The 144,179-nt window shown below is 40.7% G+C and overlaps 1 long non-coding RNA gene across 1 annotated transcript; it reads left to right on the forward strand.

Moving 5' to 3' along the window:
• Positions 1–137,396: 137,396 nt before the first annotated feature.
• LOC147628845 (uncharacterized) lies at positions 137,397–137,729 on the forward strand. Its single transcript, XR_015267807.1, has 3 exons — positions 137,397–137,417; positions 137,504–137,574; positions 137,663–137,729. It is a non-coding gene; the product is annotated as an uncharacterized LOC147628845 (long non-coding RNA).
• Positions 137,730–144,179: the final 6,450 nt, after the last annotated feature.

Below are 144,179 nucleotides of genomic sequence, written 5' to 3' on the forward strand. Positions count from 1 at the left end.
CATGCTATAGCGAGGCGCCTCCTTATATCACGTGGATATTGTAACTGGTTAGTGGGTAGGCTTTATCTCAAAGAGCTGCTCATCGCTTGAATATATTGGGTATGAGTGTTGTTTATTGACTCTACTTATTGGTTAGGCTTAATCTCAAAGATCTAGTCATTGCTTGAATATTGGGTATGAGCGCTATTTGTTGACTCTACTTATTTTCTATATAGAGGCTTCCATCAACAAAGCGTAGCATTGAAGTGTTTACTGTTGCAAGTTGCATTAAGGTGAAATGGGCTATCAGCTTTAAGCGACTATTGTACCCAGGAGAGAGAGAATGGGAAAGAGAAACTTGGTCACAAGAGGAGCGACTATTGTACCAAGGGAGATGGAGAGAGAGAGAGTGAGAAAGAGAAATTTGGTCACAAGAGGAGCAAAGGGACACAGTCACACAACACAAGATGATTGTATTATGAATGAGATGAATAAACCACCAAGTACAACACCCTTTTATAGGCATCAAACCGTATTTTTTGACTCTAACTAAGAGGTTGTTCACACCTAGAGTCTTCATACCAAGCTAGCTATAAACCTAATGATCGGATGCCCGTATCCCCAATGTCACATGATATTTTGGTGTATTTCTAACACCATCCCTTAATAAAATATCCATGGATACTATGACGTCAATGCTAGCTCTAGTTACTGTCTACAATATTGGTTATGATGACCATGTTGGTGCTCGTAGGTCTTACTCCAATTAGGTTTACGATGACAATTATGATGACAGATGCTAGACATCTAGTTATGATTATATTTCACTTAGGATAGAGGGGTGACCATAGGTGGGTTGGCCTTGGCTGGTTTAGGAAGCCACCTATGTCTTTTATAACATTAAGGCTACAAACCCAAAAAAGTCTAAAAGATATTCAGATTTTGGAGGACAACTCGGGCAGAGAATCCTTGACTCAACATAAAATAGAAAATAAATTAAAAACTTGAGAAGAATCCCCCTCGATGTCGGTGAAGATTGTTTTGTGACATCGTTTCCATGCTAATGAGACCTGAGGTCCGAGCATGGTTCTTCCCGAGGTAGATGAGTTTGATGAAGAACTAATAATCGGTGATGTACTTCTCATAGATGAAGAAGTTGTTGATGCAAAACACATATGCTTTGGAACAAGCATCAAAGCAAATTTCTCAAGGCCTCGTGTAAGTAGCACCATTAAATAAGCATAGGATGTAGTGTATTGGATCTCATATGCCGTGTGGAAGGGCTCAAAATCCAGGCACATGAAGGTGTTCATGTGAACACTTATCCTCAAAAGAAGGCACAAGCTACTCTAATGAAGATAATGGAGATCCTTATCATACATGGACGTGCATGCTCCGGTCCTACTCTGTGTACTGAAAAACATAGCAATGATAACAACAATGATATAGGGTGATCTCTTGTGTCTTTGTCGTGTAGAGGGGCCACGCCACAAGCCTAGAGGATGGTTGACCACAACAGATCACGTCAGCACCATGGGCATGAAGGGCATAAAATGCTGAAGGTAAAAAAACGCAGACTGGTCTCATCATGGAAGAGGCAAGTGTTGTGGTGCTTGCTATTAGGAGGTAGAGGTGGTCGAGCCTATGGGAGACAACTGGGAGAAACAAACGCTGCTGATATTCTTCAAGGCCTTCCATTTAACATTGAAAAGCAAAGTGGAGATTTATGAAGGCAACTACCAAAGGCAACATGACTGGTCTGCATATTCCTCCAGGCCTTCCATTTAACGTTGTGTGTGAAGCAAAGTGGAGACTTATAAAGGCAACTGCCAAAGGAAACCTGAACCAGGTGTTAACCACTCTAGTTAACATTACTTTTCAAGCGTGGTTGTATTTCTCATTTGAGTCTTGTCTCTCTCTCTCTCTCTCTCTCTCTCTCTCTCTCTCTCTCTCTCTCATTAGCTTGTGGTTGCATGCTTGCTTGTTGTGCTTGCATGCTTGATTGTTGGTGTGTGCTTGTAGGGATGGTGATGCTCTAGCTTCTCTCCCCTCTCTTTGCTCTCTACCAAGTCCCTCTTGCATGCATGTGGCATGGCGTGAAGGTTGAGCTTTCCATAGCTCCCTCCTTCTTGCTACATAGCCATTGAATCTCTACTTGGGTGACACAAGTAGAGGTGGAGTGAGCCCCTAGGGACTTCACATCGAGGATTTAACCCTTAGTAGGGCTGTCTAAGTGCAACTCTCTAGACTTGACCCTTTCATGTTGTCTCTCTTCTCTTCTCTTCTCTCTCTCTCTCTCTCTCTCTCTCTCTTGTGTGCAAGGTAGTCTGTTAGGATTAACATCTTTGGCACCGCTGTCAGGGAATACATTTAGCTTAGGGTCCTCCACTTTGTTCATTTTCTAGAGTCCTTATTTGGCCTTGTTAGAGTGCAAATCCACCGGTTGGTTGCTTGATTTTGAGCTTGTTTTTTTTTAATGATGATTCCATGGAGCAATGAAGTTCTATCGAGAATTCAAGGAGAATTCACTGAGCACAAGAGAAGTAAGTGCGTGCTCAAACATTGCCCTTGACATTCATGAAAATCTCTGATTTTGTTCTTTTTTCTTTAAGTTTGCACCTTAGCTTAATTAACAAATTAATCTTAATTAGCTAGGTTTCATTAAACATTGTAGGCTTGAGACTAGATCTAGCTCTCTATTGAATCAAAAACCCAAAAAATTAGTGAAAGATACCTGAATTAGTAAGAATCTGAGGGAAAAACTAAGCAAAAATCACATTCTGTAGGCAGTTTTGAGAAGCAAACAGTCGTTCCCTAGGCCACGGCCGCGGCACTTGTGCCACACCCGTTCCATTCTCATTGGCTAAATCTGGGAAGATCTCTAGCCTTGAATGTCACATGGCCAAATCTAGGAAGATCTCCAATCTTGAATGTCACAGTTTGCATTAAAAATGGAATATTTGCATTAAGTGGGCATAAAGAGCATTCAATTGCATTCAACAAAGTAGATACAATTGAATTGTCAGGGAATATAGTGGGTGGGTGTCAGATCTACAGCCTTAAATTCCCTTAAATCCCCTGAAAAATCATGGAAAAATATCTGAATCTAATAGTGCCACGGTCGTTCCTTATGTGCCATAGTCGTTCCTTCCCAAAAGGTACACCCATTCCAAAAGATTCGTCGTGTTTGCACCACTGCCGTGTCAATTTTGCCACACTTATACCATCCTCTTTTGCACCAGCTATAGAAAGTTTACAATAGTTCCTTCTTGTGCCACACCCATACCGCTTGTTGTGTCTAAAGCAAACGCATGTGGCAAACTTGCCACACCCATACCATTCATCTGCCCCGCCCATACCTTCTCTATCTCAAAGCGCCCGCCTATTCCTTTTGTGAAGCCACGCCCGTGTCCTTCAGAAAGCAAATGCCCATGCCGTCTTCTCTCTGAGAAGCGTATGCCTGTTCTCTTTAACTCTAGAAAGCGTACGCCCATACCATTCCAAAGCGTATGATCATACCATTCCCACAAAAAAAAAGATTGCACATTTCACAAGGGGGTTCTGCACAGTGGTTCCATATTTCCATGCACCTACACACAGGTAAATTGGTGCAAAACAACCCTCTTTATGATGACATGAACTCTCCTAAAGCTCCCTTGGTTATAAGGTCAGACCCATCAATCAATATCATGTGGAGCCATACGGTGCTCGTCCTTGACAGCACCAGTGAGAGCGAAGACCATCCCAGTACGGGATGAGAAACTCCTGACCTCAAGACAAGAGATCCTGAACCTCAGTGCATGAACATACCACCTATCCCCAAGAGCAAGCTCCTCCCTCTCCTACACATTCACAGAGAAGCCTTTCTTTGAGGCTCCATAATTTTATCCCGGGAAACACACAGTCCAAAGAACTGCAACCCAAGGCAAGAGGTATGGACCATGCACAAGAAAATGAGCCCATGTTGTCTCTAGATCCTAGATCAAAAATAAGGCAAAGTAAAAGCCATCAGACCCAGAATAAACCACCAGTCCTGGAGAGCCATGCATGTCTCACGAGCTGATTCCCATAGGGCCCAAAGACCTGTACAAAACCTAGGGCATGTCCATCTTCTCAAGGATCATAAACGTCATACCAGCAAGAAAGGGTCTACCCAGGCCCTTCACATCATCCCTATATGCTTGTATATCAACAGTACCCTGGGTACCACATGGGACCACAAGGGGCACAATCTAACCCACCTATAAGACAAGGGCCTCCAATGCTATATTACCCTCCTAGCCCTGCTCCTCCTCCAAACATTTCTCCACGTACACCCGCTCCAGCCATGGCAGGGCTAACCCCAGAAATGTTAAGATTATCCACCATGGAAATAGGGAGGGGGCTGGCTATAAGCACTATGCCCCCAACACTAGTGCAACTTGCACTTGCACCCAGATTAGAGTGGAATAAACCTACCAACATCTCAAAGCAAATCACTAAATTTGATGGGACGGGAGACCACATCCCATGTTTGGAGATGTTCAACTAGATTTCTGAAGCCTTTGGCCACGTGGAAGATCAAGTTAAGGTTGAGTGCAGGTCAATGGTTTAGGTCCTTGAAAGCTGAGGACAAGGCCACCTTTGAAGCCTTGACAGAGGCCTTCAAGGTAGGATATTCTTGCCAAAGTACCATATTGAGTCCAGTGGAGCAGTTGCACAATGTCAGAGACAAAGGGATGGTGAAACCATATGAGACTATTTCAATAGATCAGATATCTCCATTCTCGCTGCTGTGCAATGCCAGAGACAAGTTCTCTGATGAGAGACTAATAGGGAGATCCCTGGAAGGTCTGGATGATGTACCCTTGCACAATTCATTATATGCCATGGCCCATACCTCCTTCGAGCAATGCTGTAGGAGTGCCATGGACTTTGAAGACAATTTCAAGGGACACGTTCTCGAGAACTTCATGAGGACACATCGAAAGCCTCATTTAAGACCACTAGTACAAAATCTGACAGAAAGAGCAAGGAGTCCACATTTCAATTAATGCAACAAATGATCCAACATTGGAGAACCAAGGATCGGGTCAGCCAACCCCATCTCTAACCAAAAAGGGAGCTTGTATGGTTCCTGATCTGTCGAGCTAACCATACCAACACACGGAGTGTCCACATCCGTGACCTCATCCCAACCTCTATTGCAGATATTTCCAAAGATGGGGCAATCACAAAGTTATGAACTACTACAGTAGAGGGAAGCTCAAGCCCGTGCTCTACGTCATCAGGCCTTGCCAGCCAACCCAAGGCAACCGCCGCTGGCTTTGCCAGCACACCTGCTCTCCATAAGGCACCTCAACGAGACCAAGAAGTGGCCCAAAGAGAAATCCTTAGGATACCTAAAATTCCCTTACCACCCTTGATTCTCCCACCTCAACTCCCATTTCCAAGAATCACACCGATTTGTCAGCTAACCCTGACAGAAATCTTCAAAGAAGGGGGCGAGGGGGAAATTCCAGAAGCTCCTAACTATGAAACCCTTGAACCAACAAGCCCACCCTCTCAAATTCTAAGTCACTATGTTATGGAGGGAGACCAAATGTACCCAGTGTACTTAGCTACCCCAATGCCATGGGCTAGAGACATGAATACGATGGCAAAACGACCACATATGCAGTGCTATCATTGCACAAGGCCTCATCTGAATGTCCTATCAAGAAAGGGATGATGAGTACCTATGTAGGTGCTCCCGCTTCTTTAACTCCCTTATGCATTGGTGTGGAATTGACCATATGTATAAAGATTATCCGGTATGAGAGATGACTTCATCCACATGGTCCCTCTCAACGCAGTAACCCAATTACAAAACTGATAAAGAGCCACAACTCATGCTGCACAGTAGAGGCATCTACCTCACGAGACTAGGGAGGACAAGCCAAGGTCTTATCCTCAAAGAATGTCCCTGAGTAAGCATGAGCAACTAGATGCTAAAAAAATAAAACCACAAAGATCAACAAGGGAGACTGTCGTCGTGTAGTTATCCAAAGTGGTTCAGAAGATGGCACGACAACACATGCATCAGCCTCTTCTCATTAGAAGAGGAAGATCTGATATGCTCAACCGCCCGATCCCGAGAATCGATTGACACTATAACCAACTCCTGAAAAAGTTTGGTGATTATCCCAATCCCGTAGAGGAGAAATAAAGACTACTAGTAGCCCAAGAATTGGTCAGGGATTGCCAAGCACAAATAGAAGATGAGCCTCCTATTGCTTACCTTGAACCTTGTCCGCGGTCTCCAACGTGAGATGTGCCGAAGAAGCTCAGGCGTATTCTAGAGAGCTCCTAGACTATTCACCCCCACAGAGGCCAACAAAAGTAGCAACACCTACTGCAATAGCTATCCCCCACCACCAGGGAGACCGGGTAGCCAAATATCTCAAAGATCTAGGGGATGACCACCTTAAATGAATGGATACAGAAATCCCTATCCACAACCCATATACACTTAAGAGCTTAAGATTAAGCCAAAGCAACCTTCCTTACGGAACAATCTCCGCCCCTAGAGACATTGTTGGTCTTTCTTCCTTCCTTTCCTCTCTCAGATCCAGATCCCTATTGGCACCTTGCTATTGCAGTCCATCTGTGTCAAACGTGCCACAAGACACTTGATGATGAAAATGATAGTGAGGAATGTGCACCTCTTTTGAAGCCAAAAGACTCTGAGAATTGGATGAATATCCTTGCCACCCTGGACATTCTACCTAGACACACTGGCACGAGGTTTGCCATGATAGACGGGTAGGAGATCACATCTCTATATATGCCATTAGAGCGGAACCACCAAGGGACAACTCCCACATGACTCGCAATCCTAATGGATTCCATGGACTAGAACGATATGTCTTCCCAGACGATTAAGACACTCACTGGCTAAAGTATGTTGGGGATGTTGAAGCACATAATCACTTCAACAAAATATGGCAAAAGGATTTTGCCAATAGCTCCCTTCTGGCCCACATGACCACCCCAAAGACAATGGAACCCATTGATCCCAAACCAGAACCAAGCTTTACCGCTCAGTGTGTAGAGCACGCAATAAAAAGTTAGCGTTAGCAGAAAAAGAAGCCAAACGACTAGTAGAAGAAGAAAGCGCTAGAGCATAAGAGACCAAACACATGCCCAAACATTTCAAGACCTTTTAGATGGCCAATATATTTTTCCAATATGACTCGGCACAAAGGTCCCACAATAGACAGCTAGGGACCTCATATGATGGTCAGCCAAAGGTCAAAGAAATAAACCTAGCAAGCCTGGGCAAAGACTTGAGGCCAGTATACATTGGTGAAGACCTCTCTATAGAGGAAGAGACCGAGCTCATTGCTTTGCTTACAAAATTCTAGGATTGTCTCTCTGCTTACAAAATTCCAGGATTGCTTTGCTTGGAAGTACACGGATATGAAAGGTGTACCTCCCCCAAAGTAGTCAAGCACACAATCCCGATGGTTGATGGAACAAGGCCAATCAAACAAAGGGCATATCTTATGAACCCAAAATATTCCAAGATGTTCCGAGAAGAGATTGACAGACTCATTGATGCCGGATTCATCTATGAGATAGAGCATACTGAATGGGTATCACCCATTGTGATAGTGCCCAAGAAGAATAGGAAAGTCAGAGTGTACGTAGACCTCAAAAAGGTCAATGCCGCCATTATCCCTTACCCTTCAAAGAATATGTGCTAGAATGAGTAGTAAGAAAGGAAGCCCCATTTTTTAAAGGATAGCATGCCCCTGAACCCTGTAGTGTCCTTATTACAACCATTTAAAAAATGGGGCATCGATTTCATTGGACCCATCAGTCATGCAGCCAGATAGACTCAAGCTAGATATGTAATTATTGCCACGGACTATTGTAGTAAATGGGTTGAAGCTCGGGCTACCCGCCGTAAAGTTGATGCGTGATGGACTGCCAAATTCCTTTATGAATCAGTCATCACACGCTTTGGTTGCCTCCTCACGCTTGTGAGACACAATGGGACACATTTCATTAATGAGGTTATACGATTCCTCTTGCAAGAGTTCCTTGTCACTCACAGAAAGTCCTCCCCCTATTACCCCCAAGCGAATGGCCAAGCTGAGAGCACGAACAAAGTGTTGTGTCCCATTCTAACTAAAACTATGGAGGTAGGCCAACCGTAATGATTGGGAACAAAAGTTGCCAGTAACACTTTGGGCTTATAGAACGTCCTACAAGGTAGCAACCAATGCCACCCCCTTCAGTTTGACTTATGGCACTGAAACGATCATGCCAATGGAGTTCTTGGTCCCTAGCTTACGCATCACAGCACAAGAGAAGCTCATAAGAAATGTCTTAGGCTGTTGTCTTTTTGAGCTTGAAAAGCTCGATGAAACACACCTTCTAGCTATATACAACATGATTGTTGAAAAGCTAAGGCGTAAACAATGGTTTGACAACCAACTAAAAGATAAATAAATGAACAAGGGTGATATGGTCCTCCTATTATTTAGTACAAAGATGCATAAGAAGAAACTCAAGCTTAGAGGCTTAGGACCTTTCCTAGTCACTGAGATGACCCCAAAGGGTGATGTGTGCATAGAGACACTTGATGATGTTGAAATGGCTGGTTATTTTAACAGTAGCAAATTAAAATGCTACTATGGCCCACTCATTGAAGCAACCTTAAGAGCCATACACAAAAAGAAACAACGCAAAAAGGACCATGAGGATATGAAACAAGCCGCCCAACAACAAGAGGCTAAAGAGAGGCAAGCTAGGCTTTGTTAGAAAAAAATCATTGGTCAACATGGCCCAAGTGGTCGACCTTGAAGAGGAAGAATGGGAGGTGAAGCCTCCGGGACTGTGGTTATTAGGAATAACCGCCCCAACAAGCTTCATCTAAAAATTAGCACTTGTAGATATAGGGGATAATTACAATTTGATGTCTCATGAAACATGGTGTTTCTTCACTGAAATACACCCCTACCGCCACAGTCACAACAGTGGCATCTCAGTATGTTCACTACTTAGGCGCAGTCACACTTTTATTCCACATTGGAAATAATCCCTTGGAAGGGAAGATCTATGTGATGCCTACATGAACAATGCACGAGGAAATAGTCCTTGGAAGGAGTTAGATGGGACATAACAGGTGCAATATCAACTCGGATGCAAGGACGATGACCTTATAGGTGGCCTCCAGCCAAGTTACGGTCCTCATGATGACGGGTGAAGAGCCCGTGTCCGCTCCTCGCACATGCCAAGAATTCACCCCTCCACTCCCCATCATCATTCCATCCTCACATCCCCACAAGTCCATTCCACACAAAAATAGGCCACTCTCACACTTCCAATCACATCACTGCCTCTCCCACCCTCACGGTAGCAGCCCTCCAAAGTAGTAGTGCCTTTTCCTTTTGCATTAGCCGAGAATGCGGCATCAGCTCCACCCTCACATGTCTTGAGCTACAACTCCTCCTCAAGCAACATAACACTCAATTCTTTAAAAGTAACAGGGTTTGTGGAGAACGGTGGTTCCCTATCACGTAGCTAAGTGTTAGAAGAAGCTAGCAACCCTCAGTCCATATTGTATTTTTACACAATGTCAATTCGATGGAGCTCTAGTACATGAAGGCTTATCCCTTGTGGGATAATACTTATGTAATGCCCAATCTACACCTTCCCAAATCATACTCTCAACACACCTATGCTACCCTTACGTGGGAAATGAAACAAAATAGAGTATGTAGCCATGAATTGGTTACTAGTCTCAATCATTGACTAACCCACTCAACCATTCACTAAACATGCATCGGATTTGCATCCATATGTCAAGTTATCTTCTTATGGAGGCACTTGAATCTACTCAATGGCTAAGCCTAGAAGCAAGTAGTGATTCCACAAACTCACTCTACTCCCCTCTGCACAAAGAGCATAAGTAGCAAGCACTCATCACATAGCATGCAAGAAGGCAAGATATTAATGGGCGCGCCTAACTTGGCCCACAAAAATATGCATATATTTGAACTCTCTAATTTTTAGAAACACCAGGTTCAACACTATTTAAGCATCAACACAACATCACTTCACTCTGATTATTCTGAAGATGAGGGTAGAGCCTCAGAGGCCTTTACTTGTGGCACACCCGATGGAACAAGTTTCCTAAAATTGGGACCAAAACCCACATTTAATTTTGAAACTTTTTTTTAGATTAGACAGTTGCCTGATTTGTCTTTTGTGCATTTGATTAGTCTGACACCAATATCTTCATCGGAAGCTCCTCTACTACGCTTTCTCAGGTTCAGTCATAATTACTAGTTTCTTCACAATCATTCCAAATTGCTTTAACTTCCATTTGATGCTCTACATCTAGATCCTGCTCCGCATTATTCTCGTCGTGATCTGTATTAATAAGATCCTCTAACTTTTTCTTGTCTGCATCATATGTATTATAAACTTGAAGGATTGTGCACTCCCCTCATAATCTTCGGAGTATTTATCATTTTTATATCCCTACACATCCAACAAATTAGTCGGTTTTGAAAAATTTGCTTACAAAACATATCCTGATAATTCTAATCTTCTGGCACCCTAGATTTTTTTAGGGATTTGCTTAGATTCTTTGATTTGCAGTTCTTCAATCAGTTCTTGAATCTTTCCCTTTAACAAAGCTACCTCCTTTGCATGTTCTTGATCTGCAAAGGCCTCCCAAGGTCTGGACAAAATATTTTGAATCCTTTCTTGTACTCCAGCCCATATCATGTTACCTGACCTGTCTGCATGAGTTGTGTTCTCATATCCTATATAGATAGATCCGTATTGCTGATAAACACCCCATCTCTTCATCTTATCTCAATTCTCTAAGTTTATTCTGTGCATCCTTTAGTGTACTAAGTAAGCCTTTGTAGTAAAATTTCATTATCCACCATCAACTCATTATTCTTTTTGGACAAATCCTCAAGAAGTTCACAGGCAAATGTGCTTTTCATTTTTGCCAACCAATCATTGATAATGATATCAGCCCTCACTTTTTCCACCAATTTTGCCTTCCACTGATTTATCATTTTTTTTTCTTGTCAACTCCACTGTGTCCTCCTCTTGTTTCTTCAACTTCTGCTCCATTTATTCTATCTATTTTTTAACTTATCATGTATCTAAGCCATCTGATTTTGTAACTACAGAATTTGAGCCTCAAACTCTCTTTGCTTTCTCTTGTCCATTTGGGGTATATTAGCATTCTGTTGTGCTGAAGATAAGCCCCTAATGTCTCAAAATCATTCTTTTCTTCAGACATCAGCAGCATCTGATTCCATGTTCCTTGCTGTATACAAAATAGCACAATTCTTACCTGACTTGATCGGAAACAGAACCTTCTCAAGGAACACCATTCTAATTGATATCTTCTCTCCACAGTAGTAGATGCCTTCTTTAGAACAAAATACCTTCTTGCCATTTTAGATGGGCCAAACTCTTTTTCCATTGCTTTAATTTAAGCTTTTCCAAATTTTGTATCTCCATCGATAGGTAATTTGAAGACATTGGAGACTAGCTCCACTCTGAAAGAAAAACCCCTTGAGCCACAAAACCTTCATTGCTCTGCAGTTATCAAAATTGCTGCAAGGCCATTTTGTTGTCCCTCCATGATTCCTAGGGTAATAGAGCAAAGTCTAAAAGCCCTCAGTAACCATTTTCTGTTTTGAACTGAGGTTACATCAAGCGAAACTTATGAATCCATTTTCAGTTTTGTCCTTAATATATTCCGTTCACTTATATGCATGACTACCTCGACATGATTAATTTTAACTGACCTTTCAACAATTGAATCATAGAAAGGTTTTAATCTAAAGCCATTAACTGGTTTGTCAAAAATATTACTATGCACATTAAACAACAAAAATGTCCCCTCTCCTAAAACCTATCTGATTTGAAATGGGCCTATGTATCTGAGTTTCAACTTCCTTGGCTATGGACCCAACTTTGAGTTATAAAAGCAAAATCAAATCCCCTAGCTTGAAGACCTTGAACTTGATGTTCCTATTGATCCAAGCCTTCCTCCTCTATTCAACAACATCTGGTATATAAGAAGATTGTATTCTGTCTTCTTCCAGGTGCAACAATCCACCCAATCTAAAATTTACAAATTGTTCAGGAGATAGTTTGTATGAAGCTGCCACCCTCAAACTTGGGACAATAAATTCCATGGGCACCACTGCCCCTAACCCAAAACCAATTTGAATGGAGTCATCCTAGTTGTAACCTTGTATGCTATTATGAATGCCCATAAAGTAGAATCCAATTTTGTGTCTTATCTCTCTTGAAAAATGACCTCCTACTAGCCCTTCATGTGCTTCCCTCAAAACTTCTGACTGCTCAAAGTCACAAAACAATCTTCTCATTACCTAATTAATGCCACTTTTGTATAAGACTCCAGTAATAACAATAAATGACTTACTTCTCAATGCCAATTTCTTCCTTTGATCTTTTGTCATTATTTCAAGAAACATCACATCTGTTAGAAAGAATAACATTTGATCATACAAGACCTTTGTTTGATCTGTCTGAATCTGAAACACATCAAAATCAGGGGGATCATCATCTACCCTAACTGGGTCTTCACCTATCTCCAATCTATTAAGATAATTAGCTACCACATGACTTCTTCCAGGTGTTTGTATGATAGAATAGTCAAACTCCTACAACAACAAAACCCATATTGCCATCCTTCTTAAAAATTGAGGTTTGTTCACCAAATACAAAAGAGCTTGATGATCAACTTAAAATACAACTTTATTGGCCAAAAAATAATGCCTGAATCTATGCAAAGAATATATCATTCCTAGTGCCTCTCTCTTTATGACTAAGTAATTATGTTCTATAGTAGTCAAAACCCTCCTAGCATAGTACACTAGTCTGAACCAACCCTTTGTCTTGTTCTGTATCAACCTATAGCAATATGAGAGACACATATTTACAAACACATGAAACTCCAATTCCCAATTAGGAGACTGAAGAATTGGTGAAACCACCAACATTTTTTTCAATAATCTGAATGCTCTATATTGCTCTTCTTGTTGCAAATAAAACCTTATACCCTTCTTGGTAAGCTTAATTAGAGGCACACATATATGTGATAAGTACCTCAAAAATATGTTATGCAGTTTAACTTGACCAATAAGCCTACTTAACTATTTTAAAGTTTTTGGTGGCTTAGAATCCTGAATGTCCTGAATCTTCCTTGAGTCGATTGCCATGCCCTCCGTGGATATTACATATTCTAAAAGAATGCCTTTACTCACAATGCACATTCAAAAGGATTAAGAAACAACCTTGAAATTATATATCTATCAAAACAAAGTCTGAGATGATCTACAAGTTTACTGTGAGACCCTTGCCCCCTCCACACACCGAAATCCGGGGAGCTAGCAGCGGAAGTAGCAACCTTACGCGCAGGGCAGAGTTTCCCACTCGGGGCCTCGTCCCACAAATGTCCAAACAAAAGACTACTCCCTCGGTTCATCCAAAACCAAACCCGAAAAAAACTTCCCTCGCCCAAAAAGCATAGGCGATTCCTCCATGAGAATTATTCTAGCATAGTCAAGGGCCTTAACTTCCCTTTTTCATTCCAACAACCAAACCCGTGGATCACATGGCCGGATCAAGGGAGGAATTTGCATTTGGATCATAGAGACCAACGCTTTTTTCCTCGTCAAAGAGGCACAACCGTTGATTCTTCTCCATAGAACAAGGATTATCCGTGATTTACTTCAACTATCGTAACTTGAACATAATTGAATTTTAATTATAGGGATCCATCAGTCCAGCCTAACCCCATCCAATCCCATGGGTTAGCCAACCGCCCAACCATTGTATTGATAGGATCCATTATGAAAATTTGGTTATGTTTTGTCCCGGGTACCAGGGGAAAGAGTTCCCAGGCCCCTAGCCGGCACTCATGCAAAATACAATTTTGACACACCAGTTATTACGCACCCAATATGAAATTGCCTTTTACAGATTCAGCTGTCTTCAAAGCAGACTTGAAATGAAACCATAGTATTTGGAATCATAATCCTCCAAAATATCCAGATCCAATTTCCAACTTTTCCACTTTCCTACCATAAAATCCAATTTCAGTCATTCTGTCCTCAGCGTACCTATGGCATCATCCACCATACTGGAAGCTCACCATTTTAATCGATGGGTCCCTTGGCCGACCTTGCCACGTAAGACATCCTTCATTGACTCTCCGTCAGCTGTTGTAACTTTTTCACTTAGGTCTGCACGACCTCATTCATAAGATGGTCATAATGCTTCCCCAGCATTCTTGACATAAAACAATCTTTAAAAAAATAGGTTTCATCTACAAATACAGTTCCAAACAAAATTCCCATCTTTTCTCATTATCCCACATCCTTTCACATTATTCCTCATCATCTCTCGTCATTCAACATCATTTCTCATCGTCCCATTCCATGTCATTTCTCATTATTCCATGTCATTTCTTATTATCCCACATTTTCTACATTAACTCACATCCAATCACATCATTCCTATATCAACTCACATCCATTCACATCATTCCTACATCCACTCACATCCATTCTCATTCATTCACACCATTCTTACATCCATTCACATCTATTCTCATCGTTCCAAAATTCATTCACATCCATTCACATTCATTCACATCCGTTCACATCATTCCTACATTTATTCACATCATTCACATCCTTTCACATCCATTCTCATCATTCCTACATGTATTCACATTCATTCTCATCATTCCTACATTCATTCACATCCGTTCATATCCATTCTCATCATTCCTACATTCATTCATATTCATTCCTACATTCATTCACATTCATTCACATCCATTCACATTTATTCACATCCGTTCACATCCATTCTCATCATTCCTACATTCATTCACATCCGTTCACATCCATTCTCATCATTCCTACATTCATTCACATCCCTTCATATCCATTCTCATCATTCCTACATTCATCCACATCCATTCTCATCATTCCTACATTCATTCACATCCGTTCACATCCATTCTCACATTCCTACATTCATTCACATCCATTCTCATCATTCCTACATTTATTCACATCCATTCTCATTATTCCTACATTCATTCACATCCGTTCATATCTATTCTCATCATTCCTACATTCATTCACATCCATTCACATTCATTCACATCCGTTCACATCCATTCTCATCATTCCTACATTCATTCACATCCGTTCATATCCATTCTCCTCATTCCTACATTCATTCACATCCATTCAATATTTTCACCTTCTTTCTCAAATTTCTCAAAATAAATTACATTTAATATTCTTCTTTTTGAATAAAAGATTCATGGGATTTACAAAATCAATTATACCCATATTTTCTCTTTTAGTATAAACACTAATGCATTTATCTAAATGAATCATTTCCATAATTCTCATAAATTGAATGATTCTATAAAATTTGTGCATAACCTTCTTTATTTTCTAGACTATTGAATAATGCTCAAAACTTCACTTTTAGCATAAAAATATCTATGCCTAGATATGATGGGAATTTCTCTTTTTGCTTTATTAAAAATATGCATAAAAATAAGATTTATCTTTTTTCTAGAAAATTTTACATAGCTTTGCTGCAATTACTCGGAATGTTTAATTTTCTATTTTTAAAATGAATACTTGTAATGGAAATATGATAGGTTTTATACTAAAATTAAATTATGCATACATAATGTAATTATAATCATAATTATAAGCATAATTATGAATAAATCTCTTGATTATTCTAAAATAACCATTCCTCATTTCTAAAAATGTTAACATAACCCTCTTTTAATTTAGAATGAGTTAATATTATTTTTCTTACTCATAATCAAGATAAAAAGAATTAACCATCATTTTTACTAGATTAAAAGTCATGAAAATATCTAATCTCTTTCTCTAGTTTATCAAGCCTAGAGTTTTGATTAAAATAAAGAGGTTATCATTGAGAATCATCCTTCTAACAGGGATCTAATCATAAAGATAATCAATCTTTTCAAAAGAGAGATTTTCTTAAAGAAAACATTATAATTAAGCATAAAGACTAGCATTAATCTAAATAAACATTATGAATCATTGGAAAACTTGATTTCAAGAGAAAACCATTCCATTGAAAGCTTCTCAAGCTTTAGAGGGGTTGAGAAGAAGGAAATCATTGAGAGGAATAGAAAAAACCATTAAATTAGAGCTTACCTTTGATTTTGTCTTGATTCTTTGGATAGAAGTGAAGCCCACAAGCAAGTCCTTGGCCACCAAGAAGGGGAGGGTAATCTTCAAGAGAGGATGGAGAATAGAGAAGCTCCAAAGCTCTCAAAAGAAGAGGCAAAATAGAGGGATAATAGAAATTACACTAAAAATAAAGATAATACTGGCATGTAATTACTCAAAGATGAAAATACAAAGGAATGAGGGTCTATTTATAGGTAAGGGAGGCCACTAACCAAGTCCAACTGGGTTCTAGAGGCTTCCAGCTTCAGTTGACTCAATTTGGACAAGATTTGGATCAATTTGGCTCCCTTTTTGATCCAGTTTGCATCAGGAGAGAGGAGAGATAAAAATATCTCATTTTTTTGAATTAAAAAATCCAAGTAATGATGATAAAAAAGGCACCTACTTGATGGGGCTCTCCCTCCTTATACTGAGGTGTCAAAAAATCATCATTTTACTACAATATCCTATATTTTTACTAATAAACCTTAATTTTTAACTAATAAACCCCTGTACTCAGTCAACTCTTCATCTTATGTGAGCATTTACTCATTTTTGGGGGATTTTCTTTTATTCTTTGTATTTTTCTCATCCCAACACTTGGATTAATCCAATTGGCCCTTTGGAACCTTATTTGGACCTTAATCCAAAAATTTCTGAAAATGTGGACCCTTAGGCTAAGGTCTCTAATAAATACACATATTTAATTAATTCCTAATGCACATTGGAAAATTCATTTGAACTTCTGTTTCAGGGGAATTTATCTTAGATATTAGGGTTATTTTTGTATTCAAAGATATCTCAATTTTGAATTACCTCTCTCTAGATATTTTCTCTCTCAAGGCCAAAACAAGGTAAAACAAGATCTTTTTCCATTTCTAAGGGGGGATGATTACAAGAGACTGAAGGGGCGGTTCTTACACCTTTACATCTCAAAAGTTGGAGGGAGGAATATTACATCCTACCCCACTTAAAAAACGCGAGATGTCCTAATCTCACAGCTGGAGGATAATCTCTTTCATCTCGTTCTTCTTCTATCACTTCTAGCATTACTGCCTTGGAAGTGGACGGCTGGTTTGGGAACTTCTCTCTTTGATTTCCCCAATTCTTAGATTGAGGTCTTGCATTACTTTGCATTGAAACTAAGGGTTGGTTAGAGGGTCTACCTCTGGGGTTTCCCTGATCTTGACGCAAAGGACCCTGATTACTCTGGAAGGAAGGAGCTGGAGTCTGGAATCTTGGTCCCTAACTTCCCTACCCCGAAAACCTTAATCCAAAAGGAGTTGGGCAATCCATACTGCGATGTCCGTATCCTTGACAATTAAAGCATTTAACTTCTTTGTTCAAGGGTGGAACTTCTAAAGTTGAATTTCAGGGGATTGTGTTCCAGGAAAAAGACCTTTCTTCCATTCTCGAACTTCCCATATCCTAAGTTTGACCTTGTCTCTTAGGAGGCGAAAAGTTGGAATCACCTTCTAGAGCTAGGAATCTTTTGAAAGATGGCGTTGGCTTTGACGGGACCTTGACATCAAAGGCCTTGGCGTTGGCTTTGATGGGACCTTGACATCAAAGGCCTTGGCGAAATCCTTTGCCATCCGTACTGCTTCAGCCACCATAGACACTAGCTTAGCATTCTTCACCAGGGTATCCAAGGGTTCGTTCATTCCTCGAATGAACCTGGACACCATTAGCTATTCTTCATCCAGCAGTGGTGAGTATTTAAGGAGGAGAGCGAATGCTTGGTGATATTCCTCCATGGTTCGGCTTCCCTAGGTTAGCTCTGGCAAGAACTCATTCATCTTTGTTTCTAGGAAGCCCGGAGGACATAATCTCTTTCTGAGGTAAGCTTTGAGATCATTCCATGTTTGGGTGTTCCGATCCAAACGGTTTGTCTCACAGTGGTTCCTCCATGCTACCCTGGCTATTTCTATGATCTTCAACCTGGCAAGAGCCACCTTACTTTTTTCATTGTAACCAATGACATCAAAGTACTGTTCTATAGCTTCGATCCACTTCTCTATTGTTTCTCCCAAGTGCTCCCCTTCACCTTTGAAAGGTCCAGGTTGAGATCTATGAAGAGCTTTACAAACATCCGGGTCGAGCTCTTCCTCATCACGTCGGGGGCTAACATTTCTACCACGACGACCTTGATCCATGATCCTATCAATAAAAAAATTTCCCTGTTAAGTCCCTTTTTCCAACTTAGCCAAAACGCTTAGGTGAAAAGATCACTTCAAATCTGAAAGGAGTTAAACTTTAGATCCAACTGATTCTGGGGTTTCTTAAAGTTTCGTCAACCCTCACAAAATCCTAGGATAAAGATCCCTTCTACAAGAAGAAACATAAAGAACTCATCAAAAAATAGTTCATTCATATCCTTAACACAAAAATGGTCCATCAGACCAGTAATTTCCAATTATCATCTGGACATTCCCCACGGGAATTTCAGTTATACATGTTCTTAATTTTTCATTCCACAATTGGGTCTATTGGGCCAAAGGTCAAGCTGTGAACAATCTGTTAGCATAATCCACTAATCTCATAGTAATCTGCTGAAAGACTTGATCGTCTTCCCAGTTACCAACATCATTAATGGGATTCTCTCCATTCATTCTCATTGTGGCTTTATTAAACTTATCTTCTTTCAACCAGAATTCAGAAATCATCATCTTTCAATTAGAATCCAAATCAATTCATCAATTCTCAACTAGAATTCTAAAATCATATCAACCAGCATCCAAAATCATCATTTAGGATAGAATTTTTGCTTATAACTTCAAGGTCTTAGATTCACTCGTATATATTTTCAGAAATACCATCATATCTATGCCTCAAGTAGGTCAAGGATTCCACACAATTGCAGTACTTCTATCTAAAAACCCAATTCATCGATTAAAAGTCTTAATTAATGAATCTTAAGGAATGAGAATACAACATGTAAATGCTCTTTCTGAGTTTTTATTATAAATTTTTGATAAAATTCGTTTTTCCTTCTTAAGCTTTCAACAAAGCTCTGATGCCAGCTGCTGTAAGACCCCTGTCCCCTTTGCGCACCGAAATCCGAGGAGCTGAAGTAGCAAGCTTACACGCAAGGCAGAGTTTCCCACTCGGGGCCTCGCCCACGAATGTCCGGACAAGAGACTAATCTCTTGGTTCATCCAAACCGAACCCGGAAAAAACTTTCCTCGCCCAAAAAGCATAGGCGATTCCTCCAGGAGAAGTATTCTAATGTAGTCAAGGGCCTTAACTTCCCTTCTTCATTTCGACCGAACCCGTGGATCACATGGCCGGATCAAGGGAGAAACTTGCATTTGGATCATAGAGACCAACGTTTTTTTCCTTGTCAAAGAGGCACAGCCGTTGATTCTTCTCCATAGAACAAGGATTATCCATGATTTACTTCAACTATTGTAACTTGAACATAATTGAATTTTAATTATAGGGATCCATAAGTCGTCCCATGGGTTAGCCACCAACCACTGTATTGATAGGATCCATTATGAAAATTTGGTTATGTTTTGTCTCGGGTACCAGGGGAAAGAGTTCCCAGGCCCCCTAGCCGGCACTCATGCAAAATACAATTTCGACACACCACTTACGCACCCAATATGAAATTGCCTTTTACAGATTCAACTGTCTTTAAAGTAGACTTGAAATGAAACCATAGTATTTCGAATCATAATCCTCCAAAATATCTAGATCTAATTTTTAACTTTTCCACTTTCCTACCATAAAATCCAATTTTAGTCATTCCGTCCTCAGTGTACCTATGGCATCATCGGTAACTAGAACGCTGACCACCTACTCACTCAGGGGCCTTTTCAATAGTTCCTAGCCCATAGTACCTAGGAGTTCAATGAAATGGATCTAGAGTAAAATATTGAATCAAACACATCAAAGCAAGAATCTAGCATCCATTAATCATGAGATTAGTTATCAAATGGCTCATCACATGAATATATAAGAGAGAGAAAATCTATAAGTGCATGTAGCAAGAGAAGATGCACAAATAGCCTAAGTGTGTTTAACCTCTCACCAAGAGGATGGCTTTCAAGTTAGCCATGAACTTGACCATGGAAGGCCAAATCTCCATTGATGGAGCCCAAAGGTACAAGATGACCAAAATTAGTAAAAGTGTCAAAAGATCCTCCCAAAGTACCCCAAGCCCTATTTATAATCACTTTCTCCTTTTGCCCATGGGCCCCTATGTACATGTGGAAATCAAGCTCTATGGTTCATGACAAACCATCCCTTCCCAAAGATTTTGTCCTCAAAATCATACAAGATATTTACAATTGAATCGTAAACTAATGTAAACCAATGGGAAGTAGAGAGGTCTTAAAAAATGCACCTCGAATACATTTGGAATAGGAAAACCAAATGTAGTGAAGCCGGCAAACTCCTTCTTCAAAAATAGCATGTAGGACTGTTATGGCAGCCATGTTGTCGATGAAGCTTCCTTTGAAATTCTTCATGAAACCTCCATAAAAATGAGCTGCACAAATGATGTGTAGCCGCACCCAAAAGGGTCCCACATATTTGTCATCGAACCAAATGATCTTCCAAGTGTGTTGGAGTAGATTGGTAACCCCAACAATAGATCCAACCAAAGCTGTCCAGAAATTACAACACATATAAAACCTCATGTTATGCCCATTCTTCACATAATAATCATGCCACTTGATCAAGGAATACTTCCATCAAGTAAACCATGTTGTTGAACATACTCCATTGATTGCCAAGTAGCTTCATCTATGGGCAAGCGCTTCCATTTCACAAGGAATTCATTAATGTTCCGGTTCCTCAAAACCCTTGTTCTCTTGTCCACAATCCTCTCCGGCTCATAGATAATCTCGCCTTCTTCATCCATTGGTGGTAACTCTTCAATCTCTTGAGGAAGAGAGCCCACAAACCTCTTAAGGTTGGATACATGAAACACATTATGAATCCTTGTAGAAGGAGGTAGGTCAACCTTATAAGCCAAATCACCCACTTTCTTGACTACCAAATATGGTCCATATAGTATCTATGTGACAACTTGGAATTAGAAGACCCTTTGAGAATATTGTGATGGCTCTCTTAGGAAGCTTGAGCAACACATAATCACCTTCCTTGAACTCCATTTTGCGTCTATGCTCATCCGCATTTGCCTTCATGACTCCTTGTGCCTTCTTCATATTATCCTTGCATAATTGAAAGAAGCTGTCTCATCCTTTCCAAATCTTCCTTGGCTAAAGGATTAACCATTTTATCCTCATGGAAGGCAATAGATGGCACATGCACTTGATACCCATAAAGAGCCTCAAAAGGTGACATCCCAATACTCAAATGCTTGCTTGAATTATGACAAAATTTAGCAAGGTAAAGCCATTTATCCCATGATGCTTGCATGTCATGACAATAGTGCCTCAAGTACACTTCGAGCCATTTGTTTGTGCACTCTGTTTGCCCATCCGTTTGAGGGTGATAGGCTGTAGAAGGAGTGATTTGAGTCCCCAAGTTCTCATACAATGTCCTCCAAAAAGTGCCCATGAACTTGGTATCTCTATCACAAACTATGTTGAATGGCAAACCATGTATCTTGAATACATGCTCCATAAATTGCTTGGCAATGTGAGAGCCCCATAAGTAGTCTTGGAAGCAATAGAATGAGCTGATTTGGTGAGTCTATCCACCACCACAAATACTTGATCCCATCCATGCTTCGTCTTTGGTAAGCTCGTGATGAAGTCCATGGAAATGTGAGTCCATTTTCCATCCGGAATAGGCAAAGGATGAAGTAAACCACTTGGCAATTGACTATCCTTATTCCTTTGGCATGACACACATTCCAAAACAAACTTCTTGACATCCCTCCACATACCTTTCCAATAGAAGCTTTTGCTCACTTTGTCAAATGTCTTGAGAACACCAAGATGACCCGAAAGTGGTGAAGAATGCATCTCATGAAGCACCTTGGAAATGTAGGATGAGGTTGGAACCAAATACACCTTATCCTTGTGCCATAGTAGACCATTCCGAAGCTTATAATGAGGAGATTCTTCACCATCTCCTTGCTGTAATTTTCTGTAAATATGGGCAGCACTCTCATTGACAAGATACTCCTCTTGTATCCCTTTTACCCATTCACTATACACTTCCATAATTGATGTCAATGTGCAAGCCCACATTCTAGACAATGCGTCCGCTACTACATTGTCCTTTCCCGGAGTATAGGATATCTCAAAGTCATATCCTTGAAGCGTAGCCAATCATCTCTTTTGCATGATCCCTTCCACCCCGGGGTTGAAAGGAAACTCATCCTCTTATTTGACAAAAGAATGACCCTCCAAGTCTTCTTCATGTGTCTCCTTGCTGCAATCTTCAAACTCTTCCACATCATGAGATGACTTGGAATCGTCATCCTCATCCATAATGATCATAGTAGCCACCACTTTCTTTAATTTGCAAATGTGCCCGGGTGACCACTTCTCTTTGCATTTAAAACATAGGCCTTTGCTCCTCAATTCCTTAATCTTAGGATCATCCATCCGTTGAGTCTTCTTGAATGGTTGAGGAGGCTTCTTGACAAACCCATTGCTCTTCTTAGCATCATTATGAACTCCACTTGTGGACTGTCCACTTCCAAAAGATGTATGGAATTTGGAAGTGTAAGTGGATGTAGAAGAAGGTAGACTTTTCCCCACATTTGAAGAAGTGTGAAATGGCTTATGAAAAGGTACATTGGGCTGAACCCTCTTATACTTTGGCTCATATAGCTCCGCCAACCTCATAGCCTCTTTGATAGTGCTTGGTCTTTGTGCCGAGACATCCACTTTGATGTATGAATCTAGACCATGCACAAACTTCTTCAATCGCATGCCTTCATTAAGTCCATCCACAAACATAGAGAGCTTCATGAACCTCTTGATGTACTCCCTAACCGACATGCCCTTTTGTGTGAGTTCGTACCATTCTTCATGGTATCGATCAAGAACCAAAGGCGACACAAATGTCATATTCATTTCATGCTTAAGTTCTTCCCAAGTATGTGGCATAACTCCTTCCTTGAGCATATGTCTCCACCATTGATGTGCATAGTCTTCCAAATGCAAGGATGCAAAATGCACTTTGTCCCTTTCATTCTTCGGATAGAGCTAAAAGTATGTATCCAACTTATTCATCCATTCTTCCAACTCATGTGGGGCTGAACCATCACCCTTGAACTTAGAGAGTGAAATCTTGTCCTTTACATCCTTTGACACGGTTGACGATGCATTCTCATGATGGTGCGAGGACTTGTGCTTTTGCATTTGCACAAAAGATCCAAGGAATTGTGAAAAATCCTTGTACTCCCTCTTGAGGAAATTTGGCATTTCCATCCACCTATCATGAGCTTCTCTTTGTCTCTCAATGAATGACATATGTTCCCAATCAAGCTCAACCACATCATCCATATCATACACCTCCTCTTCAAGCATGGAGAACTGATTTGCTTTGGGTTTCAAAGGTACTCTCCTCGGATCCCCAAAATTTGACTCCTCATGTCTGAATGTAGGTGCATGTTGCTTTCCATCCAATTGAGAAGAACCCACTTGGAATGTAGTAGGCTTCATCTCCCGCATAGAAGGCCTCCTAGCATCCGCCATGAATCCAAAAGTGATATTCTTGGTGGAATGCTCGTGTTACCTTGGGAGAAACCTCTTGTACCATGGGTAGCTTGCCTTCCCTATGGCCTTCAAAAGCTGTCCCAAATTGCTTGCCTTCATGTAAAGCACCATGACCACTATCATAGAAAGGTTGGCTCATTGGCCGAGCGACCCTTTCTTCCAAAACTTCCATCCTTGTAGCCATAGTGTCAAGCCTACCATTGACTTCCACCCTTGTAGCCATCGTGTCCATCTTAGCATTCATTTCCATCAGCATTTGCCTGATCGAATTATTGGGGATGGTATGCGAAGATTGTGGGGTGTGCTTATGGGCACTTCCGACATTCAACTCCTCATTCCCTTCTCTTGAAGTATGCCCAAAAGTATCCCCTTCTCTTGAAGTGTGCCCAAGAGTATCCTCCGGAGCATCCAAAATTCCTTGTTCCATCATTGCCTCTTCACCCTCTACCTCGTCGGAAGCCAAAGTGTTACGCCTCGGTCGCCCTTTTGGCTTCGGCCCCATGGAAACCTTCGATTTCAGAAATTTGGCTCTAAATTGAGGTAGGGATGTCCTATTGAAGTGATCTAAAGCTTTTTGGAGAGCTAATGAAGTGTACTAGACCACTGTGCAAAGACCCGTAAGAGATGAGGTGTGCTACTATTCTCTGTTTTAGGGTTTACAGGGTTATAGGCTGAAACGGTATTTTGGGTACAACTTGAGCTAGAGATATCCAAATGCAAAAAATTTTAGCTCAAATGAAAGCCTTTGATGAGTACTACAAGGGTATGTAATTGGATCTAGAAGACCTTCAAACCCCTGTGACTGAATTAGGGTTTACTGTTTCTACAAAAACCCTAAATTCTACCCTAAAGAGATATCGAAATGCGGAGGTTAAGGGCTTGTTGGGTAGCTCTAAGGAAGCACTAAGAGCTCATATGGTCCCTTTTAATTCAGTCCAAAAGGTTTGGGACTGAATTAGGGTTTTTGTGAATCTGCAGATTCTTGCCAAAGTGACCCTTTTTGTGCCCAATTGATCTTTGTTTGCTCCCAAACCAATGTCAACACCTCTCGCACCTCATTGGCATCCCAAGGTCTGCAAATTATGCTCCACAAGCTTCAATTGTCCATGTATGACCAGAAATTTGAGAAAATTTTGACATAGTCTCCTTTGTTTTAGGAGCTAAATCTCAATTTTTCTCAAGTAACAATGCAAAAATCCATGATCCTCTTATCAATTCCCATCCATTACATAGCATGTGCCTCAACTTGCATCACCAAAAGGCATACAAATTCCTTGCAATTCCAAGCATTCACCATACGTTTCCCATGGCATAATGCAAGATCAATTCCCATGAGATGTCCATATTAAGGCGCCATTGCCATGTACATAAACCAAGAGGATGATTGTGAGAAGAAGATCGTCGGTGTAGCGCGTTGAAGCTTGCCGATCTCCCGGCCAAGCTCTTCTCACCCCCGTACCTAGTCCGAACCAAGGCACGGGTTGAGGCCAAGTCTTCACCTCCACACCTAATCCTCCACCGTACCGCTTTACCACGGCACTCACGGCACGGTGGATTCAAGCCATGCTCCCCCGGGCCTCTCCACCAACACCCGGGGTACCCTCACCAACATATCTAGTTTCTAGAAATTGAAGTGTGTAACAATTGTGAGGTGCATATAGCTTGAATATGAAAATGAGGCGGATCACTTATTACAAGGATGTGACATGACTCATGCCCATTATAATATACTCATAAATCATTATGCATGAACTCATGCTTATCCACATAGCTCCAAATGTCCGCCATTCATCCAAAGATCCAACATCAATCAATAAGCACAAGTGAGGTAATACCATATACCAATGATATCAATATCCAATTGGTATCACTCCCAAAAGCATTGCTTATGAGTAATTGGCATCAAATGGCATTCAAGGGCATGAACTTGCATTTGAATGTAGCATTACCAATTGATTCCAATCACACATCAAGCTCTTCCAATGCTCAATAGCATCATACCAATGCATAAAAGCATCATGTCCATAGCAAAAACCTTCTCATTATTACCCAACATCCACTCCATGCATGTGGCTCAATCAATGCATCTAAGCATATGCATTCCTTCATCCATTTATGCATGGATTCATCAAAGAATCTTGCATTTGTCTCACAAATGGCCACATGGCATCCAAATGGGTGTGATTAAAGAAAGATGTGAGAAATAAGAGCATGTAATCACTTTCCAATGGATCATGAGTTATGTAGGAATGTTAAAATTCTGTAAATTAGGGTTTTCTTTCATGAATAACCCCAATTTGTCCATAGCATGAGGATTAATCACCAATGCTTGAGAAAATGGCCATAGCAACTCACCAATGGTATTCCGAAAGCTTCAATGGTTGGATTGTTGCTTGATAGAGCCTCCAATGGATCCAAATCTTGAAGATTTTTGCAATTTTTGAGGGCTACTCAAACCTCCTCTTCTCCCTCTCCAATAGCAATGAAGAACTCCCCAAAATCTCCCAAAAAGATGCCAAACATCATAGCTAACAACCAAACTTCATAAACCTTGGTTTAGGTTTGATGCACTTGACCATCTCCTTGTGAATTTAGGCCGTGAAGTTGCGTGGGAAAACGACGCATCCACGCCTACCCTCATGGTCAAAAAGAAGCAAGATAAACACCATTATAGTGATAGGATAGCATAGGATAGCACTTGCAATCATTTAGAGTGAGTGGAGATGGACAATGGTGAGCTATGTGAGAGAGATTAGGGTTTGGAGCAAAGGAAATAAATTTTCAAAAATTTTCAGAAAAATGCATGTAAATTGGTACTCTATGTGTTCCTCTCCTCAAGATCAACAAAAACCCTAGCAAATGGGAGCAAAACGGGGGAAAGATGAGAAGTAATGGCTATGGAAAGCTTGGAAAATAAGCACAAAAAGATAAACATGATTAACAGAGAGATTAACAGGTGATTAATTCAATTTTTTTCCAATTTTTGTACCCCGCCCCAAATAATTAGTCCAAGGTACCCAAATTAGGTCCAATTGAGCTAAATCTCCATGAAATCACATGTAATCACATGAAATCACATGAAATGATGCCTCCCCTCCATAAATCTCAAAAGATTAAGTAGAAATTAAGCAAGATTAAGCCAAAACTCCAAGAAATCAAGAGAAAATTCAAAAAATTATCAAGAAAATGACTAATCTCATGCCCAAAACCTTGATAATGGATCAAAATCAAGGCACTGATACCAAATGAAATGGATCTAGAGTAAAATATTGAATCAAACACATCAAAGCAAGAATCTAGCATCCATTAATCATGAGATTAGTTATCAAATGGCTCATCATATGAATATACAAGAGAGAGAAAATCTATAAGTGCATGTAGCAAGAGAAGATGCACAAATAGCCTAAGTGTGTTTAACCTCTCACCACCAAGAGGATGGCTTTCAAGTTAGCCATGAACTTGACCATGGAAGGCCAAATCTCCATTGATAGAGCCCAAAGGTACAAGATGACCAAAATTAGTAAAAGTGTCAAAAGATCCTCCCAAGCCCTATTTATAGTCACTTTCTCCTTTTGCCCATGGGCCCCTATGTACATGTGGAAATCAAGCTCTATGGTTCATGACATTCAATCACATAAAAACCATATGGACTCTCAGTTGGAGATCAGTAATATCAACCAAGAAGATCCATGTAAAGAGCCATGAACTCATCCGTTTGAGGACCAGCAAAGCCAATCAACCAGATCCATGCCCGTGTTCAGAAAATAGCTCCAACTCATTTGCCTCCTAGACGCACGCATGAGCTTGAGCATCGTATGGTTAGTACCCTCTAGGTTCCTTAGCAGGTGACCTAGCGCTTCACTCATAGGCTGCTTCCTTGGTCCCTCATCCACCGTACCGGAAGCTCACCATTTTAATCGACGAGGCTGGTCAAGACCTCGGCCGACCTTGCCACATGAGATGTCCTTCATTGACTCTCCGTTAGCTTTACAAATTTTTCACTTAGGTCCGCATGACCTCCTTCACAAGATGGTCAAAATGCTTCCCCATCATTCTTGACATAAAACAATCTTTAAAAAAACAAGTTTCATCTACAAATACAGTTCCAAAAGTTCCCATCCTTTCTCATTATCCTTTCACATTATTCCTACTCTTGTTTGAAGCAAGAGTGGCTACCAATTACTTTGGAGAGGATTAAGCCAAAAACAATTGAATTATCAAGAAAATTCAAAGTAAATGGCTCTGGGTAGGAGTAGAGTAACAGTGCATAAACACTATTAAGCTTTTACAAAGGGGGAGGCTTCTATTTATAGGACAAAGGGGGAGTAGAGTAATAGTGCATAAACACTATTAAGCTTTTACAAAGGGGGAGGCTTCTATTTATAGGAAAAAGTGAGCCTCAAACCAAGAAAACTGATTCTAGAATTTTCCAAATCAGTTTGGTCAATTTTTGACCATTTTTGGGTCAATTCAGCTTACTTTTTGGAACTAGACTTGAAATAGGAGAGAGGAGAGAGGAAATATCTCATTTAATTGATTTAAAATTGGGGGTAATGATGAGAAAAAAGGTGCCTCCTTCATGAGGGGGAATCCCCACTCTGAGGTGTCAAAATTCAGTTTTTTAAATGTTTTCTTTGGTCCTCAGTCCACTCTTCATCTTATGTGAGCATTTACTCTTTTTTTTGGGGGGGGGGGTTCTTTTATTCTTCAATTTATCTCCTCCCTACATTTGGATTAATCTTATTGGTCCCTCAGAACCTTAATCCAAAATTTTCAAAAAATCTGGACCCTTAGGCTAAGGTCTTTTGAGCAGATTATAATTTATTTCTAATGCACCTTAAGAATTTTTTTTAAACTTCTGTTTCGGGGGAATTTATTTTAATAAGAAAGGATATTTTTCCATCCAAAGATATCTAAAAACTGAACTATCTCTCTTTAGAATATTTTCTCTCTCTAGACCAAAAGAAGTAAAAACAAGATCTTTTATTATTCTGAAAAGGGGATTGATTACAGGGGAAGAAACTGGACATCTTGAGGGGCTGGGGAGGAATCTTATAGGCTAGCTATAAGTCATCGTCCTTGCGTCCTAATCGATGTTACACCTGTTATGTCCCATCCAACCCCATCTAAGGACTATTTCCTTGCACATCATTCCTACTACTGCAGACATCACATAGAACTTCCCTTCCAAGGAGTTATTTCCAATGTGGAATAAAAAAGTGATTGTGCCTAAGAAGTAAACTGCTGTGATGCCACTGTTGTGACTATGTCAAGAGTATCTTTTAGTGCAATTTTCAAGAGGGAACACCATGTTTTGTGAGACATTAAAGTCTAATTAGCCCCTATGTCTACAAGAGCTAATTTTTGGGCAAAGCTCGTCAGGGTGGTCATTCCTAACCACGACTAGGCAGGCTTCACCTCCTGCTTCCTCTTTGAGGTCGACCACTTGGTATGTTAACCATGATTTGTTTTTGACAAAGCTTGGCTTACCTTGCTTTTGCCTTTTGTTGCCTTTTGTTGGGTGGCTTGTTTCATATTCTTGTGGTCCTTTTTGCATTGTTACTTTTCGTGGATGGGTCTTAAGTTGGCTTCAGTGAGTGGGCCATAGTAACATTTTAATTTGTTACCACCATTAAAATAACCAACCATTTTGACACCATCAAGTGTCTCGATGTACACAGCACCTTGTGGGGTAATCTCAGAGTGACTAGGAAGGGTCCTAAGACTCTGAGCTTGAGTTTCTTTTTGTGTGTCTTTGTGCTGAATATAGGAGGACCATGTCACCCTTATTCATTTTTTTCTCTTTCCGCACTGGTGATTGAACCATTGTTTATGCCTTAGTTTTTTAACAATCATGCTATATACAGCTACTAAAAGGCATGTTTCATCAAGCTTTTCAAGCTCAAAAAGGTGACAGCCGAAGACGTTTTGTGTGAGCTTCTCTTGTATTGCGATGCATAGGCTGGGACCAAGCATTCCATTAGCATGACAGCTTCAGTACCATAGGTTAAACTAAAGGGTGTGGCATTGGTTGTTGCCTTGTAGGAAGTTCTATAAGACCCCAGAGTGCTACTGGCAACTTTTGTTCCTAATCGTTGCAGCTAACCTCCACAGTTTTAGTTAAAATGGCACACAAAACCTTGTTTGTGCTCTCCGCTTGGCCATTCGCTTGGGGGTAATAGGGGGAGGACTTCCTGTGAGTGACAAGAAACTCTTGCAAGAGGAATTGGATTACCTCATTAATGAAATGTGTCCCATTGTCACTCACAAGCTCTAGGGGATAGCTGAAGCATGTGATGGCTGATTCATAAAGGAATTTGGCAGTCGATCGCGTGTTAGCTTTACGGGTAGCTCGAGCTTCAACCCACTTAGTGCAATAATCTGTGGCAACAATTTATATCGAGCTTGGGTGTATATGGCTACTGGACTGATGGGCCCAATGAAATCGGTGCCCCATTTTTCAAATGATTTTGCAAGGACACTACAAGGTTTAGGGGCATGCTGTCCTTAAAGTGGGGAATTACCACACGTTGGCACTCGTCAGCGCCGCTTGACATATTCTATTGCATCTGCCATTAAGATGGGCCACCATAAGCTGGATGTGAGGACTTTGTGGGCAGTGATATTTGCTGCAAAGTGGCCACCAGCAAGCATAGTGAGGCTATTTTAGAAGGAATATATATTCGTCTTCATGGACACAATGTTAAGGAATCTTGTCTTTCCCCTCTGATAGAGTTGTCATCCTGCAATGAATTGGTAGGGGGATTTTTATTTAATTAGGTGACGGGCATGGTCCTTGTTTAGGAGGGGGTCCACTGGTAAGCCACTGGCTAAAAAGTGTGCTACCTCCTTGCCCCATTCAAGAATTAAGCATAGTTGGAATAGGGTGGCATCTAGTGAATCATCTTCTACTCCCACAGGTGGCTCGCTATTAGGGATCCTTGACATGTGGTGTACTAAAACATGTTGTGAGTCATGAAAAGATGCAGGGGAGAAGAGAGCTTGAGCTCTTGCAAGCACACACACACTCACAAAACCCTAAAAGAGAACACACAAGGTGAGAGGCTGAAAATCTTCTTCTTCTTCACACAACACTCAACACACCATTTACAAAGATAAGAGTACACACTATAGGCTGAAAATCTTCTTCATCTTCACACAACACTCAACACACCATTTACAAAGATAAGAGTACACACTATATGAAAAGGTACTAAACTAAATACATACTAGGGTTCTCTATAGTGTGAACCAAACTAAATGAGCTGGCTATAACTATGCCAGTCTCTAGAATGGCTATCACATTGCCTGTCATCTCACTGGCCGCATATCACCCATGATCTCACCAACCATGCCAGTGGTGTAAGTGTGGGGCGGCCTATCCCCGAGGCGGGTTATCAGTGTCCACCGCCTCACTAGATGAGCTCGATATCTCAACACTCCCCCTCGAGCTCAACTCCATCTCATGTACACCAAGCGAAGCCCTGAATTTGTGGAGATTCTCTGTACCCAATGCTTTGGTGAAGATGTCAGCAACCTGATCCTGTGTGCTGACATAAACAAGGTCAACATCTCTTGCCAAAACCTTCTCTCTGACAAAATGGTAGTGGACCTCTATATGCTTTGTGCGAGCATGAAAAACTGGGTTCCTAGCCAACTGTATACTGCTAATGTTGTCTCACAGAAAATGACAACTTGTCTATCCACTGATAGACCCAAATCTGCAAGTAGCTTTCTCAACCAAGCTACCTCACATGCTGCCATAGCAGCACCTCTGTACTCAGCCTCTGTAGTACTGGATAGAGCAACCGTAGGCTGCTTCTTACTACTCCAAGTCACAGCAGCACTCCCCAAAGAAAACATGAAGCCACTAGTAGATCTTCTATCTGAGATACTACCAGCCCAATCAGCATCTGTGTACCCTTGTACACATATCTCTGTCCCAGTTTCATAAAATAGTCCACAATGCAAAGTAGACTTCACATATATCAGTATACATCTCAATGCATCCAAATGCAGCTTCCGTGGAACCCAACAGCATAGCTCAAATCCGGCCTAGTGATCATCATGTAGATCAAGCTTCCTACTATGTGCCTATACATAGTAGGATCCTCCAAAATCTCTCTTGAATTTCCACTCAACTTGCCATTCTGATCCAATGGCACTGAGATAGGCTTACAGCCTATCATACCATACTTGGATAACATGTCCAAGCCATACTGTCTCTGCAGTAATCCAATACCATGTGGTGACCTAATCACCTCAATGCCCAAGAAATATTTGAGCTCCCCCAGATCCTTCATCTCAAACTTCTGTCTAAGCAAGATCTTTACATCAAAGATCTCTGCATCATGGTCCCCCATAATGATCAAGTCATCTACATAGATGACAACAAGCACAACCCCTCTATCACTGTGTTTCACATACATCGAGAAATCTACATTGGCTACATGAAAGCCAATAGTGACAAGATATTCAAAAATCTTATCAGACCATGCTCTTGGTGCTTGTTTTAAGCCATCTTCTTCTGCAACAAATGCCCATGCAAGAATGCATTCTTTATATCCATCTAATGTAAAGACCATTGCTTTGACATAGCCACTGCTATCACAACTCTCACTGTTGCCATCTTGGCAACTGGGCTGAAAGTTTCCTCATAATCAATGCCATATGTCTGCGCATATCCTTTGGCTTTGGCTACCAATCTAGCCTTGTACCTACTTATGCTTCCATCACTATTATGTTTTACTTTGTACACCCACTTGCATCCAATGGCTTTCTTGCCTTCAGGCAATTGCACTAAATCCCAAGTCTCATTTCCATATAGTGCATCCATCTCGTCATCCATAGCTTTCTCCCAACACACATTTCCAACAGCCTCATCAATGCATGTGGGCTCTACAACATGCACAACTTTTGCCATGTATTCATAGTGATGTGCCACATAACCATCATAGGTAAACCTCTGCACAGGATTCTTCACTCTCCCAGATCTTTGCAGCTTTTCATTCATGGCTTCCATAGCCTTCTTTACACCAAGTGTTCTCACAGCTGGTATCCCAAGATTCTCATCAAGGCTCATCTCTGAGAGCCACTAGACTCTCCATCAACATGAGAATGCCCCTGCAGAAATGTCAGGCATGCTAAGGGGCTCAACCACTTTCTCTTTGCCTTTATGTGATGTACTAATAACATTTGCAGGACTGGTATTATGACACAGCCTAGCACTCCATGATCTATCAACTGAACCACTAGTAGATGAGGACTCTCCTAGTCCACTCAAAGACTGTGATTGCTGACTTGCATTCTGTGCAACCACATTTCCAATCACATCAGCCCACAGCTTCTTTTTCAGCAGCATACCAGCTGCTCATCTCATCAAAAACAACATCCCTGCTTACCCTCAACTCACGTGTAGCAGGGTTATAACACCTGTATCCCTTTTGCTCAAGGGAATATCCAATAAACACACATTTTTCAGCTTTTGGATCTAGCTTAGTTCTCAGCTCATCTAGCACATGCACATATGCAATGCATCCAAAGACTTTAAGATGAGACAAATCAGGTTTTCTGCTAGTAAACCTCTCCTCTAGAGTTACATCATGTATGGCTGTAGTTGGAGTCCTGTTCATGATGTAAATTGTTGTAGAAATAGCCTTAGCCCAATAGCTATGCGGCATATTCTTCTCTCCCATCAATGCTGGTGCAATCTCAGCAATGTGCCTGTTTTTTTCGCTCAGCAACTCCATTTTGCTGTGGAGTGTATCTGCATGTAAACTGTCTCCGAATACCATTCTTCTTCAAAAATTCAAAGAACTCATTGAAGAAGTACTCTCCCCCTCCATCTGACCTTAGGCACTTTACATATTTCCCTGTTTGCTTTTCAACCATAACTCTAAAATTCTGAAAATGAGTGAACACCTCACCCTTCTGCTTCATGAAGTATACCCACACTTTCCTTGTGTGGTCATTAATAAATGTCACACCAACAGCCTCCCATAGACGTGGTCTTTGTAGGACCCCATACATCTGAATGCACAACATCTAGTGCATTTCTACTCACATTTCTGTCACGTGGAAATACATGCTTTGTTTGCTTTCCAAATTGGCATGCTTCACATATTTTCTGCATACATTCAACTTTAAACTTTGGCAGCCCTGTCACAATTCCTTTAGTCTGCATGGACTTCATTCCCTGCACATTCACATGTCCAATTCTTTTATGCTAAATGTCTGTGTCTGCAACAATTCCTAAACCATTTGCAAACATCGCAGCACTCACTTCAGGCATGTTTACATTCAATGTAAACATTCTGCCCACTCTGTTGCCTTTTGCAACCAACTTGCACTTGTCTTTAAAGTCTTCAACATAACAACCATCAGGGTTAAACGGAACGTGCAAACCCTGCTCAATTATTTGGCCAACTGAAACCAAATTCTTTGTTATGTTCGAAACATGAAGTACATCTGCAAGGTACTTCACTTTACCATCCTGCATAGACAATTGCACATCTCCAACGTGGGCAATTGGATGAGCAGTGTCATCCCCTATTTTCACAAAACCTAGTCTTTCAAGGTTTTTCATCTCCTTCATGAACCACTCCCCATGACTTGTCATGTGGTTCTTCGAAGCACCTGAATCAACGTACCATACATCATCTTTATGTGCTGCTTCAACATTTTCAGACATGGCATTAACAACATGCTGCATAACAAACAACCTTTCATTATCCTCATTGTTTCTGCTCGAGGATGCATAGTTGTTTTGCTGCAATTTTCCATTTTGCATGTCAGCCTGCTTCTTATAACAATATGCCTGCACATGTCCAGGCTTACCATAATAAAAGCATCCACGTGTATCATTATACTACCTTTGCCAATTTCCACGACCTCTTTGACTCCCCCTGCCTCTAAATTGGCCTCTTCCACCTGCATGTTGTTGTTGTTGTTGTGAATTCTGAGACTGTTGTTGTTGCTGCATGCTGGCCATAATTCTGATTACCTGTTCGGCCACCTCCTTGGCCGCGTCCATGGCCTCCTCTACCTCGTCCTCTTCCTGAACTTATGTAGAAGGCCTGTTGCTCTAAAGAACTGTTTTTGTTTTGTGAAGGTTGTTGGTCTTCACCCAAGCTCTTCTCTTCTATAATCAACATAGATACCAAATCTGTGAAATTGGGAATGTTTTCTCGAGTCTAAATAGACGTCTTGAACGCCTTGTATTGTGGCCCGAGACCATGTAGACAAACTTCTACCTTATCATCATCATCTACTGAAATGCTAATAGATGCAAGGGATTCCACAATACCCTTGATCTTCAATGCATAGTCATTCATAGACATACTCTTTTTCTCCACAGTATGAAGTTCATTCTTCAACTGTATCTTTCGCGCCTTGGTATTCGTTTCATAGAGTTTTACCAAGGTGTCCCATGCCTCCTTGGGGGACTTGGCATCCTATATGTGCCCAATCATGGTGTCCTGTATACTGATAGAGAGCCAATACATAACTTTTCTAGCTCCTTGGTTCCAATCCTTGAACTCTTTCACATCTGCAGCAGTCGAATTGACCTCTGATATCTCCGGTGCCTCTTCATGTGCTCACCTTCTATGTAGTCCCAGTAACCCTTTCCCATCAGGAAATTTGTCAACCTGAACCTCCAAGTATGGAAGTTGTTCTTATCAAGCTTCTCAGCAACAATCTGGTTTATGCCATCATTTCACATCTTGCCAGACACACAAATTTACCAAAAACAGCACTTTGGTTTGTCCTGCACAAACTGCTATGTTTTTTGCAAAGCAGCGGTACTGTACTACACTCAAATGTCACAACCAGTGACCTCAATGTGCATACATACACCCAATGGAAACTGTTGACCTCCTTTTACAGCACACACAATGTCTGCACAACCAATTTGTCTTCTTGCAGTTCTTAAAACAGAGTTCTGTAGAGAATCGATGACTTACCCGCAATGCTTGAAATCGCCTGCTTTTCAAAAAACGGAGGTCCTAACACGCCCGGAACTTATTTTTGGCTTGAAAAATATTGTCCAATAGGATAGTATAGTTACCCTATAGCTTTACTCCCACGAAGAAAGCTCCTCAATCAGAGATCGTTTATCGGTGCCTCTCGTAGAGCTCTCGACAAGGGTGTAGTCGCCACCACAAATAGGGAAGAGTAGATGAAGCTCTTACCCTCGTACCGCTTCCTGTGCTTCTCTTGCTTGCAGCTCAGTCCTTAGCATGAACCAGGCTCTGATACCATGAAAAGATGCAGGAGGGGAGAAGAGAGCTTGAGCTCTTGCAAGCACACACACACTCACAAAACCCTAAAAGAGAACACACAAGGTGAGAGGCTGAAAATCTTCTTCTTCTTCACACTCAACACACCATTTACAAAGATAAGAGTACACACTATATGAAAAGGTACTCAACCAAATACATACTAGGGTTCTCTATAGTGTGAATCCAACTAAATGAGCTGGCGTTATAACTATGCCAGTCTCTAGAATGGCTGTCACACAGCCTGTCATCTCACTGGCCGCATATCACCCATGATCTCACCAACCATGCCAGTGGTGTAAGTATGGGGCCTATCCCCTAGGCGGGTCATCAATGTCCACTGCCTCACTAGATGAGCTCGATATCTCAACAAGTCGTTCCTCACTCTAACAATGAAGTCAAACTCAAGAAATATAAGCAGCCACCTAGTAATTCTACCTGTCATACATGGCTTGTTTACTAGGTATAGAAGAGCTTGATGGTCCACGAAGAAAATGAATGCCAAAAGATAATGGCAAAACTTCTTAACAGTATAGACCATGGCTAACCCTTCTCTTTCGCTTGTGGTGTAATTTCTCTTGGCTTCATTAAGTTGGCCGGCTCGCAAAGCTGATGGGGAAGTCCATCTTGTGTTCACTGAAGGCACAGGAACGAATGGAAAGACATAATGAAGATATAAGTGCAAAGCAATGATAACCAAAGTACTCACATGTAGACCAAGAGAGCTTGATGTTGATTGATTATTTAAGACTAGAAAGTACAATGCCTTTATAGGATAGGCACACACACTCTAAGTGTCACATGTATATGGGATAAATCCCAATATGCCGCATGGCACTCTCACACAAAGACTAGACATAAAACTCACTCTAGACACACTAGAACACTCACTTTGACTTCATGTTCTAACACCCCCCGATGAAGGCAAGGTGAGAGACTACTGGAATGAGCCAAGAACAGAACATGGCAATGACGGACTACCAACCTCCAAGTTAGAACTAGACATAGTTCCCACACAATCTCAGAGGCAAGTGAGCATGGCTCAGAGGCTAGTGATCATGGTACAAATGACTCACAGGCTCATCAAGCATGGCTCAGAGGTTCATTATGCATGGATGCATGAACAACTCAGAGGTCTAGACAACTGGAGCAACCTGAGATCCTATCAAAGCCAATACATGACTACACAATACATCCCCCTCCTGACTCCATAACAGAATGGTGGGGAGTCAGACACGAAAAAACAGGAAAGATTACAACATTTTAGGAGGACAATCCAAGGCTGTGAACCTGTTTATTGACTAATGACACGACTCATTATTACAAGCATTTTAGGGGGACTACGTAGGGCAGAGTACCCAAGCACACATAGAATAAATAAGAAAATGAGATCTCTTCGATGAGAGATGTCCTCCACATAGCTACTGCATACATGGGTATGCCCATTCGTGCACCCGAATGAAGTGTCGGTGAAGCACAAAATGTCCCCGAAGGATATGTCGGTGAAGGCCATAGGAGCAACTGAGTGGAGCAATCATAGCATGACTCTCAAAACCTTGATCGAAGAGTCCCCAATGTCGGATATGATGCCTTAACTTGGATCAATCTTGATTAATGTAGCAAAATTTCCAAATAAATGTGAAAATAAGGACTGAATTTACATAGATTTTGCAAAATCCCCAAAATTTTACATGCTACAGACTTCGATTTTCAGATTGCGAGGTGATGAAATTGAAGGAGATAGTCGATGCAGATCAGGTTGTGGAAGAGGGAGGCAACATGAGAGATGTGAACACGTGGAAGAGGGAGGCAGCAGGAGAAATACGAATCAACAATGTCTTGCTGCTGCTGCAGATCAGGTCAAACCAACTCCACGAATCATCTCCACGAATCAGCAATGTCTTGCTGCAGATCAGATCGAATCAACTCCACGAATCATCTCCACGAATGTAGAGAAGTAAGCACCAGCTTCAGGAAGAGTGGTGGCGGGCAGCTTCCAAGAAATGACGGGCAGCAGGAACTCAATTCCAGAAACATGGCGATGAAGATCAAAGGGCAACTCCACATGAAGGGGTTAAGGGAAGGGCAGCCTTCCAAGGAGAAAGAGAGAGAGAGGCTTCTCTTTCTTGGCCTCCCTCAACTCAATCCCTTGGAAGAGCAAGGAGAAAGGGAGCTGGCTCTGATACCACATGAAGGCACAGGAACGAATGGAAAGACATAATGAAGATATAAGTGCAAAGCAATGATAACCAAAGTACTCACATGTAGACCAAGAGAGCTTGATGTTGATTGATTATTTAAGACTAGAAAGTACAATGCCTTTATAGGATAGGCACACACACTCTAAGTGTCACATGTATATGGGATAAATCCCAATATGCCACATGGCACTCTCACACAAAGACTAGACATAAAACTCACTCTAGACACACTAGAACACTCACTTTGACTTCATGTTCTAACATTCACCCGGTTGGGCCAGCACACATACAACAACAAAAGCGGAGGCATCGATATGGACATGAAAGATAATGTCCCACTTGGGGGACCTAAGAATTGGAACACTTGCCAAGGCTTTCTTCAGTATTGTATAGGCCTGTTGGCATTCCTTTGTCCACTCAAAAATGATAAAGAGTCCATAAAGAGGTCTAGCTATATTAGCATACATAAAAATAAATTGTCAATAGTAGCTGACATGTCCCATGAAGCGTTGGACTCTCTTAAAGTTGGTGGGTGGGCGTAGATCTAGGATGAGCCGCACTTTGCTATCATTTGTGGAGATTCCCTGCCTAGAGACAATGTATCCTAGGATCTCTCCATATCTAATCCAAAATTGACATTTGAGTGGGTTCAAAGAGATACGATATAGCCTGCATATTTCTAACACCTTACGCAAACAGTCAAGGTGTGCCTTCCAGGAGGAGTTGACATAAAGGTCATCCATAAAGACCTCAAGGAATTTCTGAAGATATTCCTTGTAAGTAGTGCACATTAAATGCTAGAAGGTGCCAGGGGCATTGGTTAGCCCAAAGGGCATGACACGGTATGCATATGTGCCCCATTTGGTGGTGAAGGTTGTTTTGTGCTAATCCTTTGGATCGATCAACCCCTGGTTGTAGCTGGAGAATACATCAAGGAAGTTGTAGGCTTCCTTTTCTGCTACTCATTCTAGCACATGTTCTGTGAAGGGTAAGGGGTAGGCTTCCTTTTCTTCTACTCGTTCTAGCACATGTTCTATGAAGGGTAAGGAGTAATAATCTCTTATGGTGGCGGCATTGACCTTTTTGAGGTCTACATACACTCTGACTTTCCCGTTCTTCTTGAGCACTATCACAATGGGTGATACCCATTCTGTATGTTCTATTTCATAGATGAATTTGGCATCAGTGAGTCGGTCAATCTCTTCTTGGACCATCTTGAAATATTTTGGGTTCATAGGATATGCCCTTTGTTTGATCTGCCTTGCTCCATCAACCAGTGGGATGGTGTGCTTGACTACGGGAGGTACATCTTTCATGTCCATGTACTTCCAGGCAAAGAAATCTTGGAATTCTGTAAAGTTGAGCAATGAGCTCAGTCTCTTCCTCTATAGAGGTCTTCTCCAATGTATACTAGTCTCGGGTCTTCGCCTCGGGCTTGCTAGATTTATTTCTTTGACTTTGGCTGGACCATTGTAAGAGGTCCTTGGTTGCCTATTGCGAGATATTTGGGTCGAGTCATATTGGACAAATCTGTTGGACATTTGAAAGATCTTGAAATGTTTGGGCTCTTTTTTCCTAACGTTTTTTTCTTCCACCAATTGTTTGGCTTCTTTTTCTACTAGCGCTTACTTTTTATTGCGTGCTCTACGCATTGAGAGTGGAAAAGCTTTTATGGTTCTGGTGTGGCTTCAACAAGTTCCTTTGGCTTCGAGGTGGTCGTGTGGACCAGAAGGGAGCTATTGGCATATATCATTGAAGTGGTTATGTGCTTCAGTAGCCCTAACATACTTTCAGCCAGTGGGTGTCTGAATCATCTGGGAATATCACTCTAGCATGGGAATCCATCGGGCTTGTGATTCCTATGGGAGTGTGTGTCCCTTGATGGTTTTGCTCTAATGGCCTATTCCAGTTCTTGGGTGTGGCAACGCTAAGTAGGTATGTTGAGCTAAGCATATATAGAGACGTGATCTCCTACCCGTCTGCCGTAAGTGCTGCCAGTGCATCTAGGTAGAATGTCGAGGGTGGCAAGGATATGCATCCAATTCTCAGATTCTTCCGGCTCCAAAAGAGGTGCACACTCCTCACTATCCTTTTCATCATCAAGTGTCTTGTGGCACATTTGACACAGATGGATTGCAGTAGATCGCGTTATTGTGAGACTGAGTCCTCTGCGAATGGTTTGCCACTCATTGGGTGTACCTTCCATGTGCGTAGGTTGATCTTTATAGTTTGATCCTTTCTTCGAATGTAAATGTGGTCAGTATCCCAGTAGTGGATCATCTTTAATTATCTCATGAATGGTTGTCCAAGGATGCAATTATAAGAAACGGGCTGATTCCCCAAGTTCATCACCACGAATGTGTGGCGGTGGTAAGTAGCTCCAAGGATCTTTATCTTCAAATCCTTCAGCAAACCAATGGGTCTAGCTGTGGCTCTATCACCGAGTTTGACTAGCAATTTGGTGTCATCCATGGCAGGTTGCTCCCCATTTCTCCCAGAATTGTTTTGTACAATACTCACTCCTGCTCCCCCGTCCAAGATTGATGTGACCTCGAGGCCATCAAAGGTTATCGACAAAGCCGCATTCAGTTCATCTCCTTTGAAGTACTGTCCAAGCTTATTTACTCAGACTATGGAGGTGCCAGTTATTTTGTGGGGTATAACAAGTTCATGTTCCTCAGATTCATTAGAGCTATCTAGCTCTATTGGATTCTTGCATGCCTACCCCTAGGCCTCCCTCCATCCAGTCCTTCAAATCTTTCCATAAGCTTGGGCTACCTTAAAGCAAGGTGCCGACGATAGGGATCTGGATCTAAGAGGAAAGAAAGGAAGAGAGACCAGCAATGTCTCTCAAGGTGGAGGCTATTCCATGAGGAAGTTTGCTTTAGCTTAATCTTAAGCTCTTTAGTGTGTAAGGAATGTGGATAGGGATTTGTGTATCCGTTCTCTTAAGGTGGTCATCCCCAGATCTTTGAGATATTTTGATACCCAGTCTCCTTGGTGGGGGGTTGCTTTTGTTTGCCTCTGTGGGTGTGACAGATCTAGGAGCTCTCTAGAATATACTTGAGCTTCATCTACAGGTCACACCTTTGGAGACCGAGGGATAAGGCTCAACGAGGCTCATCCTCTATTTGTGCTTGGCAATCCTTGACTAATGCTTGGGTTGCCATAATCTATCTTTCTCATCTACGGGGTTAGGATATTCAGCAAGGTTCTTTGGGATCTGGGTAGCATCAATCGGTTCTCGAGCTTGGGCGGGTGAGCGTATCAGATCTTCCTCTTTTGATGACAAGGAGGTTGATGCATGTGTTGTCATACCATCTTTTGAACCACTTTAGATAACTATACGACGGTCTCCCTTGCTGATCTTTGTAGTTTTCTTCTTTGAGCGTCTGTCTAGTCACTCATGCTTGCTCAGGGACATTCTTTGAGGATAAGTACCCTTGGACTTGTGAGGTAGATGCCTTGCAGCATGAGTTGTAGCTCTCTGTCTGTTTTGTAATCAGGTTACAATGTTGAGAGGGACCATGTGGATGAAGTCGTCTCTCACACTCAGCAGGTTAACACTAGTGCTCATATCAGCTTCACGAGCCTTCCATGTTGTTCCAGGTCTTAGCAGTCAATTCCACACCCAACGCATAAGGGAGTTAATGCAAGAGTGCCTATAGAGGTACTCACCATCCACTTCTTGATAGGACACTCAACTACTCGATGATGAGGCCATGTGCAATGATAGCACTGCATAGGTGGTCATTTTGCCATCGTATTCATGTCTCTAGTCCATGGCATCGGGGAGGCTATAAGTACACTGGGTAAATTTAGCCTCCCTCCATAATATAGTGACTTAGAATTTGAGAGGGTGGGCTTGTTGCCTCAAGGGTTTCGTAGTTAGGAACTTCTAGAATTTCCCCCTCGACGCACTGGTGTGATTCTTGGCAATGAGGGTTGAGGCGGGAGAACCAAGGGTGGTAAGGGCATTTCAGGTATACCCTAAGGATTCCTCTTTGGGCCACTTCTTGGCCTAGTTGAGGTGCATTATGGAGGGCAAGTGGTGCTGGAAAGGCCAACGGTTACTTTGGGTTGGTTAGCAAGGCCCGAGGTAGAGCATGGGCTTGAGCAGACCTCTGCTGATAGCAGTTTGTAATTTTGTGATTGCCCCATCTTTGGCAATATGTGCAGTAGAGGTTGGGATGGGGGCCATAAATGTGGACACTCTGTGCTGGTATGGTTAGCCCAATAGATCGGGCACCAGCACAGAGTTGGGTCATTTGCTACATTAATATAGCTAGCTGCTCAACTTGCTTTCCACTTATGAACTCCTTGCCTTTTCCATTAGATTTCATACTGGTGGTCTTGAAAGAAGTTTCTGATGTGCCCTCATGAAGTTCTCAGGAACGTGTTCCCTTGAAATTTTCTTCGAAGTCCATGACACTCCTAGAGCATTGCTTGAAGGAAGTATGGGGCCATGGCATATAATGAATTGTGCAAGGTTATGTCATCCAAACCTTCCAAGAATCACATATTAGTGTTTTATCAGAGAACTTGTCTCTGGCACTTGAGAGAGAGTGGAGATATCTGACTCTATTGATATAGTCTTGGATGGTTTCACCATCCCTTTTTTTGAAATTGTGCAACTCCTCCACCGGACTCCATCTAGTACTACCTTGGCAAGAATATCCTACCTTGAAGGCCTCTTTCAAGGCTTCAAAGGTGGCCTTATCCTCAAATTTTAATGACCTAAACCATTGGCCTGCTTTACCATTGAGGATGAGGCCGAAGGCACTCACCTTAACTTGATCTTCTACATGGTCAAAGGCTTCACAAATTTGATTAAACATCTCCAAATGTGGGATGGGATCTCCAGTCCCATCAAACTTAGTGATAAGCTTTGAGATGTGATGGGTTTTTTTTGCTCTAATCTGGGTGCAGGTTGCATTGGTGATGGGGGTGTGACGCTTGCAGCCACCCCCTTCCCTATTTCCATGGCTAATCTTAAAATTTTTGGGGTTAGCCTTGCCATGGCTGGAGCGGGTGTAGGTTGGGGAATGTTTAGGGGAGGAGCGGGGCTAGGATGATAATATACCATTGGAGGCCCTTGTCTTATAGGTGGGTTAGATTGTGACCTTTGGGGTCCCATGTGGTACCCAAGGTATGCACCTTGTGGTGGGTACTGCTAGTATACAGGCGGATTGGGCTGATGTGCTGAGCCTAGGTAGACCCTTTCTCTTTGGTACGACGTTTCTAGTAATTGAAAGAAGATGGACCTGGCCCTAGGTTTTTGGGTCCTATAAGAATCAACCACTCCTGAAATAGGCATGGACCTCTAGACTGGCGGTTTAGTTTGGGTCTAATGGCTTTCGCTTTGCCCTATTTCTACTTCTCTAGGATCTAGAGATGGCTTGGGCTCACTTTCTTGTGGATGGTCCATACCTCTCACTTTGGGTTGCAGTTCTTTCGACTATGTGTTTCCCAAGATAAAATTATAGAGCCTCGAAGCAAGGCTTCTCTGTGACTGTGTGGGAGAGGTAGCACCTTGCTCTTGGACAAGTGGGCTATCCATGCGCACTGAGGTTTAGGCTCTCCTGTCTTGAGGTCAGGAGTTTCTCATCCTATACCAAGGTGGTCTTCGCTTTCATTGGTGCTATCAAAGGCAATCACCATTCGACTCCACGTGGTATTGACCAATGGGTCCAACCTTATAAGCAAGGGAGTTTTGGGAGAGTTCACATTGGCAAAAAGAGGGTTGTTTTGCACCAATTTACCCAAGACTAGGTGCATGGAAATGTGGAACTGCTGTGCAGAAGCCACCTATGAAAAGTTTTTTTTGTGGGGATGGTATGGCCATACACTTTGGGAATGGTACGAGCATAAACTTTTTAAAGCTGAAGGGAATGGGCGCACGCTTCTCAGGGAGCAAATGGCACATGAGTTCACTTTCTGTAGGACACGAGAGTGGCTTCACAAAGGAATGGGCATGCGCTTTGAAATGGAGAAGGTACGAGCATGGCAGATGAATGGTACGGGCATAGCAGGACTACCATGGGCATATGCTTCAGGCAAAACAACTGGTATGGGCGTTTGCTTTCTACAAGACAAGTGCTACGAGCATGGCACAAGTGGAATGGTCGTACGCTTTTTGAAGGTGGGGTAGAAGAGAATGGCATGGGGCGTGGAAAATGAGACACGGATGTGGCAAACACAATGAAAAGGAACGGTTGTGGCAAATATGGAACGGTCATGCCACTATCAAATTTAGAGATTTTTCTAAATTTTTCAGGAGATTTAAGGGAATTTAAGACTGTAGGTCTGACAACCACCCACTATATTCCCTGACAATTCAGTTGTACCTACTTGGTTGAATGCAATTGAATGCTCTTTATGTCCATTTAATGTAATTATTCTATTTTTAATACAAACTACCACATTCAAGGCTGGAGATATTCCCAGATTTGGCCTATGTGAGAATGGAACATGCATGGCACAAGTGCCATGGCCGTGGCCTGTAAAGGGAACAACTATTTGCTTCTCAGAACTGCCTACAGAATGTGATTTTTACCTAGTTTTTCTCTCAGATTCTTGCTAATTCAGGTATCTTTCCACCAATTTTTTGGGTTTTTTATTCAATAGAGAGCTATAGCTAGTCTCAAGATATCTATTGATGCCTACAATGCCTAATGAAACCTCAATAATTAAGATTAATTTGTTGATTAATTTAAGATGCAAACTTGATGAAAAAAGAACAAAAAATCAAAAAGTTTCATGAATGTCAAAGGCAATGTTTGAGCACTTACTTGCTTCTCCCGCACTCAGTGAAGATCTCAATGCTCCAATGCTCAATCGGCCTCCATTGCTCCACGAAATCACCATCAACAAACAAAAACAAGCTCAAAATCAAGCAACCAACCGATGGATTTGCACTCCAATCGAGCTAAATATGGACTCCAATCGGGCTAAATATGGACTCTAGTAAATGAACAAAGTGGAGGACCCGAAGCTAAATGCACTCCCTGACAATAGCGCCAAAGATGTTAAACCTAACATATTACCTTGCACGAGAGAGAGAGAGAGAGAGAGAGAGAGAGAGAGAGAGAGAGAGAGAGAAGAGAGAGAGAAGAGAGAGAACATGCAGGGTCAAATTTGGAGAGTTGCAATTAGCCAACCCTAATGAGGATTAACTTCTCGATGTGAAGCCGATAGGAGCTCACTCCACCTCTACTTGTGTCGCCCAAGTAGAGATTCAATGGCTAGTAGAGAGAAAGAAGGAGGGAGCCTATGGAAAGCTCAACCTTCACCTCATGCCACATGCATGCAAGAGGGACTTGTTGGTAGAGAGCAAAGAGAGGGGAGAGAAGCTAGAGCATCACCATCCCTACAAGCACACACCAACTATCAAATATGCAAGCACAACAAACAACCATACAACCACAAGCTCATGAGAGAGAGACAGAGAGACAGAGAGAAGCAAGAATCAAATGAGACTAATGGGATCGTCCCTTTTCATATTTTATCAAATGTCTTATATACAAGAGCTCATAGTTACAATGGTCGGCCGGCCATTTACAATTGGGGGCCCAAAACTAATCTTCCTAGCTTTATGTATACAACTATTCCTCATGATCGGCATTACAAAAGCCTTAAGCTCGATCATCCCATGTCTCTTTTACATTAAGCACTATGCGCGGTTACAAAAGATGAATATAGTAAGCGTAGCCACACTTAAAAAGTAATGCTAACCAAAGTGATTAACATATATGACTATCACACCAAGCTAGATTTGAACTATACAATTAGACTGGAGAGTCAACTTATGTAGGTTCCTTGGAAGCCACATTTGAATGGTGTGAGGCACACATTGCACTATGTGAAGTCTACATTAGACTATGGTCTGTTTTATGAGGCTGTACACGGAGTTACAGGTGTTTGGATACATCGATGCAGATTGGTGGGCTGGTGGTATCGCAGATAGGAGATCTACTCCTGGATTTATGTTCTCCTTTTGGGAGTGGTGCTATGACAACAATTGCCTTTTCGATCACAGAGGTAGAGTATAGGGGTGCTGCAATGGCGGCATGTGAGGTAGCTTAGTTGCGCAAGCTACTTGGTGATTTGGGGCTGCAAGTTGACAGATAGGTTGTCATCTATTGTGGCAATCTTAGCAGTATACAACTGGTGAGGAACCCAATTTTTCATGCACGGACCAAACACATAGAGGTCCACTATCAATTCATCAGAGAGAGGGTGTTATTAGGAGACATGTATCTCATGTATGTTAGCACAAAGGGGCAAGTAGCTGACACTTTCCACGAAAGCCTTAGGAGTAGGAAGCTTTGTAGATTTCAGACTATGCTTGGAGTCCTAGAGATGGAGTTGATATTAAGGGGGAGTGTTGAGATGTCAAGGTCACAACACGAGGTGACACTTATGATATGCCTAGGTGACCATTGCCACCACTTTAATCACTGGCGTGTTTGGTATGATGATGACATGATAGATCTTCATGCCGGGGATTCTACAACTGGACTACACTAGCTACTAGTCGCCACCACTGAGTTATGGCATACTTATCTTACTAGCTCACTCACTTAGTGTGTTCACATTAAGGACCGCATGTACATAGTACTTTAGTACTTGTGTTGTATTTTCCATATATCTTTGGTAGAACCATTTTGTTGAGAAGAAGAAGGAAAAAAAATCAGCCTCTCATCTTGTGTGTTCTCTTCTAGGGTTTGTGTGAGTGTGTGGTGTGTGTGTTCTTGCAAGAGCTTAAGCTCTCTTCCTCCTTGCATCTTTTTAAAGGAGGTTCTCTAGGTGGCATATAGTTGAACCTCTTTTGACTACAGCAACGTATGGAGAGGGGATTTTTGGATGGACTAACCGGGCAACAATAGGAGCGTGTATTGGGCATGCAGAGAGGATGCAACATGAAAAGAGGATGCACATGAAAAGAGGACACGTAGAGAGGAGGAAACAACATGGGGAGAGGACACAACACAGAGGAAGGATGAGCTATCAAGACTCCCAGTTTCAGGAGTCCCACTGGGCGTGCCAAATTTTAATGTACCTGTACAGGGCTGGTTTCTTGGCACAGTACGTGGTGACTCTTCTCTGGATAGTATGTCCAAAGTCCTCGATGCCCATGGAACAACACATAAGACACTATGTAGAAAATACGACACAAAAGAGATGAGACTACATAAGGAACAAGAACACTTACACTACTCAGAGAACACTGATATACTCATATACACTGATATACTCATGCACACTCAGTAGTAGAGGCTATAGTGATGAGAATGACACAACTCAAGGTGAAAGCAATCATAGGGTACAAGTGGTATGAAGGATGAGCATTAAGGATATCCTTCAAGGTGAGATAGGGATGCAAAAAGGATAAGGATATCCTCCAAGACGATGAGTGAGAGATGAAAAATGAAGGATGTCAGATCTCCTCCAAGAAGATGAGTGACAGATAAAGAATGAAGGATGTGGGGTCTCCTCATATATGGCTGAGGTCCAATTGGTGGAATCTCCTATCTTTAGTGGATGCCATGAGGTGGCAGCGTAGCCTTTGGTGGAATCTCCTATCTCCAGAGATGTCGTTGGAGTGCCAGTAAGTATCGTTGGAGCCTTCAATGTTATGGATGCCTCCTTGTGTTGGTTGTTATGGAGCCTTCAATGTTATGGATGCCTCCTTGTGTCGGTTGTGGTGGTGTATCTCCACTTGATGATCCAATGCTTGGCACCTCCGTTGACTCGCTACTGTGACTTTCAACAGCCGTGCTGTTGTGGTTGGATAGTCCCTGTGGTGGGACACCCTTGGTGGATAGTCCATATGTGGCATCTTGGTGACAGTACAAGTGGGCACCCTTGGTGGCTACAGAAACATGGCAAGTTTGTTATCCATGTAGCATGGTTGTGTTACATGGAAGATGCCAATTGAGGGCCAATGGTGCCACATAACTTGCCCACATCATGAAGTAGGGAATGGATGTATGCCATGTATTATGACCATGAAACGTGTCAAGCACAATATCCACATCTATAGGCCCTAGAGATGACGCAGTTTACAACATATGCCATGATTAAATAATAACTATTATGCTTAGAGTTACATGCACAGGGAGCTCAAAATTAAAAAATGCTCCACAAATGGTGGTGAAACTCCAAAATGAGGGATTTTATATTGGTTGGAACCTTCTAAAATAAAAATCTAGGTAGATAATACATTTTATTATATTTAAGAAATTTTTTAAAATGAAAATTATTTAAAATTTCATTTAAAGTGAAACATCCTCCATTTTAAGAAAAAAGTAATTAAATACCTACAAATTTTTATGGAATTTTACAAAATTAAAATTTAAAAAAAATATGTATTTATTTTAAAAATACATTTTTAATAATAAAAATAAACAATAAAAATTCCAAAATATTAATTTTTATATTAAAATTTTTTATCATAGATTTATTTTTTATTTTTTATTCTTAATTTTAATTTTTGCTACTTAAATATCAATTAAGAATGGTAGTTGATGATGTGACATTTGTCGCATGGCATCTTTTCGATGACATGGCATATCCATGTGGGCATAGCATGCCACCTCCCTAATGTTTACATAGCCTACCACATCAGATGTCTATATGGCAGTGCCACCTCATGCACAAAGGGTGGCAAAGTCAAACTGGTGGAGCAAGATGAGGTTGTAAGGTGAGATGACATGATGGTAGTTGACATGGCAAAAGTGCTTATGTGGACTTTACCAAATATGATATGCCATGTAAGGTGACATGACATGATGGTAGTTGACATGGCAGGTTGAGGTGGCAAAGTGCTTATGTAGACTTTACCATAACTACTAAGGCTGACACATGGGATGAGCTCTAGGCTTGTTAAAATACTAAACCTAGCTTGGCCCTCAGAGGCCCTTGGAGGAAAAAAATTGGGAAAAATTTATTGACATGGGTGGAAATTGGGCTTCCAATAACCAAGTTGAGTCAATTTTTTTGATGAATTAATGAAAATGCATTAATATAAAAATTTCTAAGACTTCATATTCTACTTTAGAGGCTGAGGCCATTTTCTAAACAAGATCTAATAAAATTCAATTGTTAAAATTAAAATTTCATAATACCACCACATCATACCAAACTTTAACTATCATTTGATGGTTGGATATTTCAAATCAAGCTCTTGATCTTCAAAAATTGTGTAAACAAAAAACATGTTAGACATATATTAATCTAGGCCTAAGTGCCTCGGACTAAATTAATGTTAGAAGTGCCTCGGACTAAATTAATATATGTCTAACATTCCAATGTTAGACATATTAATTTAGTCCAAGGCACTTAGGCCTAGATGCCTCGGACTAAATTAATATATGTCTAACAAAACATGTTTATTTTTTTACACAACTAACTAGGAAAATAATTATAAAAAATAGCATAAAAGCCCAGCAAATCAAGTTAATCTCTATGCAAGGTTAACGGTGATGTGCAAATTGGCATGGCCAATGGATACATGACATAAAAGTTATAAGCATATTTTGTACATTCTAAAGTGTTGTCACACTATGTGACAAAGCCAACCCCAAGAATATTTTGGCATGGAAACATTAACTAAATCTACTTTAATTTTTAACCCAGTTATGTCAATAGATTTTTCACTATGCGTTTTGTTTTACCCAAAGCCCTTGCCTCAAAAATCCAAATCTAACTATGCTATATTAGTTCACATGTGTTAAAATGCCTATTTTGTGGAAAACTCAAGGGTGCCCAATTGCAAAAAAGGGACATACCCTTGCTTGCAACAACTTAGTTAAGTTTCTTCTTAGCCTTCTTCAACCTTGCCTCTTGAAATGTCGTGTGAGCTATTGTAGCTTTTGATTGCTTGGTATTAGATACCTCTTGTGTAACCCATCTATCAAAGTTATGTGAGGCCCCCTACCTAAGTTGTGAGTTGTCTCTTAAAATGTGTGTGAGCTCCTTGTCTCTAACTTCTAGATGCATGGCATTGGATACATCTTGTGTAGCTCCATATGTATCAATATTTTGTTGAGATCCCTTGCTTTGGCTAACAAGTTTCTTGTTAACTTTCTTAATCTTTGTCTCTTGAAATTTGGGGTGATCTAATTATCTCTAGCTTAGGCTACAAATCTATGTTTTTATTTTTTGTTGAGATCCTCTACTTAGGCTACAAATTCTTTGCAACTCTCGAAATGTGGTGGGAGCTCCTTGTCTTTAGCTTCTAGTTTCTCACCTCTTGTGTAGCCCCATCTAATAAAGTGATGTTGAGCTCCTCTACTTGAGCTAAAAGTTTATTCTTAACTTTCTTTAACCATGTCTATTGAAAAGTGGTGTGAGCCTTGTCTCTTGCTTCCAATTGCTTAATATTGGATACCTCTCATGCAACCCATCTATCAAATTTAAGTTGAGCTACGAGAATCTTCTTGTTTTTCTTCATCCTTTTTTCTTGAAATGAAGTTCGAGCTCACTGGTTTCTAGCTGCTGTATACTGGAAACCTTTTGTGTAATCCATCTATCAAAGCTATGTTGACTTACTCTCCTTAAGCTACAAGTTTTTTTTATCAACTTTATTGAACTTTTCTCCTAAAATGTGGTACAAGATCCTTGTCTTGCTACTCAATATTGGACACTTGAGGCCATTTGTCAAAGTTTTGTTGAGCTCGTCTGCTAGAGCTGTGAGTTTCTTCTTTTATTTATTCAACCTTGTCTGTTTAAATTTGGCGTGAGCTACTAGTCTGCAGCTTCCAGCTATGGTTTCTTGATATAAACATGAATATGTACTGGAGGCTTCTCAGTGTCTCCTTTGACATAGTCCCAAAATCCTTTACCCATAAGGAAATTGGTCATTCTGAACTTCCAAGCATGGAAGTTGTTCTTGTCCAACTTATTCACTGACAATCTGATTGATTCCATCACCAGACATGTTTTCCTCCAACAATAAAAAAACTGCAATAGACAATTTCTAAATACAACCTGTAACACAACAATATCTTATGTGACTACTGCAGCGGCGGCGATAATTCAGCCCAAACCTAGATTTGACCAAAGTACATTTACATACACCCAATGTCAACAATACATGTGCAAACACTGTTTTTACTTTCAAAATGCACTACCATACTGGAATAACCAGGTTTTGACCAAAGACAGTTCTCAATCATAACTTCTTGAAATTGCCAAAAATACCTTTTGCAGTGATAGAACGGAGACCGAGATGCGCCCAAAAACATGATTCTAGTCGTAAAAGTGTAATGCTTTGGTCTTGCATATACCACACACAGGCACCTCCAAGCCTACAAAGGCATTTCCTCAATTGGAGATGTGTAGCTCCTAGAGCTACTGAGGGGTGTTGTACCTAAACCAAGAAGGGAAAGAGACAATAATGCTCTTACCCGTGTACTGCTTCCTTGCTTCCTTGTTCTTGCCTCTTGCTTGCCTCCTTAGCTCTCACACGAACCGGAGCTCTGATACCATAAAGAGAATGTGGAGGAGAGGGAGATCTTGAGTTCCTTGCAAACAAACACACACACACACACACACACAAAAGAGTAGTGTGCAAGACACAAGAGAGATGGATGGCTGAATTGTTTACTATCTTTTTCTCTTCTCTACAACCATATAACTAAAAGATAAGAGTACATACATAAAGGGAAAGTACTCTCCTATAACATACAAAGTGGTTGGTCTATAGTGTGAGCCCGGGCGACTATATGAGTTGGCACTATAACTATGCCATAACTCTAGTACTCCAAGGTGGCTATCACACAGCCTATCATCCACTGGTGGCATATCGACCATAATCTCACCAACCATGCCAATGGCATAAGTGCGGAAGCTATCACCCAAGTGGGTCATCAATGTCTGCTGCTGTAGCACTAGTTGAGCTCGATATCTCAACAGAAAGTACTAGGAGATGAGGGTAATGGGGAGGAGAGTGTTGTTGACTCGGCAGAGAGGAGCAGGTGAATGCAGTTGGTTTACTGGCAAGGGGATGTTAGGGTGAGGCTACAGAGATTCCAACTGCATGGGTATCAATCGTGCCAATCCCTCTCTTACAGACTACTGGATCCCCTGCCTCTCTGTGGAGATTCATGGTACCCCACTTTCTAGGGAAATCATCGACGGTGGCTTTGGGGTGAACCTTATTGACGAAATTTACACTCCATGCAGTAAGCCTCAAGATGACGCGGCCATCCAACTTTTGTGTTTGGATGGCTAACCAACAGGAGGTTACCCCTATCGACCTAGTGGAAGGTGTCACTGTAATAATCTAGGGGATTCCATTCCTACTTGACTTTGTGGTGATCCGGTCTCCTTAAGTTAGAGAGGCCTAATCTTTACTCGTTGGTTGTCCATGGCTTAGGAGTACAAGTATTCTGCATGATTGGGATTCCGACCGATAGTGGATTCCTCAAGAGAATGGCCCACAAGAACTCAAATTGGAGGAAGTTCTAGTGATGGAACTACTTAACTGGCTCCAAGCCGTGGGGGAAGGCCTGACATCGTACATGGTGGACATCATGGAGGTAACACACATGCTTCCACTACACTGTCCTCTGAGAACTATGAGGCTTTAGCCCTAGGAGAACCAGTCATGGGTTGCCACACAGAGGACTAAGATGGCCAAACCTCCTCACAAGGCAAAAAAGCCACCAACAACAACTCTAGCCACTATCCCATGGACTCAACAGAGAGCCCCACCAGAGGTGTCTTAGGACACACCAACTTTCCCAGTGGGGGAGTGTCCTAAGTCTTAGATGGAAGATCACTATGGCACCTTCCCAATTTACCACCATCCCACCCACAACCTCGACCTTCTTTCAAAAGCCGCTAAGACAAAGGAACCACTCAACCTCCCATCTTGCCACCTTGTCCAAGAATTCAGTCTTGGCACTTTTGAGGAGCCTTGTCCCATCCTCTTAGCTTCTTGGCTATTGGATCACCCTGCCCTCCTTGACCAAGTTGCTTTCTTCTTCCAATCCTATAAGGATGTCTCGAATGGACATGTAAGGACTTGGAAGTTGTTCCAAGTCTTGGTGCTTCTGTGAGGAGCCTCGTCCCATCCTCTTAGCTTCTTGGTTATGGGATCACCCTGCCCTCCTTGACCAAGTTGTTGCCTTCTTCCGATCCTATAAAGGATGTCTTGCATGGACATGTAACGACTTGGAAATTGTTCCAGCTGCCATTGGTGTCCACACCAATGGCAGCTGCCATTGGTGTCCACACCATTCCTCTCCAAGAGGGCACTCGACCCATTCGTGGACATGTTGGGGGTAAAGGCCCCTGTATATGGGTATTTAGCCCATCATATATGAATGGAAGAAAAGAAAGATAAGCTAGTGTGAGCTACCTCCAAAATACGAGTCGTCTCCTTTTCTCTTGCTCACCCGTGAGCTTTCGCTGTCTCTCTCTCTCAACTGGTATCAGAGCAGCCTGGTGAGCTGCGTGTGTGCGCTTGCCGGTGTGCGGAGCTGGTCGTCGTTCGTCGTCATGGCCTTGCGAGAGAGGAGCTTCTGACCATGGAAGCTCGAAGAGGTTAGTTCGCAGAGAGGAGATCCGGAGAGGCTGCCTTGCCCGATTGTGTGAGCTCTCGTAGCTCGTGGAGCTTGCACTTGCAGATCTGGGGAAAGCTCTCTATGAGAGCTTGTGTGAGCTGCTATTTGGTCGACTGCCTGGGTACTGGTCAAGAACAAGAGCAGGTCTTGTGTGTGTACCTTGTGGTCAGGAGTAGCCCAGGTTTGTGAAGCCAACGTGAGTGCAGGCTGGTCGCAAGTCTTTGGTGGTGGACGGCTGCTTGGATAAGGTGCAGCTTGTGAGTGGCTTTGAGCTACTGCATGTAGAGCTGCATTGGTTGTCCACTAGGAGAAGCGTTGAGGAGGTCAGAGACGCAGCCACCAGGGAGCATCTGGATAAGGTCGCCACCCTTATGGTGTGTGGTTGTGAACATGGCCACTGACCAAAAGCACTAGTGCAGCCATGGTAAGTCCTTTGGTAGGTCAATGCAAGTAAGGCAGGGAACAGGCTGTAGGGTTCAGCAATGGGAAGCAAAAATGAATTTGTGCGAGATCCATCAACTGGGCTGTGATGCTTTGATCTTCGGGCTACAAGTTATGTGTTTTATGCCTTGGATGAAGGTCGAATGTGTTCCACAGTGGTAGTGAAATGTTATGGAAGATGCAACATTGTGGGTCAGTAACAGTGGCAGGAAGAGAAATTGCTGCTGCTGTTTTTTTTGTTTCTGAGTGCAAACAATCACTTTTAGGAAAGAATATATCTCAAACTGTGAGGATTCAGAATCTGAGTTGAACAGAGAAGTTGTAGACCATTTTAAGGACTAAAACTTTGCTTTTGAAAGTTTTCTAATCTAGATTTTCTGTCAAAAGTTATCAGATTTGCAAAACAGGCAAAAGTTGTAGTTTGCAGCCTGCAAAGCCTGCATCTGACCTGAATATCTTTCCAACTGTAAAGAATTCACTCTAGGTCTAAACTGGACAGTTTGCGACCATTGAACAGGCTACAAGTTTTCTTTTGACAGTCGGTTCATCTGGATTATGCATCACAAGTTATAAGGTCTGCAAGACAACAAAAAGTTGCAGCCTACACAATGTTTTAGCTACAGTTTGGATGTCATATGCCATGATGGGTCAATGCAATTGTATGCAAGGATTATGCACTTGTTGCTAAAGGTTTTGGCACTGGTTTAAGTGCGGGATAGAGTGTTTTTTGGTTAGCAAATCAGCTTCCGGCTGCCTACATCAACACTCTCTTTTCGAACACCCTGCATTCATATTATACAATCAACCTCGTGGCCCTTTCATTTCCTCGTCACAGAGCTCGGCTCTCTCATCCTAGTGAGCGTTTTGCATACTTTTCTTGCAGGTGCAGGTACATCAGTTTTGGCAGTTGGTTACATGCCAGTGGATGTCAGCACACATGCCTGCTTGATGTGACAGTACGCATTGGTTTATGCATCTGTCTGTGACACTTGGATAGTGATTTTGGCATACAGTTTGAGGTGGATACTGAGGTTTTGCAGGGGAAACTCTGCCCAAATTTTTCAAAATCTGTGATCTTTGCCATTGGTGTTGTACATCATGTCTTCGTCGCATTCAAAGCGCGAATTGTATAACATCAAGAAGTTCGATGGTATGAACTTCTCGCTCTGGAAAGAGCAGATTTAGGATGTGCTCATTCAGAAGAAGCAGTTGAAGCCCTTGAAGGGGATAACTGCTAAGCCTGCAGATATGGATGCAGAGGATTGGAATGAGTTGGATGCCTTAGCAAAGTCTACTGTCAGACTTCATCTTGCTGAGTCAATGTACTTTACAGTGGTAAATGAGAAGACTACGCATGAGCTGTGGATGAAGCTATGTGCCACATATGAGAAAGAGACTGCCTCCAACAAAGTCTATCTCATGAAACGGTTATTTGAGCTGTAGATGAAAGAGGGTGGATCCATTGCATCGCACTTGAACGAATTCAATATCATCTTCAGTCAGCTTCAAGCACAGAAGCTGAATTTTGATGCGAAGATGAAGGCGATATTTCTCTTATGTTCATTGCCATCATCATGGGATACTTTCCGCACTGCTATCAGTAACTCTTCACCTGGTGGAGTACTGAACTTTGATGATGTTGTGGGTAGCTTGCTTATAGAAGAGATCAGAAAGAAGTCTGTATAGATCATGGCAAGCAAGATGCAGCTCTCAATGTTGATCGTGGTAGATGGCAGTTCAAGGGGAAGTCTACAGAAAGAGGTAGGTCATGCAGTAAGTCACGCACTCGCAAGGATATTGAGTGCCATCATTGTGGCAAGAAGGGGCACATCAAGCGTGACTGTTATGCATGGAAAAGAGAGCAAAAAGAGAAGAAAAAGGATGCAAAGAAGAATGACAACGGACCAAAAGATGATGACAGGAAAGGGAAAGCACAGATTGAGGAAATCAATGCAGTCACCACCATTGATAGTAGTGACACTGAGATACTTTTCATGTCATGCCTACCTGCAAAAGCGCTTACTACATCCGATGATGGATATTCTCAAGATTGGATCCTAGATTCAGGTGCTTCATTTCATGTCACTCCCCATAGGGATTGGTTCAGCACCTTTGATAGCGGAATGCATGGTTGTGTTCATCTTGGAAACAACTATGCATGTAACATAGTGGGAGCAGGGGACATTAAGTTCTCATTTGCAAATGGTTCATCATTTACTCTGAAGAATGTACGTCATGTACCCAAGTTGACTAAGAGTCTTATATCAGCTGGTCAGTTGGATGATAGTGATTATCATACTATATTTGGATCTCAAAGTTGGAAGATTCAAAAGGGCTCTATGGTTTTGGCGAGAGGTACCAAATGTGGGACGCTGTATCCCTTGCATGTATCAGGTGTTTTTGATAATGTTGTTGCTATAACCGAGCAGCCAAGCACTTCTTTGTGGCACTGTCGGTTGGGCCATATGAGCCAAAATGGAATGAAAAGCTTATGCCGTTTGGATTATGTGCCGAGTTTGAGCTTTTTTGATTTTGAATTTTGTGAACATTGTGTGTATGGCAAAGCAGTCTAAATCAACCCACAAGCTGCAGGCTAAGAAAGAGCTTGACAAGTTGGATTTGGTTCATTCAAATGTATGTGGTCCTTAGGAGGGGCTAAATATTTTGTCACATTCATTGACGATGCAACCAGGAAAGTTTGGGCTTATCCTATGGCTCGTAAGAGTGATGCATTGAATGTGTTTCAGAAATGGTTAGCTTTGGTTGAGAATCAGTCACATGGAAAACTTAAATGCTTGCGGACTGATAATGGTAGAGAATATGTCTCTGATGAGTTTCGACATTTCTGTGACACACATGGCATAAAGAGGGAGCTTACCACTCCTCGTACTCCAGCACAGAATGGAGTTGCAGAGAGAATGAACCGGACTATTCAAGAGAGGATGCAGTGTATGCTTTCTCATGCTAGCTTGTCAGGTGGATTTTGGGCTGAGGCATTGAAGACTGCAGTGCATGTGATTAACAGATCACCGAATAAGAATTTGGATCATGGCGTTCCTAAACAGGCATGGAGTGGCAAGAAGCCCTCTTACAATCACTTGCGCATATTTGGGTGTGAGGCATTTGCACATGTGCCAAAAGAGCTTCGGAAGAAGCTAGATCCGAAATCTAAGAAATGCATCTTTCTGGGTTATGGTGAAAGTGGAGAGATGGGATATCGTCTCTGGGATCCAGAAGGCAAGAAGATCATACGCAGCCATGATGTGGTCTTCAATGAGAAGAAGATGCATAAGACACCCATCAAACATGTGGAAATGCGCAGTCACCTTTCAGGATGTTAATCCGCTGGCACATGATGGTAGAAGGCAAGTTGTTCATGCACCAAATGTGGATCAAATGGTACAGCCAGGTACTCCTAGTGGTTCACAACAAAGGGCAGATGATAGTTCATCAATTGGACATGATGAGCAGGATATGGTTGATATGCATAATGGACAACAAGTTGACATGCCTTTGAGATGGTCAACCAGAATCTCTAGATCACCAGATAGATTTGTGCGAGGCACGCAGACTATGTTATGTTGACTAACTGCGGAGAACCGTCATGCTACAAAGAGGTTATGCTTTGTGATGACAAGCGCAAGTGGAAGCTTGCTATGCAGTCAGAGATGGATTCACTCAGAAAGAATGATACGTGGGATCTTGTTTCTTTGCCTAGAGAGAAGCATGCGCTCCCATGCAAGTGGGTGTTCAAGATGAAAGTCACAGGTGATGCAGTGCCTAAGTATAAGGCGCGGTTAGTTGCCAAGGGATTCAAGTAGGAAAAGGGTGTGGACTTTGATGAGATCTTCTCTCCAGTCGCGTGAAGATGACTACACTCAGATGTGTGCTTGGCTTGGTAGCTAAAGATGACATGGAGTTAAAGCAGATGGATGTCAAGACTGCGTTTCTTCATGGTGACTTGCATGAGGACATCTACATGCAGCAGCCTGAGGGCTTTGTGCAAAAAGGCAGAGAGAAGCTGGTATGCAAACTTAAGAAGAGCCTATATGGTCTTAAGCAGGCACCCAGGGAATGGTATCACAAGTTTGATGCATTTATGAGATCTCAGCATTTTAGGCAGAGTGAGTCAGATCACACTCTTTACACCAAGAAGGCCGCAGATGGCAGCCTGGTTATACTCATTCTATATGTGGATGATATGCTACTTGCTAGCAGGAATAGCTATGAGCTAATATTCAGTTTGCAAACTCTTCTGACACTTGTCTCAATGGTGCGGGCCCAAACCCATGCCGCTTGAAATGATACTTGACCTCTATGTGCTTGGTCTTTGCATGAAAGACCGGATTTTGTGCCAACTGTATAGCACTCATACTATCACTATGCAACACAGGAGTATCAACTGCAACTCGATTGCTTGAGAATGTTATAGTCAAGTCATGTGGCATTGAGTACGGACATACCTTTGCTATCGTAGACTTTGGCAAGAACACAAATTACGAAGTGATCCTAAGAAGGCCATTCATGCGCCAATTCAAAATGATTCAAGACTGGGGTTACAATTACTTGTACCTCAGACATGAGAATGTAACCATGAGGGTGAATCTGAAAAACCATGCTTATCGAGATGTGACGCACTCTCCTGTGGATGTGTTTGATTCCGCTTCTTCAGAAGCATCGGGAGCAACTATGTCTGAAGGAAGAGCTGATCTATGGATCTGTGGAGCATCTTGTCGAGACTTGCAACCTGGAAATGTTACCATAGACAGAAGTGTGACGGATGAGGCGTATATCCCTATACCTTTTCCTGAGAACTTGATAGATCCCTTAGAATGGAACCATAGCCAAATGGCTTCCTTGCATGTCGCTATGGCTGCAATATACTCAGCCTCTGTGGTAGAAAGTGAAACACACTTTTGTGCACGTGACATCCATGACACTGCACCTCCAGCAAAGGTAAACACATAGCCAGAAGTAGACCTCCTCATGTCAGGGTGACCTGCATAATCTGCATCTGTGTAGCCCAATACACATGCATCTTGTCTACCAAAGCATATGCACATCTCTTGCGTACCTCGCAAGTAACGCGTCAAACCCTTCACTGCCTCCCAATTCTTCTTGCCTGGATTTGCCATGTACCTGCTAACAACTCCCACTGCAAATGCAATGTTGGGCCTCGTAGCTATCATAGCATACATCAAACTGCCAACTGCTGCTGATGCATAAGGAACCTTAGCCATCTCGGCCTTCTCACCATCTGACTTCGGACAATCTTTTTGGCTGAGTTTCACATATGGAGGAAGAGGAGTGTCAATGCCTTCTCCCCCGCCATATTGAAATGCTTAAGCACTTTGCTGACATACTCTTTCTGGGATAACCATAAGAGTCCTCGCTTTTTGTCACACGTAATGCGCATATACATTCTTATCGCCACTAATTATACGACCAAGTGGGCGGAAGACCAAGCCACCAAGGGTTGTAAGACCAATATGGTAGCTCATTTCTTATATGACACATCCTTGTTCGCTTTGGTTGCCCCTTGGAAATCACCAAGTGATAAAGGTATTAAGAAATAGGGACGAGAGTGGAATGCAAGAATGGTTAATCACAAAGATAATGATGCATAACCAAACTCATCATTGCACATAAGCAATGCTAGATGCACTTAGCATGTGATGGGTTAACAAATGAAAAGACCATGAATTAAATGATAAACATGAATACCACAAAGATTACCTTAATGTAATGAGGATATAAGCTCATGCCCATAAAGGATCCACCAAGTTATATTACGAATCCACCAAAGTTATATTACCAACATATGGTAGCTTGCACAAAGCATTTACAAGAGCTTCCCTCTACACATCCAAGGAGTGTAGGACCTTGTATATATAGAGAACAAAGGGAAAAACGTGGGAGAATCCTAGATTAGCTCCACCATCCCCTAATTATCTCACCAGTCTCACCATAAAGTGACTCCTACATCAAGCCCAAACCACCTACGATGCCTACACCTATAAATCATGGTAATATGAGACCAAATGACCTTAGGATGTCTATTCCTATCTATTCCTAAGGTGCACACAATATCTATCCACTAAGGACTAAATGCTAAATCACACAAATCTCAACAAGAGGTTACCACTCCATCAAATGAAGTCACAACCTTACCGAGAAATTGTAAAATCTTCCACTGCAAGTCACGTGCTTATTAACCCCAGGCTAATGGGCAAGCGGAAAGCACCAACAAGGTGCTCTATCACTTACTCCGCAAGATGTGTCATCAACATCCTATTCACTAGTCGGAGGTCCTTCTCGGAACCTTGTGGGATTATAGAACCACTTTCAAAGCCACGAAACCCCATAGCCCCTTCCAGCTGGTTCACAGCTATCGCCTTCCATCAACCCCTTGCCTCTCTGTAGCCTCACCCTAACATCCCCCTTGCCAGTAAACCAACTACATTCACCTGCTTCTCTCTGCCGAGTCAACAACACTCTCCTCCCCATTACCCTCATCTCCTAGTACTTTCTGTTGAGATATCGAGCTCAACTAGTGCTACGGCAGACATTGATGACACACTTGGGTGATAGCTTCCGCACTTACTAGAGTTATGGCATAGTTATAGTGCCAACTCATATAGTCGCCCGGGCTCATACTATAGACCAACCACTTTGTATGTTACAGGAGAGTACTTTCCCTTTATGTATGTACTCTTATCTTTTAGTTATATGGTTGTAGAGAAGAGAAAAAGATAGTAAACAATTCAGCCATCCATCTCTCTTGTGTCTTGCACACTCTTTTTTTGTGTGTGTGTGTGTGTGTGTGTGTGTGTGTGTGTGCAAGGAACTCAAGATCTCCCTCTCCTCCATATTCTCTTTATGGTATCAGAGCTCCAGTTCGTGTGAGAGCTAAGGAGGCAAGCAAGAGGCAAGAACAAGGAAGCAAGGAAGCGGTACACGGGTAAGAGCATTATTGTCTCTTTCCCTTCTTGGTTTAGGTACAACACCCCTCAGTAGCTCTAAGAGCTACACATCTCCAATTGAGGAGATGCGCCTGTGTGTGGTATATGCAATACCAAAGCATTACACTTTTACGACTAGAATCATGTTTTCGGGCACATCTCGGTCTCCATTCTATCACTGCAAAAGGTATTTTGGGCAATTTCAAGAAGTTATGGTTGAGAACTGTCTCTGGTCAAAACCTGGTTATTCCAGTATGGTAGTGCATTTTGAAAGTAAAAACAGTGTTTGCACATGTATTGTTGACATTGGGTGTATGTAAATGTACTTTGGTCAAATCTAGGTTTGGGTTGAATTATCGTCGCCGCTGCAATAGTCACATAAGATATTGTTGTGTTACAGGTTGCATTTAGAAATTGTCTATTGCAGTTTTTTTATTGTTGCAAGAAAACATGTCTGGTGATGGAATCAATCAGATTGTCAGTGAATAAGTTGGACAAGAACAACTTCCATGCTTGGAAGTTCAGAATGACCAATTTCCTTATGGGTAAAGGATTTTGGGACCATGTCAAAGGAGACAATGAGAAGCCTCCAAAGTTGTGAAGAGAATGCTACTCCAACAGACATAAAGGCATTCAAGGATTGGAACCAGGGTGCAAGGAAAGTCATGTATTAGCTTTTTATTAGTGTCATAGACACGATGATAGGACACATACAGGATACCAACACTGTAGCAGTTGCATGGCAGAATCTGGTGTAGATGTTCCAGACCAACACAAAGGCAAGGAAATTGCAGCTAAAGCAAGAGCTGCATACTGTGGAAAAGAAAAGCATGTCTATCAATGAGTATGCTTTGAAGATTAAGAGCTTTCTTCAATCCCTTGGGTCCATCAATGTATTGGTGGTGGTGGAAGATGATAATTTAATGAGTGTCTATTTAAATGGGCTTGGCAAAGAGTACAAGCCATTCAAGACCTCCCTTGATGAAGTTAAAAAGAATATGCCACATTATTTTTGGGCAGAAGCAGCAAATGTGTACATTATGAATAGGACACCCACTATAGTTGCTCATGATATGACGCCTGAACAAAAGCTTACAGGCACAAGACCAGATGTGCCTTACTTGAAAGAGTTTGAGTGTATTGCATATGTGTATGTTCCTAACGAAAAGAGAACAAGTGAATGGATGTGAATGTGATGTGATGATATCTAAATGGATGTGATGTGATGTGAATATGATATGATGAGATGTAAATGGATGTTAATATGATGTGAGTGATGAGACATGAATGGATGAGATGTGATGTGAATCGGGGTAGATGTGAATGGATAAGATGTGATGTGAACAGATGTGATGTGATGTGATGTGAATGGATGTGATGTGATGATGTGGATCGGGGTAGATGTGAATGGATGAGATGTGATGTGAATGGATGTGATGTGATGTGATGTGGATTGGGGTAGATGTGAATGGATGAGATGTGATGTGAATGGATGTGATGTGATGTGATGTGGATCGGGATAGATGTGAATGGGTGAGATGTGATGTGAATGGATGTGATGTGGATATGGATATACACGGATCTTATTGGTGTTCTTCTTTGGTGAGATCACCATGGGAGAAAGCCATTCAGAGTGCTCCATTGGAGAAATGATTTGGGCATCCTACATCTTTTCCAACTCCACCTTAACAGCTTCTGCATACTCTGGGTTGACCTTATAGATGCACCCATGAATGGGTCGAATTCCCTCTTGGAGAGGAATAGTGTGGACACCAATGGCATCGGAACACTTTCCAAGTCCTTGTATATCCATGTGAAGACATCCTTATAGGATCAGAAGAAGGCAGCAGCTTGGTCAAGGAGAGCGGGGTGATCCCACAGCCTCTTAGCTAAGAGGATGGGATGAGGCTCCTCAGAATTTCCAAAATTGAATTCTTGGACAGGATCTTGGTGGCAAGATGGGAGTTTGAGCAGTTCCCCTGTCTCAGCGGCTTTCGAAAGAAGGTCGGGGTTGTGGGTGGGCTAGTGGCAAATTGGGAAGGTGCCATAGTGATCTTCTATCCAAGACTTAGGATACTCCCCCACCAGGAAAGTTGGTGTGTCCTGAGACACGACACCTCTAGTGGGGCTCTCTGTTGAGTCCGTGGGATAGTGGCTCGAGTTGTTGGTGGGGGATTTTCTGCCTTAGTTAGAGGTTCGGCCATCTTGCATCCTCTGTGGTGGCAACCCGTGTGACTGGTTCTCCCAAGCCTAAAGCCTCATAGTGCTCAGAGGAGAGTGTAGTGGAAGCGTGTGGTACCTCCATGATGTCCACCATGTAGGATGTCAGGCCTTCTGTGGCCTGGAGCCACTCAAGTAGTTCCAACTCATCACCATGGGGAACAAGGCTTTCTTTTGTCCATCAACCAAGAAGTGGGTGTTAGGAGGGCTGGGAGAAGAAGTGGGGGCTACTATGGCACCATGAATTCCTTAATCCAGACCTTCCTCCAATTTGAGTTCTTATGGGCCATGATCTTGAGGAATCCATAATCGGTCGGAACCCCAATCTTGTAGAACACCTGTATTCCTAAGCCATGGACGACCAATGAGTAAAGAGTAGGCCCCTCTAACTTCAAAAAGTCGAGTAGAAATGGTAGAAAAAAGAAGCCAAGAAAGAAGACAAAAGAGGAAGTCCAAGAAAAGTGTCACAAACTAAGGAAGATGATTCAAGCGACACCACACAAGACACTCTAGTGGAAGTGAAGAAAAGGAAGGATAAAAAGAAGAAAACTGCAAAGGCAAAAATGAGCCCCAGAGAACTTGTGCTGTAGGTGAAGCAAGAGATGAAAAAGGGCAAGAGCTCAGAATTCCAAAAAATGTGTTTTGCTCTCAATGCAAACAGGAAGGCCACCTCAAGGAGGAATGCACAGTGCCACCAACGTGTACCATTTGTAACATATACAATCATAGTACATGGAACTACCTGTACAACATGAAAAATAGAGCTCCCATGGTGAACAGCATGGAAGGAGTGGAAAGAAGACCCCCAAGAATGGGAAGGTATAGGAGTAGAGGTTGCATAAATTACTCCAAAAGAAGAAGCCAAGGACATGCCGGTGGATCTACCACCTTCACATGCTACTATTACCAAGCTTGGGCACGCCAAGGCGGAATGTGCCATAAAGAAAAAGCATGATGAAGAAAGACACGCATAATTGATATGCAACTCAAAGAAAATCTGTGTGCCAACGTGATGCAGCCGAATGACATACAAACGGAGGTTCAAGACATCTTAGCAGTCACAAGGGCTAAACCTAATCAATCTGGTGTAGTAATAACTCTAGCAGATAATCCAGACTTACCCAAAGCTCGCAAGAAGGCAGTTGTGGATTGGGATCAGCAAGAGAAGGTGAGGATTCAAGCCACAAAGGAAATAGGAAGAAGGCAAGGCAAACAGAAGGAGGATAGCTCATGTGAATTGTAGATATACCAAAGGCAAGCGAAAATCTACACAAGATACGCGCAGAGCTCAACAATGAAAGAAGCTTGGAAGAAAGCAAGAAGGTTGTTGATTGGTTGCAAACCAATGTAGTATCAATGTTGCTGGACAGACAGGTCCTATTGAGACAAGTGTTGGATTTATGCCTAAGATTAAAGGCTAAAATCTTTATGGGAAGCATTGAAGAACTGAGAAAATAATTGAAACACTTTGAAGAAGAAGAAACTTTGGAATGCAGCAAAATGCAAGCTGAGGAACCCCTAGTTTCCAGAGATGATGAAGTGGCCAAAGTCACAATCCAACTCAACAATGTGCTCATCAAAATATTGGATGGTGGATCTAGAGTGAATGTCATTATAGAGGAAACTGCAGTAGGATTGGGTCTCACATGGAAACCCATTCCATTCAACATAAGAATGGCTGATAATAGAATGGTGGTTCCCAAGGGAATTGTCCAAATGAAAATCAAACAAGTAGACTTCAAGGTCAACCTAGTCGTCATAACCATTTAAAATCACATTGGGTCATACCAAGTGTTATTGGGAAGGACCTGGTTGAGACACAGTAGAGAAAAGTAGGACTTGGGGGAGAAATAGAATTTCCATGAGAAAGGGGAAGCAAAAAGTTCATGTTGATCTTCATAGTGTAAGGGGATCAGTAAAACCTGCTCAAAGGACAATTCATGCGGAAACATTCAATATTTCAGAAGGATTTGATGATGATGAAGAGGACAGAATACTCTGTGAACATCCTAACTTGGTGCCCTTGTACATGTTACATGTAGATGAAGTGATGGGGCACTATGCAGAAGCAAAAGATGGACAAGCGGAAGAAGCAGCCAAAGAAATGAAGAAAAAAGAATCAAATTTCGCTAAACCAGAGGGCTCAAGGAGAGAAAAATTGAGAAAAACCATGTAGCAGAAAGCCTCAGAAAAGGTTGAATAGTCCCAAAATCTAGAGCAAGAGGGAGAAATGCAAGAAATCCATGATTGGGTTTAGAAGCAAAAAGAGAACCAGAAGGGAAATGCCGTAAAAGTAACCCTCGACAGACTACAAGAAGTGAATCTGGGAAATGAAAAAGAAGAAAAGCTGGTGCAAATTAGTCTAGAACTAGAAGAATAATTTAAACAAGAGCTGAAGGAATACCAGGATGTCTGCTTGGTTGTATGAGGACATGGAGGGAATTGACCCTAAATTCTTCCAGCACATCATCAATTTAAAAGAAGGAGCCATACCAGTTAGACATAGCAGAGGTACAAAATGAACCCTAACTACGCCAAGCAAGTCAATGAAGAAATTGACAAACTACTTAGAGGAGTGGGTTTCATTGTACCAGTAGAGAAAGCTACTTAGATATCCCCAATTGTGGTAGTCCCCCAAAAGAACATGAAGATCAGAATCTGTGTGGACTTCCGTAAGCTGAACGCTGCACACTACCTCGGATCCCTTTCCACTTCCGTTCAAGGAATCCTTGCTGGATGAGGTGGCAGGGAAGGAAATGTACTCAATGGGTACAACCAGGTAAAAATGGCGCCAAAAGACAGGGAGAAAACAACCTTCATCACTGAATGGGGTGTCTTCGTGGGGCGACTGTCATGATATTCGGCCTAAAGAATGCACCGGCTACTTTTCAAAGAATGGTGCAAGAGATTTTCTATGATTACCTGACAGACTTCATGAAAGTCTTTGTGGATGATTTCAGTGTATCAGGAGATAAGACAAAGCACATCTATCATTTAAGGCTGTGTCTACAAAGATGCAGAGATACAAGGCTCAAGCTAAATCCAGCCAAGTGTGCATTTGTAGTAACATCAGGAACTCTATTAGGACACATACTGTCAGCCCAAGGGTTTGGCCATAGATCCTGCTAAAGTAGAGGCCATATCCAGTATGTCTTCTCCAGAGAACATCAAGCAACTTGAGAGGCTCCTTGGTAAGGTCAAGTGACATTCTAGATTCTTAAAATATTTAGCACATGTGATCAATCCATTGTACGCACTTACCGAGAAAGATGCAAAGTATGAATGGAATTCGGAGTGTCAAAAAGCATTCCAATGGATAAAGATAATGGTGTCAATTGCACCAGTGGTGACCACCCCAGACTGGAATGAGATATTCCATGTATATGTAGATGCTTTAGACAAAGTAGTGGATAGTGCACTGATGCAGGAGAAACAAGAGGGGGGTACATGATGCAACCTATTCACTATGCAAGGTGTAAGGCCCCCGGACCCGTAGGGCGGGGGAATCCTTTTGATAGGCGGTCAAGTCTCATGTTATTTTCCGATTGACGACACCTCGATCTCGTGGAAATACGAGGTTACGAGCAAACGGACGGACCTAACTCTATCTCGCAAGGGAAGCGTAGTCATCCTAAAGGAAATTCTAATCCCCAGCACGAAATGTGCGTGGAGATGGAACAAGACCCACACTTGGTTCAAGGAAGCCAACGCCTTTTTCCCCCGTATTCTGAGGCACGGCCGCTGGCTCGGTCCCCTAAAACAAGTCTTGTTCGTGACTCTACTATTCCCTAAATATCGTAGGTTACGACTAGTAGAAAGCTACCCGACTGATCGGGTCCACCCATCCTTAGAATGGTACCGTCAGGGCATCCATTCTCCCACTTTCCACACACTCACCCGTTCAATTGTTTCCTAATTAAGTCCTACCACACTATGAAACACTTAAAAACAAATTTCTTTGTTAATTAATTACACTTGATTCCTTAAAGAAAATCTTCCTTAGCACAACATTGAAATCAACGAGCATACTTACAGTGAAAAATATTTACAAAGACCCTGAAACCGGGCCGATATCCCAATCCAAACTTCATGTCCAAACCAAAACCATAACCACAATCCAATCACAGTCACAACCACAACCACAACCACATCGATGATCTAGAATTCGATCTTCCAGCCTCAACCAGCTGGGTAAACCTCACGGACCGTCTCCCCTCGTCGTCAGCCAGCCGACGAGGGCCAAGCCGTCCTGTCACCCCCTCAGGTACTGACGCTTGTACCAAACCCTCTCGCTCTTCGGAGGGGACGTCTCCTCATGAGGTGGGGGTTAAGTCACCGCACTAGCCTGGACCCACAAAAGTAGGCAGCATATATACATCACCCTGGTGGTGAAAACCAATTCCCAGTGGCATAGGAGGGGATTGCCCTGGGCCGACTCCCGGCCTCGCTATATCCTCCGCCCGGCTACACAGGCAAGCACACGGAGTTAGCTAAGGGGGGGGAGAAGCTGTACCTGCATGTTAGCAATAAACCAGCAGTATATCCAATAAAAAAAGACATAGCCTTTATTCAATGAATTCACACATTAACAAAAACCATCGTTTTGGAAAGACAATGATTCAAAAGCAAGATTATTTTCCTATAACTTTACTTAAGAGTAACCATAAGGTACTTTAGGCCATCTATACTAGGGGTTTAACCTTGGTTTCTTTCCTATTATTTCGAATCTTTGCATTAAGCTTCATAAGAGAGAATTTTACTTAAACTTGTTAAATGACCAACCTGGTTATCGTTTTCATGCCTATTCACTTCAAGAGGGGCGAAGTCGATTGTAGGGACGCGATTCGCTTCATTCCCTCCTTGGGCAGCGCGTGGTTCTTCAATTCGACGGCGTTTCGGCGCCATAGGAGCACTAGAGTTTTAAAGGGATAGAGAGAAAACGAGGTGAATATAAGAGGTTGGGAGCGTGGAGAGAAAAGAGAGAATTCTACTGGTTCAAACGGATTCGAAAACGGAGTCCGTTTGGGGTAGGAAAAACTTGTTGGGCTTATGGGCAGGAACGACCTCTTAGCCTAAGTTTAAGTCGCCGCATATGGGGGGGGGGAATTGAGAGGGTGTCCTTAACTTGGAGAGCTCTTGAGAAGAGTGTACGTCTAGGGAAGAGTAAGGCAAGGGTTGGAGGAGAGGCACATTTTAAGTCTATTCACACGGGGGGGGAGAAGAGTGTAGGACATGTCCTAGAGCTTGAGAGAGGGCTTGCGCGTAGGGGCTTGCTGGGGACTTGTCTGGAGAAGGGGGCTGGGAGGGTCCTTTTATAGGTGCTGGGTGGACGTCCGGGTGCGGGAAGGTGACACCTGGGTGGTGTAGGTGTCCGGGAGAGAGTGTGGACGTGAGACACCTGGGGGTGGAGGTGTCTCGAGGAGAGAGAAAGTGTGACACATGGGGGTGGAGGTGTCCCCAAGAGAGAGAGAGCGCGACACCTGTGGATAGAGGGTTCTGGGAGGAGGGGGTACGTGTAGGGGTGTGCTGGAGGGTGCGTCTAGGTCGTGTACACGCTTGGGTGTCCCGGGCGGATTGTCGGTTTTTTTTTTCACGGGCGGCGCCCGTGGTGGGGCCCACGCCGGTCGCCCGCCGCGTCCGAGGGGGTCAAAAATATTTTTTGACGGAAATGTCCGGCCTTGCCCCGTGACCATGGGGGCGTATTCCGTTCGTTGATTAGACGCCTGGATAGTTACTATTTTTGGTCGGAAGTTCGCAGATTAAAGGCTTAAAAGCTTAATTAAACCCATTCCGGGTGCCCGTTTTTAGTTCAAAAAAAACTATTTTAAGCGTAAAATTACGCGTAGATTTCAAATTTGGATTCAAAATTACAAATTTCTAAGTAAAAATGGCTCATTTTCCAAAAATAGAAGTTTTTTGATCGTAAAAATGACAAACTAAGTTATATTTTTCAACTCTGAAGCAAGTACATTGTTATTTACAATGGGTATGTTACACAAGCAAAGCCCTCAGAAGGGCAGAAAGGAACTACAGCACAACAGAGCGGGAAGCTCTCTCAATGATATATGTTGTGAACAAGTTTCGACACTACCTCTTAGGAAATAATTTTGTTTTACATGTGGACCATCAAGCCCTGATTTATCTGGTGAACAAAGCTTTTCTTGTGGGAAAGATGGAAAGGCGGATGCTCTACTTCAAGAATTTGAGTTCACCATCTAGCACACTAGCAACTCCATTTTGTTATGGAGTGTATCTACATGTAAACTATCTCTGAATGCCATTCTTCCACAAGAAATCATAGAACTCATTGGAGAAGTACTCTTCCCCTCCATCTAACCTTAGGTACTTCACATGCTTTCATATGTGCTTTTCAGCTCACTCTAGAATTTTGAAAATGAGTGAAAACTTCACTCTTCTCCTTCATGGAATACACCCACACTTTCCTCATGTGATCATTAAAATAAATGTTACATAATACTATAGCCACCCATAGATGTAGTTTTTGCAGGACCCCATACATCTGAATGCACAACATCTAGTACATTCCTGCTCACATTTCTATCATGTAGAAATACATGTTTCTCTACTTTTCAAATTAACATGCTTCACATACTTCCTGCATACCATCAACCTTAAACTTAGGCAGCCCTGTCACAATTTCTTTAGTCTCCATAGACTTCATTATTTGCACATTTACATGCGCAATTCTCTTATTCCAAATGTTTGTATCTGCAACAACTCCTGATTCCTGTGCAAACATTATAGCTTTCACTTCAGGCATATTTACATCTAGTGTAAACATTATGCCCACTCTATTGCCTTTTGCAACCAACTTGCACTTATCTTTAAAGTCTTCGACATAACAACCATCAAGGTTAAAGCGCACCTGCAAACCCTACTCAATTATCTAGTCAACAAAAACTAGATTCTTTGTAATATTTGGAACGTGAAGTACATCTGTAAGATACTTCACCTTACCATCTTGCATAGACAATGGCATAGTTCTAACATGGGCAATTGAATGAGTAGTATCATCCCCCACTCCAACAAAACCTGGATTTTCAGGATTTTTCATATCCTTGAACCACTAGCCATGACTGGTCATGTGGTTAGAAGCACCCAAATCCACATACCATACATCATCATTGCATGCATCATTTTTCGACACATCATTAAGCACATGCTACATAAAAAACAACCTTTCATTTTCCTCATTACTTCGGCTACTAGAGGACACATAATTATTTTGCTGCACTTTTCCCTTTCTCATGTCACAATCTGCCTACACATGCCTAGGTTTGCCCACAATAAAAACAGCCTCGTGTATCATTTTGCTTCCTTTGCCACTTTCCACAAACTCTTTGACTCCCCTTTCCTCGAAACTGGCCTCTTTCACCTGTGCGTTATTGTTGTTTTTCATGGGACTGTGTTGCTGACCATAATTTTGATTACCTGTTTGACCACCACCTTGGCCATGGCCTCGACCTCTACCTCATCCTCTACCTGCACCACTCTCCGGCAGACAGCAGAGCAGCTAGGTCATTCGTGGTCACAGGACCTAGTGCTTCGTTGCCTAAGAACCTGCCTCTCTCTCTACCCCCTGGTGAGGATCTGACTAAGAAACGGGGGGGACCACACGAGACGATCTCCTGAAATGACACCGGGGGGAAAGCTCTAGCTAGGTTTCCAATCTGCCTGCAAATGAAGCATTGACTCGAGAGGCCTGAGTACTCCACTCACTAAATGATGGGATCGTCCCCCCCGAAGGCATGGAATGGATATGACACGAGGTATTGAATCCAACAAGGCAACATAAATGCGAAGGGATAGAATCTTGGCTACGCATACGAGGGCAAAGGCAATAGTGGGGGTGATTCCTTCACTCTCTCAATGGCACCACCAATCACCGGGAGAAGAGGAAGGTATTCCTTCCTAAGGGATAGGAAGCAAACTGTCAGTGTTAGGCCCGACATGCCAGCTTAGAGGGTTAGACACAAGGTCAAAACCATGCTACCATCGTACAAAGAAGGCTTGGCCGTATGCAATGCAAGGGGGGTTAACTGCATGGGCCGGTCTCATGGATGCTGGTGAGTCAAACTCCACCTGCTGGTAGTAGCCACACCCCAGAGGGTGAATGTCTATGGTATTTGCAGGCTCACCAATAAGGCTTTCCTGCAAAAGATCTCGAAGTTGCCCATGCACAGGGCGGCTACCCCAACAATCTTGCAAACCAGGGTGAAGGTCTCTAAAGCTACAAGTCGTAGTAGCGAGGATCTGAAGGTCCGCTTCGGAAAAAAATAAGCAAGAAACAGTGGCCTCAATCAGGGATGACATAGTGGCTGCCAAGGAGTCCTCCTGAGGGTAAAGACCAGAAAATGCTGAGTCTTTCCAAAAGAGAAACCTTAAAAACTACCTGCAGGACAAGTGGGGAAGGAGAAACGGGGAGAAGTTGCGGAGGGAAGATGGGAGAAGAGGGCAAAAAGGGGGGAAGAGCTAGTAGTTGGGAGGAAACGAGGAAGGCTAAAAGGGTGATGAAGGAAGGGAGGACACCCCACAGGAGGGTAGGAGGAGGGACAAACGGGCCCGGGGGGTGGGGGGGGAGAGCACCCATATTCAGTGGGGAGAGGGATGAAGAGGAAAAATAGGGGGAAGGGGAGGCGCCACTAGAGGTTGATGAGCTAGAGGAAGGTCTTTAACCTGAACAAATTGTGTTTCACAAGGAGAGAAAGCTACCTACTAATAAGCTTTCCAGGAGATACATTATTAAGTTCAAGAACTATTTGCCTATCGACACAAAATGGGTTGATGAAGACTAATTAAAAGATAACCCACAACGTCTTTAGACATATTTGGAGGCTTTTCAATTGAGGGCAAACCACCCTAGTGGTCTTCCTCTATTTTTGTGCCAAGGTATGGGAGTCCATGGAGCTTCATGTTGCCCGTATTGTTGAGGCCAAGACTCACGTCACTTATAGGAGGACAGGACCCATAATGGGGCCACCAAGACATGGAGCCCACTGTCAGGGATCCCAGTTTAGGCTTCCCATTGAGCCAGTTCAATGTTCGAGAAGACTTGATATTTACAGGTTCCAAGAACAAGAGATATTTCCATTGCATAATGCATATGCATGCATCTCTGCCCACTTGAAACTATTTTTTGTGTGACTTGTTTTCATGTGAATGCTTGCTATGATGTGTTTAGTTCATGGGCAGGGGACGCCCACCCGTGAGACGTATGAATGCCTTGTATTCTGACATGGTTTGTAGCATGTGAATAGGTGGTAAGTATTTATTTAACCGTTATTTATTATTGTAACCTTAGCAGTTCACACTTAAGTTGGGCATCGGCCACCACTGGCAAGGTGCCACCATTAGTTATGGTGGGTTGTGCCACATGGCACAAGGGGCTTGGACCCCTCCACCTCCTCTTTTCACTTTTTCTTCTCCTAGAAGCTGGCGCCCAACTCTTCCTTACTCTCTTTCCTTTTTCTATTGATTGATTGCTCTCGCTGTAGTACCTTAAGTACCTAATGCATCTATAGAAACTATTGTACGTTCTGTACTTGTAGCACCTGTAGTACCTTTAGTACTTGTTGCACCTATAGAACCTGTTGAACCTTTTGTACCTACTACAACACATGTAGTACCTTCAATACCTGTAGAACTTGCTATACTTGCAACACCTACTGCACCTTCAATACATGCAGCACCTGCAGTACCCGTTATACCTGTTGTACCTACAGTACATACTATACTTATTGTATTTGCTGTACCTACAGCACCTGCTATTCCTTCAACACCTTTTATACCTATTGTATAGCATGTACCATACTTGCTGAAACCCTAACTATACCACCTGTACTAGCTGAAATTAGAACTATGCTCATTCATGTACCTACTAAAACCCTAACTATACTCGTTGTACTTTATGAAATCAGAAATGTACTCACTGTTATATCTATTGAAATCTTACGTGTAACCTGCTGACTGTGTACCGGTCTGATTAGTGAGTACCTGTTCACGTACCTTCTTCTACATTGAGTACCTTCTTCTACATTGAGTACCAGATCTTCTACAAGTACCTGTTCGTGTACTTATAGAGTGTGAGAACCTATTTGTGTGCCTACACTTGGGAGAACCAAGTCTGTTTCTCTGCGAGTTGTGCAAGCTAGGCTCTAGTACGAGAGCGCCTCTTTGTGTGTGGTCTCAAAGCGATAGTTTCATGTCCACACAACTCCAAACTCATTCGACAAGTCTGGCTTTGACATTATTCATTGGCAAATACTTGTTTAGGTAATCTCGCATTACATGGATCATTTGGCTAGCAAGCCCTTGGAACTTTGTATACAAATAAAATACTCCAAATATACTTTAGTATTGAGAGGGGGTCAGCCTATTCACAGCCCCAATGGTGATGTACTTTGGAGTGCTTCTCTTTTACATATTGTCTTGAGAAATAATGTATCTTTTAGTGATTATGTGTACTGTGTGGCTAGTTCATTTTATTGTTGACGCGCGTCTTGTTCAAGAGACAATGTCCAAGAACGTTCACACCTAGTTGGTGTAGTTTCAAGGCCTAAATCAATTTGGGGAACATTTGATAGATAATTTGAGGGCAAAATTTGGGCACAAATGAGGGATGCCGAATTGGGACAAATTTGGGTCCGATTTCAAGAAAAAATCAAGGACAAATTCAAGGCCAATTTTGGGCCAATTTGTGGGGCTAAAATTGGGGGTGATTTGAAAGCCAAAAGTGGGAAAATTTTAATTACTAGAGGTTAGGGTGTGAGACAGATCTCTCATTTCTTTTGGTTATTTTTACATGGTGGTCTCCCCACCAATCAGTGGGTGGTGGGGATCGGTTTTGGTTATTTTTACATGGTGGTCTCCCCACCAATCAGTGGTGGAGATCGGTTTTGGTTATTTTTACATGGTGGTCTCCCCACCAATTAGTGGTGGAGATCGGTTTTCGGGGTAGCACCTATCTGCCTGAGATGTGCAAAAGATTCTGCCGACTGTACATCATTGTTTATGGGGATGCAACATTGCACATCATATTTGGGATTCTATAGCCCAACTTATGGGAAAATTGAGTGGCCATGCCATGCATGTGACGGGGGGTAGTTGCTTAGCTTTCCCAATCTAGTCCACAGCTTTTCTACGAGGGCAGTGGTATAGACTCTACTATTTTCATTTGTAGAGGTATTTCCCAGCATGCTTTATTGCAAGATGTCCCTCACTTTGATTATACACCCCCCAAACAGAGGATTGACACCAATTGGGAGATTTCCAGTATTACAACATGGCATATTTGGAGAGCTAGATGCACAGAGGCTATTGAGGGTGTCCAGATTTTTGGGTCTCAATGCCTTAGTACTATATGGGGTGATATCATCCATACTCTAATGGCTACTTGGGCTCATATTTAGGGGTCCTCTTGTTCCGCGTAGGCAAAGTGCATTATATTTATGCAGGAGTGGGATCAGTGGTTGAAATCACCTTACATATTGGGGTGATTCTATTTTATTTCAGCTTATAGGCTGTGATTGTTGTATGTTTTTTTCATACTTAATACAAGTCTCTCTCTTGAAAAAAAACCAATTTTGGGGAGCACTATCATGCAAATGGTTGTTGGGTGATTACTCTCAGAATCAATGCAAGATGTGTGGACTCATCGACTTGATGCTAGCATCCTTGAGCCTTTTCTTAGTGGGGCGACCATCGGACAGGTTGCACGTGAGTGACACAACTGACGTGGGCATTCAAGGTGTTGATGATGGCTGTCTTGGGATGTCCTTCGGCCTCTTTTTGATGCACATGGGTTGTGGGATGCATCAAGCAATGCTTGGCTTACCCAAGACTTCTTTCTCTTGACGTATGTGCTAGGGCAAGCTTGCCTAGCTTGACTCAATTTTGGCCTTCTCTGGCAATGTGGGCAAAAGTCAGATGTTTGGGCCTCAAAGGTTTCAAAGGTGGGCTGCTCAACCACTGGTTGTAGACCTCTCTTATCCCCCTACTCTCTTGATGATGAGAAATGTGGGCTTGAGCTTCTTGTGTGCTTGTGCAAGAGCTTCAATGCTCAGAGAAAAAAGTATAGGTACAATCTTCTTGTTCTGATAACCACTGTTGGATTGTGTGTAAAGCTCTCTCTCTCTCTCTCACACACACACACACGCGCGTGCGCATGCGCGCGTGTGCACTAGTACACAATACACGTGAGGATGAGAGAGAGAGAGAGAGAGAGAGAGAGAGAGAGAGAGAGAGAGAGAGAGAGAGAGAGAGAGAGAGAGAGAGAGAGAGAGAGAGAGCTAGAACGTTCTCTCTTTATAGATGAGAAAAGAGTCAAAGTATACTAGAACTAAAGTACCACCGCCTACGAGGGTGGTCACATGAGAAAAAACCTTTCCCAACACACGAAGGTAAAAAGTTCCCCTATGTAAGAGCTTGTTCACATTAGAACGACCTGTGAGGGACACACTAAGTGTAACAATTAGCAATTAGCAACATGGAGTTCGCATGATGCTTAATCATGAATGCCTAAATGACTAAACCAAGTCCAAAAATAGCACACAATGCAAAACATCAAGCTTAAGTGCATGTGCCTAAAGATATCATCCGTACTTTATGTCTTCCACCTTTCTAGGCTAAGGTATTAGTCTACCGCCACTTAGGGCTTAGACTCCACTAAGGGCTTAGACTTAAATCCATTTGTCTACCACCCTTTAGGGTTTAGACTTCAGTCTTACCATATTGGTTAAGATGATCATATGCCTTCCACCACATTGACTAAGGCAATTGTCTTCTACCACACTGGGCTGCTAAGACTAAAACAAAGAAGTAATTTATTAAGAAATATTCATTGATATCTTTTTACATCAATACACTGCCCCGATTGGCTAGGGTTAGAATTTAGCAGACAACCCACTCATATATTCTGTCATTGTAGCATCTTTGAGATTACGTTTAGCCTAGGTAGTGATATATCTCAGGTACGATATGTTTTAGATACGTTAGGGAATGTTGTACGGGTTGAGATTTAAGGTACACAAAATTCGTAAGGTGTGTAAAATGTTTACTAGTGTATTAACACTAAACATGAAAGATTAACGTAAAAGCATAAACATAAAGAAGTAGAAAGAAGGAGAAGAGGGAGACTCTTAACCTAACCTGCTTCTGCTTTGCATTAATGAATGAGTAATTACAATGGGGTGTCATAGATCTAATGTAGATTTATATGATGAATGCTTACATAAACTAAGTTCTTACTTCCTCCACTTTGCGCTACTGCAAAACATTGATTTGGAGATGACTTCTTGTTGCTAATCTAGACTAATGGGGTGCTTTTCCCTTACTTTGGCCCTCTTGCCCTTGGTTGGCTCTACAATCCCTACTTTTGAATGAATGATAATGAACCTATTGTATCCCTTTTATACTTTAGAAGTGATGGGCGTTTTTGAGGTTGGCCATCAACTTAAATGCTGTAAAAAGTCATTAAAAATGTCATATAAAGTCTTCAAATTGTGTCCAAAACCTCTCCCAACCATTGGTCCATGTTATGGGCACCTTTTAGCACTTGTAGCACTGCTAAAAGGACTGCTTCTAACTTTTCCCTTCATGTGGCTACAAAAAATAGGAATGTCCATGCAGAACCTAATTAAGGTGTACACGTGACATCCCCTCCCGCTAAACTTGGAGAATTGATGCACATGATGCATCTTTGATCCACTTTTGACTTTGTCCAACTCTTCGCTTCTAGGCTTCTTCTCAACACAGACCTCTGGCTTTGACAACACATGAACCTTGTCCACAAGAATATTTGCAACACTAATCTCAACCTCCTCCTTGATAGATTTAGTGAGATATACTAGAAGTTGTGGTATGCAACCACTTCCAAACTTGGCAAAACTTCAACGACTAATTGTAGAAGTAAGGTGGAACTTAAAAACTTGGAAACTTGTACCTCTTGAATGACCTCGACCTATGGATCTGAGACGTTACTTGGTGTGCCCTTGGTATCCAATATTGGATAATGTTGTTCCTAGCATCCCTTTGTCTTCGGTCTTTACTTGTATTACCCTTGTTCACTTTAATTGCCACCTTTGCTTCCATGGTTCTACCTTGCCCCATAGCTACTATCATGCTCATAAGTTCTTGATAATGACATTGCCAACAGTCTTCTTGTCGTCGATAGTAAGATTTTTCTTCTTGTCGTTGACATTCTTCCTCGTGTCGATAATGATCATTGATCTCTTCTTGCCTTTGGCGATAATGAACATTTATCTCCTCTTGCCTTTGTTGAGAGCGATCTTCAATCTCTTTCATATCTCGCATGTAGATCTTCATTGGGGTGAGATTCTTATTAAGAAAGTGTCTGGAAGATGCCATTTCTACCTAGGTTAAACCTATACTAAGACTTGTGTAAATCCTAGTACTACATGCAATGAAAATTTCAGCCAAAAATGGGCTTAAAACCTAAAAACGCCAACCCTAACTTGATATGCAAGTGAAAAGAGGGTTGAAAATACTGATTTTATGCAAAACACAAAACCCTAATTTTGGGTTACAAACCCTAACACACAAACCCTAATTTCAGCGTACAAACTATGAAGGTGGGAATGACCTATGCTTTGATACTAATGGGACATGCTAACTTCTTGGAAGTATACTTACCAATGTATTAACGATAAACTTGAAAGATTAACATAAAAACATAAACATAAAGAAGTAGAGAGAGACTCTTAACCTAACCTACTTCTACTCTACATTAATGAATGAGTAATTATTACAATGGGGTGTTGTAGATCCAATGTAGATCTAGACGATGAATTCTTGCATAAACAACTTCTTACTTCCTCCACTTTACGTTACTGCAAAACATTGATTTGGAGATGACTTCTTGTTATTGTTGATCCAGACTAATGGAGTGTTTTGCTGCTGTTACTTTGGCCCTCTTGCCCTTGGTTGGCTCTACAATCCCTACTTCTGAATGAACCTATTGTGTCCCTTTTATACTTGAGAAGTGATCGGCGTTTTTGAGGTCGGCCATCAACTTAAATGCTGTAAAAAGTCATTGAAATTGCCATATAAAGGCTTTAAATTGTGTCCAAAACTTGTCCCAACCATTGGTCCGTGTCTTGGGCACCTTTTGGGACTTGCACCACTGCTAAAAGGGCTTCAAATTGGCCATACTATAACTATAACTTTTCCCTTCATGCGGCTACTATAACTCTAACTTTTCCCTTCATGCGGCTACAAGAAATGGGAATGTCCACGCGGCACCTAATTAAGATGTGCACGTGATAGTTACGTGGTCATTGTTGGCCAACTATGGCTTTATATTCAAGAGTGCATGGAGAGTTTTTGGAATGGGAAATTTTCCAACCGTTTGAGAGTGAGGGACATGGGAAAGGAGGCTACAGCCTTTGCTTTGAATTCCGTAGCAAGGCAGGGGTGTGTTGGTGAATATACGTGTTGTTTGGCCTTTGCTTTGATTGACTTTTGCTTTTTTTCAAGTGGCTTGAATTGCTTGATTATTTGCTTGTGTGCTTTTTTTCAAGTGGCTTGAATTGCTCGATTATTGGCTTTGTTTGGCCTTTGCTTTGATTGACTTTTGCTTTTTTTTTCAAGTGGCTTGAATTGCTTGATTATTTGCTTGTGTGCATGTTTGAGGGTTTGGTTTTTTGCTTTATTTTCTTGCTTGAGGCCTATATGCTGCCGCCACATGGCCTCATGCATATTAGAGTTTTATAAATACGACATACACTAGTTAATCAGACAATCTTAGGGTTTCGGCTTCTATGGAAGAACACAAGGTCAAGGTCAAGGTCACTGTGGTGGTCATTCAGAACAGGTCAGTTTCAAGTCCCTTGCACCGCATTTGGCATTGCTGGGGCTAAACTCGAGAAGTCGTATGGCACTGGGTGGGTGATTGTGTGATGCTGAAGGTGATTGGGTGCTTGCAGATGACCTGTTTGCGAGCCAATATACATACACGCTGGTGAAGCAAGGTATAACTCTCTCTACTGCTGCTTGAGGCTGCCCTCTTGTGTTTTTTCCTATTGTGAGGCAACATATTTATATTTTTTCCCTGCTTTGAGAAGGATATTATCTGCGTTTGCCTTGTGTTGAATCTTTTGTCTTCCAATTGTTTCCCAAAGATATTATCTTATTTCTTTATATTTAGAGAAATCTTCTTTTGGTTATCTGAAAGTCAGCTTTTTCAACTCAAACGATTTGTTTGAACACAAGCAGAGATATGTAAGAGATCAAAGCGTTTAATCACACACTGCCGGTCAAGGCTAGGGCGTCACTCTACATATCGTGACTGTCAGCTATGGTGTTCATTACCCATCCCCCATGCACTTTAGGCATGCACATTCTTACTCTTGATGCAGGCCAACCAGCAAGCGAGAATTTATGTCATCATAACCCATGTTTCTCTTTTATAAAAGATCCCAGTTTAGCACTTGCACCAGTGTGTGCATTCATGGTACAAGCTAGATCAAGAAGAGCCTAATTGATCGTCCTTAGTTAGCTTTTCCCACATGTAAAATCTTGCTCACATATAGAAATGCACAAATAGATTTCTTGGCTGAAAGTCCCAGGCCTTCTAGATAGTTGGTCACAATGCGAATGGAATTATTGATGTGTAGGTATCTTAAGAGTGCATATACAGCAAAACGATGCTCATCATAGTCATTGAGCACTTTCTTTTTGGCTGAAACATGGTGTTCAAAATGCCCTTGGTGGGCTAAACGGTAGCAAAACGCTGATGCTAAAACATTGCTGTTTCAGCCTCTTTTCAGCTCCAGCATGTTGGTGCCCTGATGATGCTCCTCAATTTCCCTAAATCTGCCCCCAATTTTGCTCTGCCATGCTTGCCTGCTTTTCAGCCTAGCTATGGTGAAATGATGCTACTAAGCACTAAGTTCTTGGCACCCTTATAGTGCACACCCTGCCTAATGCTTGCTTGCAAACATTTAAAGATGGTTGTATTCCCTCTCAGCGAGTTATCCAAATTTCAGAATCAGATCAGAACTACACGTCATACTATCTGTAGTCTCTCTTTTTCACACTTGTGAGAGTAAGATTTGGCAGAGCTAGGAAGGTTCATGTCATCCCGGCTTTTAAAAAGTAGAAGATACAGAATCAGATGTAAGAAGAAAAATCAAACAGCAAAAATGAAAAATGAAGCAAAAAAGGCAAATAAACATAAATGAAGATACGTATACACACATACATATATACATATATAATGCAATTTAGATGCTTAGTGATAGCCTACGCTCCCTTAACCTTCTCCCTAAGTGCTAGGCTTCATTATGGCCGAGTCTAACGTGCTTTTTTTCTAAAGAGTGTGGGTTCTTCCCCCACAACCATTACAAACACACCCAAATACCACAAGGGGTAGCACACTTTCCAAATATTGGCGAATTGAAGGCACTAGATCCATTCGAGCAGGAGCAAGGTGGATCAATACACTATACTCAGGCAAGTGCCCGAAGTGACAATTGCCTCACAGGAAGCGGGCATAGTTACTTGGGAGTACTCTTGGGGAAAGGGCAAGAGCCACAACTACCACAAACACCCCTGTCTCTCCCAAAGAGGCAAGGGGGGACTTGAACCCACAATCGAGAGATTAGTACATGACAATAGAACAATGATTATCACATCCTTCTTGTATTGCTCAATCTCTACCGTACTCAAATTGCCACCTAAAAGACCTTGTGTGACCTATGGATAAGCTATGTTTACCCCTATTTGACTTGGCAAGTTGAGTGCTAATTGATTGACTACATAGGAACGTGCCTCCTCCTTACCCTTGTCCCTAGTTGAGTAATGCTTGGACAAGTGAGACTTGATAGAGTGACTCTGCAACCCTAGGCTTGGAGCTGAGCTAACCAAACAGCCTTTGCCATCTTATGGGGAGAGCTAGCGTGGACATTGTGTTAGAGCTACATGGAAGCTGAAGTTGACGAGAGAGAGAGAGAGAGAGAGAGAGAGAGAGAGAGAGAGAGAGAAGTGATATTAACGTCTACTAGAGGCCAAAAGTCCTATGAGACAAGACATGTAAATACAATGCATCCGTGTCCTCTAGACATCATGGAAAAGAAAATGACAATGACAAGAAAACATCATCATATCCCAAGACTGGATCTGGAACTAGTATCATGGAAAAAGGAGGGGGGGAGCTATATCTAGGATCAATGTAGAAAATATCTATCTAGCATGCTTTAGAAATGTACAAGCATGAAAGATGCACTCTATCTCCATCCTAGATCTAGGGTGGAGTGTAGTATGTCGTACATCGGGCATGGGCCAAGGAAATCTCACATATCCTCCAGATCAAAATGTGGGCATCTTGAAGACTCCTTTGTAGCTCTCTAATGTCAGGTCGTCAAGATCACATCTATCTAGGCCTGATGTGGCTATGGTACTCATTGGCCAAAAGATCACGGTCTTCGAGTTGCTCGAACCTCCGTGGCTCTCAATAAGGAGAGTTCTCTACTAGGGGCTAGGGTCAGTGGGCGAGGCTCTGGACCCGTTAGTGACAAGGAGGTTGCTTTTGTTTCAGGCCGGAAGAAGCTATGTAACTCCATGAGAAATAAACCCAAGCATCTCTGGTCAGGATAATCCATCACTCGACTAAGTGGACCAAAACCCTCTCTGAAGAGGCAGTAGTATCTCCCTCTGATCTCATAATACACTGGGCATCTGCAAACATAGTGCTCGTAGACTCAACCTCTCCATGACATAGCCTGCACAGTCTGGCATCTTTGGGTATGTGTTGCTCGTCTCGTGTCTATCTCAAGAGTATGTGAGGAGACCCTGAGTTTGCCAATGGTGACCCTTATAGCATGTGACATATATGCATCCATGTATCTAGGCCTTTGGATAAACTTGTCGTCTATGAGCATCAGGAAATGGTCTCGGTAGTACTGCATCTTGGTGGGTAGAGACTTCGCCATCCATGTCTCTCTAACGTGCATTTGTAATAGATCATATCTCAATACTCGATTCCTCTCCACATGAGAGAGTTTGAAATATGGTGAGGCCTCATCGTACTAAAAGGGTGGGAGCCTATCTACACAAGCCCATGCTCTGTAAAACAGTGAAGTACCATCGCATACCAGGAGCGACATTGATCAAGTATGCCAATCCTCCGTGATGACTCAAGTGCTTCGTCAAGGCAGCCTATTTGGATCCATGGCTCAAACTCTCTGTATGAAGGCAATTGTCTTGAATAGAGCCTCCACTACCATAGGAGATGCGGCAAACTGTAATGTCATGGGGAATCAAAGGTTTGCTGTGGATAATCCTAGATAACATTAGGATCTATGGTCTCTCAATCTGTCACACCAATTCCTTGAGGATAAATCTAGAGCTCATACGCAAGAAGCAATCATCATCACTGGAGTGACAAGAGTGTCAAATAGCTATCCCTTTGTGCGGGGCTCCTGGAAGTGAGACTGGTGGCATTGTCACCAGCCTGGACATTTTCCAGTATGAAAGGGGTCTGGTGGACTTCAGGATGCCTAAATATTTGGAAAGTACAAGCTTTGGGAATGGGGGATTATCCTAGAATACAAAGGACCACACTCCTAAAATTTAGGAGAGTTGCTATTTTTGGCCTGACTCCGATGGAAATTCTGTTCACGTCATTACATCTGGAATTGAGCAGATACCAAGAGTTGGCAAAGTGCCTATGACAGAATGTCTACCAGTTGGGATATTTTTAGAGATAAAGTTTATGGAAGGACCCATCTCTTACATTGGGACATGTGGCAAGAAAGTGGACCAAAGTGAGACAAGTGGCTTGACACTTGTTAGAAAGTGGATCAAAGTGAGACAAGTGGTCTCACACTTGGTGTCACTCCAGCTATTGTGTGGCTCTCCACTTGTCATTGTAGCCTTCTCTTGCCATTTTAGCTCATGGGAGGTCCAAATCTATAAATTGGAGCCCTCTCTCTTCATTAATAGAGGCTCTCTTGTTACACACTAGCCTTTACCACCGTTACAGGCTGCCCTAATGATGGCTACTCTCTTTCTCTCTCTCTTGAAGGCTGTCCATGAAGAATACTGGCTGTTGGGGAGACTGTTTTGGAGGCTTCCATCGCGAAGAAATATCAAAGGCAAGGATATTTAATCATTTATTATGATTTCTAGCCATTGAACTTGTTGTACCAACCTTTGTACTTGCTGTACCAGCCATTGTACTAGCTGTACCAATCCTTGTACTTGTTGTACCTGTTGTATCAAAACCATCGTATCGACTGTACCAGCCACTGTATCTGTTGTACCAACCACAGTATGCATTGTACCAGCTTCTTTACTTGTTGTACCAACCACTGTATCTGTTGTACTAGTCATTGTACATGTTATACCAGTATTTGTACTTGTTGTACTTGCTATACCAGCCATCGTACATACTATACCAGTCATTATATCTGTTGTATCAGCCATTGTATCGATTGTACCAGCCATTGTACTTGCTGTATCGACTGAATAGAGAGTTGTACTTGCTGTACCAGCTCTATTGCATGAAGACCTGTGGTTTTTGGGGAAGAATTAGTACCCACACGGAGGTATATGGATTATATTGTTGGCTTGGCATTTCTATAGCCTGTGTTATGGCATTTGTATAGGGATAATATGGCATCTCCCGTGGGGAGAGTAAGGCCCTCAAAGCTTGTACACGATATTATTCTCCTTGGGTAATAAAATACTCCAAGGGGGTGTCGGCCCATTCCGGCCTCTATGTGGTGTCACATCTGCAAGATCGATTTTCAGCATTTGTGGATGTTTTTTGTTTTATCTTGTTACTTGAGCCCACCTCTCATCCAAGGTGTGTGGTCAGAGTACCAACACGGAGTGCAAGTGGTAAAGTGGACATGACACCTGGTTGGCACATGACTTATGTCTATGCCAAGGGTCATGTGGACAATGCCTTGTTGCGGGAGACTTATTTTGTCTCGCCCATTTACTTGGGACATGATTATGATATCTGGACTTATGGGACTTATTTCTCGCCCATTTACTTGGGACATGATTATGATATCTGGACTTATGGGACTGTTTTGTCTCGCCCATTTATTTGGGAGATGGATTTATTTATTTTTATGTCATATTAGAATCATTATCTCCCCATACAGAGGCCAAGAGGTTCATTGTTCATCTCACCATGCATGTGGATTCATGTTGGGATTGTGAGAGGGCAATTCAATGAACACTCCACCATACACGTGGATTCGTGTTGCGATTGTGGAGTGAGTGTTTCATTGTTTCCACACCATGCTTGTTGATCAGAGTTGGGATTGTATGGGAGAACATGGGAACTGTTGGGATTGGGAGAGAGGATTGTCAGAACTATGAAGCACCAGCTTTTCTGTCACCATGGTTTGTGCTCTTGAATGGCACTAGTTTGTGTACATAGCACATGTTTCTGTGCAAGGCACTAGTTTCTTGTGCATGGCACTTATTTAAGTGTCTTAGCACTTGGTTCGTGATTTTTATTGGCATATGATTATCTCATTGATATTGGTGATTGAGACACAATTGGCTCTTGTGCCTGTGTCTAGCATATCTTCCATGAAATTCTCGCCCATTTATTTTGGGACATGATTTTGATATTGGTATTATGGAGACTTATTTAGTCTCATCCATTTTTTTGGGACATGGATTCTTCAGTTATATTGGATTTTTGAGCGTGTCTCGTCTCGCCCACTTGATGGGACATGATTATATCTTGAATATATGGCTTGAAGCTTAAAGTTGCGAACAACTTTTAAGAAGTTGGGGAGGATGTCACCAGCCTGGACGTTTCCCAGTATGAAAGGGGTCTGGTGGACTCCAGGATGCCTAAATATTTGGAAAGTACAAGCTTTGGAAATGGGAGATTATCCTAGAATACAAAGGACCACACTCCTAAAATTTAGGAGAGTTGCTATTTTTGTCCAGCTTTATGTTTTATGCAAAGTGATGATGGATATGTGTGAAGGCTGTGGCCATATTTAAATGTTTTAATATGCATTGATGGTATCAACAAGTGTGTCAAATGATGGATATGTGTGAAGGCTGTGGCCATATTTAAATGTTTTAATATGCATTGATGGTATCAACAAGTGTGTTAAATGCCCTAGTCCCCTGGGCACCCGCCGCGAGTTACACACTGTCTCTCTAGTAATTCCAAAGAAGCATATCCTTGAGTTAATCTATCATGTGATGCCTATCTAAGGGAGAAACGCCCCCTAGTGCTAGTGAAGGTAATCCGTAGGTAGACATATGAACTAGTCACCTCCACTGGGCTGCCTCGATAGATGATCCTAGTAAATCTCATCGGTAGTGGGATGTATCGAAGACCATCACCTTGGTTTTCCCAAGGTTACCGTCAACCCCTCCTATGTACAGAACTCCTCCAAAGCCTCCATATGGCGCTATAACCCCTCTTGGGAGTTTGCAATCAAAATAAGATCATCAGAATACAAGAAGTCAATGAACAGACTGGATAAGGAGGCCCCTCTGCTCCCCCTTCCATATCAACAGAGATTGCTAGCACCATTGGTGTTAAGCAAGGGTGCCCACTTTCTCTGACTCTTTTCGGCCTCATAGAGAGCAATGATTCCCCATATCATCTTTGAAGGGACTCCCAATATCTACAATCTCTGTAGTAGTGGTTGATATTGTGGCATCGTGTCAAAGGCTTTGGGCAAATCTACAAAGCAGCAGTAAAGGCGGCCATCTGCTTTAGCTTGCTCAATTAGGCTCTTAAGGGTGAAAATGTGATCCACTGTGGAGAAGTTTCGGCAAAAGCCACCCTTTCCAAGGGCATGTAGGTCCTCTCTCTTCGCTAAAGCACTGAGCTCTGTCTCAAGTATTGACTTATGGCGGTCCAGAGAGCAGAGGAGGGCAGTGGTCTGCTCACTTTTTCTATTGGATCCTTAGAGAGATCCGAGCTTCCCTTAGAGGATTTCAGTGCATTGTCGGCCAAGGTGGACAGGGAGAGATTCTAGCGACTATGGGAGTGTCGACCTCTCACGTGCCTACAGTGGGACCCAAGAGAGTGGACTTGGCATGACCTCGTTGATCAGGACGAGACTCTGGATGCCCCTTCTTTGCATATATTGTGCGGCTTGATTGTAGGATCTAGATGCCAGAGATTGATGGCACCTTGGTAGCAGCAACACATTGGCAGTCACAGGGTCTCTCAAATTGTTTCCTTTAGATCTTTGGAAGAGGTTTTGGGATAGTTTCAAGTCCAGAAAGATCACCCTCTTTCTTTGGCTGATGGCACACAGGAGCTTGGCGGTTCGCACTTGGATGGCAGTTGGAGGTAGGCTAGCAGCTTGCCCGCAAAGCGGCCACTCTTAGGAGTCTCACAATTGCCCGAAGGCTCAGCAGATTTGGCGGCGGATTCGCTGCAGCTTTACCATGGATAGGGCCTCGACCCGGATCATTACTGGGGGCACCTCTCTTGGTGGGCCACAGAGGTTATGGTGGTTAGGGCTTATGAGGAGGATAGGGCCCTTTAGGTCTCTCACCATAGTATTTCGGTGCGGCAGTACACCAGTCACAACCCCACCTATAGATCACTGGCGACCAGGCTCATGCTAGAGGTAGGAGATTTGCAGGATCATTGTAGCTTGGCACATTTGGTGAGCTAGATGCAACGAGGCCATAGAGGGTACCCATGCTGCAGAGTTAGGAGCATTTGGCTTGACATCATTCATACCCTCCACGGTCAGTGGGGGAAGTTATAGGGAGGTTTTGACCACATGAGGAAACGATGGAAAGCTTTCTTCAGGCTCTAGAGGCTTGGCCCTTTTCTCACAGATAGAGGTGGTGACCCCACTTGGCATTACCCCGCGACCACTTGTATGGTTGTTCCCCCCCTCTCCCTGTGTGTGAGATAGCCTTCTCCTCACACAGAGTGACCATCCGGGGGAGAAGTGTCTCTTTCCCTTAAGATCATGTGATTCCTGCCACGTACATGAGGCGAGTTTGTATCTAGCCCTTCGTGGTTGTATCTAGTCCTTTGTTGCTGTATTTCATTAACTAATAGAAGGATCTTTTTCCTAGGAAAAAAAAGTGAAAGAGAGTCTTTGTAAAAGGTCATATTTGTCCCCAATGGCTGTGCAGGTGACCTCCATGTTCTCTCAGTTCTAGTTTGAGAATATCCTACTGGATAACTCTATTTAGCTCTCCTCGGTTGGGATGAAACGAGGGGGTCTCTATGCTATATTGGAAGGGGGAGGGTAGAGAGTCCATATGTATACCGTGTAATCCAAACTAAGGGGTGACCTGGGAATACTAGCAGTATGTGTCTCCCTCCTCCATGACTAGCCGTTGTGAGGACTCTAATGCTAGTCTAGAGTATCTCTATTTCAGAAGCTCCAATAGTCTATGTAGCAATGTCACTGTCTAGAAGAGGGCGTCTGTACTAGTGGGGATGCTTCTAGGTCTTCTCTCACAATCACATGTGGTACTGAGGGCTTACTCCTGATCATCCTAGAAATCATCATCACTAAGGGTCTCCCCATGTGCTGTCACCCATCATGTTTGTCCATTACGGTGCCTATGGTAAAGAATTGGTCCCCAAAGGGGGGCTCCATAAAGCAATGTAGGGCTGATGCGAGTGTCGAATAGCCATAGCTTTGTCCTCGGCTCCTAGAACTATACTATTGAGAAATGTGGTGCCATTGAGCACAAGGAAGAGGTAGGGAGTAAGAATCAGTAGCCAAGCAAGAGTAAAGCCAAGCATGAAGCCACATGAACAAAGGGATTTATCCCACGTTGATTTACAAGCCTAAGGGTGTACCTCCTCATAAAAAAAGGGGGCATTTCAAAGCAATGAAAATATATCACTTGCACTTATCTCAAGTCTCTTTATGTATCCAGTCTAATTCATCTTAGTGTCTAATTGTACTTGAGTGCAGCTTAACTAGCACACACTTATTATGAGTTTTCTTTACTTGATCTACCTTAGATTAGTATTATCATTAGTGTAGGATTAGCTTTTGATTAGATAGAACTAGATAAATGTCTTTTGTTTAGGAGAGCTCAATCCATACTTTCAACATGGAATCAGAGCTTAGGTCTAGCTCTCCTAGCTTACATTAGGGCTTAGATCATTAGTAAGTGTTTAGGGCTAGCTCTTAGCAAGGGTCTAATGACATATTCTTATTTGTGTCAATATTAGAATTAGTAGCCTTTTCTTAGTTGACTTATTGGCTTAATTAGCATCTGTTAGCGAATTTTTTACCCTAACAGAGAAAACAAAAGAAACAAGAGAAAGCCATAGAAAACAAGAGAGTCACCATTGTTGCTCTCAGTCAAAATCCATAATCGTTAATGTTTAGGGCTAGCTGTTAGCAGGGGTCTAATGACATTCTTATTTGTGTCAATATTAGAATTAGTGGCCTTTTCTTAGTTGACTTACTAGCTTAATTGGCATCTGTTAGTGACATTTTTTTCCTAACAGAGAAAACAAAAGAAAGACAGAGAAAACAAGAGAGTCATCATTGCTCAATTCGACAACTTGAACCCACAATGATAGGGTCATGCCAGCTCGATCTCGACTTGATGAACGTGGCACATCATCATCGAAGAAATCTGCTAAATAGCACAAGAGTGTGCATAAGCAGCCAATGAAGCACTTGATCCACATCTTCATCATGTTGTGTAGGCTCATCAAGAACACTCAGTCCATGCTCTACTGCATTTGGTATATAAGCATAATCTGTCTGGTCTATATCCTCTTCCAGCAAGGTGTTAAACCAAGCTGCATCAACCTCTACAAGGCTATCACCATGGATAGGCACACCATCATCGGCAAGCAACATGTCAAACCAGTCTATGTCATCATCTTCACCAAAGCTAGAACTTGGATTTTTTGGACTATTTACACCGTGCGGGAAACCTGATGCAAGGTTAGAGACATCCAAGGGCATCACCTGGATCTTCCAGCCTTATGCTCCTTCCATGCTCTCTCAACCTGTAGCATAACCAACCCATCATCATGGCTAAGACTACCATTTGGATCATCTGAATCTCCTCTACTCATCACCTGAGCAGAAGATGCATTCTGGGTATTCACCTGCTTATCCATCCAAGGGATCTCGGCCTGTGAGGGCTTTTTCGAGCTTTCATAGCCACTCTGATCCTCTGTCGCCTCTTCCTCTATGCTCTCCGGCATATGTCTGAAAGGGTCTCGACATGAGAGGGCATTTCTGTGCTCTCTCTGCCACATAGCTCCTCCGCTGCCTCACCCTTTTCTTATTCATAGGTGTATGTTGCAACCTTTCCTGCTCATCCATCTGAGCATCTTCAGAAGAAACACATACTGCTCATTCATGCGAGCATCCGCAAAGCAAACCTCCTACTCATTCATCGAAGCATCCACAATGTAGGGATCTTGCTCCTTCATTTGAGCGGCTATCCGGCAACCGTGTTGCTCCTCGAGCTTTGTCTTGGGTGTCATGGGACTGTCCAGCCACCTCTTCTTATCTAGATCGACATCTTCTTAGATCTCACAAAGAGCTTGTTGCTCCTCCACAAGTTCAAGATTCCATATAGGCAATTCAGCCCTATTATGGTGCTCTCCAAGGCAGCCATACCTTTTGGGAAATCTCTTTGCAAGTTGTTTTTGTCTTTTGCGCTTCCTTCTGCCATCATGGCACATTGCTCTTGTTCCAAGAAAACCAATGCTTGCTTATTGATCCCTTTATCAGCATATCCAGAGATCAAAGAATTCCAGGAAACTGTTAACAGTGTATCTGCCTGGACATCTCCGTCTTCCTCCTCTCTCTTTCATGTTTGAGCATCAAGGAGACATGCAACTTTTATTGATTCCGCTTCGTTTTTTTTGGGCACATCTTCCAGATTAATCACCAAGTTAGCGGAATCACCATAAACTGCATCATGAGCATGTGCCATTGGTGCATGCGTCCGGGGCATTTTCGGGTGGGCTACCATTGTCATCTAGGTCATCAACCAAATTTGGAATATCCCAGGTCAAGCCTTCTCCGGATACACCATGTGTATGTGTAGCAAGAGCTTCCTCTTTCAGTTCATCATCCAGGAAATCTGCCGTCAACTGTGCATATGATGGAGATTACGAAAAAGTTTGCTTTAATGTGTTGTTGGCCAGGAGATGGTCATCCTCATGTACAACATCATCTTCCGCCACATTAGAACATTGCCCATCTGGCCATGCTTGGCCAAAACCTAATCCGGATTGATCATGTGGATGTTGGTATGTAGGAGGTAAAAAATCAGATTCTGGAAACATTTTAGCCCATGTGTTCATGACCTCTACTGCTCCGCTTGAACAAGTGCCATACATCGGGTTCATCACTGGTATGGGCTTATTCCGAAGTGACACTACATTATCCTTGTCGGGAAGAGGACTAGCTGCTCATTTAGCTTATGCCATGCACCATCACTAACATGGGGAATGCAATCCATGTGCTGCTGCTGATCATCACCATGCTCTGCAAGGATATTCCAGGCAGCCAAAAGCTTCTCATTTGGAAGGTCAATCGCAGCCATATCTGCAGCATGATCATGGCAACCATAGTCAGCTTACGGATTAGCATCAAAGGCTTCAGAGTCATTTTTCGAGCTGTTGCCCGAACTACTATCCTCACCCTCAAGGTTTGCAATTGCATGCTTAACATTAGACAATAACTTTTCGGTTGTAATCACCGTCCATGTCATATCTTGTAACAAGGAGTCTCCTCTTCGAGGGTGTTGGGAATGCCATTCCAGGGCTGAGGCAACATTGTTGAGAAATTTCTTTAACTCCTTTTTACTTTTTAGAAGGTGGTCAACTTCGCGGGCATTCTTCCGCTTGAGCCACCGGTGCTGTACATCCTCAAATTGCTCCAACAATGCATGTGGACATACTCGGGAGCTATGACCTTGGAATCGGCATTGGCCACACACATGGGATAAGCGGTTCGATGGCGATATTGGCCACACTGCTTTGCAGGTCACACAATCACTCAAGCGATGCTTCTGACTACCGCAATGCTTATGTACTTTTCGGCCAATTTGTCCAGTCTATCTGGATATAGCATACTTTGCATTACATGCTGCATTAGGCAAAATATGGACTCTCATTTTTGCCCCTTAAGGATTTCCACACCTCCTCTCTCTGTAGAAAAATGAGCTCATGGTGAAATTTTTTTTCGGTCCATTTGTCCAGTCTATCTAGATATAGCATACTTTGCATTACATGTTGCATTAGGCAAAATATGGACTCTCATTTTTGTCCCTTAAGGATTTTCACACCTCCTCTCTCTAGAAAAATGGACTCATGGTGAAATTTTTGCAAATCAACTCAAAAGTGAGCGGAGTTTGGACCTTTGGAATCTACTCTTCGAGACCTTTCCAATGATATATAGCATGATAAGCAATTTTGAATATTCAAGAAGTAACATGTCACATCATCACCAATTTGGAGACTTCTTGAATAATCAAAATTTTCATCATGCTATATATCATTGGAAAGGTTTCGATGAGTAGATTCCAAATGTGCTATCTCCGTCAACTTTTGATTTAATTTGCAAAAAATTCACCATGAGTCCATTTCTCTAGAGAGGAGGTGTGGAAATCCTTAAAGGGGCAAAAATGAGAGTCCATATTTTACCTAATATACATCAGGATCTGATGGAATTGGGTTGTCGAGCTTGGCTTCTATGTTAACGCATCGGGGCCGCTCCGATCCACCCCACGGGATTGCAACCCTCATTCCAATGGCTCATGGTGGCGGATTTAACTGGGTAATCCGGAGTGCTCTCAGGGCTAGGTAGGGGTGGGGTAGCAAGCGAACAGTTCCACGGAGATGCCACTACTATCCTTCTTGTTGGCAACTCTCAGAACTCTAAGGGCTCAGATTCTGTAAAGTCATAGCAGCATCAGATATGCATCTCTCTTGGACTTGCAACCGTAGTTCGGTTATTATGGTTTGTTGCTTATTGTGTTATGTGCCATTATGTTCATAGTTAGGCCATCCTTCGTCTGCTCGCTGGGGTTAGAGTGGCCAGTGGTTGTGTCTCTGGCTACTTGTATGAGGATGGGTGCTTCACTTGGTTCGGTTAGAGAGACTGAAAAAATCTTCTTCTTCACACAACAAAAGAGGTCTATAAAGAAGATAAAGTGACTAACATACATAATAGAGTATATACAGGCGGTCGATAATGTGAACACGCTAATTGGAGTGGGTAGGTGTGGACTAGTTGGTGTAGTCCAGCTATAGAATCTCTGGCGAAGATACGTTGATGCCAGTTACCAAACCCGCCAGTGATGTAAATGTCTAACGGTCATGCAAGCGCCTCGTGAGTGTCAGCTCATGTCCCAAGAAGATTAAGACAAAGGTGCGGAAAGTCAGAGCTCCCTTTCCTCCCCTCCCCCCCCGAGCTCCCAAAACGATACTTTGTAGAGTGCTGCGAGGTTGATAAAGTGAAGGTTGAGATCAATGCCCTATAAAGCTCATTATTTCTTGCAGTGCACATTAATCTGTGAGGAGACATCAACGACAACAATTGCGATGTCCATGAGAGAGAGAGAGAGAGAGAGAGAGAGAGAGGGGACTTAGAGTGTATGTGTCTTTTGTATGTATGAATGCTTAACATGTAAGTGGTATGCAAAAATCTCCACTAATATATGTATCTCTTTTATGTAGTTGCAGATTTTCAAAAAGTACCTTCGTCAATCAAGACTACTCTTGTGGCACTATGCAAACATAGGTTGGTTTCATTTGTGTAATTTATAAGAGATCTTTAAAATTTTAAAAAGAAAGTGGAATTTAGTTTTTGTACAAGGTCTTTGAGATTATGACTTCATGTTGTTTCTATAATAGTAGAATAAAGTGTGAGTCACTTCGTAACTATGCATGTGGCTTTTCTTTTAGGAATCTCTCTTTTATATTGAGATCGAGAGAGATAATGGACATGTTATTCGTCAATGTCATGCCTTAAAGGATTGTCCCAAAAGACATATCATTTATAATAAAAGAGAAGATATGATACGTCACCTAAAAAGGGATCATATGCTTGATGTTGAGATTTCAAAGCGTTCCATAGGTAGACTAAGACAACAAAAGAGATCCCTTAGGTTTCTACCCACACGATTCTCGTTAATGTGAAACTCTTTTTATAAACATTGATCTAAGGATTAAAAATGCAAAGAAGAAATTTCACAAAGAGGTGGCAAAAAAAGCACTCTCTTTAGGAGTTAAAGGATGACAAAGAAAAGAGTTCCTATGAGGAGTGTGAAGAAGCTTATGTAAAGAAAAGGATGGAGGAGTGGGAGAATGGAATGTCTGCTCGCATTGTCAGCATGCAAAGAAAGATTGCATAAGGCTATAATTTCGCGCTACGTATAGTTATTTAGTTTTTCCTCAAATGGTAAATTATGCATAAAGCGTTTTTTAGATACTAATATTCATAAGGTTTTATAGAGGAGAAATGTGTCAAATCAAGAAGAGGTCGATGTTTATGAGATGGGGAACGATGATGAGGTCGATATCCATGAGTTGGGAGATATCGATGTTCATGATGGCGACAAGGTCGATGTTTAAGACGATGATGAGACTGCTTTGAATGTGGTGGGAGATGTCGATGTCCATGACATGAGAGATGATATTGTCACTACCCCGGTAAGCCTTCGTTCAAGAAATATTATTGCATAAAATTTTTATTTTTTTAAAAATTCGTAATTGTTATTTCTTTTGGTTTAGGGTTTGAGACTCTTTGAGAATGTGTATGTGCCTTTTGCTCCACAAAAGAAAGCGAGAAACAAAAAATCTCTGATAGGTGATGAGAAGAATGATAGAGGGTGTCGATATGTGATTTATCTACGCATTATTTTTCTTTTTGTAAGCACATGCAAAGTGTATTTTTTATTGATGCAACCCTTTGTACGGTAAAATGTAGTCAATATTTGACAACAAAAATAAAACATCTACACTCATTATCATTGCGTCTCCTGAAAAAAGTAGCGAAAATAGAGACATGAATGTTGTTATCAGCAATAGAAGATTTGATTGTCAAAGTTCAGCCCCGAACTCCATGTTAGCTTACATGAATAGGTAGTTGTTATCATAGTATGTTTCTCACAGTATCTTACTTGTATGATATCTGTTCTTTGACTAAATTTATTTGTAAATTGTAATAGGTTAAGACATGGTATGATTTACCATTTGAGATCCTTGAGATTGAAACTACAGGTGGACTTTGACTTTAAACTTATGGATGGAAGTGGTGTGGATTTGGAGGCTAGCAGAAACTTTTTGAATCTTTTTACCTTGTAAGTTTTTTTGTTGCATCTCTTTTTCAAAAGCATTTTTGTGTGTCTTAATACTAAAGAAGTTTCATAAAGGTAGATGGAGTACACATTACCAAAGAATGTGTTAGATCATGTGATATTTGTGGACAGCTTATGGTTGTCCTTTATGTTCTTTGAAGTTGATGATATGTCACTTTAAAATTTCTTTGAGACTCCATATCTCTCGGAAGCTATATGTTCACCTTTTTTCGATCCTTTGATAGGTAAGTCCACTTGTGAATTGTAAATCTTGAATGTTGCTAACTTTATTTATATAGTGAAATTATTTATGATAATCGTAATAATACAGATCTCATTAGATCCTATACTGACATTCTAGAATGGACACATTCAACGTGTTAATGGTTAGAGAGCAAAGTGTAATCTTATTTTTAATTCCTTATCTATGTATTGTTTGACATATTACTTGTCACATGTTTATAGGTGTAAATCTACTTTTAGTATTTTATTGTATATGTTGTGTAAAAAAGTAATCCCACAAGCTTGTTAAGATGAAGGTTATGTTATTATTGCAAGGTGCTTACATTTTTAGCACGTCATAGTTTTCGTCTTGTGGTACAGAGTGAGCTTTTGAATCTAGATACGTTATGTCAGACCGCCGACAGTGGAGATTTGTTTACCATTTAACAATAAGCTATTATAGAAAACAAAACTACTTTTTTGTTTATGTGGTTTTATAATTTCTGTATAAGATTCCTCAACAACCTAATGGGTAGCCATATCCGCAATCGTACCCATTAGGTTGTTGAGGAATCTTGTACAGAAATTATAAAATTACATAAATTAAAAAATAGTTTTATTTTCTATAGTAGCTAATTATTAAATGGTAAACTTCCTTCACTGTCGCGGTCTGACACAATGTATCTGGATTCAAAAGCTCACTCTGTACCACAAGATGAGAACTATGGCATCCTAAAAATGCAAGCACCTTGTAATAAGAATATAATCTCCATCTTAACAAGCTTGTGGGATTACTTTTTTACACAACGTATACAATAAAATACTAAAAGTAGATTTACACCGGTAAACACGTGGCAAATAATCTGTCAAATAGTGCATAGACAAGAAAGACAAGAAATCCAAAAATAAGATTACACTTTGCTCTCTAGGTAGTCCATTGACACATTGAATGTATCCATTGTAGAATGCCAGTAGGATCGAATGAGATCTGTATCATTACGATTATCATAAGTGATTTCACTATACAAATGAAGTTAGCAACATTCAAGATTTACAATTGACAAGTGGGCTTATCTATAGGATTGGGAAAAAGGTGAACATATAGTTCTCGAGATTTAGGATCCCAAAGAAATTTTGAAGTGACACATCATTAACTTCAAGGGACACAAACGAATCACACATTCTTTGGCAATGTGTACTTTATTCACTTATATGAAACTTCTTTAGTATTAGGACACACACAAAAATGTTTTTGAAAAAGAGACGCAAAAAAAAAACTTACAAGGCAAAAAGATTAAAAGAGTTTGTAGCCTCCACATCCACACCACCTCCATCCACAAGTTTAAAGTCACAGCTCACCTGTAGTCTCGATCTCAGGGATCTCAAATGGTAAATCATACCATATCTTAACCCATTATAATTTCCAAATGAATTTAGTCAAAGAACGAATATCATACAAGTAATATCATACAAGTAAGATACTATGAGAGAAGCATACAATGATAACAATTATCTATCCATGTAAGCTGACATGGAGTTCGTGGCTGGACTTTGGCAATCAAATCTTCTATTGCTAATAACAACATTCATGTCTATTTTCGCTACTTTTTTCAGGAGATGCAATGATAACGGGTGTAGATGTTTTATTTTTATTGTCAAATATTGGCTACATTTTTACCACAAGGGGTTGCATCAATAAAAAATATACTTTGCATGTGCTTACAAAGAGAAATAATGCATAGACAAAAAAATCAAATGTCGACACGCTCTACCATCCTTTTCATCACTTATTGGATATTTTTTGTTTCTCGCTCTCTTTTGTGGAGCAAAAGGTACATGCACATTCTTAGAGAGTTTCAAACCCTAAACCAAAAGAAATAACAATTACGAATTTTAAAAAAAAATAAAAATTTTATGCAATAATATTTCTTGAACAACAAAGGCTTATCGGGGTAGTGATAATATAATCTCTTATGTCATGGACATCAGTATCTCCCACCGCATTCAAACCAGCCTCATCATCGTCTTGAACATCGACCTTGTCGCCATCATGAACATCGATATCTTCCAACTCATGGATGTCGACCTCATCATCGTCCCCCATCTTATGGACATCGGCCTCTTCTTGATTTGACACATTTCTCCTCTATAAAACCTTATGAATATTAGTATCTAAACACATGCTTTGTGCATAATTTACCATTGAGGGAAGTCTAAATAACTATAAGTACCGCGGAATTATAGCCTTGTGCAATCCTTCTTTGCATGGCAATGCGAGCAGGCATTTCCTTCTCTCACTCTATCCTTTTCTTTACATAAGCTTCTTCCCACTCCTCATAGGAACTCTTTTCTTTGTCATCCTTTGACTCCCAAAGAGTGCTTTTTTTACCACCTCTTTGTGGAATTTTTTCTTTGCATTTTTAATTTTTAGAATCAATGTTTGTAAAACGGGCTTCACATTGACGAGAGGATTGTGTGGGTAGAAGCTGAGGGGGTCTCTTTTGTTGTCTTGGTCTACCCACCATGGGACGCTTTGGAATCCTAACATCAAGCATATGATTCTTTTTTAGGTGACGTATCATATCTACTCTTTTACTATAAATGATATGTCTTTTGGGACAATCTTTTGAGGCACGACATTGGCGAATAACATGTCCATTATCTCTCTCGATCTCAATATAAAAGGGAGGTTCCTAAAAGGAAAGCCACATGCATAGTTACGAAGTGACTGACACTTTATTCTACTATTATAGAAGCAACATGAAGTCATAATCTCAAAGACCTTGTACAAAAACTAGATTCTACTTTCTTTTTAAAATTTTAAAGATCTCTTACGAATTGCACAAATGGGACTAACCTGTGTTTGCATAGTGCCACAAGAGTAGTCTTGGATGACGAAGATACTTTTTGAAAATCTGCAACTACATGAAAGAGATATACATATATATTAGCGAAGGTTTTTGCATACCACTTTCATGTTAAGCATTCATACATACAAAAGACACATACACTGTAAGTCTCTCTCTCTCTCTCTCTCTCTGAAGATGGGATTGGGATTGGAATTGAAAGAGCAAGTATGAAGATGACTAGTAAGTGCAAAAGATGTGTTTACCTACACACATGTGGGCATATGCATGCCGTTGGCATGTGCATATGTCACACACACACACACACACACACGTGAGGCTAGTCAATATACCTATTATAAACCACGATTAGTAAAGGAGGACTTCTTTTTGAACTCATGAGCTTACATTGTGTATACATACATGAGAGAATGTCAAATCGCCATATATTGTAGCATACGCTGATAGTCAATGGAGGGGTATTTTTGTTATTAGTGAGTTTACATTGTGTATATATATTAGGAAAAAATGGGACTTATTCTCAGGCCTTTTAGTGAAAAGAAAAATAGACGCCCAATCAATGAGCAACAAGTCTACGTAACGTAGAAATGCAACAAAAATGAGAAAAAAACGAAAATAGGCGGATTTCTTTGCTCTAAAAAAAGAACTAAAATGGACATTCTCTCTCTTTCTTTCCCTTTCATATGTTAGATGTCAGCATTTAACATTTTCGTAAGGCTTAAATGTACATTTTTCGTTTATATTTTTCAACTCATGTTTCCCACATTTAACAACACGCGTGATTTGGTCATCACTGATCCTCTTTGCTTTCTTTTATATAATGGCTATAGAAAAATCAACCTCCCCTATCAACCACCCCTTCGACATTGTCAAGGGATTCCATGCATTTCCTACATCAAGTATGTTATAGATTATAATCATTTGGACATTGGAAGATGGCCTTCTAAATCATGTTGCATATCAAGGAATGTAAGAGCGCAAATGGAAAATGATATTTGGTAGTGATGGAGTGCAAAAAAGTGATAAACGATTTTATATCACATTGGAAAGAAAGAATCCAAGCATTCAGACATGGGATAAAAAAAACATGTATCGAAGCGATTCTTGTCCTCCACAAGATCTTCCCCTCGACACAAACCAAATTGTAAGCTTATTTCATTTATTTGCAAAGTCAATAATAAGAGTTATGAAGATAATGGTTGTATGTGAAAACATGCAGGAGAGAGATATGATTGAAATCCTTGGTGAAGGATGGGATAGAAAGGAAGAGAAAAATGTAATTTTCTCTTCTAATTGGAATTGAAATCAAATTCAATGATATAATAATTTCAATAATCACTATTGGCGAGAACGACATTCTTCAACAACTAAGAGAAGATATTATTGACGAGAGACAAATAGATTTACCCTTTGAATTTTAATTTAGAGTAAAAAACAAGGATGTAAATGAATGAGCCAACAATGAATCTCAAAAAGCATAACATGCTAGTTTCTGACATAATTCTCTTTATTGTATAGATATCATCAAGGCATGTAAAATGTATATTGCGCAAAGACCTATAAGAAAAAAGTGACTCTAACATGTAAGTGGCCTCTATCAAGTAAACCTTAAAAATTATAGTTAGTTATTAAAGATTGCAAGATTTTATCATGTAAGAAACAATCACAACAACAAAGTGATTTGGGACATTCTATGTTAGTTTATTTCTCATATCGCATTGTTGTGGTCTTTTCTTGATTGATTTGATTTTGTGATATTTTACAATATTAGTTCATTTTTCCACAGTTCTAAGATTAACGCCAATTGAGTGTTTATGTTTGGAAGATACTCTTAAAGAAAAAAAATGACCACAACAACATGATATGGGACATCCTATATTGGATTATGTCCCATTTTGTGTTGTTTTGGTCATTTTGGGCACTGAGGATTACTAGAATTCGAGTGACTGCATTCGAGCAAGGTGACGGTTTGAGCGAGGACTTTTGTTGATTTTCACAACAAATGCAAGTTATTTATGTTCCAAATAGAGGTATCTCTCATTCATTTTTGGAAAAGAGCGTATGTACATGAATTTTTTTTGAATATGAAAAATCCACAGAAACATGGGATCAACGGTCTTAAGAACATATATTCAATATCAAAAGTATAATTATGGTTAGTTAGCTTTGATTGCATCTATATGTTATAAAAAAATACATTGTAGTTATATCTCTAGTTAAAATTTATTTATTGAAAATATCTCTAAATATAGCCCTCTCTACTTTATTAATGGTAGAAGTTTTGTCTGCGTTATTTTTATTGTCAAGAACTTCAAGGATTAAAATTTTAGCAATTACTTTTCCTTTATTCAAACAACAATAGTCTCTTAAAGATTGAAAAACCAAAACCACTTGAGCATCTATATCATTGTCAATATGTACAAATCAATTCCTCAAGTCATTTCTGTTTCAAATATAGTTATTTCCCATTCATTAATGTAAAATCCAAAAGTCCACATGATTTTATAGAATACAAAGAAAGCTATACACATTTAGAAGCAAGGGTTCTTAGACCGTTACCCAACATCAAAATATAAAAATTGTAGCAAGGGTAGCATTGATGCTTCTATACATTCCCAAAATTATATTGAAGATTTATCAGAACATATATAAGCGTTTCTCAAATTCTTCTCCCAGAAAAAGCTAATACATCCTCATACCTATTTTAAATACATAAGGCTGGTCCAAAATGATCCCATGCAGTCTCAAAAATCAACCAAGTGGTCGGTCAATACTTGGCTGGTTTCTACGAGAAGTTAGTGCTTGGAACAATTCCACCTTTGTAAGAGCTGATTGGTATATAAACTCGTGCACTTTATCATTCAATCCCAAAACACCGATGAAGATACATCCCTTTCTTTTGATGGCCCAATCAGTGTCATACGATTGGCTCTATTCTTTTGATGGCCCAATCAGTGTCATGAACAACACTCTCCTTATTTGATAAATTCACAGAAGGAAAAAATCATGTGTCCTTATGTTGTTACATGAATGATCCCCCCCATTGGGAAACCCGTATATCCCACCATGTCAACCATGTCTCAAGGGCAGACAACTCACCATCTTTTACATGCATATTGTCCACCACTTCTTTAAAGTATCTTTACAAATCTTTGCACGCTAGCATCTGATGTCACTATCTTTCAATTTCTACACCTGCTTATGCTCTTCTTGAAAAGGAGGCCTAATGAATTTCCTTGTATGCTCTATCATCCTCATTTCCCAATGAAAACCACATGTTCTCTCTTTACCCTCCATCACATTGTCAGGTCCACCATTATACATTGTTCTAACTACAAGCCAATTTGCACCTACCCCATCTGCCATATAGCCTCTAAATTCTTGCAAAGGGAATCCATTTTTCAATGTTTGATCATTAATGAGCTACCAAAACTTTATCTGTGCATGAGTGTCTTCGAGCCTAAATTCACATGTAGCGATTGTGTGAGGTCCCACTATCCCCTCCGCGCAGCGGACTCCCGGTAGCTGACAGCGAAAGCAGTCCCCTTATGCGCGGGGCAGGTTTTCTCACTCGGGGCCTCGCCCACGAATGTCCGGGTATGAGACTAGGTTGGTGGTCACTCCGAAAACCGAAACCAGAAAAATTTTCCATGCCTGGAAAGCGGGGACAATTCCACCATTTTGAATTTTCTTAACGAATTTTTCTAACAAGATCAAAACCTAAACTATCCTTCATCTGAATAAACTAGATAGAAGGAAACTATCGTTGATATAATTTGATCATCTAGCATTCAACGCTTTTTTCCTAATCAAGATCAGGCACAGTCGTTGATCCACTCAATTGAGAAATTTATTAGGGAATTAACTAACTACTCAAATCCTAGCATAATCTTAAGATTTTTCAGTTTGATTATTAAAACTCCACTAATTCCAACCTAACCCCATCCGGCCCATTGGTTAGCCACCACCCTACCACTGGAATCGGTAGAACCAAACAAGTACTCACCCACCCATAATTGAATGCCTTTCTTAACTTTAGCTTTAGAAAACAGGTACACACACTCTCCTCTTGAAAACTTTAATATAAAAATAATCCATTGACAAAACGGATATGGTCACAGATTTCATAACTCAAAATTTCCATTCAATCTCTTCTTTCATAAAAAGAGTACCACTCTGGACTCTCCGTTGGGACTGGCTGGTCATAACAACGAGATCCAATAACAACAGATTACAATAATCATTTCGTCAACATTCATATATATCTTCCACGACATATGCATGAGTGTCCTAAGCACCGCGAGCCCGTGCATCGCTTAGTCAGAACCCTCCAGTATCCTCCTCAGGTGTCCTGGTACTTCACTCAGGGAGACCGCTTTGTCGGTCCTCGCCCATCGTACCGGAAGCACACCATTTTTCACCATACCTAGGCTGGTCAAGACCTGGGCAGTTTTTTACCGCGTGAGCTGTCCCTTGAACACTCCCCGCCCCTGTTGCAATCGAACTTCCCTTTCTTAGATAAACACATATGTCAAATGCTCCCTCTAGCATTCTGGCATAAGACAGTCCTTTAAGAGAGGATTTCTATGTAAGTTTTCAGTTTTGATTTTGTTTTTGAATACAATAGTTATATCGTAATTCCGTATCCCAATACTTCTAGATCACAAGTCTGGATTCCCAAGCAAAATTCCTCGAATTCTGTAATCTTGATCCTCAGATCAAAATCAAAGGTCTCAACTTATTTTCAGATTCGGTGGGTGATTTGAGTGCATTTTTCCTGAACTGGGCACATCGTCATTGATCAAAACTGACAAAGAATTTAGGTCTTGGTCAAAAGTCTGAATCAGAGTTTGAGTCTGGAAAGGTTCTTCCTAAGCTATCTTTCTTGAAAGGTAATATTTCAATTTCTCTTTTTCTAAATTTCGTTCATTGAATATTTGCTTACACATTTCTAAACTAAACATGAATTCCTAGGAGGAATAAAATAATCATTTATCTCGATCTCCGACTTTGATAGTTTATTTGAATTTTCTCATTCTCATCTTAGTGAATATGAAACGGTAGAATTTTCTCACATATTATCTACTTATTCATTTTTTTAATTTTTGCAGAAATTAACAGAGGATTAAAGAGAATCCTTATTTAATTATGAAAATTCTATATGTATCTACTTATGCATAAAATCCAATTATGATGAAAGTCACACTTTTAACATGAAAGAATTTCTTTTATGCATCCATTTATGCATAAAATTTATTTATGATGAAAATCACACTTTTAATATATAAAAAATCTTTTATGCATACAAATCATTTATGATGAAAATCACTCTTTTAATATAAAAAAAATCTTTTATGCATCTATTTATGCAAAAAAATCATTTATGCAGATGAAAATCACACTTTTAATATTTAAAAAATCTTTTATGCATACAAATCATTTATGATGAAAATCACTCTTTAATATAAAAGAATTTCTTTTATGCATAAAAATTATTTATGATGAAAATCACACTTTTAATTAAAAAAATCTTTTATGCATATAAATCATTTATGATAAAAATCACTCTTTTAATATTAAAAAAATCTTTTATGCATACAAATCATTTATAATAAAAATTACTATTTTAATATAAAAGAATTTCTTTTATGCGTCCATTTATGCATAAAAATCATTTATGATGAAAATCACACTTTTAATATAAAAAAAATCTTTTATGCATATATTTATGTATACAAATCATTTATTTTTAATAAAATATTTTTAGTATGCATTTTTCTATACCTAGGATGAAAAATAACACTTTAAGAATACATATATGATGGGAATTACTCTTTTTGAATAAAAAAAAGTAAAACTTATTTTACACAATTTTAAAAAATTTACCATAACCTCCTTTGTATGGCTGATCATTTTTTAATTTTTATCTTTCTAAAAATTAATTAGAAGTTCACCAAGAGTATTTAAATCATTCTAATGTAAATATTTTCTACTTATGAAAGGAAAACATTATGAAAAACTTGATTTTATCCATTAATCATTCATCTTGGATAAAGAATGGTTGGATTTACTAAAGAAGAGAGGAGAATGCCTTTTTTTTCAATGAGGCATAACATCATATTCATATTAGAGAAGACAAAAATCATAAAAACCATAAAATGAAATAGAAAAGAGAGGAATCTTCAACTTACAAGGAGAATTTGAGAGCTTGCCTTTGGCTTGATGGTTTGAGGGATCTACTCTTGTTTGAAACAAGAGTGGCCACCAATCTTTAGAAGAGGGAAGGTCAAAAACTAATGAATTATGAGTAAATTCACAGTTTTTGGCTCTTGGGAGAAGTAGGGTAAGAGTGCAAAAACACTATTGAGCTTCAACAAAGGGGAAGGCTTCTATTTATAGGAAAAAGTGAGCTTCTAACCAAGCCAATTGATTCTAGAATTTTCCAGATCAGTTTGGTCAATTTTTGACCATTTTTGAGTCAGTTTAGTCCACTTTTTGGATCTAGTTGAAAAACAGGAGAGAGGAGAGATAAAAATATCTCACTATTTGGGAGTTTAAAACTCTCCCACATATATGAAATAGGGGTTCATGAGGAAAATTTTCCTATACTGAGGTGTCAAAAATGCATCATTTCTTCTAAATATCTCTCTTTTTTAACTATTAACCTTGTCTCAACTCTTCTTATGTGAGTATTTACTCATTTTTAGAGGATTTCCTTTTTATTCTTCCATTTATCTCCTCTCTACATTTGGATGAATCTTATTGGTCCATAGAAACCTTAATTTAAAATTTTAAAAAAATGTTGATCCCTAGGATAAGGCCTCTTGAACAGATTATACTTGATTTCTAATGCACCTTCTGAAAATCTTTTTGAACTTCTGTTTCAGGGGAACTTATTTTAATAAGAAGAGATATTTTTTTCATCCAAAAATATTTAAAAACTGAATTATCACTCTCTAGAAGATTTTCTCTCTCTAGGCCAAAACTAGTAGAAACAAGATCTTTTATATTTTTGAAGAGGGATTTGATTATGCAGGGGAAGATGCTAGACATCTTGAGAGGTTGGGGAGGAATCTTACATTCTCTCCCACACTTGAAAAATGCGAGATGCCCTCATCTCGCAAACTAGGGGTAATTCCCCCGCAACAGATCGGCTTCATTCTCCCAGGTGGCATTTTCAAAAGGATAGAACTTTCATTTTACCAATAATTCTCTAAGAATTCTGTTCCTGAGAATCTTTTCTCGAACATCAAGAATTTCTTCAGGTTGGAGTTCCATCTTCCCTTGGGTTGAAGAGGTTAGGATTTCATCACCCCATCAAGCACATGATTTGGGCTTGGCACATATTTCTTTAGAAGGCTTACATGAAATACATTATGAACTTTGAGATGAGGAGGCAGAAGAAGCTCGTAGGCTAAGTCACCTACTTTCTTTGTAATCAGATATGGCCCACAATATCTGGGGAATAACTTCTTGTACTTCCCAAGAGATAGAGAACTTCTTTTGGCTAATGAAGACAATATCTGCTTCTTCAAACTTTCTGTCTGTCCTCTTCTTATTTGCATATTGCTTCTGTCAATCTTGAGCAGTTTTAATATCTTTACGAATTGACTGCATCTGCTGCTGCTCCATGTCATCAAGCATCTGTCTGGACATCTCGACCCTAATTAATGGACCGGACCAAGTTAATGGAGTTAAGCAATCTTGTCCATACAGAGCTTTAAAAGGGCTCATCCCGATACTTTGGCGATAAGAAGCATTGTAGGTGACGAACTCGACTAGGCACAGATAGCTTAGCCACTTCTTGGGTTCCCTGTCACAGCATGACCGAAGTATATGTTCGATTACTTGGTTTACCCTTTCAGTTTGACCATTGGTCTCAGGGTGATAAGCTGTGTTGAGATCCAAGAAAGTTCCCATGGCTTCGAAAAATGCAATCCAGAACCTTGAAGTAAACTTGGGATCTCGATCACTTACTATTCTCCTGGTGGGTAGACCATGTAATCTGAAGATTTCTTTGAGGAACACTCTGGCCACATCCACTGCAGTGTAGTTTTCTTTTACTGGAATCAGATGTTTTCTTTTACTGGCAGATGGGCAACTTTGGTTAGTCTATCAAAACTACCATGAAAATGGAGTTGTAACCTGATTGCACTGAAGGTAATCCAGTAATAAAATCCATACTGATACATTCCCACTTCATCTGGGGGATGTCCAATGGATGTAACTTCCCAAGTATTTTTACTCTTTTAGCTTTGACTTTTTGGCATGTCAGACATTGACGTACATGATTCAGTACATCCTTTTTCAGAACAGGCCAAAAGAAGCTTTTCTTTATAGACATGTAGGTTTTGATGAAACCTGGATGTCCTGTTATAAGAGTGTCATGGGCTTCATTCAAAATTTGATCCTTGGTTCCCTCATCATTGGAAATGCATAGCCTGCGATTATAATACATAATGCCATCATCCAGGCTCTACCCTTGAACTCTGTTCAACTCCTGTGGAGTTTTGCTTTCTTGCATAAGTGGGGTAGCAATAGGGCCAAAGAATCTATCCTGCATGATCTTCTCTCTTGCTTCAATAATCAAAGGATTTGATACTATAGTAATTGCAAGCAAGGAGGCTTTTCTGCTGAGAGGATCTGCTACCACATTTTCTTTGCCTGGGCGGTACTTGATTTTAAAATCAAATTCCTACAGGGTCTGCATCCACCTTCTTTGGTGCATGTTGAGATCCTTCTGAGTGAAGATCCACTTTAAGCTCTGATGATCTATCATCAAAGTGAATCTTTGTCCCAGTAGGTAATGTCTCCACAACTTCAGAGCATATACTACTGAAAGTAGTTCCAGGTTGTGGACAGCATAATTCCTCTCATGCGTTCTGAGTTTTCGAGATTCATAGGCCACTGCATGACCTTCCTGCATGAGTGCACCTCCCAGGGAAAAACCACTTGCATCAGTTACTACCTCAAAAAGGGTAGAGAGAAATCTGGTAGCTTCAGAATGGGATTGATTACCAAGGTGGTCTTCAGCTTATCAAAAGCACTCTGGCACCTGGCAGACCATTGAAACGGAATATTCTTCTTGAAAAGATTAGTCAGGGGGGAAGCTATGAGAGCATACTTTGGTATAAAAATTATATACCAACCAGTCAATCCCAAGAATCCTCTGACTTCTTTCACTGATTTGGTTTGATCTAGGAGAGAGGAGAGATAAACATATCACAATTTTTTTGAATTAAAAACCCTTCCACATGTGAAATAGGTGCCTACCTCAAGAGCCCCCCTCTCCTTACCAAGGTGTCAAAAATGCATCATTATTCTAATATATATATATATATATATTAGTAATATCTCATAATTTTTAACTAATAAACCTTGTACTCAGTCAACTCTTCATCTTATGTGAGGATTTACTCATTTTTGGGTATTTTCTTTTATTCTTTTGGATTTATCTCATCCCAACAGTTGGATTAATCCAATTGGTCCATTGGAACCTTAATTGGATCATAATTTAAATTTTTTTGAAAATGTAGACCCTCCTATGCAGAATCCTGGGATAAAGATCCCTTCTACAAGAAGAACACACAGAACTCATTATCAGAGAATAATTCATTCAAAACATCGTTCATATCCTTAACACAATAATGGTCCATGAGACCGAAAATTCCATCTGAACATTTCTCCACGGGAATTTAAGTTATGCAGGTTCTCAATTTGTCATCCCTTAATTAGAGCCACTGGGTCAAAGGTCAAACAGCAGCAATATTTCAGCACAATCCACTAATCTCATAGCGATTTGCTGAAGTCATAATCGTCATTCCAGTTTTACTAACATCATCATTGGGATTCGTCCCATTCATCCTCATTGTGGCTTTGTTCAACTTATCTCCTTTCAACCATAATTCAGGAATCATCACCTTTCAATCAGAATCCAAATCAACTCATCAATTCTCAACCATAATTCTAAAATCATATCAACTAGCATTCGAATTCATCATCTCGATAACATTTCAAGGTCTTAGATTTACTCGTATATATTGTCAGTAAAGAGCTGCAGATATACCCACGATATATACGGGTAGTCATGGTCCTTGGAGTTATAAGCTAAATACCATCATATCTAGGCATCAAGCAAGTCAGGGATTCCACACAACCGCGGTACTTCCATCTGAAGACCCAATTTCTAATTTATGAATCTTCATTCTGAATATCAATATGTATGAATTTCATCACACAATTACAATCTTTTACTGGTACTTCATAAATTTTTGACATTTCTTGTTTCTCGGTTGATCCACTTTAGATAATTCGCTCTGATACTAGCTGAAAGATCCCTACCCCCACTACGCAACGACGAATTTCGGGGTGCTAGTAGCGAAAGTAGCACTTCTTGCGCGCAGGGGCAGAGTCTCTCACTCGGGGCCTCGCCCACGGATATCTGGACAAGAGACTTCCAAAACCAAACCCGAAAAAACTTCCCTCGCCCAGAAAGCACGAGCGATTATTTTATTCTAACGTAGTCAAGGTCTTCACTAACCAAACTGATCCGACCGAATCCATAAATCTCATGGTCAGATCAAGGAAGAGACTTGCACTTGGATCATAGAGACCAACGCTTTTTCCTCGTCTCAAGAGGCACAATCGTTGATTCTTTTCCATAGAACAAGGACTATCCGGGATTTACTTCATCTATCGTAACATAACAGAATTGAGTCTCATTTTAGGGATCCATCAGTCCAGCCTAACCCCATCCAATCCCATGGGTTAGCCAACCGCTCAACCACTGTAGTGATATGATCCATTTAGGAATTTGGCTATGTTTTGCCCCGGGTACCAGTGAAAAGAGTTCCCAGGCCCCCTAGCCGGTGCTTCAAGCAAACTTCAAGATAGTCACACCACTTACACACCCAATATGAAATTGCCTTTTTCATAGATTCAGCTGTCTTTAAAACAATCTTTTAATGAAACCATAGTATCACTGATCATAATCCTCCAAAATATCTAGGGTGAATTTTAATTTCCAATGATTCCTTCATATCTATCCTCATTACATCTCATCCATTCACATATACCCATATCCACATCACATCACATTACATCCATTCAGATATCTCATCCATTCACATCTACCCTGATTCACATCACATCTCATCACATTCATTCACGTCATCTCATCCATTCACGTCTCATCACATCATATTCACATCCATTTACATCTCATCATATCACATTCACATCCATTTACATCTCATCATATCACATCACATCCATTCAAATATCATCACATCACATTTTCATCCATTCACATCTCATCGCGTCCATTCAGATATCATCACATCACATTCACATCCATTCACATCTCATCGCATCCATTCACATCTCATCACATCCACTCACATCTCATCACATCCATTCATATCTCATCACACCTATTCACATCCATCACATTCATTGCATACACATCACATCACATACACATCTATCCTTATCACATCACATTCATTCCATCCATATCACATCACATTCATTCCGTCCACATTACATCACGTTCACATCTTTCCACATCACATCTCATTCATTCCATCCACATTACATCACATCCACATCTATCCATATCTCATCACATCCATTCACATCTCATCACATCCATCCACATCCATCCATTCATTCACATTCACATCTATCCACATCCATCCATTCATTCACATGCATATCTATCACATCACATCTCATTCTTATCCATTTACATCACATCACATCTTTTCACATATCATCACATCTCATTCACATCTCATCACATTCACATCCACATCTATTTACATCACATCACATCTCATCACATCCACATCCACATCCATTTACATCACATCACATCTCATCCACATCTCATCACATTCACATCCACATCCATTTACATCACATCATATCCCATCCACATCTCATTCACATCTCATCACATCATATCTCATCACATTTACATCCACATCCATTTACATCACATCAGATCTCATCACATCCACATCCACTCACATCTTATCACATCGCATTCACATCTTATCACATCGCATCTACATTTAGTACCGTTTTTTACTTTCGATACCGATTGCACTTTTCGAAGTTTCTCTTGCCAATTGCTTGGCCTAGTTAAAGGTATTTTTTCTCGATGGATATTTTTATATTTTTTCTCAATTTTCTCAAGTGAAATATATTCAATATTCTTCTTTTGAGTAAAAGATTCATGGGATTTACAAAAATCAACTCTACCCATATTTTTAATAAAATTAATAATGCTAAAAATAAGATACGTATTATTTTTTAAAAATTTTACCATAGCTTCGCTGCTATTATTGATAATTTTTAATTTTTCTAAAAAAGAATAAGACACTGTAATACAATTATGATAGAAGATCTATTCTTAAACTTAAATCTAAATTTTAAAATTAAATCATAAATTTAATCATAATCATAAACTTAATTATGATTATTCTACTAGATTAAGCTATTTCTATTATTCCTCTTTTTTCAAAATGATAGGATTACCTCTTTCACATTTAAAATCAATTAAAGTAGTTTTTTAACTACTTATAATAATCTAAAAGAATTTACCATTATTTTGTTAACATAAAAGCATAAAAATACCATTTTCTTATCCTCTAAGCTTAGAGTTTGGTTTTGAAATAAGAATTTATCAATGAGAAGCATTCTTTTGCTAAAGAATTAGCCATAGGAATGACTATTCTTTTTGGAGAGAGAGATATACATAAGAAGCATTAAGCATAAAGATTAACTTTTTCTTGATTACTCATTAAAATTCTTAGGGAAAGCTTGATTTGAATTTAAAACAACCAATTAGAAACTTCTCAAGCTTGAGAGGGGTTGAGAAGAGAAATTATTTGAGAATATTAACAAAAACCATAAAATTTCTTCTTACCTCAAGGTTTAGCTTGCTTCTTTTTCTAGAAGTGAAGCCCCCAACCAATCAATTGGTTTAGCAAGTTGAGAAGAAAGCTCAAAGAGTTGTTAAGAGAGAGAGAAGCTCCAAGCTCTCCAAAAGTAGAGGATTTTTAAGAGATAATAGAAAATATGATTATTTTAATGTAATACTAGCATGGTATAGCTCCAATATTTTTTTACAAAAGATTAAGGGTCTATTTATAGGTGAGAGAGGCCACTAACCAAGTCCAACTAGGTTCTAGAGTTTTCTAGGTTCAGTTTGACTCAATTTGGACAAGATTTGGACCAGTTTAGCTCCCTTTTTGATTTGGTTTGATCCAAGAGAGAGGAGAGATAAACATATCACAATTTTTTTGAATTAAAAACCCTTCCACACATGTGAAATAGGTGCCTACCTCAAGAGCCCCCCTCTCCTTACCAAGGTATCAAAAATGCATCATTATTCATATATATATATATATATATATATATATATATATATGTGTGTGTGTGTGTGTGTGTGTGTGTGTGTGTGTGTGTATATATGTGTGTGTATATATATATATATATGTGTGTGTATATATATATATGTGTGTGTGTGTGTATATATATATATATGTGTGTGTGTGTGTGTGTGTGTGTGTGTGTATATATATATATATATGTGTATATATATATATGTATATGTGTATATATATATACATGTATATGTATATATATATATATATATATATACATGTATATGTATATATATATATATATATATATATATATATATATATTAGTAATATCTCATAATTTTTAACTAATAAACCTTGTACTCAGTCAACTCTTCATCTTATGTGAGGATTTACTCATTTTTGGGTATTTTCTTTTATTCTTTTGGATTTATCTTATCCCAACACTTGGATTAATCCAATTGGTCCATTGGAACCTTAATTGGACCATAATCTAAAAATTTTTGAAAATGTAAACCCTTAGGCTAAGGTCCCTTATACACATTTTCAATTAATTCCAAATGCACATTGGAAAGTTCATTTTGAACTTCTGTTTCAGGGGAATCCATTTTAGACACTAGGAGGATTTTTATATCCAAAGATATCTAAATTTTGGATTATCTCTCTCTAGGGCAAAACAAGGTAAAACAAGATCCTTCTTCTATTTCAGAAAGGGGAATAATTTCAAAAACTCAAGGGGAGGTTCTTACACCTTTACACCTCAAAAGCTGGAGGGAGGAATCTTACATCTTACCCCACTTAAAAAACGCGAGATGCCCTCATCTCGCAGGTGGAGGATAAACTCTTTCACCTTAAGCTCCAACTGATTCTAGGGTTCCTTATAGTCTGATCAACCCACGCAGAATCATGGGATAAAGATCCTTCTACAAGAAGAACACACAGAACTCATTATCAAAGAATAATTCATTCAGAACATATCGTTCATATCCTTAACACAATAATGGTCCATAAGACCAAAAATTCCATCTGAACATTCCTCCACGAGAATTTCAAATATGCAGGTTCTCAATTTGTCATCCCTTAAATAGAGCCACTGGATCAAAGGTCAAACAACAGCAATCTGTTAGCACAATCTACTAATCTCATAGTGATTTGTTGAAGTCATAATCATCATTCCAGTTACTAACATCATCATTGGGATTCGTCCCATCCATCCTCATTGTAGCTTTGTTAAACTTATCTCCTTTCAACCAGAATTTCAAAATCCTCATCTTTCAATCAAAATCTAAATCAACTCATTGTGGCTTTGTTAAACTTATCTCCTTTCAACTAGAATTTTAGAATCCTCATCTTTCAATCAGAATCCAAATCAACTCATCAATTCTCAACCATAATTCTAAAATCATATACACCATCATTCGAATTCATCATCTCGATAACATTTTTGCTTATATTTTCATGGTCTTAGATTTACTCGTATTATATAGTGTCAGTAAAGAGCTGTAGATATACCCACGGTATATGCGGGTAGTCACGGTCCTTGGAGTTATAAGGTAAATACCATCATATCTAGGCCTCAAGCAAGTCAAGGATTCCACACAATCGCGGTACTTCCATCTCAAGACCCAATTTCTAATTTATGAATCTTCATTCTGAATATCAATATGTATGAATTTCATCACACAATTATAATCTTTTACTGGTACTTCATAAATTTTTGACATTTCTTGTTTCTCTGTTGATCCACTTTAGCCAATTCGCTCTGACACCATCACTCTGACACCAGCTGAAAGATCCCTGCCCCCACCGCGCAACAAATTTCGAGGTGCTAGCAGCGGAAGTAGCACTTCTTGCGTAGGGCAGAGTCTCTCATTCGGGGCCTTGCCTACAGATATCCGGACAAGAGACTAATCCCTTAGTTCTTCCAAAACCGAACTCAGAAAAACTTCCCTCGTCGAGAAAGCACAAGCGATTCCTCCATGATATTTTATTCTAACGTAGTCAAGGTCTTCACTAACCAAACTGATCTGACCGAACCCATAAATCTCATAGTTAGATCAAGGAAGAGACATGCACTTGGATCATAGAGACCAACGCATTTTTCCTCGTCAAGAGGCACAACCATTGATTCTTTTCCATAGAACAAGGACTATCAGGGATTTACTTCATCTATCGTAACATAACAGAATTGAGTCTCATTTTAGGGATCCATCATTCCAGCCTAACCCCATCCAATCCCATGGGTTAGCCAACCGCCCAACCACTGTAGTGATAGGATCCATTTAGAAATTTGGTTATGTTTTGCCCCGAGTACCAGGGAAAAGAGTTCCCAGGCCCCCTAGCCAGCGCTTCAAGCAAAATCCAAGATGGTCACACCACTTACACACCCAATATGAAATTGCCTATTTCAAAGATTCAACTGTCTTTAAAATAATCTTTTAATGAAACCATAGTATCACTGATCATAATCCTCCAAAATATCTAGGTTGAATTCTAATTACCAATTATTCCTTCATCGGTGTACCTATGGCATCATTGGCAACCAGAACGCTCACCACCTGTCCACTCAAGGGCCTTTTCAATAGTTCCTAGCTCATAGTACCCGGAAATATATATTCACTTATGAAAATCCAGATGGACTCTCCGTTGAAGATCAGCAAGATCAACGAACAGATCCAGATAAAAGAGCCATGGACTCATCCCTTGAGGACCAGCAAGGACAATGAACTAGATCCATGCTCGAGTTCAGAAAACAACTCTAACTCCTTGTTCCATTTTCTTCCTCAACGCACGCGTGGGTATCTTCGGCGACCCAGAGTCCGAGCACCGTATAGTCAGCACCCTCTAGGCTCCTTCGCAGGTCACCTAGTGCTTCACTCATAGGCTGCTTCCTTGGTCCCTCATCCACTGTAGCGGAAGCTCACCATTTAAATCAAACACCGAGGCTAGTCAAGACCTCGGTCGACTGTGCTACTATGCGAGACGTCCTCCGTTGACTCTCCGTCTCAGCTGTTGCAACTTTATCACTTAGGTCTCCACAACCTCATTCACAAGAAGGTCAAAATGCTTCTCCAGCATTCTTGACATAAAACAGTCATTTAAAAACAAGTCATAAATACAGTTTCTAAAACGAAATCTCATCTTTCCACATTGTTCCACATTATTTCTCGTTATTCCACATTCTTCTACATCAATTCACATTGCTTATTCCACATCCAGTCATATGTATTCCCATCGTCTTCATCCATTCTCATCCAATCACATCATATTATATCTCATCACATCTATCCACATCTATCCTCATCACATCTCATCCATTCACATCTACCCATATCCACATCACATCTCATCTATTCACATCTCATCACATCCGTTCACATCATATCTCATCCATTCATGTCTCATCACATCATATTCACATCCATTTATATCTCATCATATCACATCACATCCATTCAGATATCATCACATCACCTTCACATCCATTCATCACATCACATTCACATCCATTCACATCTCATTGCATCCACTCACATATCATCACATCCATTCATATCTCATCACATCCATTCATATCCATCACATCTCATCACACCCATTCATATCCATCACACCTATTCACATCCATCACATTCATTGCATCCACATCTATCCTTATCACATCACATTTATTCCATCCATATCACATCACATTCATTCCATCCACATTACATCACGTCCACATCTTTCCACATCACATCTAATTCATTCCATCCACATTACATCACATCCACATCTATCCATATCTCATCACATCCATTCACATCTCATCACATTCATCCACATCCATCCATTCATTTACATTCACATCTATCCACATCCATCCATTCATTCACATGCATATCTATCACATCACATCTCATTCTCATCCATTTACATCACATCACATCCTTTCACATCTCATCACATTCACATCCACATCTATTTACATCACATCACATCTCATCCACATCCACATCCACATCCACATCCATTTACATCACATCACATCTCATCACATCCACATCCACATCCATTTACATCACATCACATCACATCACATCCACGTTTACATCCATTTACATCACATCACATCTCATCCACATCTCATCACATCCACATTCACATCCATTTACATCACATCATATCCCATCCACATCTCATTCACATCTGATCACATTCACATCCACATCTCATCACATTCACATCCACATCTATTTACATCACATCACATCTCATCCACATCTCATCACATTCACATCCACATCCATTTACATCTCATCACATCTCATCACATCCACATCCACTCACATCTTATCACATCCACATCCACTCACATCTTATCACATCGCATTCACATCTTATCACATCGCATCCACATTTAGTACCGTTTTCTACTTTCGATACCGATGGGACTTTTCTAAGTTTCTGCCAATTGCTTGGCCTAGTTAAAGGTACTTTTTCTCGTTGGATATTTTCATGTTCTTTCTTAATTTTCTCAAGTGAAATATATTCAATATTCTTCTTTTGAGTAAAAGATTCATGGGATTTACAAAAATCAATTCTACCCATATTTCCAATAAAACTAATAATGCTCAAAATTTCACTTTTGATAAATACTCATAATTTGAACTATGCTAAAAATTCCTCTTTTACCATTTGATTACTTGTATCTCAATTATCATGGAAATTCCTCTTTTTGCATAAAATAAATTTATAAAAAATTTATCTTTTACCATTTAATTATTTGGATCTCAATTATCATGGAAATTCCTCTTTTTGCATAAAATAAATTTATCAAAAATTTCTCTTTTACCATTTAATTACTTGGATCTCAATTATCATGGGAATTCCTCTTTTTGCATAAAAATAAATTTATCAAAATTTACTATTTTCTCATAATCAATTAATTATGCATAATTATAAAATTATTTCTCATTAACATGATGAAAATCATTCTTTTTGCATAGGATGTCCCATCCTAGAATGTGGTAGGAAGTCCTCTTTTAGCATTATGCATAAAAATATGATATGTATTATTTTTTAAAAATTTTACCATAGCTTTGCTGCTATTACTGATAATTTTTAATTTTTCTAAAAAAGAATAAGATACTGTAATACAATTATGATAGAAGATCTATTCTTAAACTTAAATCTAAATTATGAAATTAAATCATAAATTTAATCATAATTATAAACTTAATTATGATTATTCTACCAGATTAAGCTATTTCTATTATTCCTCTTTTTCCAAAATGATAGGATTATCTCTTTCACATTTAGAGTCAATTAAAGTAGTTTTTTAACTACTTATAATAATCTAAAAGAATTTACCATTATTTTGCTACCATAAAAGCATAAAAATACCATTTTCTTATCCTCTACCTTAAGAGCTTTAGAGTTTGATTTTGAAATAAGAATTTATCAATGAGAAGCATGGCCCATTGGAACCTTAATTGGACCATATCTATCCACATCTATCCTCATCACATCTCATCCATTCACATCTACCCATATCCACATCACATCACATTACATCCATTCACATCTACCCCGATTCACATCACATCTCATCACATCCGTTTCACATCATATCTCATCCATTCACGCCTCATCACATCATATTCACATCCATTTACATCTCATCATATCACATTACATCCATTCAGATATCATCACATCACATTCACATCTCATCGCGTCCATTCAGATATCATCACATCACATTCACATCCATTCACATCTCATCGTATCCATTCACATCCATTCTTATCTCATCGTATCCATTCACATCTCATCACATCCATTCATATCTCATCACACCCACACATTTCATCACACCCATTCACATCCACTACACCCGTTCACATCCATCACATTCATTGCATCCACATCACATCACATACATTCCATCCACATCTATCCTTATCACATCACATTCATTCCATCCATATCACATCCACATTCATTGCATCTACATCACATTCATTCCACATCACATCATATACATTCCATCCACATCTATCCTTATCACATCACATTCATCTATCCTTATCACATCACATTCATTGCATCCACATCACATCACATACATTCCATCCACATCTATCCTTATCACATCACATTCATTCCATCCATATCACATCACATTCATTCCATCCACATTACATCACGTCCACATCTTTCCACATCACATCTCATTCCATCCACATCTTTCCACATCACATCTCATTCATTCCATCCACATTACATCACGTCCATATCTTTTCACATCACATCTCATTCATTCCATCCACATTACATCACGTCCACATCTTTCCACATCACATCTCATTCATTCCATCCACATTACATCACATCCACATCTATCCATATCTTATCACATCCATTCACATCTCATCACATTCATCCACATCCATCCATTCATTCACATTCACATCTATCCACATCCATCCATTCATTCACATGCATATCTATCACATCACATAACATTCTCATCCATTTACATCACATCACATCCTTTCACATATCATCACATCTTATCACATTCACATCCACATCTATTTACATCACATCACATCTCATCCACATCTCATCACATTCACATCCACATCCATTTACATCTCATCACATCCATATCCACATCCACATCCATTTACATCACATCATATCCCATCCACATCTCATTCACATCACCTCACATTCACATCCACATCTATTTACATCACATCACATCTCATCCACACATTCACATCCACATCCATTTATATCACATCACATCTCATCACATCCACATCCACTCACATCTTATCACATCGCATTCACATCTTATCACATCGCATCCATATTTAGTACCTTTTCTACTTTCGATATCGATGAGACTTTTCTAAGTTTCTGTCAATTGCTTGGCCTACTTAAAGAAGGTACTTTTTATCGATGGATATTTTCATATTCTTTCTCAATTTTCTCAAGTGAAATATATTCAATATTCTTCTTTTGAGTAAAAGATTCATGGGATTTACAAAAATCAATTCTACCCATATTTCTAATAAAATTAATAATGCTCAAAATTTCACTTTTGATAAATACCCATAATTTGAATTATGCTAAAAATTCCTCTTTCACCATTTGATTACTTGGATCTCAATTATCATGGGAATTCCTCTTTTTGCATATAAAATAAATTTATTAAAAAATTTCTCTTTTACCATTTAATTATTTGGATCTCAATTATCATGAAAATTCCTTTTTTTGCATAAAAAAAATTTATCAAAAATTTCTCTTTTACCATTTAATTACTTGGATCTCAATTATCACGAAAATTTCTCTTTTTGCATAAAAATAAATTTATCAAAATTTACTATTTTCTCATAATCAATTGATTATGCATAATTATAAACTTATTTCTCATTAACATGATGAAAATCATTCTTTCTGCATAGGATGTCCCATCCTAGAATATGGTAGGAATTCCTCTTTTAGCATTATGCATAAAAATAAAATATGTATTATTTTTTTAAAATTTTGCCATAGCTTCACTGCTATTACTGATAATTTTTAATTTTTCTAAAAAAGAACAAGACATTGTAGTACAATTATGATAGAAGATCTATTCTTAAACTTAAATCTAAATTATGAAATTAAATCATAAATTTAACCATAATCATAAATTTAATTATGATTATTCTATTAGATTAAGCTATTTCTATTATTCCTCTTTTTCCAAAATGATAGAATTATCTCTTTCACATTTAGAATCAATTAAAGTAGTTTTTTAAATACTTATAATAATCTAAAAGAATTTACCATTATTTTGTTAACATAAAAGCATAAAAATATCTTTTTTTAATCCTCTAACTTAACAAGCTTAGAGTTTGGTTTTGAAATAAGAATTTATCAATGAGAAGCATTCTTTTGCTAAAGAACTAGCTATAGGAATGACTATTCTTTTTGGAGAGAGAGATATATATAAGAAGCATTCTAATTAAGCATTTTCTTGATTACTCATTAAGATTCTTAGGAAAAGCTTGATTTGAATTTAAAACAACCAATTAGAAACTTCTCAAGCTTGAGAGGGGTTGAGAAGAGAAATTATTTGAGAATATTAACAAAAACCATAAAATTTCTTCTTACCTCAAGGTTTAGCTTGCTTCTTTTTCTAGAAGTGAAGTCCCCAACCAATCAATTGGTTTGGCAAGTTGAGAAGAAAGCTCCAAGAGTTGTTGAAGAGAGAGAGAAGCTCCAAGCTCTCCAAAAGTAGAGGATTTTTAAGGGATAATAGAAAATATGATTATTTTAATGTAATACTGGCATGGTATAGCTCCAATATTTTTTTACAAAATACTAAGGGTCTATTTATAGGTGAGAGAGGCCACTAACCAAGTCCAACTGGGTTCTAGAATTTTCCAAGTTCAGTTTGACTCAATTTGGACAAGATTTGGACTAGTTTGGCTCCCTTTTTGATTTGGTTTGATCCAGGAGACAGGAGAGATAAAAATATCACAATTTTTTTGAATTAAAAACCCTTCCACACATGTGAAATAGGCGCCTACCTCAAGATTCTCCCTCTCCTTACCAAGGTGTCAAAAATGCATTATTATTCTAAAATATCTCTTTTTTTTTAGTAATATCTCATAATTTTTAACTAATAAACCTTGTAGACTAAGGTCCCCTATACACATTTTCAATTAATTCCAAATACACATTGGAAAGTTCATTTTGAACTTCTGTTTCAGGGGAATCCATTTTAGACACTAGGAGAATTTTTATATCCAAAGATATATCAATTTTGGATTCTCTGTCTCTAGGCCAAAACAGGGTAAAACAAGATCTTTCTTCTATTTCAGAAAGGGGAATAATTTCAAGAACAGAAGGGGAGGTTCTTACACCTTTACACCTCAAAAGCTAGAGGGAGGAATCTTACAACGCATTTCATGTGAAATTTGAATATAAGTGTTTTCTTTTTATGGTATAGGTTTTCCAAGACCTTTCCACGCCTCCAAGAATATGAGATTGGGGTGGACCATAGGATAGATGTGGGCTTCCCAGCATTGTAGACCATTCTAGATCGAAAGTCTAATCCATATTCGTGGTGGGTTGAGTTTTGGTGGTGTTTCAGGGGCAGTGGAAGACTTACCAGTTATTGTGGGAGGTGAGGGAGTATTCTTTGTGAAAGCAATTGGTGGAGACGGCCATACGCTTATGAACGTACATCCGTGGCTTTAGGTTGGAAGGGTCGCGGTAATTTTAAAATTTTTTTTGAAAAAAAAGTTTTTTTTGGTACGGCCGTATGCTTACGAATGTACGTCCGTGGCTTTAGATTGAAACAGCCATGGCAAAAAAAAATTTGGAAAAAAAGGAGGTTTTTTTTTGTACGAGCGTACGCTTTGCAAACGTACATCCGTGGCTTTAGGTTGGAACGGCTGTGGTAATTTTTTTAAATTTTTTTTTGAAAAAAAAGTTTTTTTGGGGTACGGTCGTATGCTTACTAACGTACGTCCATAGCTTTAGGTTGGAAACGGCCGTGGCAAATTTGAATTTGAATTTCAAATTGGAGGGAAGTGAGTGGGAGACAACTAAGACCCCCTCTGCAATGCTAGGTGGATGTGGGATAGGGCTAAAGTTAGAGGCTACCTCTAAATTAGTGGATTTCGACTAATTTATAGGTCTTCTAGCTTAACTAAAGATTAATTCTCTTAATTCCACTATTAATCACTCCTTAACCCTCTTCTTTGTCCTCAAAATACTCCTAATTGGTAAGGAGTTTAAGCATGAGGATTTGATATGTGGATTAGAAATGTTTATGCTAATCCAAAAATGTGATTATTCCAAAATAATTTCGCTAATTAGGTCACTAATTAATCTACTCAAAAGAGAAAAATTAGATAAATGAGACCAAATTAGTGCTCATTCTTGCTAATTAAGGCTTAATTGGAGTGAACTAAGCATAGATTTGAGTCAAGGTAAGTTAGAACACTAATGCCACTCCAATTAGTCTAAATGCAAGCAATTAGGCTCAATTTTTTAGTTTTTGCTCTCTTTAAGTTCACTAATCACACTAACTAGTAGATTAGTGATAATTAATAAAAATTAAAAGATAGTTTATGTTTTTTTTGGTTTTTTGTTTGATTAGTGTTAAGCCTTTTCCCGCTAGGCCGCCTTGGAGGAGTAAGTGACCCAGGGTACCCAAAACATAGTTACAAGGCTTTTGTCTATGGTTTGGCCACTTGACCAAGGTCCTCTTGTTTGTCCTTCGAAGCTCAATACTTGGGAGCGCCTTTAAGGTGTTTCCCTCATCACATGACATGATTTACAATATAGCATGGGTGCCCATTACATAAGTGTGCAGACATAGTTGTCATAGGAACGTGTTAACGAATATGTGGTTAACACAAAGCAATGTAATTCTTGGCAATGGAGGTTGAGGTGGGAGAGCTGGGGGTGGTAAGAGCATTTCAGGTACCCTAAGGATTCCTCTTTAGGTTAGTTCTTGGCCTGGTTGAGGTGCATTATGGAGAGTAGGTGCTGGCAAGGCCATCAATTGCCTTGGATTTGCAGGCAAGGCCTGAGGTCGAGCATGAGCTTGAGCAGCCCTTTGCTGATAGCAGTTTGTAACTTTGTGATTGCCCCATCTTTGGCAATATGTATGATAGAGGTTGGGACGGGGTCATAGATGTGGACACTCCATGATGCTGGTATGGTTAGCTCGACATATCGAGCACCATATAAGCTCCCTCTTTGGATAGAGATGGGGTTGGCCGACCGGATCCTGACCTAAGTTGGTTCTCCAATGTTGGGTCATCTGCTGCATTAATGCAACAACCAACTGCTCAATTTGTTGTCCAGATGTGGACTCCTTGCTCTTTCCGTCAAATTTTATACTGGTGGTCTTGAATGAGGCTTCTGATGTACCCTCATGAAGTTCTCGAGAATGTGTTCCCTTGAAATTGTCCTCAAAGTCCATAGCACTCCTACAACATTGCTCGAAGGAGGTATGAGCCATGGCATATAATGAATTGTGCAAGGGTATGCCATCTAGACCTTCCAGGAATCTTCCTATTAGTCTTTCATCAGAGAACTTATCTTTGGCACTGTAGTGAGAATAGAGATATCTGAGAATGGAGATATCTGAGAATGGAGATATCTAACTCTTTTGATATAGTCTCGCATGGTTTCACCATCCCTTTGTCTAACATTATGCAGGTGCTCCACTGGACTCCACTTGGTACCTTGGCGAGAATATCCTACATTGAAGGCCTCTTTCAAGGCTTCAAAGGTGGCCTTGTCCTCAACTTTCAAGGACCTAAACCATTGGTCGGCTTTACGGAGGATGAGGCCAAAGGCAGGCCAAAGGCACTCACCTTAACTTGATCTTCTACATGGCCAAAGGCTTCACAAATTTGGTTGAACATCTCCAAATGTGGGATGGGGTCTTCAGTCCCATCAAATTTAGTGATCAGCTTTGAGACATTTTCAGGTTTGTTCCGCTCTAATCTGGGTACAGATGCAGGTTTCTTTGGTGCCGGGGATGTGATGCCCACAGTCACCTCCCTCTCTATTTCCAAGTCTAATCTTAACATTTCTAGGATTAGTGCTGCCATGGTTGGAGCGGGTGTAGGTTGAAGGGGGAAGATTGGAGGAAGAGCCATTGGAGGCTCTTGTCTTATTGGTGGGTTAGATTGTGCCCCTTGTAGTCCCATGTGGTACCTAGGGTAATGCTCCTTGTGGTGGGAGTAATGTTGAAATACAAGCGGACTGGGGCTAATGTGATGGGCCTAGGTAGACCCTTTCCATTTGGTATGATTTTTCTGGACCTTGAGAAGATGTACCTGGCCCTAAGTTTTGTACAGGTCTTTGGGCCCTGTAAGAATTAGCCAGCCCTGAAATAGGCATGGCTCTCCAGACTGGTGGTTCAATCTGGGTCTGATGGCTTTTACTCTGCCCTATTTTTTCCCTAGGATCTAGAGTCAGTGTGGGCTCACTTTCTTGTGTATCTCGCCCTGGGTTGTGGTTCTTCTGCCTATGTGTTTCCCAAGAAAAATTTACGAAGCCTCGAAGCAAGGCTTCTCTGTGAATAAGTGGGAGAGGTAGGAACTTGCTCTTGGATAGGTGGTCTGTCCATACATTGCGGATTGGGCTCTCCTGTCTCGAGGTCATGAGTTTCTCGTCCCATATTGGGATGATCTTCGCTCTCATTGGTGCTGTCAAAGACGAGCACCATTTGGCTTCATAACCGATGGGTCCGACATTATAAGCGAGGGAGCTTTGGGAGAGTTCACGTCGTCAGAAAGAGGGTTGTTTCACACCAATTTACCCAAGTGTAGGTGCATGGAAATGTGGAACTACTCTGTAGAACTCCCTTGTGAAAATCCTGTTTTTTTTATGGGAATGGCATGGCCATTTGCTTTGGGATGGTATGGGCGTATGCTTTCTAAAGCTGAAGGGAACGAGCATACACTTCTCAAAGAGTAGATGGTATGAGCGTTCTCTTTCTGAAGGACACGAGCGTAGCTTCACAAAGGAACAAGAGTACGCTTTGAGATGGAGAAGGTACGGTCGCTGGCACATGAATGGTACGGACGTGGTAAGTTTGCCACGGGTGTACACTTTAGGTAGAACGACTGGTACGGGTGTTTGCTTTAGACAGGACAAGTGGTAGGGTCATGGCACGAGTGGAATGTGCATACACTTTCTGATGCTGGGGAAAAAGAGAATGGCATGGGCGTGGAAAATCTAACATGGTCATGGCAAACAAGATGAATGCTCTGGAACAGGCGTACACTTCAAGAAGGAATGACTGTGGAACAAAAGGAACAGTCGTGGCACAAAAGGAATGGCTGTGGCACTGTCAAATTCAGAGATATTTTCTAGATTTTTCAGGGGGTTTAAAGGAATTTAAGGCTGCAGGACTAACAGCCATACACTATATTCCTTGACAATATAGTTGTACCTACTTGGTTGAATGCAATGGAATACACTTTATGCCCACTTAATGTAATTATTTTGTTTTTAATGCAAACTGTCACATTCAAGGCTAGAGATTTTCCCAGATTTGGCCAGTGAGAATGGAACAAGCGTGGCACAAGTGCCACAGCTGTGGCTTGTAATAAAAGAAATGGCTGTTCGCTTCGCAAAATTGCTTGCAGAATGTGATTTTCGCCTGGTTTTCCCCTCAGATTCTTGCTAATTCAATGCCTACAATGCTTAATGAAACCTTAATAATTAAGATTATTTTGTTAATTAAGCTAAGATGCAAGCTTGATAAAAAAAGAACAAAAAATCGGAGATTTGCATGAATGTCGAGGGTAATGCTTTGAGCACTTATTTGCTTCTCCTGCACTCGGTGAAGATCTTAGTGCTCCAATGCTCGATCAACCTCCATTGCTCCATGGAATCACCATCAACAAACAAAACAAGTTCAAAATCAAGTAACCAACCGGTGGATTTGCACTCCAACCGGGCCAAATAAGGATTCTAGTAATTGAACAAAGTGGAGGACCCTAAGCTAAACGCATTCCCTAGTAGCAGCGGCACTAAAGATGTTAATCCTAACATACTACCTTGCACATAAGAGAGAGAGAAGAGAAGAGAGACAACATGCAAGGGTCGAGTCCGAAGAGGTGCACTTAACCAACCCTAATGAGGGTTAACTCCTGGATGTGAAGCCTCTAGGAGCTCACTCCACCTTTACTTGTGTCACCCACGTAGAGATTCAATGGCTAGGCAGAAAGCAAGAAGGAGGGAGATATGGAAAGCTCAACCTTCACCTCATGCCACATGCATACAAGAGGGACTTCGTAGAGAGCAAAGAGAGGGGAGAGAAGGAGAGGAGCTAAAGCATCACCATCCCTACAAGCACACACCAACAATCAAGAATGCAAGCACAACAAGCAACCATACAACCACAAGCTCATGAGAGAGAGAGAGAGAGAGAGAGAGAGAGAGAGAGAGAGAAACAAGACTCAAATGATACTAATGGGATTGTCCCTTTTCATATTTCATTAAATGTATTATATACAAGAGCTCATAGTTTACAATTTACTATTGGGGGCCCAAAACTAGTCTTCCTAGCTCTATCTATTCCTTATATGACTGGCATTACACAAGCTACAAGCTCGGTCATCCCATATCTCTTTTACATTAAGCGCTTTGTGCAGTAACAAAAGATGAGTATAATAAGTGTAGCCACGCTTGAAAAGTAATGTTAACCAGAGTGGTTAACAATTACTCTTTCTTTGTTGCCCACTCAACTCATTAATGGTATTTGCATGCCCATTAATACTTTAAAGTATTAATGGTATTTGCATGCCCATTAATACTTTAAACAAGTAATGTTAACCAGAGTGGTTAACAATTACTCTTTCTTTGTTGCCCACTCAACTCATTAATGGTATTTGCATGCCCATTAATACTTTAAACAAGTTTGAACAAGGTATTTATCTACCCACTATGCCCTATTGGTTTCCCTTAAGCTTATGGATAGGAGTTAAATACACTTTTTTAGTGCTTAATGAAGATAAAGAGCACTATTCCTACTTCAATGAAACAAATGGAAATGGTGTTCTCACAAACAAGCAACCTCTTTCATTCACCAATCCTTCTAACAATTCTATGCTAAGAAAGAATGCTATTGGAAGTCATGTAACCACTTCAATCCATTCATGCATTTCATTAAACAAGGGTTTAGCACACACCAACTAACAAGGAATAGAGCTTGCAAGATGATTCAAGCATTGCCCACTAAATCCCACATTAAAATCAATGCATGCTTTAATGCACTTCAACAAAGAAAGAGTGCACGAAGAGATAAGAGAAGCCCACACTCATTACATTAATCATAATAAAGATTACAAAGAAAGAGTGCACAAAGAGATAAGAGAAGTCCACACTTATTGCATTAATCATAATGAAGATTACAATATCAAGCTTAGAGAGCGTGGAGATTGAGCTGAGATAAGAGAGCTAGAGAGTAGAGTGCTCTTTGATAGAATAGCCAAAGCCCCTAATCATAAGTGAGAGTTCACTTTTATAGCTAAGTCTTTTCACATTTGGGCTTAGATAAGAGAGCTAGAGAGTAGAGTGCTCTTTGATAGAATAGCCAAAAAGCCCCTAATCCTAAGTGAGAGTTCACTTTTATACCTAGGGCTGAATTGAGTACACTCACTTAAAATTAGGTGCTGCAGGGGTTAAAATAGGGTTGAATTGAGTACAAATTGGAACTCACTTAAAATTAGGTGCTGTAGGGGTTAAAATAGAGTTCACTTTAATACCTAGGGCTGAACTTCATAGTCTTTTCCCATTTGGGCGGACACTCACTTAAAATTAGGTGCTGTAGCGTTAAAATAGGAGTACAAATTAGAACTCTACGGAGCCCATCTTCAGTACTTTGGCACGGGCTTTTACACAATTCCCGTTCATGCCAAAATTTCAAAATTGGTTCCCGTTCGTTCTACTCTTTCTTAGCTCTCTAAGCTTGCCTTGAGTGGGTCCTCTCCCTGTTAACCTACCTGTTTGTACCACACCTGTTCGCCAAACAATGCCCCCTGCCTATTGGATGTCCGTCCGCGGACATCTTAAAGAGTTGTTGCAGGAGGTGGATCTTTGTCCGAGGAACCGGACCCGTCGTGCTTTCCGGGATGAAGTGGCGGCCATGTTTCTTTCACCGAATGGGTGGCATTTGGCCATGGCTTGGCTGTCTCTGTCCTCTTCCTAATCGTGGTGACCTGAACCCTTGGGCTCTTTGAATCAGACTTGCTATTTGATCCAGGGTCGCTTGTTGAATTGTTTGTTCTGCTGGTCTGGGCTGCAGTGCTTGAATTTCCTGTTCAATTTCCCTGCTTCTTGCAATCTCCACACGGTCTGTCAGAGGAGGCTTCTTCGTTGGGTATTCCACTTCTTCCATCTTGTGCATCAAGTATCTATCTTCAAGTTCCGCAGCACTGCTGAAACAAGAGCTTAAATAGCCCTCTATGAATCCACTAGAGAGCATTTCTTCGAAGGTTTTCATGTAGTGGCTGCTCAAAAATCGAACTCGTTTGCTAAATTGCATGATTCAACTTCCGTTTGAACTTTTTTAGAGTGTATAGCAACACTAGATCACCTTCCTTGAATCGTTGCATCCTGACGTTATGGTCATGCCAGCGCTTTTGTCTTTGTTTTTCAGCACACATGCTTGCAATAGCTAGAAGGCGCTCTTCATCCAATTGCTCTAGCTATTCTATTTTCTTTGAAAACTCATGGCAAGTCCACTCCAGTTGTTAAGCCACATGTAACGTGGGAATCAAAAACTCTATTGGTAGGATTGCATCTAGTCTGAAGACTAGATTGAAGGGTGTTGTACCAATTGACATTTTGTAAGCAGTCCTATAGGAGCTTCTGTTCCCAAATCACTCCGTGTTCTTTCAATGATTTTCATGAGAGTTGTACAGAGCACCTTGTTTGTGCTTTCTGTTTGTCCATTGGCCAAGGTGCTGATTTTCTATGAACGATCATAAATTTAGTCATGAGAAATTCAATGATTTCATTTACAAAATGAACCCCTCGATCACTGACTATCTCTATTGGCAAACCATAGCGGCATCATTTTTGACACTAGCTTTTGCCTCAACCCACTTTGTGAGGTATGATGTATTCCGCATGAGTGCCCTTTGCAGGTGGTTTGATGGGTCCTACAAAATCTATTCCCTATTTGGCGAAGGCTCGTGCACTCATGATTGGTCTTAGCGACATATTTATCTGTATAGTTGGTACTTTGGAGCACTGACATTCCTCACATCATTTGACAACTTCTTTCACATCATGGAAGAGTGTCGGCCACCATAGTCCAGACCACAAGATATTTCGAGCCATGGTTTCACTCAAAAAATGTCCCCTAGCTACTCTCGCATGTGCACAATGCAGTATTGGGATGTATTCCTTTTCACAGACACACAAGCGTAAAGTACTATCTATGCCCCTCTTGTAGAGCTAATTGCCAATAATAACATAGCTGGCAACTTCTATTTCAAGAGCCTTTTTTCAGTGCTTTGGGATTGTTTCATCTAAAACTTTATTTGTCTTGAAGTTAATAGTATGCTCCAGTTCGGCATTGGACTCACTTGGAAAAGCATAGCATGCGGAATAGGTCTACAACACTTGATATGGTTTTTCTCAAAGATTGCTCTTGAAGAGTCGGCCACCAATATCCTTGCCATAGAAGAATGAAGGCCTACTTGTGTCCATGGGTACTGAGGCTTTTTACCATACCCCCCTTGTATTGGCTATTAGCATTAAGCTTTAATGTGCATCCATGCTAACCCTATGGTCCGATAAATTGGGTGGTTGTTCCGTGGATGAAGCATATGAATGTTGTGAATGTGTTGAGTCATCATCAGTATGGGCCGGCTACCACTAGATCTAGAATGAGGTCCTTTTCCTCAACATGGATGTAATGGATGGCAACAGTGCCAGGAGGAGGTGGTTGGACTCCTAAGAATGGTCTCGCCCTTTCGCCATTGCCACCTTGATTCAATCCTGGTTGTGCCACCAATTGTTTAGGTTGTTGGTGTGCTTATTCCCTCAAGATCATCCTAGGTCGGCTATAGCACTCAGAAGTCTCGTGATTTGTCCATCTTCTACAATTATCACACCATTTCATAGGGTTAGGGTTGTCATTCATTGTTGGACGTAAGGTTGCATAGGCCTTGCCTCTTGTCATAATTTCCTTACTATAAGGTCCGCTAGGGCTTGAGAATCTAGGTTCTTGTTTGACTCTCCCGACACCGACGATCCATGATCGAACTTGTCATGTAACAAATCACAATTGTTGTCAAATTTTTGCGCATCAAAGAAACATTCATCAAAGTCAGTGTGGTTTTCGGCATGTACAACTGACGATCTCTCAGCCCCTCTCGAAATAAGTCTCTCTTGGCTTGGTGTCTCCTTGGCAGCAGGACATCTAGTGATATGTTGACGTAGCCTATCTGAACACTCTCTCATAGTTTCTCCTTCTTTTTGTTTGAAGTCAAGGATTTGCGTGACTGTGTTGTGCTTGATACCGATCTTGGAATAAGCCTCGATGAACCATTTAACCAGTGTTTCAAAGTCATATAGCACAACGGGCTTGAGGGTCTGGAACCAGGCTAGAGCTTTGCCTTCCATTGTCAATCCAAAACCTTGAACCATAGTGTGCACATCCATCACTCCTTCAGCAAAAAGGAATTGTTGATATCGGGCAACATGATCATATGGATCACCTGCCCCATCAAATTTCTTGCAAAACTTTTGCAGACTTGTCGGTCTTACACGCTCGTTGCAAGTTTATTCTCATTTTCCCCCGGTGTGCGTTCATGTCATTCTCTTATTTCTGGTTTCGTTGCAAGTTTATTCTCATTTTCCCCATTTTCCCCCAGTGTGCGTTCATGTCTTTCTCTTATTTCTGGTTTCGTTGCAAGTTTATTCTCATTTTCCCCCAGTGTGCGTTCATAAGGCATATGTGACCCTTCATTGGCCTTGAATCCTCCAGATTCATCAGTTGTCAAACCCCACCTGTCAGGTGCCATTGTACCCACATATCTTTCACTAGGATGAGTGGGTGCTCCCATTCAGCTATTCCTTCGCTTGGGTGTAACCCCAAATTAGTGAAAGCTGAGTTGAAAGGGTTCATGTATGTAGGAGTGGGCACATAAAATTCGGTTTCCCCACAATTGGTAGTATTTGCTAGCCCCCTCAAAGGCGGTATCCTTTCTTGGAAAACAAGTCTCCCTTGCCAAGTGTAATGTCCCAATTGGTCCTAATGGGCTATCGTATACATGTTCTCCCAGTCTCATCATAAAAATGCAACGACGTTGTTCCCTTTTTCTCATATACATGCAAGACTATTTCAGGGGGGTAGTCATGCCCGTGAAAAACCATTGTTTTGTAACAATTCCAGCTTGATTCTGGTATTAAAGTTAATAATAATAATCTATCTATACAGGATTAAGGAGAACTGCCCCTCCCTCCACGTGGTTAACAGAGGTGGGGTTAATTCTAATTCCTGCGTTCCTCCCTCTACGTGAAGTTCACGCTTGCATTTCGTGCTTGGGCAAAACCTTCGGTTCATCGGGTCCAGTCACGTGCACATTTCGCTATCACTCGCTGCTGTTCCGCTGTTCCAGTCATCATCATCTCTGGGTCACCCGAGCTCTACCTCCGCAGGTATCAACTTCGTAACTGTTAGGCCTGTCAAACAGCATGATCCCTGTTGAACAACTTCGTGACATGATAAGAAGGCGGTTTAACGTGATAGGTCAACTCAGGGTCGCATGCGGCGCTTCACCTCGCCTGTTGTTCCAGTCGTCATTACCTTAGGGTCGCGTGCAGCACTTCACCTCGCCTGCCATTCCAGTTGTCATCACCTCCAGGTCGCCTCGAGCTCTGTAAACACCAGCAATAGGCCTTAGCACACGCCTAGTGGTGGCCCAATGGGCGGAGCCACGGGAGGTGTGCATTGGCAATATAGTGGAGGGAGGTCGCAGGGATGGCGACACGTATGCATGGCCCGGTGGGCGGAGCTGTAGGAGAGGCGGCGGGACTAGCGAGTTGTGCGGGCGGCGTGCATTCGCAAGGATGGCGACGCGTACGCATGCGCGAGTCCGCGATTGCACCAGTCCGCAGCACAGTAGTTTGTGTGGGCAGCGGTAGTTTGTGTGGGGTCCACTGGTGCCGGGCCCAGGTGTGTGAGTGGTACGTAGCCAGCACCAGCACCCGCGAGATGCACCTGCAGCACAGTGGCACACAAATCTGGATGTTGAGGCCCTGCGGGCAGATGCGTGTCCACGTGTGGGGTAATGAGTGGATGACATTGCCCATCATCTGGCACTAGTAGCTGGCACCTAGCTTCAGAGTCCTCAACGAGGAGCTGGGGTGGCCCAATTTCCACAGATAGATTTAATCTGCATGCACAAATCTGATCTCTAATGAAGGATTAGCAAGATTCTAAAGGTGAAAGCGAGCTAGGCATTCAATGGGTTTAAGCATAACGATGATAAGTATACGCATCTGTTTATTGAAAGCTTAATTGTTAAGCAGGCAATGGATCCCTGCAGCTAATCAACAGCTTTGAGCTCCACGTGGTCGTGCCTTCGCCTCCTCGAGCTCCTCGACTACCTTTGCCTCCTCAAAGTGCTTCATTGCTCAAGGTCTTTTATTTTGTTCAAGGTCATTTTATATATGCAAAATGTATTATATAAACAAAGTGTATACAAGATAAAGGGAGAGCGTAGAATGATTCGTTCTGTTTTAAATTTACGCATCAATAAAAAAGCATTATCATATCTAACAACCTATAATTACTAATTATAGGTCCAATTGCATACATGAGTGTTATATATATGTGTGTGTGTGTGTGTGTGTGTGTGTGTATAAGATTTAAATAAAAAAGACTTGGATTGTTTTGTTTTAAATAAAAGATTTATTTATTTTATATATATATATATATATATATATATATATATATATATATATATATATATATATATATATATATAGATATATATATATATATATATAGAGAGGACTACCTAAAGATTTCAAACAAAATGTATTATATATATCTATCTATATCTATACAAGATTAACCACAACTCCCCCTCCCTCCACGTGGCCAGCCAAAAGCGGGGTTAATTTAAAAGGCGGGTTAATTAGCGCAAAATACGGAGGTGCTTTGTTTTTGAAAATATGTGCTCTAGCCAAAAGTGTGATCACGCTTGCACTTCACACCTGCGGTCCACCTCCATGTTCACCTGCTCCAATCCACGTCCACATTCTACAGTCCGTACCCGTATAATGGTGATGCTAATATGAGCGCACAACCGTCCAGCCATGTGACACATCATCGGTGTGCGTCTCTCTACTGGGCTGGCGTGGTTAAGTGGGCCTTCGGCCCAGTCAAGCGCACTGGATCTATTGTGGATGTTCCTGTAGGAAAGGCCATGCCAGGTTGTGTAGTTGATGCGATCTGGCATCTCCCATCGCTCAGCTGTGCAAACCAAGCCCAGAATTGGGATAGCCTTTGGAGAGTGTGCATCGAGGTGGCCAGCTTTGAAGGCAAGCATGCAAAAGGAGGTATAATTTGACAGTAGGAGGCAGAAGAAGGTTTTAAAATGCACACAAAAATGCACTGCAAACCAGAACTGGTACTGCACTGTTACCTTGAACTCAATGCATTCATGGATGGGAGAGGAGGCTATTCATGAACGGCTCGATGTCAACGGTGCGGCCAACGGCAGGCCCTTCGCCATGGCCTCTGCAGAGTGTGCATCGAGGTGGCCAGCTTTGAAGGCAAGCATGCAGAAGGATGTATAATTTGATAAGTAAGCAATGCCATGTTCGGCTTGGTTTTATAATTTGACAGTAGGAGACAGAAGAAGGTTTTAAAACGCACACAAAAATGCGCTGCAAACCAGAACTGGTATTGCGCTGTTACCTTGAACTCGATGCATTCATGGATGGGAGAGGAGGCTACATGAACAGCTCGATGTCAACGGTGCGGCCAACGTAGCCCCTTCGCCATGGCCAGAAGGAAACGATCAATCACTGCCTTGGTTTTTGTTGTGATACCTGAGAAGCCCATGGGACCAAATCCCTTCTGCATTGATGGCTATTTCCTTGCAATTGATCCTGTGACCTGCATGATGATCGACGTGTATGTTGAAAGGCTTCTTGGTGTTGGTGACCCAGAGAGCATTGCCCCTCATACCTCTTATGCTCGAATTATTGACATGAACGCCTTCAAGAACAGATTTCTTTATGAAAGTTGACACAATATGTGTCCTCTACATGGGGAACATGTATGTTGTTCAAACAATATGTGTCCTCTACATGGGGAACATGCATGTTGTTGAGACAAAGAGAGTGGTTCTCATGATAAGTGTAAGGGAGTTCACTAAAGGAGTAGTTTAAAACTCTTTGATCTATGAAGCTTGATGTTTTAAATATACGTATTTTGTTAACTTCAAGTTAATAAACTACGGTTAAACTTACAACTTTTTTCATTCTTTGTATTAAAAAAATCGAGGATGTAAGTAAAACTTTATGTAAGTCAATGAAATTGTAAGCTCCTTTTGTTTAACTCACATGATATTTTACATATTCTTAGGTGAATCCCTTGAGCCCGCACTCTCATCCATCTTTTTAAATGAGTTTCCTAAAAGCTAAAATTAGGTGTATATAGATATATATATACAAATACATATACATATATATATGTATGTATATGCATATGCATATACATATACAAATACGTATACATACATATATATATATATATATGTATATGTATTTGTATATATATCTATATATGTCTGAAGGCATTTAATGGGTTTAAGCATAACGATGATAAGTATATGCATCTGTTTATTGAAAGCTTAATTGTTAGCAGGCAATGAATCCCTACAGCTAATCAACAGCTTTGAGCTCCACGTGGTCGTGCCTTTGCCTCCTCGAGCTCCTCGACTGCCTTTGCCTCCTCCAAGGGCTTCATTGCTCAAGGTCTTTTATTTTGCTCAAGGTCATTTTATATATACAAAATGTATTATATAAACAAAGTGTATACAAGATAAAGGGAGAGCGTAGAATGATTCGTTTTGTTTTAAATTTGTGCATCAATAAAAAACCATTATCATATCTAACGACCTATAATTACTAATTATAGGTCCAATTGTATACATGAGTGTTATGTGTGTGTGTGTGTGTGTGTGTGTGTGTGTGTGTGTGTGTAAGATTTAAATAAAAAAGATTTGGATTGTTTTGTTTTAAATAAAAGATTTATTTATATGGAATATATATATATATATATATAGAGGACTACCTAAATATTTCAAACAAAATGTATTATATATATCTATCTATATCTATACAAGATTAACCACAACTCCCCCTCCCTCCACGTGGCCTGCCAAAAGCGGGGTTAATTCAAAAGGAAGGTTAATTAGCGCAAAATACGGAGGTGCTTTGTTTTTGAAAATATGCGCTCCAGCCAAAAGTGTGATCACGCTTGCACTTCACGCCTACGATCCACCTCCATGTTCACCTGCTCCAGTCCACGTCCACATTCTACAATCCGTACCCATATAATGGTGATGCTAATATGAGCGCACAGCCATCTAGCTACGTGACACATCATCGATGTGCGTCTCTCTAAAGGCTATCTGGCATCTCCCGTCGCTCAGGTGTGCAATATCGTGTTTCCTACTCTGCATGATGTCGTGTTACATTGCAATATCCATGGGCCCTGTGGGCCATTCAATCCAAGTGCAATTTGTATGGATGCACAAGGAACTATCCATGAGCTTTTGCACAAGAGACTACTGTGGATGAGAGTGGTTACCCCGTGTATATGCGTCGAAATGATGGAAGAACTGTGGCATTGAAAAAGTGTAATGTTGATAATAGATGGGTTGTGCCATATAACCCTTATCTTTCAGCCACGTATAATGCTCATGTAAATGTGGAAATATGCTCAATAATAGCAGCAGTGAAATATCTTTACAAGTACATATAAAGGGGCATGACAGAGCAACAATAAGATTTAGCACTGTACACGGTGGGGATGTTAATGCTGCTTGCATAGTTGATGAGATTCAGAGGTGTTTGGATGCACGTTACGTCTCTGCATCATGTGCAACGGTTGCAGGTACACTTAGATGGGGGTCATAATGTTATCTTCAGAGATGATAATAATATTGCAGATGTTTTTCAGAGAGGGAAAATGTAGGCAAGACTACTATGACTGAATGGTTTACCTATAATCAACAACATCCTGAAGCAAATAATACATTGTATAGTGATTTCCCTCAACAATGGGTTTGGAACTCCAGGTTGAAGAAATGGACCAAAAGTAAGATTGGAAACACTATAGGGCGCATGTTCTTTGTAGCTCCTTTGGCAGGTGAGGCATACTATGTTCGCCTACTTCTTACAATATGTAAAGGATCTAAGTCATTTGAAGATTTGCATTCGCTCAATGGTCACATCTATCCTTCTTTCAAGGCAGCTTGCCTTGCCAGAGGGATACTGGAAGATGATTCTGAATGGGTTGCATGTATGGAGGAAGCATCATCCATGCAAAATGCCTTGCAGTTGAGATGTCTTTTTGGTACTATATTGCTATTTTGTGAGCCTTCCTATCCAGGAATATTGTGGAAGAGATTTTGAGAAGAAATGATAGAAGATTTTCTATACCAGTTATCGAGAAGCAGGGGTCAGTTTATTGGTATTGAACAATTAGCTGAAACTCATGCACTACTACATTTAGAAGAAATTCTTCGTACTCACAGAGACGGACATTGGCAGATTTTGAAGGAATGCCTGAACTAAACAGAATTGATTTGGAAGTCTTAGGTGAAAATAGATTACTTTTGGAAGAGAGATCTTTTGATACTGTCGAACAATCGAACCTGTCAAGTGCTATGGAGTCAACATTAACAGATAGCCAGCATGTTGCTTTCGATGCTGTAATGCATGCAATTGCGACAGATGCAGGTGACATTTTTTTCCTAGATGGTCCGGGGGGATCGGGCAAGACCTATTTGTATAATTGCTTGCTTGCGCAAGTACGTAGACAAGGGTATGTTGCTTTAGCCATTGCATCGTCAGGTATTGCTTCTCTACTCTTGGCAAATGGACGTACTGCACATTCTAGATTCAAGATACCTCTGGAGCTAAACAATTCTTCAACTTGCAAAATCCCTGTACATGGACAACTTGCTGAGGTTTTGAGAGTTTGTAAGCTCATTATTTGGGATGAGACTCCAATGATTCATCGTTATGCTTTTGAAGCATTGGATAGGAGCTTACAAGATGTATTATTCTCAAATAAGCCATTTGGTGGAAAGGTTATATTAATGGGGGGAGATTTTAGACAAATCTTGCCTTATGAAGGGAAGACGTGAGGATATTGTTAATGCAGCATTGTGTCGTTCCTTTCTATGGAACTCTATCAAAGTTCTAAAGTTAACTGGAAATATGCGTATTCAATCAAGCAATACTAATGGATGCAATGAGTTTAAACAGTGGGTCATGAATATTGGGAATGGAGTGGATTGTAGCGATGATAATACGATGGTGACACTACCAAGTAATATGGTCTTGCAAAGATCGACTCTTAAAGACTTGGTACATTGGATATACTCTGAATTGGCTATCACTACGACATATGCTTCATACTTTAGTGAGCGTGCTATTCTTGCTCCAATAAACAGTCAAGTGGATATTGTGAATAAGACAGCTTTGGATGCAATGCCTGGTGAGCCTAAGCAATATTTCAGTGCAGATTCAATTCTTGAAAATGATGAAAATTCATTCCTATATTCCACAGAATTTTTGAACACAATCGACCTTCGGGGCAGATATCCACCTCACTGCTTGGTTTTAAAGTTAGAAGCTCCTGTTATTTTACTTCGTAACTTGGATCCAAGATGTGGACTCTGTAATGGTACACGGATGATATGTAAGGCCTTTCACTCTAAAGTCTTGGAGACTGAAATCATCACTGGTACTAAAGTTGGTGAAAAAGTATTTCTTCCACGGATTACCTTTATATGCAGCGAGGCCCAACTACCATTCACCATGAGGCGGAGACAGTTTCTCGTGCGGCTGGCATTTGGCATGTCAATAATCAAATCACAAGGCCAAACCCTAAATGTCTTGGGGTTGTATTTAGTGACTCCAGTGTTTACTCATGGGCAATTGTATGTCGTGTTGTCACACGAGCATGGTCTCCTCATGCTGTGAAGGTGTTACTTGAGGATAACGCTAATGTAGAGTGTTCATTTGATGATCTTCAAAGTTATACACCTACAACAAACAATATTGTTTATAAGGAGATCTTGATGACTTCAGAGTGACAAGTCAGGTTTCTTATTTAAGTCCTGCAATTTGATTAATTTTGTTGTGATTTCTTTTTTTTATACATATTTGTCCATGGTAAAAGTACCTATTTTTGTTGTTTATGTTTTGACAGACATGTCTAAGATTACCTTTACATTGGACATGCCTTTGTCGAGGATAGTAGGTGAGTTATTCTCTATATTTGCATAACTTTTCTTGATTACAAAGTATGGAACATGACATTCTATACTGATGTCTATTTGTACAGAGCCACCGCTATGGTCAGCTCCTATTACTGCAGGTCACGTAGCAGGGATTATGATTGATGCTTATAGGGATGGGTAAGTATAAGTGTAATTGTTAGGCATTGTATAAATATTTTTTGAATCTATATATTTGTATAACCTATTTGTTATGCTTTGATTTTAGGATATTGCATGACATTGATACGTTTATGGTAAGAGTTGTCGACGAAGGCATCGAGATGTACGGGATCGGTGTTCCTGATGTGAGGAGTGGAGTGTCTATTTGTTTTGGAGAGAGATGGACAAATGCTTTGCATCATTTGAGGGGTATTTAGTACCCGATGACTGGTTGTTTCTTACATCCTTCATGACCATTGGTATTCGTTGTAGTTTATACTAGAGCTCCTCATGTACCATCCACTCGATGTTCTATTGTACGAGGTAATTTTGATTATGTTTTTTTATTATAAGATTTTTTTGAGATTTTATTTATCGATGTGTCGTTATGTGCAGGTTAGGTTCTTTGCATTCATTCGATAGTAGAGCATGTGCGGGATGGATCACCGCTTTACAATAGAGAGCGTATTGTGATGAGGAGACAAATGAATGATCCTTCTCACAAGAGAAGAATTCAATTTGTTAATTCTGACATTACTGACTGAGAATACGTATTTTGTGGTGCATTTTGAGAATATGTAATATTGGTCCTTTTTTGCATCTTTGTATGCTACATTACTATGATATTTTTGTTTTCGCTACTATAAATCTACGAGACATGGATGTTATTTTGAGATATGTATATATGAAGTCACTTGAAATAATGTATTGTGTTTACTTAAAACATGACCTAAATTGGAGAAACTGAGCCTATTTTTCTTGGAACTCTACCTGCCGCCGCAGCAACGCGCGGGTCCAATACTAGTAATAATAAAACTACAATTTCATTGTCGACATACACACGTTTAAGAGGCATATGGTAAATTGGAATTTCGATAGGCTCGGAGTTTACCTCCACTTCGTGTCAAGGTGGAGCTATGGGGGGTACTCCGCACTTTGCACTTTGACGCTGATCATTGATTGTTCTTTGTTGTGGAACATCTATTGGTTCAGAATGAGCCAATTCTTGTTGTTCAGGATGAATAATTCTCCCTGTAGAATCCATTTGTTTAAATAGAGACAAATTAACGTATCCCGATCAAAATCATGTATTGGTCACCTTGGTAGTTGACCAATATGTACAACAGTTTCTAGCGGTGATGGAATATCCTCTATCTTCACCGGCTGAATAGTTTAGGTCCATGTTTGTTTCATGTCAAATCGCAGGCCCCCATGAGCTTTGTCTGGCGGTGGTTGTTTGTCCGCAGTTTTCTCCTCGACTTCGGGGTTCAGGAATTCATCCATGGAAAAAGATGTTTCGCTACGACCCGTAGCAGTTAATGTTTCGCTTGAATCGGCCGAAGTTATTCAAAGATTGTTTCAAGCGCTTTTTGGGTCCGATTGTTGGACGAACCCGATGCTATTGTCTTCTTCCCTGATCTTAAATGCATAAGAAATTCCGTACTTTATTTTAACGTCCTTTCCCTTAGTCGACAATTGTCTTAGGCCGATCTTAAACCCATATCTCAATTTCAGGTGATTTTTTTCTTCAGTTTCGTCTGTGTAGATCAAATGTTCTCTGTTAGGTCAACATTCATCTGCTGGTCAAGGAATCCACAGTTTAAGGACTGGTTGCTTGGGGTCTGTGCTTTGACTGTCACAGGTGGTCAGGAAGTGATTTTTAGTACCAGAAGGTAGCTGAATCAAGGAATCAACAATTTAACATTGTTGTTTAGCAGGTTTAAACTGTACCCCTGATGCTCCTGGTCAGCTGTGTGAACTTTGAATTTAAGTTAGAACTCCAGAAAGGTCTAAATTCAAGGACTCGCTAGTTTGTCTACTGCTCAACCAACTGACAGTTTGATTTGGAGGTTTGTACTCAGATAGTTCAAATTTCACTTTCAGCATGTCAAAAACCCATTTCAGCAATCTGTCGATTCCTAGACCAGAGAACAGTCTTGGAATTGTAACAAATTCTGTTTTGTAACCAATAAGCCGATTCAAGCCTTTCAAGGCCTTGGCAGTGTCGGATAGCAAAAATTTAACTATACTTATCTACTTCCGCTCCCGTCCACCTGCCATTATTTTGCAATAAAATTAACCTACAAACTCTTAATTATGCCTAAATTTTTGCAATTTACTAAGAGAACAAGATTAGTCAAAACACACTTTAAAGCAATGCAAACATGGATTTCATAAATGTGTTCACAAATTCGTGATCACGTTAACAAAACGTGTTATTAACATTCTAAAACATGTGATCACAACATATATTCACAAGACTTGATCTCTTACCAGCCAAAACTTACTATTCTTGTAAACCCGCCGGGATTCTTTGTTTTCCGGCGGACCCCGTCAGGAAACAAAGAATCCTGACGGGCATATTTCTTATAAATAAAAGGCGCCCGACACCCTTCAACCGGCTTTTTGGGAAGATTGTCCTTGTTTTGGGGGCGTCACATCTTTCCTTGAAGTGCTTATAGAGCTCCCGGGCTAGGAGCGTCCTCTAGGGAAGAACGTCCTTATCTTAGGGGCTATTATCTTTCCTTGTTGGCACTCCTAAAGCTACTGAGCCACTAGTCCTCAATTCTTTGAATTGTGGGCAAAGTGTGGTTCGTAGCTAATACTCGCGGGGATTTAGGAACAAAGTTGGAGTCACTTCAACTTTGCGTTCGAGCAGTGCAAGTAGTCTACCTTATTCTGCTCTATAAATGGTTTGATGGAGCCAAGAGTCCTCCTTAGGGGCTTGTATTGGTTCTTGATATTTGATATAGTCTTTATCAGACAAGGGTCTATTGTCCTATACTAGAGTGTTGGGCAAACATAGATCTTTGATTTGCTTTGTCAATGTTAGAGTCTTAGAGAAGGTCTTTTGTCCTACACTAGAGTATTGGGCAATTATAGATCTTTGATTTGTTTAAAGTATCCTTAATTGGGTACGAAAGACATCCTTCATCGGGAGTGCAATGTGCATTGTATGCATGCTGTCAATTACATGTATCTTAATCTTAGAATACACATTTATGAATTCGTCTTGTCTTGTCGTGACGCTAAAAGTCTAGCAAAAATTAATATCTACGGTTCTGTAAGTTGAAAAATAAAATTCCTATAGGCAAAAAACTTTCAGTCATCCTTTGCAGTTAGCATGAATCGTCATGGATGTCTTTCTCTTTTAAAATAAAAACAATAAACAACATATATGACGATCTTTTATTTTTGTCAAAATAGATTCAAACTAGTTTCAAATTTTTGCTTGGCTACATTTTAGCTTTTCAGTAATCACTTGGTTTTTTAAGGCTTCTATGTTTCTATGGTGATATATGTTTTGTAATATGTGAGTGGCTTTGTTGTTACTTCGTTTGTGTATTCATTATTGTATGCTTCACAGCACTATTCGCAATTGACTTCTTACAGACCGAGCCGGTAAACTTGTTTACATGTATTGCAATGAAAAAATCCTGCGACACATTGAAAGCGAAGAATATGAAGAAGATATGCCCAGATGGATGTACGATTGTGATGATGTAGAAGACGAGCACTTAGACGTTGGACCTACGTTGTGCACTAGCCTCTTGAGATAGAAGATAATCTGAGCATTGACTCGGATGAGCTCAATTAAGCAGATGGGAGAGGAGACAGTGAAAGGATTTTAGAGCACGATGTTGACATAGGGGAAGAAGGAACTTGAAGTTCCTTAAAATTAAGTTCATTATATGAATTATCAACTCAAATGAAAGATTTCAATTTGTCATTACAAGTTGTCATTACAAGTTGTCATTACAATTTGTCAGTACAATTTGTCATTACAAAAAGATTGCCATTACGCAAGAAGTGTTTGTACATTTAGCTTTCGTCTTGAAAGAGATTGCGAAGTACACTAGAGTAGCAGAGAGTGACCCCGGTGGTTTGTATTCATTAGCCATACCGAACATAGCATAAATACCACGGTTAATTGCTATGCCGCACAATACACATGTGGACACATTCTGCATCTGTCATCTCACCACAAGCATATCAAGTGATAGTAGTGGCCACATGGTAGAACATAGTGGCCGCTCCAACCGTCGAATGGTTTGTAGCACACGGGACATTGCGAGGTGGAGGAACTAGTAGCACCGCTAGTAGCCCCCACAAGCTCAGGATGCATAAAAAAATGTGAAATATGATTCCCTTGACGCATAGGATTTAAACGTGCAGATAGTCCTTGCACATCTTGGCTAAGCCGGGTGAGCTGCTCTTGAACCTCTCTGTTGGTCGGGGGGGGAGTTTGGGCCTGTGACAATCTCACTGCTTCTTGCTCCTTCTCTGCGAGCTTTGCCCCTAGGTTGTCTTTGACCGCGTTCAGCTCTAGCCCAGCCCCTTCCACCATGAGAGCAAGCTCCTCTCTTGTGAAGGTCACTGTCTCTTCATGCAAATCGTGGGTGTTGACAGTGACCTCTCTAGAAGCGAAGTCCACAGGCGTTTGCAGGACAAACTAGGCATACAGCATCTTGGGAAAATACAATGGAGCGTTTGCATTGGGGAGAGGACGACCGTACACTTCTAAGGATATTCGTTCGGCATTATTTCTGATGTCTTGATTGCACCGCGACACCTTCCACCTTCCCTTCTTGATCTCGCCATCTGGGCATGGCCATATCTGTTTAATCATATTTGTGGTTATTTGTTTGTTGATGTCTTTTCATTGGACATAAGAAGGGTTTTCCCATTTTGACAACCGGCACGCCGTTCTAGTCGCTTCACAAGCAGTCAATCCATGTGCAAGGGATTTCATGCGCTCGTACGACTTCTTAGCCAGCACGTGGCGCTCGTTCGCTTGTGCGTCTCCCATGTCTGCACGAATAGAGGACAAATAAAGGTGACTTTAGGCTTTTAATGAACTATAAAATAAAACTCGAAAAGTATCCACTTAACATAAAAATACTTCAAAACATTGCACACACTAGAAAACATTGGTCATTCTTCAAAGTAAGGCGGACACCATGTTCAATTACATAATAGGATTAAATGATACAGAAAGCTCCACCAGCGGACATTGCGCCCTTGCTGGTTCAGTCTTAAGTGATCTAAAAAATTCTGCTACTTGCAAGAGAGATTTTCTCTCATCACGATTAGGCAAGCACATCCAATTTCTGACTTATTCGTCCATGGTGGCTTTGTCGTGAGTACTGCCGCCCATCCACAACTCCTGCACTTTCCTCCAAAAGTTATATAACACCTCTAATAAATATCCCAAGGCGAAAACATCGCTCGCAGGAGTGTATGCATCTTCCAAGAGAGGATAAAAAATCTCTGGAGCTATCCATGGTCGCTTGTTCCACTCCCTGTCTCGGCATAAGCTTGATCCTCTGCCACCTTTTTTGGATTTTTACTGGCTTCGAATACAAAATTGAGCGATACTCGCTTTTTGGGCGCTCTGAGCAGAAGGCCCTAGTCAATGATACCAATGCATGCTTTTAAATCCTTTGTAAAATCTAGCACAACATTGAAGGGATGTAGGTCAGTGTGAATGATGCTAGCCATGTGTGCGGCTGCTAGGCCATCCACCAGGGCATGCATAATGTGAGGCATATTCAAAGCCACCTCCTTTATCTGAGCGAGCTGCACTTGGCTTAATTGTATGTCAGCACGCGGGGGCTTTTTCCATCCCTGATCCAAGCGGTACATCGCTCTGGTAAACTCACTGTATCTAAAAGAAACCTTCAAGAGCGTGTCACCCAGCGAGCCACCGTTATATAACGGAAAAATAGTGATCCACGACGATTCCTTGGTGAAGGCTATGCATTGCACGATGGACGGGTGTAGAACCTGCATGCCCTGCTCTACCTGAAAGCTCTCAAATCTTGAACTGCCTTCTCCCTTGTAAAGCTTTTTGTAAAAAGTAACGTGCTCTGGAAGAAATGAGATGCCCTGGACCTTATACTCCTTCACTGTGCCAAAAGCTCCTGACCCTATTGCGCGTACCTCATCAATTAGCCTTGGTGGAGATAGAGTTGGTGTGCCAACATCTCCTCAGGGGCAAGAGTGTTAGTGGAAAAATCAATGGGGAGAGAAGAGAAGTGAGAGAAAATGCAATCTGCCTCAGTTTTGTTAGTTGGAGATACATTAGGAAAGGGGTTTAATAACTTACTGGCAATGGAAGAGAACAATGTGGATAAGTAAAAGATAAGGAGGTTCCTTATGTTTCTTCTTGACCCTCTCTAGAAGTTGGAGGTAGAAGGCTAGGCTTGTTAGCTTTCATAAGTTCTTGGACGTCACTTATATCATCAATGATTATATTAGGATATTCTATATGCTCTTTATCAAAATTAAAAATCATATTAGTGAGCATAGCCTCCAAATGCTTATGGATATTTTGATAAAGTTTTATAATACCAAAAGGATGATATAATGTAGATTCGGAGAGGTTTAGATACTGATGGGTATTATATACTTCAGTCCAGCCATTGGTAACTTCGTGCAACCACCTCATAGTTGGCCGGTGTCATTGGGATATCATCTAGGAGAAACAATTCGAGTTTATCGACACTGTTATCCAGGATGTCTTACTGTTGTAGCGCCTGACACCAACTACAAAGGTTTAGCACTATGGGATGTGAAAGGTT

This window comes from Cibotium barometz, chromosome 18 (genome assembly GCF_041138505.1).
Source record: "Cibotium barometz isolate CiBa-2024 chromosome 18, ASM4113850v1, whole genome shotgun sequence".
Taxonomy (NCBI): Eukaryota; Viridiplantae; Streptophyta; class Polypodiopsida; order Cyatheales; family Cibotiaceae; genus Cibotium; species Cibotium barometz.